Source organism: Macaca thibetana, chromosome 4 (assembly GCF_024542745.1).
Source record: "Macaca thibetana thibetana isolate TM-01 chromosome 4, ASM2454274v1, whole genome shotgun sequence".
NCBI classification, from domain to species: Eukaryota; Metazoa; Chordata; class Mammalia; order Primates; family Cercopithecidae; genus Macaca; species Macaca thibetana.
The window spans coordinates 90503-212398 of NC_065581.1; the positions used below are offsets into that span (position 1 = coordinate 90503).

A 121896-nucleotide genomic window follows, 5' to 3' on the forward strand; every position below is an offset into this window, starting at 1 on the left:
GTGCCCTTAGCCTGTTTCTAGTATCCAGAGGTAAAGCAAATCCTTCAATGTGATGCCCAAATAAAGCTGTAAATATACGTGTGTAATATATACAAACATAGAAAAATAGTGCGCACGTTTATATGTTTGCACACATGTATATGATCTTGAATCATGCTTTTTCATTTAATAACATGACTCGCAGAACCTTCCACCTGCATATTTAGTTCATATCACTTTATTCTATTTAATGGCTGAAAAACATTGATCTAGTCTCTTCTATTTGTCGATACGAGGGCTCAGCCCCGCACCCACCCCTCATTTTTTTGGCTTTGTAAGTAATGATGCAATTAACATATCTAAATAGATAGATAGATAGATAGATAGATAGATAGATAGACAGACAGACAGATAGACAGACAGACAGACAGATAGACAGATAGATAGACAGACAGATAGATAGATAGACAGACAGACAGATAGACAGACAGACAGATAGACAGACAGACAGACAGACAGACAGACAGACAGATAGATAGATAGATGTAGAAAGACATCTATGTATCTCTCTGTGTCTACTTTTATCTGTACTTAAAAAACTAATATCTGTGGAGTGAGTTGCCTGAAAAAGGATATGTGTATTTTCACAGGAATTACTGATTGCTCACCAGAATTGTTGTACAACTCACCGTCTCAGCAGCAGTGCGGGAGACCGTCTGGTAATCCTCACCAATGCTGGATTTTATTAAGCTTTATTGCCAATGCTGTGTAAGCAGCCAGTTATACACACTAGTATTTTGCTTTCCATTTCCTTAATCATGAGTGTAACTGAGAAATCTGTCTCACGTTTGATGGTCAAGAACTGGCCTTTGATAGTCTCTCTTTTTCAACGGAATATTCCCCTTTTCTTTACTGATATGATGAAGCTCTCTTTACAACAAGGGAAGACCCCACGGCTGGTCACTTGCCTCGCAAAACTTTCCTAAATGTAATGTTTCTTTTTTGGCTTTGTGTATTTCGTATGTAAAAGGTTAAGCTTTTTGTGAAATTTGTTAATAAATGTTATTACTTCTGGCATTCCCGACCGATTATTTTTTCAATCACCCATCTTTTTTTAGCTCTTATGATTCCAGCTCCTTTTAATATATGACACCGCTTTTGAAAGACGGTGGTTGCTAATTCGTGAAGCCGCTGACCCCCCAGATGACGTTCCTGTGAAACGCTTGGCAGTTGCAGATGAACTTGGGTCCTCAGTGCCACTGACCAAGGCTGACAAAGGCAAGTGGCATTATCGTGCCATTGTCACATCAGTATTTGAAGGACGACTGCGGAAGCTGAAAGCACATTAGATAATTACATAAACATTCGTGGTAACAAATACTGTTTCCTTGTTTTTTATTATGAAAGATTCCTGGGCTGTTGCAGTCCTATTTAAATCTGTAATTTCTCTTATTCAGCTGCAGTGTCATTGGGGTAATACTCCTTTCACTGAAATACTTCGGAGGAGTGTTGTAAAGTCTGCTGAGAAAATTTTCGGGAAAAGTTTTAAAGATATTGGGGGCAGTGTCTGCCGAACGGATTCTTCTCGGATGCCCTGGGCCCAGCCTTCTGTTTCCGTTTTCATTTATAATTTGTTGTTTCTTTTGAGAATGTTTCAAGTTATGCTAAAAATCACTATGATGGGAACATTTATCTCCTCAATCACACCAGGTACATTATTTTTTAATTTACTTTTCTGTAATTTCCATTCTTATGTAATGAACATGTAATAGTTTTACATTTCCAAAGATCAGTGGATGTGGGGAAAGATCAAATAACAATAGTATGAAAATTTAACTTTTGTGGAGCAACCAAGAAAGATCCCTGTGTTTACTGATTTTGAAGCCAGTGTGGGAGGGCGAGAATGTGAGAGGTACCTGTGCAGAGCCATGAACTGACCAGGGACCCTAGAGAAATCATTTGGTCTGACATCTTTTCTCTATTCACGTGAAACAAAGGCCTGAATCCTTGATCGAGGTCACTCAGTAAAGTAGTGAACAAGCCCCCGTGAAAGCCCAGGTCCTCCCATTTTCAGTAGGGTGTTCCCTGTTCTACCACGTTCCTCCTCTTGTATAAACTAATACTGTGCTTTAAGTATGTTTAGAAACCTGTAGTCGATAGCAGCGGCCCTCAACCTTTTTGGCACCAGGGACCGGTTTCATGGAAGACAATTTTTCCACGGAGGGGATGGTTTCCAGATGATTCAAGTGCATTCCATTTATTGTGCATTTATTTCTATTGTTATTATTATATTGTAATATATAATGAAATAATCACACAACTCACCATCATGTAGAATCAGTGGGATCCCTGAACTTGTTTTCCTGCAACTAGATGGTTTTGTCTGGGGGTGATGGGAGACGGGGACAGATGACCAGGCATTAGATTCTCATGAGGAGTGTGCAGCCCAGATCCTCGAACGCACAGCTTGCAGTAGGGTTTGTGCTCCTGTGAGACTCTGATGCCAACGCTGCTTCGACAGGACCTGAGGCAGTGATGTGAGTGATGGGGCGTGGCTGTAAACACAGATGACGCTTCACCCACTCACCCACCGCTCACCTCCTGCTGTGCCGCCCGGTTCCTAACAGGCCATAGACCGCTACCACCCATGGCCTGGGGGCTGGGGGTGCCTGGTCTATAGTGAGGTAAATATCATAGTTCCCTTGAGAAGGAGGCTCCATTAATGTGGAATCATGGAGCTTTTGGAGGAGCTGCAGATCTGCCCTCAGTTCCAGCCACGCAGCTGCTCAGGGCCTGTCTGGCGCTTGCCATACGCCTGCCCCAGAACAGGAGCCCACAATGATAACAAAGGCTACAAATCACTGAGCAACTACGACATGTGCCGGGCACGGAGCTCTGTTTCTTTTAATTCTCACAACAATGCTGCAAAGGAGGGACTGTTCACTCCATTCTGCGATGACGATACTGTACGGGTTGTGCCGTGTCCCCTAAAAAGGGAAGTCCTTACCCCCAACACCTCAGAATGTGACCTTACCTGGAAGTAGAGTCGTTGCTGATGTAACTAGTGAAGCTAAGATGAGGTCATGCTGGAGGAGAGTGGGCCTTACTCCACAGGGCTGGCGTCCTTCTAAGGAGACGACGCAGACCCACAGAGGGATGTCCGTGGGAGGACAGAGGCAGAGATGCAGTGATGCAGCTGCAAGGTGGGAGCACCGAGGATTGCCAGCCACCACCACAAGCGAGGGGAGAGAACGACTCTGCCAGCACCTTGGTCCGGGGCTGCCGGCCTCCAGGACTGGGAAACAATGCATGTCTGTTGCTTTAAGCACCCGGTGTGTGGCAGTTGTTGAGGACAACCACGGGAAACAGATTTAGACGCTGAAGCTCGTAAAGTAAAGGCATGCCCAGAGCCACTCCTCCAACAGGCGGTTCGGCCAGGGCTCAAACGGAGGTCTTCCTGGTTCCGAAAGAATTGTGTTTCTTTTCTACTCCACACGGCCCGTCTCATCCCAGACGACCGGGGGAGAGACCTGCTGGCAAGGCCAGCCACTGCTACCCCAGGGAAGAGCTGTAGAGAGGCGGAGCGAGGAGAGAGCCTAGGAGAGCGCCATTCCTTTTCCGAGCTTGGCAGCTGTGCAGGCGGCCTGGCCCAAAGCAATCATTATCACATCGCATAACCACAGCTCCGTCGCACAGCCAAGAAATATCCATCTTAGGAATACAAAGTGAGCGAGACAATGCTTAATAATACTATTAGTAATAATAATAATAATATCAAATAATTTCAGAATAGCCCTTCCAAGTGTGCTTGGCAAACATCTTTTTTTTTTTTTTTTGAGACGGAGCCTTGCTCTGTCACCCAGGCTGGAGTGCAGTGGTGCGATCTCCGCTCATTGCAACCTCCACCTCCCGGGTTCAAGCAATTCTCCTGCCTCAGCCTCCCAGGTAGCTGGGATTACAGGCGCCCGCCACCAGGCACAGCTAATTTTTGTGTTTTTAGTAGAGAAGAGGTTTCACCATATTGGCCATGCTGGTCTTGAACTCCTGACCTCGTGATCTGCCCACCTCAGCCTCCAAAGTACTGGGATTACAGGCATGAGCCGCCACACCCAGCCAAAAATATTACCTTGTTTTAAGAGTTGTCACTTTGGCCAGGTGAGGTGGCTCATGCCTGTAATCCCAGCACTTTGGGAGGCCGAGGTGGGGAGATCACCTGAGGTCAGGAGTTTGAGACCAGCCTGGCTGACATGGTGAAATCCCATCTCTACTAAAAAAAATACAGAAGTTAGCTGGGCGCGGTGGTGTGTGCCTGTAATCCCAGCTACCTGAGGCAGGAGAATTGCTTGAACCCGGGAGGCGGAGGTTGCAGTGAGCAGAGATGGCGCCACAGCACTCCAGCCTGAGTGACAGAGCGAAACTCCGTCTCAGAACTGTCACTTTTTAAGACAGTTACGGCGAATGTCACTGAGCCGGAGCAAATGCTGCTCCCTGCCAGGCTTTCTCGTCTGCAGAGCCTAAAGCTCAGAGGGTAAGAAACTTTCCGGAAGACGCACAGCGGAGAACTGGGGATCTGGATGCTGACCTATAGCACTGACTCCATGCCTTGTGCTGTCCTAACAGAGTCCTGGGAAGGGCTGAGCTCGGGAGATGAGCTTTACTGTGTGCAATAAACAGGCCCCGCTGGGGTGGTTCTCCTGAGGTCTCACTCTCAGCTTTGGAGAAGATACGTTTGTTCTTTCTGACTTTTGGCCCAGTAATCTTTATTAACTACTGTGATCAGGAGAAAGGGCCTGTGACAAATTGGAGGGTTGCCTAGGGGCTTCTAGGTTGCAGGGGCAGGGAGATGCATAGAGACTGAGGGAAGCAAAGGTGCATGGGGGTGAAGGTGGCACCTCCGCCTCTGCCGGTAGACAGAAACAGCCCCCCCACAACAGCCTCACAACAGCCTCCCTTCCGGATGCTCGGGGTTTGCTGCTTGGAGCCCAGCGCGCTCGACATCTCCTCTCCCCTGCCCTTCTGTTCTTCTGAAGCTGAAGTCGCTTCCCTGGATGATGCCTGGGTAGAAGCAGGCGGGAGGGGAATGTGCCTTGGGTGGAGGGAAAATTGTGAGATGAAAGAGGCCTTCTGAGGGGCTGGCTATCATCTAGGGCAAGCTTTTTATTTTTCTCTCTCTGTCTCTTTTCTTTTTTTTTTTTCCTCACTCTGTCTCCCAAGCTGGAGTGCAGTGGTGGCATCTCAGCTCACTGCAACGTCTGCCTCCTGGGTTCAAGCAATTCTCCTGCCTCAGTCTCCCAAGCAGCTGGGATTACAGGCACACATCACCATGCCCAGCTAATTTTTGTGTTTTTAGTAGAGATGGAGTTTCACCACGTTGGCCAGGCTGGTCTCAAACTCCTGACCTCAGGTGATCCACCCGCCTTGGCCTCCCAAACTGCTGGGATTACAGGCGTGAGCCACCGAGCCCGGCCTCAAGGGCGGTCTTTATCCTTTTCCAAGGCCGGCGAGTTGTCCTCAAATCCCTCCTCAGAAATCCATGACCGGTTCACGAGAAGGCTCTGCTTCATTCCCATGCCCCCAATCCTTTCCTCGGTGAGCCCAGCTAGGCCTGGAAGTGTGAGTCAGGATTTCTTCCAAAAGGATGAAAGTTTTGGTGAGTGAAGTAAATATTTTCCCCATCAAAATGAAAAGAAAGAAAAGAAAGAGGAGAAAGGAGAGAGAGAAAGAGAGAGAGAGAGAAAGAGGAGGGAAGGGGAGGGGAGGTAAAGGGAGAAGCTAAAAGGAAAACAGAGAGGGGAGGGAGAGAAAGGAAAAGGTTTGGAAACTTCTTAGGATGAGCTGACTTCCCTCTTCCCTCCCCCATCTCTCTCTCTGTCTCTCACTCTTGCTTTTGTTCTTGTGCTCTCTCTCTCCCCCCCCCGTCTTTCACTCTGTCGCTCTCTTTTGTTCTTGCTCTCTCTGTCTCTCTCTCCACCTCATTTTCCACTTTTTCACATACCATGAAGCAGAAAAGAAACTTATCTTGAAAAGATTCATCCAGGACGAGGTGTCACCCACGCACTGATGACTGCTGGGGGCGGGTGGTTAATTATTTCACAGAGAGAAACTTCTCTGGGGAGAGCAGGGAGAGAAGAGGTGGATGTTTTTACTCTCGGAGACTGACGAGATAAAATTAGACAATTTGGGTCTAGAAGGCCAAGCAGGAAAAATAAATATGGAAAGAATATCTTCATGGGATACTCCACAACCTGTGTCCTTCCTAACCCTACTGCCTTCTCTCCGTGTCCCTGGAGCCTCAAGTCTAGGGGGAGTTTTATCCGGGGCAGTAATGGGGAAAAGGAGGTTCTAAAAAGAACTATTATAATCAAGCAGGAGTTGTGTATTTCTGGACCTCAAATCTGTGTAGACAACAACTGGAACCTTTTTGATATTTAATAGCTGAAGTTGACTTCTCCTGAGTGCCCATTTCACCTGCCGGCAAAAGCTTGTTTTCAGCCACGTCAGGGTCTCCAGCCCTCCCCACCCAGGACTTTGCTCACTCAAAAGCCGGGTTGCTCTATCCACAGCCTCCACCGCACCCCTCCCTGCTCCCTCTCTTGGTGGAGCCAGGCTGGGTCCCAGAAACCTCATGCCCGGTCTTGGCCCATCTTCCCAAATACACTATTTCCAGTTTTTTTCCTGGTAATTTCTTTACCCTGTGGCCATCCCCCCGTAACTACTGTACCTCGAGTCCCCTGGGGCTTCAGAGAAAGTCTGCTAACAATAGAAAAGGCTGAAGCCCTGAGCCCACGTCACTCTTTGATCCTAAAGGAGAAGGAAAGCTCCTCAGTGGGCTGTGGCCTGTCTGACTTTTGTCTGCTTTCACACGACCTCAGGACTCTGAAAGATCAAGCAAAAACCAGGATCCTGGCCCAGAGCAAAAGTGAAATGGCACTTTTGCCCAAATGTTAATAAACACAAACGCACACCCCTGTTGCCCCTGTTGGAAACGCTGTGGAACCGTGGATTTTCTCAGTCGCTAATGGGAGAAATGTAATGGGAATCAGCTCTCGTGGTGGGTAACTTGGTGACATCAAAAATCTTAAAACTTTTGAGCACTTATCACTTCTGCTTGGAAGAACGACAATCCTGTGAAAAAACTGCACCTAAAACGTATGCAGAGAATATTCATTTAAGTATTGCTTAAATATTAGGTAATAATTCAACACAATCTGAAAGTCCCACATAGGGGACTGGCTAAATCTGTTCGGGTACTTCCAGACAATGGAGGAGCCATGCGGGCACGAAAGTTTGCTGTACATGATATTTAACCATATTAAAAAATCAATGATATATTGCTAAGTGCAGAATACAATTTTTTCTTTCTTTCTTTTTTTTTTTTGAGATGGGGTCTCACTTTGTCACCCAGGCTGGAGTGCAGTGGCACGACCTCGGCTCACTGCCACCTCTGCCTCCCGAGTTCAAGTGATCCTCCTGCCTCAGCCTCCCGAGTAGCTGGGATTACAGGCACACGCCACCACGCCCGGCTAATTTTTGTATTTTCAGTAGAGACAGGGTTTCACCATGTTGGTCAGGCTGGTCCCAAACTCTTGACCTCAAGTGATCCACCCACCTCAGCCTCCCAAAGTGCTGGGATTACAGGGGTGAGCCACCGCGCCCGGCCTATTCTTTTCTTTTCATCAAATTTTTTTCTCCAACAGAAAGCCAAATAGAAAACAGCACCGTGTTAAACCTTCGTGGCTAATACAAGCTCAAAGAATACTTCACAGAAATGAAAAACCATTTGTGTTCCACATCTGCCCAGGCTGGTAATGAGACAGGTGTTTTGTTTGTAAACTGAAAATTAAAGATTATACCTCTTGCTGAATTCGAAATGAGTTCTCCAAAAAGCAAAACCTTCCAAAACATCAAAAAATTCCACCACGTCCCATGTGTTGTTTCAGTAAATCCACTTTCTTGCTGACTGTCTCACCCCTCCTCATTGTTCTTCCCATAAAATGGATCACTTGGCCCAAAACTGCATGAGCCAAACAGATCTTAATGATCACTGGCGACACTGAAATCCAAGAATACAGGAACTGCTCCAGCCTGAGACCAAATCTGGGAACGGAGAACTGAAAAGGACAAGAAAATCGTCCCACAAAGGACTTGAACATACACAGAAGTGGCATGTTAAAACAATATGTACACCATGAAGCTTGAAGAGAAAATTGTTGGGAAGTTTCTTAGCAAGGGTAGAGGGACTTCTTACTATATACATTATATTCATATGTTAACATTAATCAATATTAATTTCTGGAAGAATATACTTCACTAAAATGAAAAATGCTTTGATGTTGAAAAAATTGAGACATAAAAGAGAATACATTTATTTAACTTGGGGAGTTAGTTTCACTTTGGTTTATTTATGACATTTCAATATGTCAACTTTAATTTTTTGGATGCAGTTTATTTGTATGTATTTATGGGGTACATGTGACATTTTGTATACGCATAGAATGTGTAATGATCTAGTCAAGATATTGATCATTTCCACGTGTTGGGTACATATCAAGTCCTCTCTTGCAGCTATTCTGAAATACATAGTACATTGTGTTAACTATAGTCACACTGCTCTGCTATCAAACATTGGAACTCATTAAATGGAAAGATACCTAGCACTTGGGCGGATCATTTGAGATTGGGAGTTCAAGACCAGCCTGGCCGATATGGTGAAACCCTATCTCTACTAAAAATACAAAAAAAATTAGCCGGGCGTGGTGGCGGGTGCCTCTAGTCCCAGCTGCTTGGGAGGCTGAGGCAGGAGAATTGCTTGAACCCGGGAGGCGGAGGTTGCAGTGAGCTGAGATCGCGCCACTGCACCCCAGTCTGGGAGACAGAGCTAGACTCTGTCTCAAAAAAAAAAAAAAAAAAAAGAAAAAGAAAAAGAAAGAAAGAAAGAAAGAAAAGAAAAGATACAAAGGCACACTCTTATTTTATGAAAACGTGTTTCCTCAGTCAGAGACGGATGCTTGTCCGTAAGCCCTGCAGTTATCATCCTGAGTGGTAGTGAAGATGACACCAGAGGCGCAGTCCCGTTAGTACTTCTAGGGTTTGTTTTTGTCTATCCCTAAGACTGCAGTTTATTAGATGAAGTCGAAAGAGCTCCTTACTGTGGCACTGTGAAGAGAAGGAACCGCCTCTCTTGGCTTGCTGGTCTAATGCTGGAGAACGAGGTTATAGGTGTATCTTTGATCACTAAGATCAAAGATACATGGGCCTTCATCTTCCAGAGGGACAAAAATTACAAGATCTCAGAGTTGCCTCAGTATTGTTGAAAGATCAAAATCAGACAATAGGCCAATGCAGGTATTGTCATCACAGGGTGTCAGGAGCTGATAGCCACCAGAATTTAAATGAAGGGCCTTCAGAGTGAATGCTGTTGACAACACCAGAGATCGTTCCCCTCCTTCTGAGTCCACCCTTGACCAGGGCCACTGCCTGACTTCTTTCATAGAACTCCCATGGTACTTTCCATGAAGTTAAGACAGTCATTGCACACCTTAAAGCTGGAATGATCCACTCTCTCATTTTATGATGAGAAAATGGAAGCTTAGAGAAATGAATTAGCCTGGATTGAAAGATTAAACAACTAGTTAGGATGGGAGCCAGGGCAGGAATCTTAAGTCTCCTCCTCTCCAGTCAAGAACTTCTCGCCTCCACCATCCTCTTGAACTCACATCTCAGAAGCGTGACACAATGTCCTCTCCCTGGGACCTTTACGTAGCCTCCACATTGTCGAGGCTCTTGAGGTGCTGGCTGGTGCCCTTGCCCGGAACAGAGAGTGAGGCAGACTGAGCCAGGGAGCAGGCAGGTGCTGCAGAGCCAAGGAGCCTCGGCGGGATGCCTTCCCACCTTCCCACTGCTGTCATGCCAGAGCCCAACTCACGTTTGTCATTTTAAAAGCCATTTGTTAAACTCCCTTAGTCAATCCCGTAGACCCATTTTTCTTGTTTCCCTGTGGCACTTGACTAGGAGTTAAAAAATAATAACATTTAAGACAGACCAACTATTCTTATTCTTGGACCAAGTCCTGGGAGCTGTGTTTTCCACAGCAGGGAATCAGGGGAATCAATGTCACCGGAGTAGAGTGGATGAGCAGTTTCCCACTCCTGGAAACCTGGGGCTGGTGCAGGTGCGGGGCGTGCACTCCAGAACAGGCAGGGGCAACCTCTGAGATGCAGCCGAGCTACCACCGCTCCTGATGGCCCCTTTCTCTATAAAAAATATTTAAAAGTATTTTACTGCTGCACTGATAAAATGACAGATGTAATTGAGATGGGATTCATTATTATATATTCATGATTATTATATATATTTTTCTTCTGATTTTAAAGAAATAAAGATTAAGCTTTTTTTTTTTTTTTGGACGGAGTTTCGCTCTTGTTGCTCAGGCTGGAGTGCAGTGGCACAGTCTTAGCTCACTGCAGCCTCCACCTCCCAGGTTCAAGCGATTCTTCTGCCTCAGCCTCCTGAGTAGCTGGGATTACAGGCATGCACCACCATGCCTGGCTAATTTTGTATTTTTAGTAGAGTCGGGGTTTCTCCATGTTGGTCAGGCTGGTCTCTAACTCCCGACCTCAGGTGATCCGCTCACCTTGGCCTCTCAAAGTGCTGGGATTACAGGCTTGAGCCACTGCGCCCAACCAAGATTGAGCATTTCTAAGGTTTCCAAATGCAGCCGGGCCCCAGGCACCATGCCTCCTGTGCCAGAGTGCAAAGTCGGCTTCATCAGAACCAGATGAGCTGCGGGCATGTCCTGCTTCTTCATGCCATCCTGAGTTCCCAGAACCTCTGTTTCCTTCTCTTTAGAATAAGGATTGCCTAGGGCTACTGTGAGGATGGACAGAGATCACATGCATAAAAAAGAGCATCCCCTCATCCCTCCCTCACCTCCCTCCTTTTCCTGGGAGATTGGTCTGCAGCATTTCTTGTCTGCACAAACTCTTGGATTTGTTGCTTCTGAAATTAGAGACAAGCCACTGGTTAAGGGCACAGTCATTAGCAAGATCAGGTTTCCTCTGTCTCAGCTAACTTTTCCCTCTCTGTACGGCACTCCCTCTGCTCTGGTCAACATGTGCACAGCAGCACTGAAACTTCTCTCTGCTGACCACCACTCCCTCCAAATAGCCTCACGGTGCCCCCACTGTTGCACACACACAAGCTACTGCCCAGAATAAACCACCTTGGGCATCTCTTAAGAAATGCACTGAAGGAAAGTGCTATTCCATCCCTGAGTGATGGAGGAGGAATATATGTTTCAATTAATGGTAAAACAACCAAGACTGATGCATCCTATGATATCTGGGACCTGCTTTACTCATTTGTCGTGAAAAATTGTGAAGGATGTTGAAATGTGAAAGAAAATGTGAGTGATGTCTATAAATCTATGTATCTACGGTTGACCCTTGAACAACATGGATTTGAACTATGCAATTCCACTTACACACGAATTTTTTTCCATGGGAGTTACACTGACTGTGCCTGACTCTCTTGCCTTCTCTTCCACCTCCTCTACCTCTTCTGCCCGTGCTACTCCTGAGACAGCAAGACCAACCCCTCCTTTTCTTCCTCCTCCTCAGCCGTTGTGAAGATGATGAGGATGAAGAGCTTTATGATGATTCACTTCCACTTAATGAACAGTGAATGTATTTTTCTCTTCTTCATGATGTTCTTAATAACATTTTCTATTCTCCAGCTTACTTTTTGCTAAGAATACAGTACATAATACATATAACATAAAAATATTTTTTAATCAACTGTTTATGTTGTTGGTAACACTTCCAGTCAACAGTAGGGTATTAGTAAAGTTTTGAGGGATGCTGAATTTTACCAAACATTTAAAGAAAAAGTAATACCAGTCCTACTCAAACTATTTTGAAAAACAGAGAAGGAGGGAATACTTACAAAATCATTCTATGAGGCCAATATTATCCTGATAACAAAACCAGACAAAGACATATCAAAAAAAAAGAAAACTGCAGGCCAATATCCCTGATAAGCATTGATGCAAAACCCTCAACAAAATATTAGCAAACCGAATTCAACAACACATTGAAAGGATCATTCATCATGATCATATGGGGTTTACCCCAGGGATGCAAAGATGATTCAACATAAACAAATCGGTCAATGTGATCCCTCATATCAACAGAAAGAAGGACAAAAATGATATGATCATTTCATCTGATCCTGAAATAGCATTTGATAAAATTCAACATCCTTTCACAGATAAAAACCCTCAAAAAACTGGGTGTAGAAGGAACATACCCCAACACAATAAAAGCCATATATGACAGATCCACAGCTAGTATCATACTGAATGGGAGAAAACTGAAAGCCTTTCCTCTAAGATCTGGAACACGACAAGGATGCCCACTTTCACCACTGTTATTCAACACAGTACTGGAAGTCTCAGCTAGAACAATCAGACAAGAGAATGAAATAAAGGGCATCCAAATTGGAAAGGAAGAAGTCAAATTATCCTTGTTTCCAGATGATGTGATCTTATATTTGGAAAAACCTAAAACCTTCACCATAAAACTATTAGAACTAATAAGCAAATTGAATAAAGTTGCAGGATACAAAATCAACATACAAAAATTAGTAGCATTTCTATATGCCAACAGTGAACAATTCGGAAAAGAAATCAAGATACTAATCTCATTTACAATAGCTATGAATAAAATAAAATACCCAGAAATTAACTTAACCAAAGAGGTAAAAGATTACTACAATGAAAACTATAACACATTGATGAAATAAACTGAAGAGGACACAAAACAATGGAAAGATATTCCATGTTCATGGACTGGAAGAATTAATATTGTTAAAATGTCCATATTGCCTAAAGCAATCTACAGATTTGATGTAATACCTATCAAAATACCAATTACATTCTTCACAAAAATAGAAAAACTAATTATAAAATTTATATGTAATCACAAAAGACCCAGAATAGCCAAAGCTATTCTAAACAAAAAGAACAAAACTTGAGGAACCACATTTACTGACTTCAAATTATACTACAAAGCTATAGGAACCAAAACAGCATGGTACTGGCATAAAAACAGACACATAGACCAATGGAACAGAATAGAGAACCCAGAAACAAATCCATACATCTACAGTGAACTCATTTTCAACAAAGTTGCCAAGAACATACATTGGGGAAAGGATAGTCTCTTCAATAAATGGTGCTGGGAAAACCAGATATCCATATACAGAATAATGAAACTATTGCCCATCTTTGCCTTATACAAAACTCAAACTGAATCGAATACTTAAATCTAAGATTTCAAACTATGAAACTAGTAAAAGAAAACATTGGGGAAACTCTCCAGGACATTGGTCTGTACAAACATTTCTTGAGTAACACCCTACAAGCACAGGCAATCAAAGCAAAAATGGACAAAAAAGATGACATCAAGTTAAAAAGCTTTTGCACAGTAAAGGAAACAATCAACAAAGTGAAGAGACAACACACAGAATGGGATAAAATATTTGAAACTATCCATCTGACAAGGGACTAATAACCAGAATACATAAGGAGCTCAAACAACTCTATAGGAACAAAATCCAATGATCTAATTTTAAAAATGGGCAAAAAATCTGAATAGATGTTTCTCAAAAGAAGACATTTAAATGACATATAGGTATATGAAAAAGTCCTGAACATCACTGATCATCAGATAAATGCAAATCAAAACTACAATGAGATATCCTCTCACCCCAGTTAGAATAGCTTATATCCAAAAGACACATAATAACGAATGCTGGTGAGGATGTGGAGAAAAGAGAAACCTCATACACTGTTGGTAGAAATGTAAATTAGAACAACCACTATGGAGAACCATCTGGAGATTCCTCAAAAAACTAATAATAGAGTGCCATAGGATCCAGCAATCCAATCCCACTGATAGATATATATCCAAAAGAAAGGAAATCACCATACTGAAGAGATGTCTGCACTCTCATATTTATTTCAGCACTATTCACAATAGCCAAAATTTGGAAGCAACCAAAGTGTCCATCAATAGATGAACAGATAAAGAAGATGTGGTACATATACAGAGTGGAGTACTATTCAGCCATAAAAAAGAATGAGATCCTGCAATTTGCAGCAATGTGGTTGGGACTGGAGGTCATTACGTAAAGTGAAATAAGCCAGGCACAGAGAGACAAAGTTTGTATATTCTCACTTATTTGTGAGAACTAAAACTTAAAACAACTGAACTCATGGAGATAGAGAGTAGAAGGATGGTTCCCAGAGGCTGGGAAGAGTAGTGGGGGGTGAGGGGAGTAGGAGGGATGGTTAATGGGTACAAATATATAGTTAGAATAAATAAGGTCTAGTATTTGATAGCATAACAGGGTGACTATAGTCAACAATAATTTATATGTTGTTAATAATTAAATATTATAATTGGATTGCTTGTAACACAAAGATATGATAAATGCTTGAGGAGATGGATACCCTATTTACCCTGATGTGATTGCTACACATTGTATGCCTGTATCAAAATATCTCATGTACTCCATAAATACATATACCTATTATGTACCCATAAAATTAAAAATTAAAAAAAACAAACAAGATTTTTCACTGCACAGGGATCTGCACCCTGACTCTTGCATTACTCGAGGATCAACTGTACATCTATGTCTGTACATCTCACCCACTGAAGTTATCCTCACTATTCTTTTACCTCTATAAGTTGTAGAAAATGGATAATAACGTGAATTACTCTTGTTCATAGAAATGCAAATTAATTTGTCCCCAATGGGATACAATTGACCATTGCCCTATGGAAGAGCAGTTTTATGGCTATTTGTAAATTCATTTTACAATTCCTTATCCCTTGTATATAAATGTATGGTTCTCAGAATTCTCTATTGAACCCATTGTAACATTTAATTAAAGAGTGAAATAACATCTTTGACATGTGTTCATTTTATATTTGCGCAAGAGTCTGCAAATCACCCTTTAACACATTTCATCACTACTCTTGAGTTCACTCTTCCCTCCTTCATAAAGCCACATCACCTTCTGACATGAAGCAAACCCTGAAACAAGGTCTGCAAATCACAGGCTCATGATGGCCCAGATCCTCTGGCAAAAAAGAAAGGACATCACATTAGATAGATGTCATAAAGTGATTGTCTTCATTATGAGCAGTCTGGAAACCCAGTCTCGGTAATGGTTTGAAGTCATCCAATATATATACTCCCCTTGTATAAATTTTACAGTTGTGTAGGTATGTTAGGTTGAACCACATGAAATTGCTGCTCTATAGGTTAAAATGTTCAACATCAGCAAATCCACATGATTTGACCTAACAGATATGTATGCAATTATAACATTCACATGGATGTGTATGCAGAGACACACAAAGTACGCATTCATACAGAGTAAAACTACATCATGAGCGGAAGTTCTGGGCTAATTTAGGTGTAAGCAGAAAGTCATGTTTCTTGATGAATGTGTTTCTGTTCCTTTAAACTCTAATTTCTGGAAGTTCATGTGAAATGGGGAGAGGGGTCTGTACTGTATTGAGGGAAACTTTTGAGGCCAGGAATCAGGAAACCTACAGCCTCACTTGCTCTAAGATGTATCCATCCCTTTAGTGGACATTACTTTAGTACCTTTTTCTTGGATTCTGAAGGGTTTTACAAGGACTCATGTGTTTTTTCCTGAGGATCCAGAATGGATAGGAGATTGGGTTGAGTTGAAGCTTAAAATTATGTTTTCCTTTTGTTTTGTTTCCTTCAGTTTTGAAGAAAAATATTTCCTGATATAACCTTTTTTCCCCCTGATTGGCCTCTTTCTACCAAACTAAGAGAGCAGCAAACACAAAATGTGGTTGAGATTCCATTCGGCAGGAATCCAGTGATTCTGAGTTTGGCTCTCCACATTTTGCAGAGCATATCCTCGTGATTCACAAACCTACACTCTCCCATGTCCATCATGGCGAAGGTGCCAACATGACGCTACTGACTCATGCACCAGAGGAGGGTGACACTAGATGCCCTCATGGAACCACTCGTGGTTGGTTTTCTAGTTATGGGAAAGGCTTGTGTTGAGTCATCTTCATGTTCTCACCTTCTCCTCTGCAATGTGTGTGACCTTCCAGCACAGGCCCTAGCCCTTAGAAATATGTCAGTCCATCTGGCCAACACGGTGAAACCCCGTTTCTAATAAAAATACAAAAATTACCGGATGTGGTGGCGGGTGCCTGTAGTCCCAGCTACTGGGGAGGCTGAGGCAGGAGAGCGGCGTGAACCCGGGAGGCAGAGGTTGCAGTGAACCGAAATCACACCACTGCACTCTAGCCTGGGTGACAGAGTGAGACTCTGTCTCAAAAAACAAAAACAAAAAAGAAAAAGAAAAAAGAAATAAATATGTCAGCCCGTAAAATCTGTCTCCAGAGAAAGGGAAGAGAAGGAATCACCACATGTTGGCATGGGTTATAATTGGTGAAGTTTACTATTGTGTACAGAGGAACTTGAATTTTCTCCAGTCATTAGTAGTAAGTAAAACATGCTTCTTAATGGAGTGACTGTTGGAGAGACATAGAGAAATACATGAAAAATATTTTATATGTATATGTATATATATGGAACAGGGTGAGGGAGACAAAAGAGAAATAATACACACTTTTTTACATAATAGCTTTTTAGAGGTATAATTCATACCATAAAATCACTCTTTTAAAGTGTGAAATTCAGTGTTTTTTAATATGCTTGAAGAGTTGTGTAACCATCATGACTACGTAATTTAGAACATTTTTATCACCCTTCAAAAAAAAAAAATCCCACATCTATTAGCAGTCACTCCCTATTTTCTCTTCCTCCCAGCCCCTGGCAATCCCTAATTTGGTTTCTAGCTCTGTGGATTTTCCTTTTTCAGACATTTCACATCCATGGTCTGATACAGCATGTGGTCTTTTGCGCCTGGCTTCTTTCACTTCACATTTTCAAGGTCTTCGGGGGTCATCAGTGCTGTGCCATGGATAAGAACTTCATTTGCTTTTGTGGCTAATAGTCTCTTGTATGGATAGACCACGTTTTGTTTCGTCACTCATCAGTTGATAGACATTTGGGTTGTTTCTACTCTTTGGCTATTACAAAAAATGCCATTTATGTACAAATGTTATGTAGACATATGTTTTGATTTCTCTGGGGTATACACCCTGGAGTAGAATTTTTAGGTAATATAAGAACTCTGTTTAATATTGTGAGTAACTGACACACTGTTTTCCAAAGTGGCTGCACCGTTTTACATTCCCATGGTAAACTAAGAGGGTTCCAATTTTTCTGTGTCCTTGCCAATACTTTCTGTTTTTTTTTGAGATGGAGTCTCACTCTAATTGGAGTGCAAGGGCATGATCTCGGCTCACTGCAACCTCTGCCTCCCTGGTTCAAGCGAGTATCCTGCTTCAGCCTCCTGAGTAGCTGGGATTATAGGCACATACCACTTTGCCTGGTTAATTTTTGTATTTTAGTAGAGACGGGGTTTCACCATGTTGGTCAGGCTGGTCGCAAACTCCTGACCTCGTGATCTGCCTGCCTCGGCCTCCCAAAGTGCTGGGATTACAGGTGTGAGCCACTGCGCCTGGCCAATACTTACTATTATTTGTCTAATTATAGCCATCCTCATGGGTGTGAAGTGATATCTCATTGTGGTTTTGATTTTCACTTCCCTAATGGTGGATAATTTTTGGGCATCTTTTCATATTCTAATTGGCCATTTATATATCTTTCTTAGAGAAATGTCTGTTCAGATCCTTTGTGCATTTCTTAAAAAATAGTTTATTTTTATTTTTGTTATTGAGTTGCAGATGTTCTGTACTTATTCTAGAAGCAAGTTACCCTTCTATTCTGAATATATTTGATTTGCAAATATTTTTCCCATTTTGTGGGTTGTTTTTTTCGCTTGATGGTGTCTTTTGCAGAACAACAGTTTTTAAATTTGATCATGTCCAATCGATCTATTTTTTTCATTTGCCACTTGTGCTTTGTCGTTTTATCTAGGAAGACTTTACCTAACTCAAGGACATTAAAATTTACCCTTAGTACTTCTTCTAAGAGTGTATAGTTTTAGCTCTCACATTAAGGTTTATGACTCATATGGATTTAATTTTTGTGTATGTAACAAAGGAGTCCAACTTTATTCTTTTGCATGTCTATATTCAGTTTTCCCAGTACCATTTGTTAAAAAGATGTAAAGAGAGGAGGGTGATACTGGACCTACTCATAAAACCACCAGTGTTTGATTCTCTAATTTCTAATTTAAAATTATATCTATGAGTCTAATAATTTTATAATTTTAAAAAATATTTTAATTTTTAATTTTGTGGGTACATAGTAGGTGTATGTATTTATGGAGTACATGAGACATTTTGATACAGGCATATAATGTATAACAATCATATCAAGGTAAACGGGGTATCCATCTCGTAAAGCATTTGTCATAGCTTTGTGTTACAAACAATCCAATTATAATATGTTACATATTTTAAAATGTACAATAAATTACTGTTGACTGTAGTCACCCTGTTGTGATATCAAATATAAGATCTTATTCATTCTAATATATATGTGTATACTATAATATATACATATGTATTCTAATTCCTACATATACATATATAATAGAAAAGAAATATATATATATACACACACATATATACATCTTTTTGTTTTTTAGATGGAGTCTCACTCTGTCACCCAGGCTGGAGTGCAGTGGCATGATCTTAGCTCACTGCAACCTCCGCCTCCCAGGTTCAAGTGATTCTTTTGCCTCAGCCTCCCAAGTAGCTGGGACTACAGACGCACGCCACCATGCCCAGCTAATTTTTGTATTTTTAGTAGAGACAGGGTTTCACCATATTGATCAGGCTGGTTTCAAACTGCTGACCTCAAGTGATCCACCTGCCTCAGCCTCCAAAAGTGCTGGGATTACAGGCATGAGCCACTGCACCCGCCCATTCTAACTATATTTTTGTATCCATTAACCGTGCTTCTACTCTCCCCACCCCAACCCTTACTAACTTCTGGGAACCATCGTTCCCTTCCGTATCTCCATAAATTCAATTGTTTGAGTTTTTAGCTTTCACAAATGAGTGAGAACATGCAAAGTTTGTCAGTCAGTGCCTGGCTTATCTCACTCAACATGATGACCTCCAGTCCCATCCATGTTACAGGATCTAATTCTTTTCTATGGCGGAATAGTACTTCATCGAGCGTCTGCACCACGTATCCTTTGTCCATTAATCTACTGATGGATACTTAGGTGGCTTCCAGACCTTGGCTATTGTGAATGTGCTGCACTAAACACGGGCACGCAGACATCTCTTCAGTAGGGTGGATTTCTTCCTTTTGGGTGTACACCTAGCAGTGGGATTGCTGGATTCTAGGCAGCTCTGTTTGTCAAAATTGATTGGCCACAAACATAAGGATTTATTTCTGGACTCTGAATTCTACTCCATTGATCTACACGTCTGACTAGTACCACACTGTCTTGCTCACTGTCACTTTGCAGTAAGTTTAAAATCAGGAAGTGTGAGTCTTTCAACTTTGTTTTTATTCTTCAAGATTGTTCCGGTTATTCTTGGTGCCTTGCCTTTCCATATGAATTGTATAATGAGCTTGCCAGTTTCTGCCAAAAAAAAAAAAAAAAAAAAAAGCCAGCTGGGGTAATGCTAGGAATTATATCGAATCTGTAGATCAGTCTGGGGAGTACTGCCGTCTTAACAGTAAATATCGAGTATTCCAATCTATGTTCACGAGATGTCTTCCGCTAACTTAGATCCTCTGTAATTCCTCCAATGATGTTTTGTACTGTAGTTTTCAGTGTAGAAGTCTTGAATATTTTGGCAAAATCTATCCTTAAGATATTTTATTCTTTTTGATACTATTATAAATGGAACTATTTTCTTACTTTTTTTTTCAGATTGTTCATTGCTAGTGTATAGAACCAACCAACTTTTGTATATTGATCTGCTACCTGGCAACCTTAAGGAACTCATTTTGTAGTCCTAATAGTTTATTTTGTGGCATGCTTAGAATTTTTAATATTAGATCATGTCATCTACAAACAGAGATAGTTTTACTTCTTTCTTCCTTATCTGATGTCTTTCACTTCTCTTTCTTGTCTAATTGTCCTGGCTTGATCCTCCACTACGACGTTGAATGGAAGTGGTGAGAGTGGACTTTCTTAGGGCGAAAACATTCTGCCTTTTACCACACACGGAACGTTAGGTGTGGATTGTTTGTAGATTCCCTTGATCAGGTGGAGGAAGTTCCCTTCTGTTCTTAGCTTTTGTGTGTTTGTATTATGAAAGATTGTTAGATTCTGTAAAATGCTTTTTTCTCTATCTCTTCAGATGACTCTGTGGTTTTGTTGTCATGCAGTGCATTACATTGATTGATTTTTCAAAGTTAAAGCATCCTTATATTCCTTGGATGAATCTCACTGGATTCAGTTTGTGTTTTGTTGAGGATGTTTGCATTGATTTTTATAAGGGATATTGGTTTGTACTTTCCTTATAATATCTTAGTCTGGTTTTGATGTCAGGGTAATACTGGGGACATAGAATAAGGTGAAAAGTACTTCTTCCTCTTCTCTTTCTAAGAGTTTATGAGAGGGTCCAGACCTGGTGGTTCACACCTGTGATCCCAGCACTTTGGGAGGCCAAGGTGGGTGGATCACTTGGGGCCGAGAGCTCAAGACCAGCCTGACCAACATGGAGAAAACCCATCTCTACTAAAAATACAAAATTAGCTGGGCATGGTGGCGCATGCCTGTAATCCCAGCTACTCAGGAGGCTGAGGCAGGAGAATCGTTTGAACCCGGGAGGCAGAGGTTGCAGTGAGCTGAGATCACGCCATTGAACTCCAGCCTGGGCGACAAGAGCGAAACTCTGTCTAAGAAAAAAAAAAAAAAGGTTTATGAGAGTTTGGTGCTAACTCTGCATATGATAGAATTCACCAATGAAGCCATGTGATTTGATGGAATTCACCAATGAAGCCATGTGATTTGATAGAATTCACCAATGAAGCCGTGTGAGTCATTTGATAGAATTCACCAATGAAGCCGTGTGAGACTGAGCTTTTTGGTAGGAAGTTTTTAATTACTAATTCAATCTCCTTACCTGCTACATGTCTATTCGTATTTCTTATTTACTCTTCTCTCAGCTTCGATAGCTTGTGTCTTGTATACACATGTTAAAATAAAAATGTTAATTTGAAATTTCTCCTCATCCCTGTCACCTACCTATTCTCCTTATTACTTGGGCTCATCTCCTTGACACCAACTATAAGAAAAACAAGAAAGCAAAAATATCATCTCTGTACATGTGACAGATTCCTTTGGATTTTGCTCCCCTGTGGCTTCTTTTGATACGTTTGGTCACCTAGCCCCTCTTCTTTAAAACTTCTCAACTCTAGAAAAACAGAAGAAAAAAACTGAACGAGAGAAAGAGAAAGATTGCTGTAGTGAGATTTGAATCCATTCTGTAGTGCCACATGGATAAAAGTAGGCCTATCAAATGTCACAAACGGGTTTGACTCACTTGGCATCTCAAAGCCCTCACAGCATGTAACTGCTAGCAAAGGTGTGGTGATTCATATCTTCTGCAGAATTGAGAACATGAAACTCTACATTGCCTTCCTCCTGAATTGTTCAGAGGAAATGTTATTTCTTCCCTGAAAGCTAGTTGCAAGTGGCTTTCCTTTCTTACTGAATCAAATGTCACATGTATTGAAAGATGACCACTTTCACACAGAGCTAGGTAAATAAGATTATGATTCTTATATGAATTCCAGAGTGATGATTTGATAAAGAGAGGAGATAATCCATCATTTCATCCTTGCAACAGACATCTCAATTTTGTTGTAATTAGAGATGAATTATTTTTCCTTTAATGTACTTTAAAAAACAAAAACCAACCACCATCAACAACACAAACACTCTCTAAGCTTGTGTTTAAACTGCAGTGGAAAAACTATTTTAGTTAACTTAGCATTTTCCTAGTATTACCTCACCTTAGGATTTGAGTTTTCCAATGACTGTGGCAGTGCCTTGTTATTTTTAGGGATTCGACAGCCTCTTCTGCAAACCATTCTCTTGAACTCTCCCTCATCTACCTCTGCATTGTGATATTTTATGTATCAAAAAGTTTCATTTTCTCTAAGATGAAGCTGGCTTATCTTTATTCAGTCTAGAAGATGTGATTGCACAGAAATGATCTAATTGTTGCCCACTGAAGGATTTCGCTGCACCTGAACTCATTCAAAATGCTTCTTACCCTCACACAACTATTGGGTTATGAAAGGAAGACCAAAGTGTCTCCACAAACTGGACTCTAGCTTGTGATTTTGCAATTAACTCTCTGCAGAACCTTGAGGTAATAATTTAATCTCAATTCTAGACCTTTTCTTATCTTCTCATAAAAGCTGATATTCTTTTTCTCTATAAAAATAACACTTGATCACTGATAGAAATGTTTTTAAATGAGCCTTTCAAACATTACCAGTCTTGCTCCACTGGCATTCCGATGCCTATATTGATTTTTGGCTCTATTTCTTTACTTATAAACTTGTTATTTTGAAATAATTTCAGACTTATAGAATAATTGTAGAAATAGTACATAGGATCCTTACATTTCCTATGCCCAGAATCGCCAGATGTTAATATTTTAACAGATTTGCCTTCTCTGGATTAATGTTTTTAATAAAGCCGTGATCTCTAGGATGGATTATGGAACACGGATTCCCATTCCATCGAGTGGCAGGCAGTCAGCACTTTCCTAGTCACTTTGTTCTTGTTTTCCTTCTAAGTTTTGTGTGCTTTTTAAACCCTGTTTCAGAAAGTCAAAGAAACATACCTTCTTATTCATTTAAACAACACTGAAGGATCTGGAAAAGTCTGTCCTTAATTATTTCATAACTGAAACGAAAACAAATTTTAGCATGTCAGTCTGATATTGTAAGCCATACACAGGAAGCCCAAGGTCAATGTAGAGCGTCTTATTCTAGAATGGTAAGCCAGGCTTTACTGTTTCTATTATTCTATAAATTACAGCTGACAAGCATGTATGAAAGCTTAACACAGACATTAAACAAACCAAAAAGACTTTCAGTTTCTACCTACACTGACAGATTATTTATCTCAACAGGTAAAATCGTAATAAATCCAAAAATCTTAGGAAAGGTATGAAAAGTTTATTTTCTAGTTGGAGAGGAAATTATGCTGACACCATACTTATGTTTTATTTTCCTTTTTCATTCATGGACCTCAGTTGCACAGAATCAGATGATTCATAATTCTTGTTTCATCACACAATTTCCCCACTGATCCATGCATGGCCCTTTTCTATTAATTTACTCATTTATTTATTTCTAGTAATACAAAAAAACCCCACGAACCCACCACCCATCACCACTGATCCATAAGCCAGGACTATGAATTTTTTTTTTTTTTTTTGAGACAGAGTCTCGCTCTGTCACCCAGGCTGGAGTGCAGTGGCATGACCTCGGCTCACTGCAACCTCTGCCTCCCAGGCTCAAGCCTCAATTCTCCTGCCTCCACCTCCCGAGTAGCTGGGATTACAGGTGTGTGCCACCACACCCGGCTAATTTTTGTATTTTTAGTAGAGAGGGGATTTCACCATGTTGGCCAGGCAGGTCTCGAACTCCTGACATCAGGTGATCCGCCCACCTTAACCTCCCAAAGTGCTGGGATTACAGGTATGAGTCACCGTGACAATAACAATTTAACTCAGATTTTCTGCTCCTTTGCGATCTTCTATCCCTGCTCCACCCCACCTGACTTGCAGGCTGGTAACTGTGACCCTAAATGCTTGTCTATCATTCCCTTGCCTCCCTGTTTAACATGGGGTTTTCACTTTGTATCCCCTGATTAACAAGCCGATTTATTTTGTTTTATTTTTAAGTCCCTCCCAGATCCCACTCAGATATGCCTTTCACATTTTTGTGTTAGAGGGAATGGCTTGGCTCCTCCATTTTGGGGAAATTAATTCCTCATTTATTCATACTTAATTCTTCATTTATTCAAACAGGGTTTAAGAGCACACACACCGGCAAGGGCAGAGAACAATCCCAGCTCAAGGGACCATAAAACCGAGAAGTCTTTTGTGGGCTGTCTCGGTTGCCTCATACTGGTCTCTTCATGACACGCCAGCACTGGGCGGCTCCTCCTCCGTGGGCTGGATCGTGTCTGTGGCTGGCCAAGCCCATGGTGAGCAGCATCAGGAGTTTCCTTGCTGAGCGCTTTTCCGCATGAGAGCTGAATTATGAAATTATGAATCTGTATTAAGGAGGTTTTAAAGAGGGGAGGCTGACTTTGGGGGCTTTTTGCTTTCTTGAGGTCAATAAAAGTTGGTTTGGCAGGAAGGGGGCATCCCAGTGTAGGGGAGAGGACATTGGATTTCGAGCTTAGAGACGTGAATTACAGTTTCAGTTCTGCTGCAAGTAGCTGTGTGACCTTGAGCAAATGATTTCTACCTCACTGGACTCAGCTTCCTCTTCTGTAGAATACACATTTGAACCAAATTATTTCTTGTTTGTTTGTTTGTTTTGTTTTTGAGAGAGTGTCTTGCTCTGTTGCCCAGGCTGGAGTACACTGGTACAATCCAGCCCTTGACCTCCTGGGTTCAAGCTATCTTCCCATCTTGGCCTCAAGTAGCTGGGACTACAGACACACACACTATCATGCCCAGCCATTTAATTTTTGTAGAAACAGGGTCTCACTATGTTGTCCAGGCTGGTCTTGAGCTCCTGGGCTCAAGCAGTCCTCCCACCTCCCAAAATGCTAGATTTACAGACGTGAGCCGCCGCGCCCAGCCCCAGATGATTTCTAAGGGTCCTACCGGAGAAGGAACTTGGGGAAAGAATGAGTCAGGGCCTCACTGTGCTTCCTTCATTCATTTGGTTGTGGAGTCAACACACATGCCATTGGGTTCCTACAGCGTGTCGGGGGCGCAGGAGCTGAGCCCTGCCCCTCAGTGAAGTTCAGTGTCCTGCAGTGTATTTTCCAGTCTGTCTTCCTAAGTTGAGATCTGTTTATGAGCAAGGACACTGTCAAGCCTCGACTGTGAGTAACAGAAGCTCCTGGGACTAACTTAAGCAAAGAGGTAGATTTGCTGGAAGACTACAGGAGTTGGAGTATTTCATAAAAGTCGTAAGCAGGACCACAACCGGGCCTGGGTAAAAGGCTAGAGACGCCACCCTGAATGTGGAGGGGAACCAGAAAGTCACCCCTCCATTTCCGTTTCCATGTCTTTTTGGGCAGCCTGCTTCATTCTTCCCTTTCGCCGTAGCTGCTACTTCATGGAAAATAGCCTCGACAACCGCAGCATTTTATACAGAAGGAGACAAACTCTCTCTCGTCTCCATTCTGAATTCCTAGGGAATAACTGTGATTCCCTCCAATCCACTCTACTGTGGCCTGGCTGGCGTGGAGGTTGGGCAGGTTAAGGTCACACAATGGCCTTTCATCCTTCCCCCATGAGGACGGGAGGGAAAGACACGCCTGGGAAGGTGTTGTGTCCTCCGGCTCTGGCAGGGCCTGTGATCAGGGCTGGTTTGCTCATCTCTCTGTGCCTGGTGCTAGCTCAGAACGGGTACTCAGAACCTGCATTCTGAATGAATGAACGCGTAAATATAATCAACGAAGAGTGAAATTACAGGTAAAGAAAAACATGCCAAGTGAACCCCGCTCTTGGCTTTAAAAGGAAGTTAAAAGAATATTAGCGGAAGAGAATAAGCCACACAATTTTGAAACAGCGCTTCCTGGAAGGCATGAAACGCGACACGCGACACTGCGCATTCACAGTTTACAGCCGTGTGTTACTATCGTGCAATGGAGAGAACGCAAGTGTGTTTTCTTATAAGGTATCAAACAAGTAGGAAGTGATGACGGATGACATTTCTTTCGAGTTTTCAGCGACTTAGAAGTCTTTCTTAGAGCTTTTCATGTCCATGTCAAAATACTGATATCAACGAAGAACGACCAGTGCGGACAGAGAGGCCCGTTTGCCTTCTCGTAGCCGTGACCCTGAAATCCAAAGAACGTTTCTAATGGAGAATCGAGGCATTTTAGAGCTAAAGTGAGCCTGTCCCAGCGTCTCAATCTTTGCCCTAATTTTACAAAGGTGGTTAAACTACCTTCTGCCAGCTAGAGACAGAGGGGACCCCTGGCTCAGTGTTTTGGAGAATCGTGAGCTTCAGTTGTCACCAAAGCCGTGTGTGGATGACATCGAAAGTTGTGCCTGATTTGTGCGTGAACACCTCATTCTCCCAGGCCTGGCTAACACGTGCTACATCAAAGTTAGGATGCGTGGGTCTGAGCCTTGCCAGCCCAGAGTCAGGGCCCCAGAGAGGTCACAGGTTTATACGGACACTGTCTGCCAAGCAGGTAGCACATGGAGACACAGGGTGGGGGAGCTGTCTTTTTTTTTTTTTTTTTTTTTTGAGAGAGTCCTGTTCTTGTCGCCCAGGTTGGAGTGCAGTGGTGTGATCTGGGCTCATTTTTTTTTTTTTTTTTTTTTTTTTTTTTTTTTTTTTTTTTTTTTTTTTTTTTTTTTTTTTTTTTTTTTTTTTTTTTTTTTTTTTTTTTTTTTTTTTTTTTTTTTTTTTTTTTTTTTTTTTTTTTTTTTTTTTTTTTTTTTTTTTTTTTTTTTTTTTTTTTTTTTTTTTTTTTTTTTTTTTTTTTTTTTTTTTTTTTTTTTTTTTTTTTTTTTTTTTTTTTTTTTTTTTTTTTTTTTCCGCAACGTCCGCTTCCCAGGTTCAAGCGATTCTCCTGCCTTAACCTCCCAAGTTGCTGGGATTACAGGTGTGCACCGTCACACTGGACTAATTTTTGTATTTTAGTGGAGTTGGGGTTTCACCATGTTGGCCAGGCTGGTCTCAAACTCCTGACCTCAGGAGATCGTCCCACCTTGGCCTCCTAAAGTGCTGGGATTACAGGCGTGAGCCCCCGTGCCCAGTCAAGAGCTGTTATATTTTATGTCAAATTGTACTTATTTGACATATACTTCTATAAACGTATTCCATAATTTTGTTCAATATTAAATTATATTTAACATATATTATACACACAATTTTGTGACAGTGTTATACTTTCCATAATTTATCTATTTCATATCTCGTGGGGACTTTTTAAAGAAAGGAATCTTTGACATTAAAAAAAATGTAAGCTGATCATGATCTTAAATCAATAGTCTAAAATTTTAACTTAGATCTAAAATTCCTTGAAGAATAAAGTCTGTAAGAAATTTCTAAGCATGACAATTCCACTCATGTTATTGAAGGACAACATATCCATTTACAAAGTCAACACACTTTCCTCCAAAACACTAAATGTGCTAGAAAAAAATACTTCCTGGAGAAGCGGTTTCCTTTTTGAAATAATTTCATCTTTTTCTGACTGCCTTTGGTTGACTAATCATGAGAAATCTCCCCTTGATGCGGTAATTCTAATTCTGACGCTGTCTCCATGGGGAAAAGAAAGCTTCCAATTTCTCTTTAAGAGGAAGTCAGTGCCTCAGACAGATAATCACTTCCCTGGAAGAACATCTCCTCACAAGTGGAGTTTTTAAGTTAAGAAGTTAACTTTGTAATGTTTAAAAATGAAAACTGCTGCTGGATTTGATAAGCTTAGGAGGGAAGCCCAGAATACCTTCGTCACTACTCATCGGGCTGATGGCTTCGTTCGAGCCTCAGGTGGGAACGGGAAGTGCTAATTAGGGCTTCCACAAAGACACCCGCACTGACAAGCATCCAAGTCCTCCGCGTCTCCAGGACTAAACCTTGATTTCAGCCTTGCCAAAGCCCTGCAGAACTATATTATGTAAGGGTACTGGCTAATCTTTATTTGCTGACTTTTAAACGTCTTTCGTGCCTAAGGAAAATTAAACCCATTGTTGGGGTTTGAGAAGGTAAATTTACCACACCTCTGCCGGTTACAGCTTTAAGACCAGGTACAGAAAGCAGATACAAGTCAGTGTATGAGCTTTATTTCTGGCAAGGCTGAGTTAAAAAATCTCCACTTGGACCCAAGGTCCCAATGGTCTTCCACTGAACTTAACCAGACCCACCCACCCACAGGCAGGACAGCTGTGGGCCTCCCCCTTCAAGGGCTGCACCTGGCTCCTTGGGCGCACCCCATGGAGGGGAGGAGGGCAGGTGCATCCTGTGACCAGGCTGTTCTAAAAAACGATGAGAGAGAGAGAGAAAGCACACCAAGGGGAGGGGAGTGGTGAACTTTACACAGTGACCCCAACCCTTAATGAGCAGCAGAATTAGTCATCCATACTGAAGAGTTAGAAAGGGGTAAGGAGAAGAAAAAAGTTCTTTCCGATGTCTGAAAGGTCAGGCGTTTCCTTTTCCTTGGCAGAGGCAGGAGCAGGTGGGGACAAGAGAATAGATCTCCCTGTGGTTGGCCACTCCAGTGGGTCACTGCAAATGCTGCCATGCACACTAGGCTTTGCCAAGTGTAGCTTTGTCCATAGGGCATCAAATTTTGAAAGCCCAGAAAAAGTTTTATTTTATAATTTCAACTTGTATTTTAGATTCAAGACGTACATGTGCATGTTTGTTATATGGGTTTATTGCATGATGCTAAGGCTTGGGGGTGTGAATCATCCCATCACCCAAGTAGTGAGCATAGTACCCAACTTAGTTTTTCAGCCTTGTCCCCATCCCTCTCTCCTGCCTCTCGTAGTCCTCAGTGTCTACTGTTCCCATCTTTATGTCCATGTGTACCCAACGACCAGTGCTTAGCTCCCACCTATAAGTGAGAACATGCAATGTTTGGTTTTCTATTCCTGTGTTAATTAATTCACTTAGGATAATGACCTCCAGCTGCAAAGCACATTTTATTTATTTTTTTTGGTAGAGGTAAGATTGTGCTCTGTCGCGCACTGCTGCCTTGACCTCCTGGGCTCAAGCAACTCTCCTGCCTCAGCCTCTTGAGTAGCTGAGACTACAGGTGCATGCCACCACACTTGCCTAAGCTTTTGTTTTTTACTTTTGTAGTGACAGGGTCTTGCTCTGTTGTCCAGGCTTCTCTCAAGCTCTTGGCCCCAAGTGGTTCTTCCACCTTGGCCTCCCAAAATGCTGGGATTACAGATATGAACCATTGCACCTGGCCAAGTTCATTCTTTTTTATGGCTGCATAATACTCCACACAGTATATGTACCACATTTTAAAAATCTGCTCCACAGTTGATGGGCACCTAGGCTGATTCCATGTCTTTGCCATTGTGAATAGGGCTGTGATGAAGTTTTACATGATCGTTTGAAAACTCTGTGAAAGCCATTATATCTCACCTCTTCAGTAAACACTCTGTTCCCAGTATGGCCAGCATGGTCCCACCAACAGAGGCAAAGGGCTGAGCTCCAACCTCAGACCAGGACAGGCACCAGCAAAGCTGAACAGGACCAGGGACCCAGTACCCCTCTGTGGGCATGGGGGCAGGCAATCGCGTCCTCCTCCCCTCTTCCCTTTCCCTGCTGCTGACACTGGTGCCTCTTTTGTTTTGGGAGTTTTTCCATGCTGCTTGTCCCTAACATCAAAATTACAGGCTAAGACGCTGAAGACAGAAGGATTTCTTTCAAATTAGTGTTAGAATTCTTTCAACAGTTATTTATTGAGCACTTACTATATGCTATTCTAGTAGCTAGGCATGCAGCACTAAACGAAATAGAATGTACATCTGGTGGAAAGAAACTGCAGTGTTCAAGTAATTAATCTTCAGAGAGAATTTCACGTATGTGTGCATTTGCCTCTTATGTGTGTCCACGTAAATCCAGCTTGTCCAACCCACGGCCCACGTGCCACATGCGGCCCTGGGTGGCTTTCAATGTGGCCCAACACAAACTTGTAAACTTTCTTAAAACATCGTGAGATTTTTAAATTTTTTTGCAATTTTTTTTAGCTCGTCAGTTATAATTAGTGTATTTCATGTGTGCCCCGAGACAATTCTTCTTCTAGTGTGGTCTAGGGAAGTCAAAAGATTGGACACTCCTGCATGAATCAACATATTAATAAGGCACATTACAGTCACTTTGAGGGTTCTCATTGAGACAGTTCTTCAGGGGACATATAAGAGGGCATAGGCGACAAATCACAGACACCAACAAGATTCACACAAAGAATTTATTGACCATCTAGGCTGTGCAAGAGACACTTTTGTTTTAAGGCTTTTACTACATCGCAGGAAGCATGTTACAACCACAAACTGACTGCTCTTTAATGGTAAAAAATAAACCCCAAACTCACGTCTTTGTTTTGTTTTAACCAGGTAGCTAAAAAGCAAAAATGAAAGTTTAGATAAATTTTACTGTGGTAAAAGACACATAACATAAAATATACCATTTTAACAATTTTTAAGTGTACAGTTCAGTGGCATTAATTGCATTCACATTGTAGTGCAACCATCACAACTCTCCATTGCCAGGACTTTTTTCATCTTTCTGAACTGCAACTCTAACTAATAAACAGTAACTCCTCCCTCCCTCCACGTTCTTGCCCCTAACAATGACCATTCTGCTTTCTGTCTATGAATTTGCCTAACACAGGTGTCTCACGTAAGTGGAATTGTACAGTATTTGTCTTTTTGTGACTAGTTTATTCCACTTAGCATAATGTCTTCAAGGTTCAACCATATGTAGCATGTCTCAGAATTTTATTCCTTTTCAAGGCTGAATGATATTCCACTGCACGCATACACCACATTTTGTTTATACATTTATATACCAATGGATATGGGGTGTTTCCATCGTTTGGCTATTGAGAATAAATCTGCAATAAACACTATCATACAAGTAGCTGAGTCCCCACTTTCAGTTTTTTGGTTACGCACATAAGAATGGAATTGCTGGGTCATGTGGCAATTTTACACTTAACTTTTGAAGGACCCAAACCAAACTGTTTTCCACAATGACTGCACCATTTTAAATGCCTGCTATCAATGTACAAGGGTTTCAATTTCTCTACACCCTTGTAAACATTTATTTTGTGTTTTTAAAATTATAGTCATCTTAGCAGCTGTAAAGTGGTGTCTTGTTGTGGTTTTGATTGGCATTTTTATAATGATTAATAATGTTGAGATTAATGGCCAATGTGCTATTTGCAAATCTTCTTTGGAGAATTGTCTATTCAGGTCCTTTCTCCTTCTTATTTATTGGGTTACATGTTTTGTATTTTTGTTGTTGAGTTCTAGGAGTTATTTATATATTCTGGATATTAATCCCATTCCAGATATATGATTTGCATATATTTTCTCCCATTCTGTAGTTGTCTTTTACTTTCTTGGTAATGTCCTTTGATATACAAATATTTTGATGAAGACAAATGGATCTAATCTTTCTTTTGTTTCTTGTGCTTTTGGTGTCCTGAGTGTCTACTACTGAACTCAAGATTATAACAGCTTATTGCTATGTTGTCTTCTAAGAGTTTTAAGACTTTATTATTTTAGAGGAGTTTTAGGTTCACAGCAAAATTAGGCGGAAGATACAAAAACTTTCCGTGTGCCTATTATCCTACGTATGCACAGCCTCCCCCACTATCAAAATCTCTCATGAGAGCTGTTCATACAATTAATGAACCTACCTTGACACCCCGTAGTCACCCCATAACCACCCCAAGTTCGCAGTTTACCTTAGAATACAACTCTTGTGTTGCATATTCTACAGGTTTGAACAAACGTATTCATCATTGCAGTATTTCACAGAATCTTTTCACTGCCCTAAAAAAAAAATCTTCTGTGTCTTCAAAGATTTTATGGTCATCAACCCATGAGTTAACTTTTATGTATCATGTGAGGTAGGGGTCCAGCTTCATTCTCTTGCATATGGAAATCCAATTGTCTTTGCACTGTTTGTGGAAAAGACTATTACTTCCCCATTGAATGAACTTGGCATATATGTCAAAAATAAATTGGCCATACTGGGCACGGTGGCTCACGCCTGTAATCCCAGCACTTTGGGAGGCCGAGGCAAGCAGATCACGAGGTCAGGAGATTGAGACCATCCTGGCTAACACAGTGAAACCCCATCTCTACTAAAAATACAAAAATATTAGCCAACTGTGGTAGCGGACACCTGTAGTCCCAGCTACTTGGGAGGCTGAGGCAGAAGAATTCTGTGAACCCAGGAGGTGGAGCTTGCAGCAAGCTGAGATCGCACCAGTGCACTCCTGCCTGGGTGACAGAGCAAGACTTGGTCTCAAAAATAAATAAAATAAAATAAAATAAAATAAAATAAAAATAAAATAAAATAAAATGGCTTATAGATACCTGGGTTTATTTCTGAACTCTCATTCTATTACATTGGTTTATATGTTTATACCTAGGCCAGTACCACATTGTTTTGCTTTTTGTAACTTTGTGAGCTTTGAAATCAGGAAGTGTGACTCCTCCAAATTTGTTTTTCTTTTTAAAGATTGTTTTGACTATTCCAGGGCCCTTGCAATTGCCTATGAATTTGAGGATTGACTTTTTCATTTCTGCAGCAACAGCTGTTGGAATTTTGAAAGGGATTTTATTGAATCTGTGTATTGCTTCAGGTAGTATTAACATCTTAACAGTATTAAGTCTTCTAATCTGTGAACACAAAATGTCTTTCCATTTATTTCTTTAATTTGTCTTCAATTTCCTACAGCAAAGTTTTACAGTTTTCACTGTACAATTCTTTCACCCCCTTAGTTAAATTTATCTCTAGGTGTTTATTCTTTTAGAAGTTGTTATAAATGGAATTGCTTTATTTCAATTTTCTTTTTTGATGGTTAATTGCTGGCATATAGTATATTATATACTGTATATATGTGTGTATATGTATATATATATATTTCTGGTATAACACAAACTAAATTTTTTGTGTTAGTCTTGTAGCCTGTAATTTTGCTGGATTTGTATTCCTGTCGACTCTTTAGAATTTTCTATATATAGGATCATGTCCTCACAAATAGAGATAGTACTACTTTTTCCTTTTTCATTTGAATGCCTTTTCTTTCTTTTTCTTGTTTAATTTTTCTGGCTAGAACTTATAATGTTGAATAGAAGGAATGAAAGTGGGCATCCGTGTCTTGTTAGGAGGAAATTTAAAAAATCTTAAAGGAGAAAGCTTCACTATTGAGTATGGTGTCAGCTGTGGGTTTTTATAATTGCCTTTTATCATATTTAGGCAGCTCCTTTCTATTCCTAGTTTTCTGGGCTTAAAAAAATCAAGAAAGGGGATTGAAAATGCCTTTTCTGCATCAATTGAGATGAGTATGCATCTTTTCCCTTTGTTCTATTAATTTAATTGATCTGTTACACTGATTTTTAAAAAATTTTTGAGCCACCTTTGCATCCTGGGTTAAATCCTACTGAGTCATGGTGTATAATTCTTTTAATGTGTCATTTGATTTGGTTTGCTGGTATTTTGTTGAAGTTTTTGCATCTCTATTCATATGGGATATTGGTCTATACTTTTCTTCTGATGTCTTTTTCTAGTTTGACATCTGGGTTATGATGATGGCCTTATAATATGAGTTCCCATAAAAAGTATTCCCTCCTCTATTTCAAGGATGGGAGGAAGAGTTTATAGAGAATTGGTGTTAATTTTTTAAATGTTTAGTATAATTTACCAGTGAAGCCATCTGGTCTTGGACATATCTTTGTTAGGAGGTTTTGATTACTGATTCAATCTCCTGTTTTATGTTTGTTGAGATTTTCTATTTCTTCATGAGTCACTTCAGGTAATTTGTGTGTTTCCAGAAATTCATCAATTTCATCTAGGTTATCTAATTTTTTGGCATACAGTTGTTCATGGGATTCTCTTATAATTTTTATTTCTGTAAAATCTGTGCAAATGCCTCCACTTTGATTTCTGATTTTAGTTATATGCGTCTTCTCTCTTTTTGGTTTGCTACTTTAGCTGAAGACTTGCCAATTTTTTTGCACTTTTTAAACAAGCCAGCATTTGGGTTTATTGAGTCTCTATTTTTTATTTTTTGTTTTGAAACAGACTCGCTCTGTCACCAGGCTGGAGTGCAAAGGCGCGATCTTGGCTCACTGCAACCTCTGCCTCCTGGGTTCAAGCGATTCTCCTGCCTCGGCCTCCTAAGTAGCTGGGACTACAGGTGTGCACCACCACACCCAGCTAACTTTTATATTTTTAGTAGAGACAGGGTTTCACCATGTTGGCCAGGATGGTCTCCATTTCTTGACTTTGTGATCCACCCGCCTTGGCCTCCCAAAGTGCTGGGACTACAGGCGTAAGCCACCGTGCCCAGCTTATTTTTTTCATTCTCAATTATATTTATCTCCATTCTAATCTTTATTTCCTTCCAACTTTACAGAAAGAAGTTTAGTTTTCCTCTTCTTTAGATCCTCAAGGTGTAAAGTTAGGTTTATTGATTTGAAATCTTTCTTCCTTTTAAAGGTAGGCATTGGCCAGGCACGGTGGCTCACACCTGTAATCCCAGCACTTTGGGAGGCTGAGGCGGGAGGATCACTTGAGGTCAGGAGTTCATGACCAGCCTGGCCAACATGGTGACATCCTGTCTCTACTAAAAATGCAAAAATTAGCTGGGCGTGGTGACGTCCACCTGTGATCCCAGCTACTTAGGAGGCTGAGGTAGGAGAATTGCTTGAACCCAAGAGGCAGAGGTTACAGTGAGCCGAGATCACACCACTGCACTCCAGCCTGGGTGACAGAGTGAGACTCCATCTCAAAATAAACAAACAAACAAACAAAAAAAAGGTAAACATTTACAGCTGTAGATTTCCTTGTAAGCATTGCTTTTGTTGCATTCATAAGTTTTTGTATGTAATACTTAAGTTTTTAATCATCTCAGTATATTTGCTAATTTCTCTTGTGATTATTTCTTTGATCATTGGTTGTTTAAAAGCATGTAATCTAATGTCCACATATTTGTGACTTTTTCATTTTTCCTTCTGTTCCTAGTTTCTGTTCCTGGTTGAAGGACATACTTTGTACACTTTCTTTTAAAATTTGCTGAAACTTGTTTTGATTCAACATATGATCCATCCTGGAAAATGTTCCGCCAGCATTTCGGAAGAATCGTATTCTGTTTATGTTTTGTGGAATTGGGTGGAATGCTCTGTACATGTTGAGCAGATCTAATTGTTTATTATGTTGTTCAAGTTCTGTGTTTATCTTTTGCCAAGTTGTTCTATCTATTCCTGAAAGTGGGTATTAAAATCTCCAACTATTATTATAGAACTCTGTCTCCCTTCAATTCCATTAGTTTGCTTCATATATTTTGAGGCCCTGTTTTTTATGCATATATGTTTATAATTGCTATATCTTTTTAAATGAATTTATGCCTACACGTTTCCCAATACAAGTCTTGCTATCAAATATTTTCATCTCTGCTAATGTTCTTGGTTCTTGAATTTTCATTATTGAGTGCAATTGAGCATCTTTTCACAAGATTAAGTCATTTTTTTCCTTTTTCTATAAACTTAAGGCTCATAGCCTTAGCTCATTTTTTATTTTAAAATTATTGTTACACATAACAATTATTTTATGCTATTGTTGTAATAACATAATTACGTTATCTTAATTTACTAGAAAAGTTACTTCTTAATTCCAATGTACTTTGTAAACATTCATTTCCCAGTATGCCATTTGTTCCTTGACTTGTTCATAATGGCTTTTGCCATGCAGAAATACTTGACTTTCATGTATCTGAATTTATAAAAGTTTTCTGAGTTGTATAATAGCCAATGATTCTTCATTCAAAGGGTGTTTTGAAACATTTTTCCTTAAATGATTTTAGTATTTTTCTCATTTCTTTTTTTCATTTTTTTTTAACCTATTATTGATTTCTTCAGAATGTGTGCTGATACAAAGTGTGAGGGAGGGATCTATATTCACTCACTTCTCTGGGTGGCTTTCTAGTTATCCCAAACTATATAGTAACAAGTATAATCAATTAGCTCTGATGTGATCTAATTGTGAAAACAATGTGTTGTATCTGCCGAAGCCGACTTCCACTTACCAGATAATTTTCTAATGCAAGACAATGCAGCTGGTCCCGTATTTTGTTTCCAAATCTGTCCTTAGTAGAAAAGACATCTAAGGGTTCCTAGGTCAGCAAGGCAGATAATTTGTCAACAAGTCAGTATTCCTGTATATTCCATTTAACCTTCTGTTCCAGGCTGGGAAATGGGCTTGCTACAACCTGGACTTTATCTGCACTTCATTTCAATGATCGTATCTTTTTACAGCCTTCAGTGGGCCACTGCCTTGAAAACCTGTTAGGTGCCATTAGGTTTGCTTTTTTTTTTTTTTAATGAATGAGGAATGCAGCCCTATCGTAATCTGCTGTGAGACCACCCCAAGATCAACCATTGATCTACTGAGTTGTATCTCTGTTTTCTATTCCTATTATGATGTGCCACCCATCTAGAAGAAAATATTTTTAAATCACATACATGATAAAGAACTTGTATCTGCTATATACAAAGAACTCTTAAAGTCCATTTATAAGAAAACAAACAACCATTAAAAATGGTAAGTTTTTACAGACATATGAACAAAGACGATCATATGAATGGCAAATAAGCACAGAAAAAGATATTCAACATTATATGTCATTGGGGAATAAGACACCACTTGATACTAATTAGGATATATCAAATTATAGATGCTGACCAAGCCAAGTATTGGTGAGGATGTAGAATAGCTGGAACTCTCACTAATTACTGGAGGGAATGTAAGTTAAACACAGTCAAATACAAACCTGCTACATGATCCAGGCATTGAACTTCTAGTTATTTACCTAAGAGAAACAAAAGCATAAAATGTGTACATAAATACATATGGCAACTTTATGTGTAATCACCATAAATTAGAAACTACTTAAATGTCCATTAACAACCGCATGGATAAATAAATTGTAGTATGTCCAGACACATACAAAGGAGTATTCATGCTGCTCTATCATAAAAATGAATTATGTATTAATGCATGCAGCAACATGAATAAATCTCCAAATAACTATGCTGTGTAAAAGCAGGCAGACAAAAAGAGTGAACAAGTACATTATTCCATTTATGTAAACTCCAGAAAATACAAAATACTCAAGAGTTGGTATGGAGTCGGCTGGGTGCAATGGCTCACGCCTGTAATCCCAGCACTTTGGGAGGCCCAGGTGGATGGATCACTTGAGCTTAGGAGTTCCAGACCAGCCTGGGCAACATGGTGAAAACCTGTCTCTACTAAAAATACCCAAAAAAATTAGCTGGGCATGGTGGCACATGGCTGTAATCCCGTCTACTTGAGTGACTGAGGCAGGAGAATCGCTTGAACCCAGGAGGCAGAGGCTGCAGTGCCTAGAGACTGTGCCATTGTACTCCAGCCTGGGCAACAGAGTGAGATCCCGTCTCAAAAAAAAAAAAAAAAAAAAAAAAAAAAAAGAGTTGCTACGGAGTCTGTCTGCAATGGGGGAGCCACTGGAAGGTGTTGCCCATGGTGCTATGTTTTAGGGCTCTCTGGAATTAAATGTAAAACTGCATTCATAAGCTGATATTTCTGAGGAAAAAATTTCAACATATCACTCCTTGGGAAGGCTAGAATGAACTCTGTGGTACTGGTGGTACTGTATTAGAGTCGGAGACATCAGTATGAACTCAGCTTAATATAGATGGATAGATATAGAATAATTTTAGCCGCATGTGTCCATGAGTTTGTATACAATGTACATCCTAGGTCTGCCCAATGAGAGGGCCTTGAGTCAGTGAGCCCCCAGTGGCAATGGGCACCCCCAGGACCAAGGTCTTAATTTCTAATCATTCTTCAACAAAAGGAGCCAGGGTTCCTTGGAGAATTGGCTGACTATGGGACTGACAGGGAAAATACAGGATAGACCCGGAGTGTCTTGCAGTGCCAGCAAGAAAAGAAGTACCAAGAAACAAAGCAATTGGGATGTGAACAAGGGACACAGGAGCCAACTTGGAAGAGCTCCCAACAGCCAAAGCTGAAACCATTTGAACAAGAAAATAGAGAACATAGGATTGAATTATAACCCAAAGTGTAAAATAAACATCACGAGTCTATACGAACATAAACTGCATAAACAAATAAATATGTAAATAGATGAGAACAGACAAATCTTTCATATGGAAGGATTACAAATAATTTGTGTAATACCTTGCCCTCCAGGAGATGTGCTTTGTCCTCCCTCCCCGCCTCTGCCCACTCGTGCATGTGGGGCTTTGCAGGATGACTTGGTCCCAAAATGCAGAGCACGCCACATTCTGTTTCCTCATTTATTCATCAATGTGCCTTTGGGTTACTTCTATTCTTGACTAATTTTGAGTGATACTGCTAAAAACATGGTTATAAAAATATCTGTTTGTGTTGTTGCTTCCAATCCTTTTGTGTATCTATACAGAAGCAGAATTCCTGTATCATACGGTAAGGTTAAGTGTAATTTGTTGAGGAACTGCCACGCTGTTTCCCACAGTGGCTGCATCATTTTATATTCCCACCGGCAATGCACAAGAATCCCCATTTCTCTGCATCCTTGTCAACACCTGCTTTTGTTTTCTATTGCTTTTATATTTTTTATAATAGCCATCATAATGAGTGGGAAATAGTGTTCCTTTGTGGTTTTCAAGTGAAATTCTCTAATAATTAGTGATGTTGAGCATCTTTTTACATGCTTATCAATCACCTGCATATCTTCTTTGGAGAAATGTCTGTTTAGTCCTTGGCTCATTTTAAAATTGAGTTGTGTGATTTTTGCTAATGTTCTTTATATAGTCTGGGTATTAAACCCCATTAGATGTGCAAATATTTTCTCTCATTAAATGGGTTGCCCTTTTAACTGTGGTTATAGTGTTTTCTGGGCAAACGTTTTTTAATTTTGATGAAGTACAATTTGTTTATGTTTTTCTTTTGTTGCCCATGATTTTGGTGTCATATCTAAGAAATATTTACCAAATCCAATGTCATGAAATCTTTCCCCTATGTTTTCTTAATTTTATAGTTTCAGCTTTTATGTTTAGGTCTTTGATTCATTTTGAGTTAATTTTTGCCCATGGTGTTAGGTAAGGGTGCAACTTCATTTTTTTACAATACGGATGTTCATGGTCCCAATACCATTTGTTGAAAAGATTTATTTTCCCCTTGAATGCTTTTGTCATCCATGACAAAAATCATATGTCCGTATGTATGAGGGTTTGTTTCTGGGCTTTCTTTATACTCCATGGGTCTATATGTCAGTTTTCATGTCACTACCACATTGTATTGATTACCCGTAGCTTTGTAGTAAGTTTTGAAATCAAGAAGTGTGAATACTCCAACTTGATATTTCTTTTTTTTAAGGTTTTTGTTGACTATTCAGGGTCCCTTAAGTTCTATATGAACTGTAGGAGTTTTCTATTTCTCAACATAAAACAATGTTAGGATTTTGATAGAGATGTCATGAAATCTGTGGATTATCACTTGGGGGTAGTGTTGATACCTTAACAATATTAAGTCACAATCCATAAATATGGGATGTCTTTCCATTTATTTATCCCTAATTTATTTTCAACAAAGCTTTATAGTTTTTGGTGTACACATCTTTGGTTAATTCCTAAAGATTTTATTCTTTTTTAAACACTATTATAAATGGAATTTTTAAGTATTAATTTTGAATTGTTCATTGTGTTTAGAAAAGCAAATAATTTTTGTGGTTGATTTTGCATTCTGCAACTTTACTGAATTTTTATATTAGGTGTGTGTGTGTGTGTGTGTGTGTGTGTGTGTATAATCTTTCAGGTTTTATGTGATATAAGATCATGTCATCTACAAATAGAAAGAATTTTACCTATTCCTCTCCAAATTAAATGCTTTTTATTTCTTTTTCCTGCCTAAGTTCTATGGCTATGCTATGGGCTAAGTGTTGTATCCTCCCCAAATGCATTTGTTGAGGCCCTAATCTGAATTGAGAGAGTAATTAGAGGTGTTGCTTACCCATGAAAAAGAGTTAAACTTTGTCAAATGCTTTTTCTACATCAATGGAAATTATTGATGAAGAAGAAGAAAACTTACTTCTATTCTCTATTTCCTTCATTCTGTTAATGTCATGTATTACATGATTGATTGCCATATGTTGAAGCATCTTTGCATTGCAGGACACAGTTCCATTTGCTCACTGTGTATGATCCTTGCAATATGCTGCTGAATTTGGTTTGGTGGTATTTTCTTGATGATTTTTACATCAATGTTTATAATGGATATTCATCTATAGCTTTTTTGTCACGTTCTTGCCTGGTTTTGGTACCAGAGCAATGCTGTCTTCTGAGTAAGTTAGGAATGTTTCTTGCTCCTGAATTTTCTGAAAGAGTCAGGGAAGGATTGGTGTTTTTTGTGCTTTTAATATTCGGTAGAATATATCAGTAAATCCATCTGGTCCTAGGCTTTTCTTTGATTGGAAGTTATTTATTTATTTATTTAAGTTTTTTTGTTCTGTTGCTCAGGCTGGAGTGCAATGGCGCGATCTCGACTCTGCGACCTCTGCCTCCCGGGGTCAAGCAATTTTCCTGCCTCTGCCTCCAGAGTAGCTGGGATTACAGGCCACCGCCACCACGCCCAGCTAATTTTTGTATTTTTAGTAGAGACAAGGTTTCACCATATTGGCCAGGCTGGTCTCGAACTCCTGACCTCAGGTGATCCGCCTGCCTCGGCCTCCCAAAATATGTTTTATTTCTTTATGACTCAGTCTTGGTAGATTTTGTGTCTCTAGAATTTTGGCCATTTTGTCTAGGTTATCTAATTTATTGGCATACAATTATTCATGGTACTCTCTTATAATCCTTCATATTTCTGAAAAATTGGTAGCAATGTCTCCACTTTCATTTCTGATTTTAGTAATCTGAGTCGTTTCTCTTTTTGTCTTAGTCAATCTTGCTAAAGTTTCTCAATTTTGTTGATCTTTTTGAAGAACCAACTTTTGGCTTCACTGAGTTTCTCTATTGTTTTTCTATTCTCTATTTCATTTATCTCTGCTCTAATCTTTATGATTTCCTTCCTTCTGCAGCTTTGGGGTTAGTTTGTTCTTCTTTTTCAAGTTCCTTAAAGTGTAAATTTAGGTTGTTGATTTGAGATCTTTCTTCTTTTTTAATGTAAGCATTTACAGCTTTAAATTTCCCTCGTAGCAGTGTTTTCACTGCATCCCATAAATTTGTGTATATTGTTTTAAATTTTCACTTATCTATAAGTAATTTCTAATTTCCCTTGTGATATCTTCTTTGATCCATTGATTGTGTAAGAACATGTTGTTTAATTATCACGTATTGTGAATTTTTCAGTTTTCTCTCTTTTTGTTACTGATTTCTAACTTCAACTTGCTATATTCAGAGAAGATACTTTTATAAAAAATAATATCAATCTTTTAAAAATGTAGACACTAGTTTTGTAGCCTAACATATGTTCCATCCTAGAGAATGCCCCATTTGCATTTGAGAAGAATATGTATTCTGTTTTTGTGGGGTGGGACGTTTTATATATGTCTGTTGGATGTAGTTGATTTATTGTGTTTTTCAAGCCCTCTATTTCCTTGCTGATTTTCTGTCTGGTTGTTCTATTGATTATGGAAGCCTGCAACTATCACTGTAGAACCGTCCATTTCTTTCTTTACTTCTGTCCATATTTGTGGCATGTATTTCATGGGTCTGTTATTAAGTGTGTAAATATTTATGACTGTTACATCACCTTGCTGTATTAAAACTTTTATTACTATCTAATGTCCTTCCTTGTCTCTTTTCAACATTTTTTTTTAACTTAACTCTATTTTGTGTAATATTTTTATCCCTTCCCCAGCTCTCTTTTGGTTACTATTTGCATGAAGTATCTTCTATCACCCTTTTACTTTCAACCTTTTTGTGTCTTTGGATCTAAAGTGAGTGTCTTTTAGATAGCACATAGTTGAATTATTTTTAAAAATTTCTTCATCAATCTCTGTCTTTTTGTTTGATGATTGAATTCATTTATATGTAAAATATTCACTAGTAAGGAGAAACTTATTTCTGCCATTTTGCTATTTGTTTTCCATTTTGCCTTTTGTTTTCATCTTTTACATTACTGTCTTACTTTGTGTTTGAGTTTTTGTAGTGAAACATTTTAATTGCTTTCTCATTTCTTTTGGTGTAAATGTTATAGCTATTTTCTTTGTGGTTTCCATGGGATTTACATTTAACATCTCATATTTATAACAGTCTAATTTGAACTCACACAAGCTTACAGTTCTGTCTTTACCTTTTAATTATTGATGTCATAAATTACACATGATCAAAAACAATGACTAAAAATTGTTTCTCTATGTATTTGTCTTTTAAATCAGAAAATAAAAGGGGAGTTACAACACAAAATTACAATTATATTAACTTTTATAATTGCCCATGTAAATCCTCTATTGGCTGTCTTTATTTCTTCATATGGCTTTGAGTTTCTGTCTAGCATCCTTTCATTTCAACCTGAAAATCTTCCTTTAGCATGTTTTACATTTATAGCCACTATATATTTAAATCTCTTTCTTTCTCTCTTCTTCTTGAACTGACACAACACATATGTTTGTCTGCTTGACAGTATCCCATGGGTCCCTTGGACTCTGTTTACTTTTCTTCAGTCTTTTTCTGTTTCTCTGACTCAGTAATTTCCATTGTCCTATCTTCAAGTCTGCTGATTCTTTCTTCTGCCTGCTCATATCTGCTTTTGAAACTAAAGAGTTTCAGAACTTCACCAAAGTGAATTTTGTATTTGTTATTGTACTTTTCAGCTCCATAATTTCTGTTTTCTGTCTTTACTGATATTTCTATTCATTCATACCTAATTTTCATGAATTTGTCCACGTATTTGTCCATGTCTTCCTTTAGCTCTTAGAGCATCTTTAAGACAGCTGTTTTAAAGTCTTTGTGTAGTAAGTCTGACACCTGGTCTTCCTCAGGTATGGTTTCTGTCCATTTAGTTTGTTACTCTGAATAGGCAACTATTTCCTATTTCTTTGTATGCTTTGTGATTTTTGTTATTGTCATTGTTGAAAACTGGACATTTGGAGCTTACAATGTAGTAGCTTTGGAAATCAAATTATCTCTGTTTACCAGAGTTTGCTGTTTTTAAATATATATATATATTCTATACTGGGGATTAGTCTGAGATGTAAACTTAAGGATACCTCAGGTCTTTTCTGAGTGTGTATCTTTCCGTAGACATGCATACTGACTTTCTAAATTTCCTCATATAAGCAATTTCTTTTGAATGTCCTAATCCTTAAATCTCAGCCAAGCCTCTTTCTGGAAGCTAGACACCTTCAAAGAGACTCCAGAGTTCCAAACCTCATTACATCAGTCAGGTTCCGGCAATACCATTGTTGACTAGGCAGAGAGAACCATTCTTGAAGCTTCCTACTTGGCCATCTTCCTTGACATTCCTCTGTAGGTATGTGTGCATATATATATATATATATATATATATATATGTATATGTAATATGCACACTCAGACTGAAGATGAGTCCTTAAAAGTGGAAGACAGTGAAAGAAGAGTGGGTCAGAGTGATGCAATGTGTGAAGGATTCAAGCCACCATTGTTCGAAGATGGAGGAAAGGGGCCATGATCAAGGAATCCTGTGACCTCTGGCCTCAATTTACAGCAAATAAGAAAACATGGGCCCATGTTCTACAGCTGCAAGGAACTGAATTCTTCCAACAGATCATATGGGGAGGAAAAGTTCTCCCCTACAATCTCCAGAAAGGAATGCAGTGTGCTGAAACTTTGATTTTAGTCCAACAAAACCCATGTCTGACTTCTTTTATTTTTTTTTTTGAGACAGAGTCTCACTCTGTAACCCAGATTGGAGTGCAGTAGTGCAATCTCAGCTCACGGCAACCTCTGCCTCCGAGTTCAAGTGATTCTCCTGGCTCAGCCTCCCAAGTAGGTGGGATTACAGGCATGCACCGCCACACATGGCTAATTTTGTATTTTCAGTAGAGATGAGGTTTCACCACTTTTGGCCAGGCTGGTCTCAAACTCCTGACCTCAAGTGATATGCCTGCGTTGGCCTCCCAAAGTGCTGGAATTACAGGTGTGAGCCACTGCACCCAGCCCATGTCTGACTTCTGACAGATGTTACAGTTACAGAACTGTAAGCTAATAAATTTGTGTTGTTTTACACCATTAAAATTGTGGTAATTTGTTATAGCAGCAATAGAAAACTAATACATACATCCAGTATTATTCTAGTAAATTCAATTTCTTTCTGCTAAAACCAAAAGAATCTTTGGTTATTTAAGAATTTAAGATCAAATCTATATATTCTCTGAATTAGAAAGAAAATGTGTTTTTCTAAAACCTGTGATATGTGCCTCGACGTGCTCAGTGTTATCTCTCCTTTGTTAGTCCATAATCTATGAAGACAAAGACATTTCTACACTACCATTGATTTTTCTTCAGAATTAGATCTGAAGTTTTGTTTTGTGTTGTTATTGTTGTTGCTTCCTCTACCAACTTGGATAAACTCAGCCAAGCAAAGACAAAAAGTTAGCAGATGTTCTTCTTTTAGCAGAATTAGGATTACAGCAGTTAGAAATATACGTATATGAAATAAAAATAAAAAGTTCTCACCTGTGATTCTGCTAATCGGTTTAATCTATGGGAATTTTAATGATGCTATTAAGAATTAAAATAACTTTATTATTTGTTTTAAAAGTAATGATTAGGATTTTGGGTAGGGTTGTTCTGTGATTATCTCTAGTGGAATACATCATAGTGAATGAGTGTGCATAAAAAAGATGGAGGGAGTTCACGTAGCAGACTAGTAGTCAAGTGTTCTCCTCTGAAGCCACACTACCTAAGTGAAAATACCACTCTTTCCACTTAGCACATCATTTTGAAGGCTTACCCTCTCTTCAGTTTTTGATCCATTGAAATGAGGATAAATATAGTACCTGATTTATAGAACTGTAAGTATTAAATGAGTTAATATATTTAAATTACTTAGATGAGTTCTGGCCCATAGAAAATGCTTAATATATTCTATTATTATCATAATAAAAATTATTATTACTATTCAATAAATATGAAGAACATTTAAAGTGGCTATTTCAAGTATTTTCAATGGGCTGATTCATTATTCTGATTCATTATTCTGAATTTTTACCTTCAGATATCAAGCAACGTCGTTGCCAAAACAGTTGATTTCTTATTGGTTAGGATGCTTTTCACTATAACATAAAACTCAGCTAAATGTGACTTAAGCCATAATGATATTTATTGTTTACCCAACGATTACAGTTTCTTTGCCTTCCATACAAATTTTAGAACAAGCTTATTGATTTCTACAAATAATCCTTCAGGGATTATAACTGGGATAGCACTGAATCCACAGATCAACTTGGGGGAAAACTGGCACTTTAGAAATATTGCGTCTTTCAATCCATGAACATGGCATACGTGGTGTACATCCATTTATTTAGATCTTTGATTTCTCATCTCAGTGTTTTATTATTTCCAAACATACAGACCTCATATAAACTCTATTAGGTTTATATCTAAGTGTTTTCTGTTTATTGGTGCAATTGTAAATAATACAGTTTTTTAAAATTTCAATTATTACTTTTTATTGGTATTATATAATAAAACTATTGATATTTTAGCACTGACCTCGTATCCTCTGGCCTTATTAAATTCATTTGGTAGTTCTAGCCATTTTTATGTATTATTTGAGATTTTCTAAGTAGGTAATCATGTCATATGCAAATAGAGATAGTTTTATCTCTTTCTTTCAATGTGTATTCTCTTCCCCACCTCACTTTAGTGTTTTGGCTAGGATCTCTAATATGAGGTTGAATAGGATTGGTGAAAGTGGGCATCCTTGTCTTGTTCCTGATCATAAGGGGAAAACATCTAGTTTCTCACCGTTAAGTGTGATGTTGGCAAAGTTTTGGTAGAAGCTCACTTGGAGGAAGTTCCCTCATATTCCTAGTTTGCTGAGAGTTTTTATCAAAAATGGATTTTGGATTTTGTCAAGTGGTTTTTCTGAATCTAGTCAAATGATAATTTATTTTCTGTACTCTATTGATATGGTGAATTACATTGTTTAATTTTCTAATATTTGAACCAGCATTGCATTCATGGAATAAATTCCACTTGGTCATGATTTATTATACTTTTATATGTTGTTTATTTGACTTGCTAATCCTTTGTTGAGGATTTTTGCACCTATATGAATGATGGGACTTGGCCTGTAGATTTCTCTTCTTGTAATGTTTTCATCTGGTTTTGGCACCAAGGCAATGCTAACTTCACAGAATGAATGGATAACTGTTCTCTCTCAATTATCTGAAAGCTTTGAAAAGGAATAAAATTCTGATACATGAGTGAACCTTGAAAACATTACACTGGCCGGGCGCTGTGGCTCAAGCCTGTAATCCCAGCACTTTGGGAGGCCGAGGCGGGCGGATCACGAGGTCAGGAGATCGAGACCATCCTGGCTAACACGGTGAAACCCCGTCTCTACTAAAAATACAAAAAAAGAAATTAGCCGGGCGTGGTGGCGGGCGCCTGTAGTCCCAGCTACTCGGGAGGCTGAGGCAGGAGAATGGCGTGAACCCGGGAGGTGGAGCTTGCAGTGAGCCGAGATCGCGCCACTGCACTCCAGTCTGGGCGACAGAGCGAGACTCCGTCTCAAAAAAAAAAAAAAAAAAAAAAAAAAAAAAAAAAAAAAAAAAAAGAAAACATTACACTAAGTGAAAGAAAATTATTATGCTAAGTTTGTGTAAAATTGGCACTATTTCTTTCTTAAATGTTTGGTAAATCTGCCCATGAAGCTATCTGAGCCTGGAGATTTTTATGAACTCTTTAAAAAATGTTATTTTAAAAATTGTAAAACATATATGTAATATAATATAAAATTTACCATTTTCACTATTTTTTTTTATTTTTATTTTTTGAGACAGAGTCTTGCTTTGTCGCCCAGACTGGAGTGCAATGGTGTGATCTCGGCTCACTGCAACCTCCACCTCCTGGGTTCAAGCGATTCTCCTGCCTCAGCCTCCCAAGTAACTGGGATTATAGGCGCCCGTCACCATACCCAGCTAATTTTTGTATTTTTAGTAGAGATGGGGTTTCACCACGTTGGCCAGGCTGGCCTCAAGCTCCTGACCTTAAATGATCCACTTGCTTCAGCCTCCCAAACTGCTAGGATTACAGGTGTGAGTCACGGTGCCTAGCCCATTTTAACTACTTTTAGATGTCCAATTCGGTGGCATCAAGTACATTCACAATACATGCAACCGTAAGCACCATCCATTTCTATAACTTTTTATCACCCCAAATAATAATTCCTCACTTTTACCTCCCCCAAGCTCCTGGTAACCTCTATTCTACTTCTGTCTATATGAGTTTGACAACTCTTGGTACCTCTTGGATAATTACTGTGGAATTATACACTAATTTTCCTTTTGTTCTAGCTTATTTTACTTGGCATAATGTTTTTAAGATTCATTCAAGTATCAGAACTTCATTAGTTTTTAAAGCTGATTAATATTCCATTGCATGTATAAGTTTTGTCTATATTTTGTCTATCCATTCATCTGTTGATAGACATTTGGATTGCTTCCATCTTTTTCTCCTAGGAAATTTGGCCTGAAGTATCTTTTTGAGTTCCTGCCTTCAATTTTGTTGTGATATACTGAGGTACACAGTATCTACCCCTGGAAATGGTTATAACTCTTCTTCTAGGTAGTTTATTTGGGAACTTGACTCAATTTGGTCAGGAGTTGAGTTCAGCTGGGCTTCTGTTGCTGCTCTGGTTCACTTCAGTGCACCACTGGCTTCAGTGGTCTCTGGTGTTCCTTTGTGCTGAGGATGGCTGCTCAGGTCCTGGAGCATTTTCCTCAGTGTTCCTGCTTCATCCTCAGCTTTGGCCTCCTTGGTACTCCTGCACCACAGACATTTTCTCTCTCTGTGCTCTTGCCACCTCCCAGTGGTAGACTGCTTCTTCTTACCTGCTACGAACAATCCTTGTGGTGGGAAGCAGGAGAATTCTTTGTTCTCAGCTTCAGGCAGGCCCTGTGTGTCTGGGACTTCAGGGTTGGGGTTTCCGCTCCTTCCCTTGGAGCTGAATTATCCTGCATATCTTTGGCAGAGCTTGTGTGCCTAGGGTTGTCAGGTAAAATACAGGATTCCCACTTAAATTTAAATATCATGTAAACAATGAAGAGTTTGTTAACATCACTATGTCCCAAATATTGGAATATACTTATAGTAAAAATTATTTATTGTTCCATGAAATTCAAATTTAACAGTACTTTTATTTGCTAAATCTGGTAACCCTAGATGTTTGGTGTTTTCTACCCTCCCCCAGTAGTAGGAGGCCCAGTAGGGCTCTGGGACCAGGATTGTTTTCTTCTCTTCCGCAAAGGTTAGAGGGTTTCTTGAAAAAATTCTTCCTGAGACATATGCATGTTCACCTGTGCCCTGGGACTGAATGTTTCCTGCTCCTCAAAGTGAATTAAAGCTTTAGTTCCACAGAAGAGAGGGTCTGGGGGGGACTCACGAGTATCCCGCAGTGACAGCGCGTTCCCAGTCCATGTCTGCACCACCGTGAGGCTCTTTCTAATCCTCCAGCTGCAGCCCTGAAATTTCTCTCACGGGAATCTGGTGGAAGCCCGTGGAGAAGAGCCTGGAAGTGGCTCTCATGAGAATTTGGTGGAAGGCTATAGAGAGAACCTGGATGTGGCTTCTTGTGAGAATCTGGTGGAAGGCTGTGGGGAGAGCCTGGAAGTGGCTTTCTCTCATACTAGCTCATTCTTGGTTTCTAGAAATCTGTCTTGAAGGTTTATCTTCTTACCTACTTGTATGGTAGCTGGGGTTCTGTTTCTCCCATTTACCACTGGTAGACGAACGCTCAAATCCTTTCTACCCTTGGAAGGAATTGTCTTTTTTGGATATGGAACTATTTGATTGCTCTATGACCTCAGGTGTTTGCGGAGCTCAGGAAAAGTTATAATTCTATGGTATATCTAGTTTTTACTTGTTAGAGTGGGGGCAATACTCTTGCCTTTCTGTATATTTTCAACTCCTTATCTGTCTTTCTTTATGAGTAGAAATCTCAATAAAGACATCATAAAACAGAGCTTTAAATGTATGCATTAGAATGTTCTTTAATTGGTCTTGCAAAGTGCATAGGTTCCTCTGTTGTAATAAATAATAAAGATAGTGCCTTATCTTTAATATTCTCTAAATATATGTTAGGGACATTATTTGATCAACAGTATAACTGCAAGGATGTTATTGTAAGGAATTTTCAGGAGGACTGAGAGCCATCTCTCTATGAGCTTGTCTCTCTTTCAAACTGTTTCATTCCTAAGGCTATCTGCCGAGCACAACTGGGGTTGCCAGAACTACCAAACTACTGGAAATGAGGTGCATGATAAAATAAATTATTGCAAGTTAAGATCTCATAAAACCATCTTTGAGGTTACTTATTTAGCATATATTGACTTTTAAAAATTATCTTTACAATTTAGGACATTGCATAGTTCACTTCCTTAATATCCGTTGCCTATTTAAGCTGACAAATTTGAAATGATAGATCAGAAAGAGGCCTGCTGCATGACATGTATAATTCACTCTGCCAGTCAAATTTAAGAGTCGTTGCCTTCATCTGGCCTTTTTGCTTAGCATTACCTTCCACTGCTGACAACAGGACTGGCAGTGGCTCTCAGAGAGGCGGCCTGTGAGGCTGGAGGCTGGAGGTTCAAGATGCAGGTGTGCGCAGAGCACGTTTCCTCTGAGGCCTCTGTCCTTGGCTCATTCTCCCGGTGTCCTCACATGGGCTTCCCTCTGTGTCTCTGTGTCCTCACCTCTTCCTCTTGTAAGGACGTTAGTCAGATGAGTCAGATTGGATCCAGGCCACCCTGATGGCCTTATTTGACCTGACTTACCAGAAGTAGCCATCACCGTCACACAGGTGTTCAGGTGGGAACCTCGCTATCTACCATGTCCACGCTGATTTTGCATTCAGCACTCCATCCTTTTTTTTTTTTTTTTTTTTTTTGAGACGGAGTCTTGCTCTGTAGCCCAGGCTGGGGTGCAGTGGCCGGATCTCGACTCACTGCAAGCTCCGCCTCCCAGGTTCCCGCCATTCTCCTGCCTCAGCCTCCTGAGACTACAGGTGCCCGCCACTACACCTGGCTAATTTTTTTTTTTTTTTTTTTTTGTATTTTTTAGTAGAGACGGAGTTTCACCGTGTTAACCAGGATGGTCTCGATCTCCTGACTTCGTGATCCGCCCGCCTCAGCCTCCTAAAGTGCTGGGATTACAGGCTGAGCCACCGCGCCCGGCCTCAGCACTCCGTCCTCTCTAGCCACCTTTGTTTCAGTTTTGTGACTCCGCCGTCAGCTCTTCCTGGAAGACTCGCCTTATTCGTCCTTCACTCTTACCTTTTTATCTTCCAAAGCTTATTTAAGTATTTTTTGCAAAATTAGAACTCAGCTGCTTTTAAAATTATTAAAATAACGTGCTTGTAGCGTGTTATGTGCTTTCATGGTGGCACGTGCTTTCACTGCTCCCAAAGGTGGGACAAGTGACCATTTTCAGAGTGATCAAAATCTTGTGATTTTGCTGTAAGATACTTAACAAAATTTAAGTTGTTGGGTTTGCTGTGTTTTCTCATGGAATTTGGCTCTGTCTTTTCTGCTTAGGTAACCCAGAGGCACCTGAAACTCAGGTGTCTGGGCAGCAATCATCATTTTCCCACTGAACAGGTTCCTCCTCCTCTGCTCCCAGCCTTTGGGAAGGGCGCCGCCATCCATGAAGTTCCCCAAGCCAGGAACCCAGAGGCACCCTTTGCGTCTTCCTCCTCCCCATTTCCCAAATCCAGTGAGTTTCAAGTCCTGCACATCTCACAGTCTGTGGCTTCTCCCACCACCACCCTTCAGTCCCTGCTTCCCCAGGGCCCATCTTTGGTTAAGGTCCTCATTATTTTTCACCTGGCTTTCTGTAAGTCTTCTAACTCATCGCCCCGCCTTCAGTCTCACTAGCAGTCTTACTGCTAGAATATGACATCCTTTAAACTGCCCTCAAGATGTTCAATCTAAAATCTGAATCCCTGGAAGCCTTCCCAAGCTCCCTGGGAGGAGTGTCAGCTTCTGGCCAGGCAGGAGAGGACGATCTTCATCTGTCCCTGCCTCCCTTCTGCTCGCTTCCTGCCTCTCTCCACACTGCACTCTCCAGTCCCACCCTGGTGCACCACCTCGGGTCCCCAGAGGTGCCCGTCTCTCTCGCCAGCACGCCTTTCGGTCTGCAACACCCTGCTCTGGAACTGCCCTTCACCCAGGCTTCCTCCTCTGGCTGAGGGCTTTCTCCTCGTGGGATGCAGCCTGGACTGGTGGCTCTGGAGCCAGGCAGGCCTGAGCGTGGATCCCGGCTTAGCCATTTGCTCAGCCTCCCTGAGCCTAACATTCCTATCTGCAAAAAGGAGAAAATAATACCAACCTTCCAGTATTTCTAGGAGGAATTAGAAATAGTAATAAATATCAGTGTGTGGTAAAACTGACACAGATACCTCTTATCATAGGCCAAGCAGGATTCTGAGTGTCTTCCTCGTATTCACTCATCTGTTACTCCAGACTTCCTTCATGATTCACCTCCTCCATGCAGTCTGTCTTGATTTCTCAATACTTGACTGGACGCCTTTGCTGATTACTTTTTCCCTACCTGTTCACGTTCCCTCTCTCTTTGCCCCACAGGTGTCCTGGGAGCTTGGCGCATACGGAACACACCAGTTGGACTCCTTTGCTGGCTTCCGGGTGGGTGTGGCGTTTGGATAAGGTTGAGAAAGTTTAGGGTGTTTCCTCCCCATGCTGTCCGTGATCAAGCTGTGTTTGTGGCAGCGGGTGTGTCCCTCCCTGTCTTAGTTTGCGAGGGCTGCGGTGAAGCACTACAGACTCGGTGGCATAACCAACCATTATTTACGCACAGTCTGAGAGGCTGGAGGCTGGAAACTCAAGATACAGGTGTGTGCAGAGCGCGTTTCCTCTGAGGCCTCTGTCCTTGGCTCATTCTCCCGGTGTCCTCACATGGGCTTCCCTCTGTGTCTGTGTGTCCCCACGTCTTCTTGTAAGGACGTTAGTGGGATTGGATCCAGGCCACCCCGATGGCCTCATCTGACCTGACTGACCTTCTGAAAGGCCCGATCTCCAAATGCACTCACGTTCTGAGGTGCTGGGAGTCAGGGCTTCATAGGAATTTGGGGAAGGGGGACCCAACTCAGCCCCTAGTGATTCCCACCTACTCCACAGGTGGCCCCTCGGCCGTGGCTCCAGTGGTCACTGGGCTCCAACCACGCTGTTCTTCCTCCACCCCTTCAGGCCTGCGATGGTCACAGCTTCCCACTGTCTGGTCTCCAAGCCCAGGGCTCCTCTGGGTTCTCTCCACCCTGCCATGCTGTTCATGAAGTGACTCTCACTGAAGGTGCTTCCGCTGACTGACTGGAGTTTTGTTTGCTGCTGCTGGGACACCTGATGGTGCCTTGGCCGTGAGTACCTTGGGCCACTTTCTTTCTCCCGCCCTGAACACCTAGGCGTGCAGCTCTGTGCTCCCTGTGGAGATGCAACTTCCTTGGGGTAGAAACCATTCTTGCTCTTCGTACACCCTCAGGACCTTGCCCGGGGTCTGATGTATGTAGAGTGGGTGCCGGGCGTTTGGTTCAATGCCATCACTGACGATGGTTTCTGGCGCCACTCTCCCCAGCACTCTCTCCAGCCTCCTGAGCACTGAGTGTTGTGGACTAGGAAACAGCTCCTGGGGATCTCCTGCTCCCACTTCTTCCCCTACAGTCCTGCTCCGGTTCATCTCATGATGCTCAGAGAGACCTGCCAAGCAAGGCATCCTGACTCAGCCTCAAACTACCTTCAGTTTCTCCTGCTCCTGCCGTGACGGTCACCACCACCTCCCACTTTCCAGCACATCCCCGGACTCCAGCCTTTGTGTGGCTGCTCACATCCCTCCTCCCACCAGAAGCAGTGGCTGCTCTCGAGGGGAATTGAACTCAGCCTTCCGGGGGATATGCTCCAAATACCACGATACCGTGGATACCGACCAAACACAAAACAGCTTGGAGCAGGAGTGGCGTTTAAGGTCCTGTTAGTTGCTAGACAGTGGAAAGGTAGGGGAGCCCCAGAGGAGGGAATCTGCACAGCACATATTTTCTGATTCTGTCACTTTGTGTGGCCGTGAAAAATCACCTAATGTCTCAGTTGCTCAGTGGCTTAGACTAGCATCTCGTGATCTTCAAGGACCTTTCAAGCTCTACAGTTTGATTTTCTTCAACACACGTCAACTTTGACTTGCTGATTTAGCTCATTACCAACCATCCATCTCGCAATGCTGAGTTTTCCTCAAGAAGAAAAGGTTTCCTTTCACAGGCTAAAACGTTCCCAAACCTGTATTCATAGAATTATGCCACTTTTATAGATTTGTAGCCTTTCTAAATTCAAAGGCTTTTCTCAGAAATGGTACTTGTGAGCACCCCATATAAAGGAGAAGGGAAGGCGTGGGGACAGTGACAGGCAGAAATTCACCAAATCAGCTGTGGCTTAGAAGCAGGAGCCCAGCCATATGGCCCTTCCACTTGGCATACGGCACCTGCATCCCTCCCTACATATGGCCCCTTTGGAGGCGATGCTTCGTAAACCAAGAGCTCCAGAACTGACCAAGACAGGCCAATCTTATATTCTTTGCCCTAAATAACAAAAGTTGTTCATCTGGAAACACATAGAAGTATGTATGTTTGAAATAACTTCACAGAAGTACAGAAAGGGAAGGATGCTTGTTTTCACGGAAAGGAAGAGCCAGCTGAGCCAGTTCCAAGCATGCCTTCCTCTAAGCTCCCAAAGCAAATTTTACAAATTCAGAGTATACTTCATGACACGGAAATCATTTACGTGTGGGTCCTTGTTTCCTTGGAGTTATAAAGCAACACTGAGTTAAGAGTGGGGCAGGTTTTCATTTCTGTATCCCCAGTTACTAGCACAATGCCTAGAACATACGAGGTTCTCAATAAATGTTGGTCGAATGAATTAAAAAGGGCCCTTAACGCTTGGAGATAGAGAATGCGCACAGGGCTTGTGAAACCCTGTTACCTGGGGAGCTACCAGGGCTGAGGGACGGTATGGAGGAGGAGACTTAAGAGGGGAAATTAAAAGTGATTAATTACCAACGCATCGATGCACTCAGCCTCTCCATTTTATGAAAATCTAACAACTTTTAGGAGGCTGTCCATCTCCTTTTAAATAAATACTGTTTGAAGCCTTGGGATTGACTCAATTTAATGTTATAAGAAAAAGTTATTAGACTCTCATAGTTATTGTAAGATGTTTTCCAGGGAAAATATTCAAATAGAACCTGATACCTTATTGACTCGGTTGAGGAAAAGATCAAAATGTGTTTTTCTCCATGAAGCAATATTGACATTGAAGTTTCCTCAGCCAGTATTTCCCTTCTGGAAAGCATCAATTGCCCGGTCCAAGCCTTGAGTAGAAATTCGTTTCTGCCATGTGTTCCAAGCAGCTGAGGGTGCCTGGCCCTGCCCAGCAATGGGAGGCAGCTGCTCTCCTTCAACCTCTCACACAGGGAATTATTTGTACTTAAAGAGGATGGGGTTTAAATCATAACTGTCTTTTTCTCGTTAAAGCTAAAGTATATTTCACCAAAATATACCACAGTTATAGGGTAACCAACTGTCCCAGATTGCTTATGACTAAAGGGGTTCCTGGGACACAGAACTTTCAGTTTCAGAATCAGGAAAATCCTGGGCAAACCAGGACACGCTGGTGATCCATAGCACAGAGGCTTTTATACCAAATGGAAGAACCAAATTATGCCCCCTTTTAATGTGGTGACTAAACATTTTAGAAATAAGAAAATCTAACAAATTAAATAGAAAGTAACCGATACAACTAAACCCAGACATTTAAGAAAAGAGAAAAAGAAGGCCAAGGGATTATGAATGTTAAGTCTGTGACAGAGTTGCACTTAATCCACAACTAGAATAAAGCATGTTCTGTTTCCAAGGAGCTGTTCTGCGAGCACTTGCTCAGACGTCTTACTTCCACAGCCCTGTGATACTCAGATATGTAATGTTACCAATTAGAATCAACACTTACACTGACTCGGAAGTTCTAGAGTTGCTATTACTTAAAAAACATACTTTTAGACCAAAAAGAAGCTTCGTACCGTGGCTCGGGTAAAACGCCAACAATGCTGAGAGCTTCCTGCCCCTTTGGCTTGGTGGTTATCACAGCAACAAAAACAGTGAAATTTTGAAAGCAAAAGTTTATTTTAAATTGTACATATTTTTAAAAGCACTACAGTAAGATGTCCACATATCTGTCTTATATATCAGTTATCTCTCTGCCCATCACTGCACCTGCCCACCTGTTAAGCTGCCCTGTAAACCTCAACAAGCAGGAGGGGAACTGCCATTTAAAAGTTACGTTTTCTGTCTGTAGAGATAAAGATCTCATCTCACCTTTAAGACAGACTGTGGCTTTGCTTGGGAAAAATTACCATCGTGGACACTTTAATCACATCAGAGGTAAGATAGGTACTGCTTTGTATTTTGGGGAAGGAGGGCAGATAAACTGTTGTCATTTAAGCCAAATATAAATGATTTTAGATTGACACATTGTTCTAGTCTGTTCAGTAATGCAAACTGTGCATGGATGAAACAGGGCAAGCTTAGCCCCAGACTTTTCTGCCCCCCTATTTTTTGCAAGGGGCGTATGAGAGATGAGAAAGAAATCTATCCCAGCCTTGTGTGATCATGCTGCAATGGCTTGAGCCTCTTCCCAGCAGTTGTCCTCATGTTAGTTGTTGTTTGCGGGGTCTGGAGTTGAGGCCCCATGCAGAAAGGGCACACAGGTATGCAGAGAAGGTGAAAAGCACAGGTCAGACTGGGCGCAGTGCTCACATCTGTAATCCCAGCACTTTGGGAGGCCAAGGGGGGTGGATTGCCTGAGCTCAGGAGTTTGAGAGCAGCCTGGGCAACATAGTGAAACCCTGTCTCTACTAAAAATATAAAAAATTAGCAGGGAGTGTTGGCATGCTCCTGTAATCCCAGCTACTGGGGAGACCGAGGCACGAGAATCACTTGAACCCAGGAGGCAGAGGTTGCAGTGAACCAAGACCGTACCACTTCACTCCAGCCTGGGGGACAGAGTGAGACTCTGTCTTAAAAAAAAAAATGCACAGGTCAACCTTCGCTTGAAGGCCAATGGTCAATGGTATTCTCACGAGTAAACATGATATCCTGGTACCAGGTTGTTGCTTCAGATGAGATTGTCTCATCTGGGCAAGGACAGCTCCTCGCCTGCAGGCCAAGTGGTGTTTGGTCAAAACAAAACAAAACAAAAAAACCCAGCAAGTTCTCTGTTGTAAAGAATAGAGAAAATGATTCTGGGTCCATCATCTAGCCTGAGGAGCCCTCGATACGTGATGATTTTCTCAGAATTCACAGGGTTTTCTTGATGAATAACTAATCAAAAGAATGATAAATATTAACACATGAAACCCAATGGAGAGTTTATAATGACAGTGTTATATCATGTCATACGAAACGGACTTCCCCTCTCATGGTAAGTGAAATTTCTCATGGGACATTCCATTCTCTCAGGAAAACCCCTGCTCCCTGTAGCCCCCTACCCAGACATTTTTTAGTGTCTTCAGACCCACTTCAATTTCAGTTTTGCATGAAAGAGTGAATAACGAACACAAACAAAAGCAGGGCAAAGCTCTGCACTGGGGAAGAGCTCAACAGTGACACACGGCAGGCAGGCAGAAGCATCTCTGAGGAGGGCCACCCTAGCCCAGTCGCTTCTTTGAGCTGGGGCTTCCCTTGCTGTCCTCCCTTCTGTCTTCACTTCTGGACTGCCCCCTGGTCCCTGCAGGCGTTTGAAGAAGCAGAAGTGTGCCTCAGAGAGGGTGGCTGGCGGTGCAGGTGCAGCAGGCGCAGATGGTTAGGACTCTCTGTGCAGACACCTCGGGTCCCTTTCCTGCTGTCCACGAGACTGCAGTCCACATGATCATTTTGAACAGGATTTTAAGAGAGTTGGAGACCTCAGAAAGAGTACCATATCCAAGGCAAATGGTAAGACCTTCCGGCCATGTCTCCTTTTGCCCAGGCGAGTTAAGCTGAGAAAGCCCAAGCTCTGCCTCACAGGAGTCCTGCCAGACACTGATGAAAATGATGATTATTCTCCTGAGATTAAAAACGCATTCGTGGTTCAGCTTTTGTTAATTGTTTTGGACTGGAGTCATTAACCATAAAATGTTGTTTTTGTTTTGTTTCGTTTTTAAACCATGGAAAGTTTTAAGGGCCTAGTTTGTTGTCCCAGGTAGAGCTTCCTTTGTAGAGACAGAGAAGTACCTGGGCCAAGTCATACCATTCCACACATGGAAAATCAATGTAAGCAACTTCCATCATGGCCATGCATAAGTCAGGCATGGTTTCTTAACCAAAGATCAAAGAACAACATGATGCCAAGAGGCAGAACCACAGAGAGTATTGTGCTCTGCCAAGTACGGCTGTGGCTGCAGACCAAGGGGTGGAGTACAGCAATACGTGGAAGCATTGTGTGCGAGGGCTCCCTCCTCTCTCTCCTCTCTCTTCTCATCTTCTCTCTCCTCTCTCTTCCCTTCTCCTCTTCTCTCTCTCTCTCGTCTCATCTTCTCTCTCCTCTCTCTTCCCTTCTCATCTTCTCTCTCTCTCTTCTCTCTCTCGTCTCATCTTCTCTTCTCTCTCTCTTCTCTCTCTCTCTCTGTTGAGTGTGCCCTATGTCTGTTTCAGAAACAAAAGACAACAGGATTCTGGTTTCTCCTAGAGAGCCGTCTCACATGGAAACTACATTGCTCAAGAAAAGGAAACATGAGGAGATGGCAGCATTGATGGAGTCTCTGGCATATCAAAGGATGAATTATTTGTGATCCTTATGCCTGGACAAATTCAGCGGCCTCCCAGATGTGTTTCTTTCCTAAATGGACAAACATCTACATGGCTCCCCTCACACTAGGAACTATTTTAGATGCTGGACACTAAGACTGATTAACAACTGGTCCCTGCCCTCAGGCAGCTACCATTTGGGGGAAAACAATAGTTGTCCTGAGAATACACAGGCATACATGTTCTGACCTGCAGGCTGATAATAATGTGACCTCCAAGTTTTAGGAACCAGGGCTCTGTCTTATTTCCCCTTTGCTTGACACTGTTTTATAATCTGCCTGATAACTTCATTCCTGCAAGCCTCTGCCAATCCTCCCAGGAACTCTGTCCACAGACTTTTGTTGACTCCCAACTAAATGCCTGACAACATTTTCCCTTTACCTCTCCCAGATTCTCTGCCCTCCTGCTCACTTACCTGGACATCCATTCCTCTTGCTGCTCTTCCCTGACCCCACACTCTCCAGATATCTGTGCTGAGATCTGAGCCCCCCAAATCTCTTAAGTGAAAGGAGAAAACCATGTTTGTAATCAGAAGACTGCTTGGAAGACTGGAAATTGTGACCTTTGAAGAGCTGAGGTCGTACACCACAGGGGCCCATCCTCATGGTAAGGCTGCGCTGCAAGGCCCTGAGAACTCAGGTATTCAACTGGGCCGCCTCTGTCTGGACAGTGCTGGAGAAACAGAGAAAATGTTTTGCGCTTTTGCTTCCATAATTCCAGGTTCCACCTTTTTTCTTCTTTCCACAATTCATCAGATTCTAGCTTTCTTTTACTTTTAGTCATGCTTTGGCTAGATTAGCTCCTCATTTTAGCTTCTTGCTCTGAATTTGTTAATAATGAACAATTGTGGCTTAAGAATTCTGCAGAGGCCGGGTGTGCTGGCTCAAGCCTGTAATCCCAGCACTTTGGGAGGCCGAGATGGGCAGATCCCAAGGTCAGGAGATTGAGACCATCCTGGCTAACACAGTGAAACCCCATCTCTACTAAAAAATACAAAAACTAGCTGGGCGAGGTGGCGGGCGCCTGTAGTCCCAGCTACTCGGGAGGCTGAGGCAGGAGAATGGCGGGAACCCGGGAGGCGGAGCTTGTAGTGAGCTGAGATCCGGCCACTGCACTCCAGCCTGGGCGACAGAGCGAGACTCCGTCTCAAAAAAAAATTAAAAAAATAAGAATTCTGCAGAGAACTAACATGATCTATTAGTGTAGATTTAGCGGGTTATTGAAGAGAGGGGGTTGGAGACATTTCTGACTGTCATGACTGAGAGGGTGCTACTAGAATGCAATGAGCAGAAGTCAGGGATGCTTCTGAATATGCTGCAGTGCACAGGACAGCCTTCTAGAACAAAAATTTATCCAGCCTCAAAAGTCAGTTTTGCCGAAGTTGAGAAACCCTGGACTGCAATATGTTCAAGAGGCCAATGAAGATTACATAATTACTTCTCTGTTGGGTAGAGGTTAATCTCAATGCTCTGAAATTATCACTAACACCTACAATGATTTGGCTAACTCTAATGGTTGAGCTTCTGTTTGTGGGCTTTTATACACCGCCACCTTAAAGTTTAAGGTTACTGCTCACTAAACACACCATTAACCAGTTATCCTTAACCATGTGTAAGTACGGACTCAGCTGTCCTACACACTTTGTAGACCATTCCTCATTGTGCACACATGAAGGCTTTACCTGTTTTGGAGTTGTTGCCAAAATTTGTGATGTTGATAGTACTGAGAGGAAGAAAATAACAAGAAGAAAAGTGGAAGTAAAAATCTTACGTAGTGTGAAAATCCACTGGGCTTGTGATGCCTTAAAATTTTTATGAGTGAGATAAAGCACAAATGAATAAAGATTCTACTTTGGATGTGAAAAATGTCGGCTTTGTTGAAGAGTTTCCTCTCTTCCTTTCTTTCCATAATCAAGAGCTAGAGAGTAAAAGTTATAGAACTACAAGACGTGAACATCGGGAATTCTTATTATAATAAAGAGAGGTGTTCCAGGGTTAGGGTGGAGGAGAGTACAGGGAGTCTCTTGTGGGAAACTCCCGAACCCCACAAAATCAGTAACTTTTTTTTTTTTTTTGAGACGGAGTCTTGCTCTGTTGCCCACACAGAAGTGCAGTGGCACAGTCTTGGCTCACTGCAGCCTCTGCCTCCTGGGTTCCAGCAATACTCCTGCCTCAGCCTCCTGAGTAGCTGGGATTACAGGCACACCCCACCAAGCCTGGCTAATTTTTGTATTTTTAGTAGAGACAGGATTCTGCCATGTTGGCCAGGCTGGTTGAGAACTGCTGACCTTAGGTGATCCACCCACCTCGGCCTCCCAAAGTGCTGGGATTGCAGGCGTGAGCCACCATGCCCAGCCAAAACCAATACATTTTTTTAAAAAAATCTTCCTCGTCTGACTTCTGGTGTTAACAGTCTCCTCTTTTCTCATTTAACCAAAAAGAAAAATTTGAGATTTTGATAGCAACTCTGGGCATGTGGACCTTTTAGGACCATACTGAATGCTGATTTTGACTGTAAGGAGGAAGCCATGGCAGGTTCTGAGTTTAGGGGGAATTGGCAAGCACATGGTCCAAGCTGGAGAAATATATCTATAAGAAGAGTATGAATAAGAGAAGAAATATTCCAAGCAGATGACAGAAGAAAAAAATCGGTATGAATTTGTCATTCATGGTCAAGTACCAGTTTATGAACTGATTGCGTTCTTAAACATTCATCTGACTGTTGGATGAACAGCCCAAGGAGGGCAGAGGGCTGCAGAAGTAATTCATTGGTTGCTGGATAGAAGCTTCAAAAATTCACAGTTTAATGGTCTTGTTTTAAAGAGAGGAAAAAAAAAAGCTAGATCAGAAAAGTTGATCATCTTGCTCAAGACCTCCTTAAGAATCAGAAATAGAGGCTGATTACGGGATTCCCCAGGCAGTCCACTAACTATTCTGTGTTGTCTCTAAGCAGGAAGGCGGTAAAAACAGTTACTTAATGGCAGTGTGTGGCAGAGGGGAAAGCAGGCTGTCCAGGTGACTGAGAAGCAGGCGGGAGAAGAGGAAGTGAAGGCAGTGAAGAAGGAACACGCTCCCAAAACAAGAGGCAGAAAGGGCACTCTGGGTCTGGTCCCATCCTACCCACAGAAAACAGGCAAGCCCATACTGAGTGAGGGCTTTCTACACGGAGGGTTTTGATACCATTTCTTGCCCGGAAGATATGGTGTACAAGGACAGATCAGAACTTCACCTGTTTTCTCAGCCACAAGAAATTATTAATTTATTTCACAGATATTTACAAAATCACTATTTTGTGCTAGATTCTGTCCCAGGCCACATGGCTGTAGTATTGAATAAGACAACTTTTTTTTTTTTTTTTTTTTTAATCTGAAAGTTGCTGGTGAGTGAGACAGATAAAAAGAAAGCAAATACATATATTTTCCGATCAATAATACTGAGTAATATGACAGTGACTGGAGGACCCACCTGGAACTGGGTGGTTAGGAAAAGCCCCTTAGGAGAGATGGCATTTGGGCCGATACCTCAGAGGTAAGAGGCAGCTATGCAGAGACCTGGGGATCCAGGTGTCTGGATAGTGAGCACAGCCCAGCAAGCCTGACAGGTTCAAGGAACACACAGGAGACCAGCATGTCTGTAACTCGCTCAGCAAGAAGATAAAATGAGGTCAGCAGGAGTGAGCCAGGACACATCAGATTGATGCATGTACTCATTCAGCAAATATTTATTAAGCACCTACTATGTTCAGGACATTGTTGAGGATACATACATTAAAAAGAAAAAATACTGGCTCAAGGATTCTGTCCCCGGAGAGAAACTTAGAATTTACGAACGTTGATAGAATGCCCAGAACAATTCTGCTACAGGTTAGAAATTGATCCGTTCCAGACGGAAGCACGATGCAGACATTCAGGGGCACACATCGTCCAAGGCCGTGGGGTCTGCGGTCAGAGATCCAGCCATCTGCTCCCCCAGCGTAGGGAGGTCAGGCCTCCCGGGGGTGAGTCACGTAGCCCACCTCTCCCCACCCGCGAGCCTTCTCGGTCTCGGCGCACCGGGCAGGGCCGCAGGAAATCCCCCGGCCTAAATCTGTCGCCCTCAGAAAACCCAGGCAGGGGAGCCCCCAGAGACCAGGCCTCTGATTAGCACCTGATTCACGGAGGCAGCCAAGGCAGGCTAGCGACTGCTGGGAACCGGCCCCCGGAGTCGCCCCGGGGGAAAAGGCCAAGGGGCTCTGGGCACCCCCGACCTTGGAGCGGGCTCGAGACCAGCGCAGCCGCCGGGTCAGGGCAGCGCCTGCGCGTCCGCCAGGCCCCGCCCCCGGGCTCGGGCGCCCCGCGGGCGGCTCGGGCCGCGCACGCGCCGTGGGCTTGGGGCCGCCCGAGAGCCCGAGGCCGAGCCTCCCCCGCCCGGCGGCCGCGAGCCGGGGTCCGCGAAGGCGGAGCGGGAGCCCGACTACAAGTCCCAGGGTGCGGGCGGGCGGACCGAGGAGGGACGCTGGGCCTGCCCGGTGCGCACGGGGCGGGGACCGGCCAGGCGGGACCACTGCCCGGCACAGGCCCCGGGGCCCCCGCGCTGCTCCCGCCGGGAAGTTCCAGGCCGCGGACGGAAAGCCCAGCCTTCCGCGCCGGCCTCGGGAGCGCGCCGGGTGGCCCGGCCGGTCCCCGCCGCCGACTTGTCGACACTGCGCGCACTCAGTCCCGCCCGCGCCTCCTCCCCGCCCGCCGCCGCCGCTCCTCCCCGTAACATGCCATAGTGAGCCGCGAGCACACGGCCAGGGGCGCTAGGGTTCGCCTTCAGCCACCATGGGGAATGGGATGAACAAGGTAACGTCTCCCCGCGTTCGCGCTGGGTGTGCTCCGCGCTGCAGCCTCCTCTGCGGCGGGTGCCGGCCCCCCGTCCTGGCTGCCCGGCGACTGGAGCCCGGGGCGCCCCTGCCCGCGGGGGGACGGGCGCGGAGGGAGGGGCGGCGCGCCGGGGCGGCGACTGCGGATCGGGGTTCGGAGGGTGCCCGCCCCGCCCTCCCGGCTTCCGGGTGGGCAGCCCGAGCCGCCGCCTTCGCAGCCGGTGCGTGTCTGAGGCTGGAGCGAGCCGCGCGCTTCGAGAGCCTGGACACGTTCCGCCGGGGGGGCAGCTGAATGGATGTGGTTTCTGTTTTCCCTCCTCTTCGCTCCCGAACTGCGCTCTGGAAGCGTCACCCCGCCCCCCCCATCGTTAGCGAACGGGCGTCCGCTGTCATTTCCTCTTTCCCCTCAGAGTCTGTGCGGCCGCCCGTGGGCGCAGATAGTTTTTCTGTGGACAGAGAAGTTAGCAGAGTCCTCAGCCCTGCGCTGTTTCTAGATAAGTGGGAAGCGGAGGAAAGGTTCGGAGCGCGTTAGGTTGTGGACGCTGCGACGAGGGCAACCTGTTGCTGGGGGCCTGCCCCACGGGGCCTTCCAGAACGTCTGCGCTGCTCCCTTTGTCCCGTCAGTGTCTGGGCCCCACCCTGGGTTCGCTGTGCCCCGCACCTCCCTTCCCAGCCCGTGGGATCCCTTTGCTGTCCACGGACGCTGCCAGATGCCAGCCCCGGCGGCTGGGAGTTGCCGGGGTGTGTTCGTGTGAACCACAAGGTTAAGGATTTTGTTACTTGGTGCTGGGCTGGTTTCAAGGAAGGAGTCACCAGACTTTACAGAGCCCACAACACAGACGGTAGCTTTTCGCAGGTCTTTGAATGGTCCTGGATTGGATGAGTCGTCTTTCTGCTTCACTTTTTCTTTGCGCTCCGCCCACCCGCAGCTCTGCACGCTGTCGGCGTCCACACCTTCTGCGTGGGGATGGCAGTGCGGCTGTGTTTTCTTCCGTGTCCCTCAACACGGGGTCGGCAGTGGTTTGGGAGTTTGGGCTGGAGTGTTGCAAATGCGGATTCCCGGTAGGGAAGGGGAGATGCAGTGGGGAGTCAGTCCAGGGAAAACCTAACTTTTCCCGTGCCCATGTCATGTTTATTGTGTCCTGGTTACTCAGTTTGTGAAAGAACTATTGTGTGTTTGGGGCTTGCATACCAATACTGAGGTATTTTGGTAAACAGAATTGTATTCACTTTTTTTTTTTTTGGCGAGTGATCAAGTTTGGAAACAGACTCTCTCCGGCTAAATACTTGTATTATATTCCCATGAGCACTGGAATCCATCGCACCACGAGTCTCCTGCTTTTTAAATTAAAACAACAATAAAGATGGTCATCGTAAGTTTGTGGGCTCCGTTTGCCTTGCCATTGATGACGGCGGTATCTCAGCTTTCCTTTGGTTATTTCTACAGTTTTTCCCACTTGAGCTGTTCACTCTCCACCGTTTTCAGCATTAAATTTATAGTATTTGTGTAATACAATTCAAAAAATATATTTAGGAATACAGATGGTTGCCTAAGGGATCAACGTTATTTTCATGCTTTTCAACAAAAGCAGTAATATTCATACACTTTTTACCTTTCAAAATGGGTAATAAATTGCTTGACTTTTAGTATCTTGTGAATAGAGACTCACAGTGTATAAATGAAGAAATATATGTATAGAGAGATTTAGAGACTTCTCTGCTTCAACGCTTGTTTATTATGTACATACTATGAGCCAGGTGTTGTGCTAGTGGGTGGGGAGGCAGGAAAAGGGAGTGCGGTGGTAAGTGACCCAAAAATCCTTCACAGAACCTTCAGTATAGATCAACGCTTGTCCAGCACTAATATGATGCGAGCCATGTATATAACTTAAAATGTTCAGGAGCCACATTAAAAAATAAACTGGTGAAATTAATTTTAATAATATATTTTATCGAACAATATATTAAAACTATTGTTTCAACATGTAACCAATATATAAAATTATTCGTGGAAGATTTCATGTTTTTTACTATGTCTTTGTGAAAGGAAAAATCTCGGGATCCCCAGATCACTTATATATTCAAAGCATAGCATTTATACCTAAATCACGTCTCATTTTGGACTAGCCGCATTTGAAGTACTCAATAGTCACTGTGGCTGATGGCTGCTGTGTTGCACAACACAGGGTGTGTATGTGTGTGGGAGTGAGAGAGAGAGAACACAAGGTAGGGAGGAGTAGAGGCTCCAGAGGATAATATAGGCAATTTCAGAAAAGTGGGGGAAGCAGAAGATGGGATGAAAGTGACCTAGAAGGGGCATTCAGCCCAGGCAAGGAATCCTGCTGCAGTAAACATGTTTACGTGAGATCAGGAGGAACTACCCCAAATCACAAGGTTAGTTCGTGGCAAAGTAGATTGCTGGAGGCCAGTGAGTTAAGAACCTTAACCAGAACTTTTCCACATATTACTGTGTGACTTGGAACGAGGCTTCGTGTTTTTCCCATCTGTAAAAAAAAAAGAATGTTGATTTGCAGAATCACTGGAAGGTGCTACCCCTAGAAATCCTTTTCTAAGAACATTTATAAATATGTGCAATGCCTCGGGAACTAACGTAACTTGGAATGTGTGTGCCCTGAGGTTACTGGGACAAGATTTCTTTCCAATCTCATACGCATTGGTCATTTTTGGCAAAAGAACGTTTCTGGTCTAAATAGTGCAGGCTCCATTCTGACTGCTTTGGGAGAGCAGTTTCTATTATTTCACATCCCCATGATGGCTCTTCTTGTCAGTACATTCCGGTCTCCTGTATGGCAAAATACTGTGCCAATTCCCATTAGGTATACACAGCAGATTATCAGAAGATGGAAGGGAAAAAGGCTTTTGTATTGTAGAAAATTAAAGATGAGGAAATGAAGGCAGGACCGGGTGCGGTGGCTCATGCCTGTAATCACAGCACTTTGGGAGGCTGAGGCAGGTGGACTGCTTGAGTCCAGGAGTTTAAGACCAGCCTGGGCAACATGGCGAAACCCTGTTTCTATCGAAAATACAAACAAGCAAACAAACAAAATCAGCTGAGTGTGTGATGGCTTGCATCTGTAGTCCCAGCTGCTTGGGAGGCTGAGGTGGGAGAATCACCTGAGCCTGGGAAGTCTAGGCTGGAGTGAGTCGTGATTGTACCACAGCACCCCAGCCCTGAGCAGCAGAGGGAGACCCTGTTTCAAAAAAAAAAAAAAAGCAACACCATTGTGAACCATTTGTTTTTTTAACACTTTATAAAATCTCAGCCTCACAATAGCCCTATAAGGTCAAACGACCTTATATTTGCCCAGATTGGGGAATGGAGATTTGGAGAGGTTAGGTAAGATAAGGTCCAGTGCTAGGCAGGGCGGAACTGGGTTTGGACCCCAGTCTCTACTGATTTTCAGGATAGGAAAAGTCTGTCCTTTGAGCTGGGTGCCAATTCATCCCAAGTCAGTTTTAAAATTCCTAAAAAGTAATTTGAAAAGCTCCTCATAGCTTCGATTACTTGTCAAATAGCCAAAATCACCTCTCTTCCTTCATATTTGACATTGATAAGGAAGGGGGTAAAAGGCAGCAAAACTAAAACTATTTTTTTATTGTTTCTGTTTGTTTGTGTGTGCAATTCCTAGGTAGATGCCCCACGCTGGCCAAAATTATAATCGCCAGTGAGTTTATGGTGTGTTTTGAGTACGTTACCACGTAGAGTAAGCCACAACGCCATGAAGCAGGTCCTGTTATTTCCGTGCCTGTTTTCTCGATGTACACAGAGGTTAGGGAACTGCCAGGGTCACCCAGCTGGTGGGTAGCAGAGCCGGGACTCGAAGCCACAGTGGCTCAGCCACAATGCAGAGTGCCTCTAAGATACTCGTCTGCTGAGATGTTCGTCTAGTAAATGTCTCTGGTAAGATTAGGGTTAAAGTGAGCAGGGTGTTGCATGCAAATGTCGTGTTCCTGTGGAGCCTTTGAAAACTCCTAGTTGACTCAAAGTTCTCTCGAGTCTGAACCCTCAAATCTTTTGGGGGAGAGCCTGTAAACAAAACTCCTGTCCTCACTGTCTACTTATTAGTCTTCAGTACTACAATACCCCATTAAAAACAAAACAGCGACTAGTCTCTAGCCAAACATTATGTCAGAGAAGGCTGCCCGAAATGCTTCTCATGTGCCAGCAGTCTTTATCTTGATCAGCCTCAAAGTGGGCTGAAGCCTCGTGTTCTAGGGCAGGATATGAGGACCCTCTGGTTGGCATCTTGCCCTCCACTGACTGCCAGGGTTCGTTCAGCTCATCAAGCATCCGGCCTGCCTGCTCTTGTGGCCTCTTCCTTCCTCCCTACTGTGTGTCCTCTGAAAGCACCCTGCCTGGTGGGAATGGCTGCCATCCTGTATTTCTCCCTGCCTGGTGGGAATGGCTGCCATCCTGTACTTCTCCCTGCCTGGTGGGAATGGCTGCCATCCTGTACTTCTCCCTGCCTGGTGGGAATGGCTGCCATCCTGTACTTCTCCCTGCCTGGTGGCAATGGCTGCCATCCTGTACTTCTCCCTGCCTGGTGGGAATGGCTGCCATCCTGTACTTCTCCCTGCCTGGTGGCAATGGCTGCCATCCTGTACTTCTCCCTGCCTGGCGGGAATGGCTGCCATCCTGTACTTCTCCCTGCCTGGTGGCAATGGCTGCCATCCTGTACTTCTCCCTGCCTGGTGGCAATGGCTGCCATCCTGTATTTCTCCCTGCCTGGCGGGAATGGCTGCCATCCTGTACTTCTCCCTGCCTGGCGGCAATGGCTGCCATCCTGTATTTCTCCCTGCCTGGTGGCAATGGCTGCCATCCTGTATTTCTCCCTGCCTGGTGGCAATGGCTGCCATCCTGTATTTCTCCCTGCCTGGCGGGAATGGCTGCCATCCTGTATTTCTCCCTGCCTGGCGGGAATGGCTGCCATCCTGTACTTCTCCCTGCCTGGTGGGAATGGCTGCCATCCTGTACTTCTCCCTGCCTGGCGGGAATGGCTGCCATCCTGTACTTCTCCCTGCCTGGCGGGAATGGCTGCCATCCTGTATTTCTCCCTGCCTGGTGGCAATGGCTGCCATCCTGTATTTCTCCCTGCCTGGCGGGAATGGCTGCCATCCTGTATTTCTCCCTGCCTGGCGGGAATGGCTGCCATCCTGTACTTCTCCCTGCCTGGCGGGAATGGCTGCCATCCTGTACTTCTCCCTGCCTGGTGGGAATGGCTGCCATCCTGTACTTCTCCCTGCCTGGTGGGAATGGCTGCCATCCTGTACTTCTCCCTGCCTGGCGGGAATGGCTGCCATCCTGTATTTCTCCCTGCCTGGCGGCAATGGCTGCCATCCTGTACTTCTCCCTGCCTGGCGGGAATGGCTGCCATCCTGTATTTCTCCCTGCCTGGTGGCAATGGCTGGCATCCTGTACTTCTCCCTGCCTGGTGGGAATGGCTGCCATCCTGTGCTTCTCGGGAAGCCTCTCATGGTGCTGGGAGGCCTCACTTCAGTGGGTGTGTCTTGTTCCCTTGGGGAGCCCACTGTTGCTGAGAGGGGCTGGCTACCAAAAAGCCTGACCTGGGGAACCTCCGCCTCTCTGCTGCTTCACGGCTGTGATCTTGAACAAGTCACTTAGATGTTTCTCAGCGTCAGGATTGTTTTCCTTCCTGGATTCGTAGATGTGTAGAACTGAAAGACCTTAGGAGGTTAGCTAATCCAATCTCCTCCTCCCTGGCTCTGAAATGAGGGTAATGATACCTTCCCCAGTTACTACTTGAGTTACTGGGAGAAGCAAATGGGAATTTATTAGAACACAGTTTTCCAAACTGTAAAGTTCAAATACAGTCTGTTTTGAGTATTCTTGGATGTGACTGACACTTGTTTGAGGATGGCTTTTGCCCTGTTAGGAAGATGAGGGAGTGTAGTTGGGAAAGGATTATAATTCAAGGGGAATATGTTCCCTCTAGGCACAGACCGGTGTTCCTCAACGGCTGCTCCTGTAGACATTTCAGGATAATAACTTGTGCGACTGCCCTGTGGATTATGAGAGGTTTAGCAACATCTCAGATCTTCACCCAATAGTTGCCAGTAGCACCTCCTCCCCACCTGTGACAACCAAAAATGTCCCTGACGTTGGCAGATATCCCCAGGGAGTGAAATCATCCCCAGTCGAGAACCACTATCGAGGGTTCTTCCTCTCAGAATTTCCTGAGGCCTGTGTGGTCTGGAACTGGAGAGTTAGCAAAAGGTGGAATAGGGCTACAGGGTTGAGAAGCTGTATTTTCATACGGGAAGGGACTGGAAGGTCAGGCACTTTTGTGCTGCTAAATTCATGTGTTTCCACCTGGCGGCAGGTGACTTGGTTGCCTGCATAGTCCAGTCATCCATCCATTCACCTGTTCATGATATTATTATTGAACACCTGCTATTGTCAAGGCACTGTGTTAGATCCTGTAGTGGGTTGTTAGTATGAAAGACACGAAGATCCCGCCATGCAGATTAGTCCCAGGCAGCTTGGAGAGGAGCCTCCTGCAGGAAGTGAACACTCAGCCGCTGCTGCAGGACTGACAGACAGATGGCCACGTGCTGGTGGGCTCTGGTTCCTTTCCTCTACACCACCCCCCGAGGGCTCTCTTTTCTCCATTTAATATTACATTTTTGTTTCATGTTGAAGAGCAGATGTTAAAGGCAGTGTTCTAAGGGCCCAGGAGAATATTCTCATATTCTTCCCTTTTTATATGCAAACTGGTTAAGTCCATGGCCAAATGGCATTTAAAAAGTCTGTGTGACATTTAACCCTTCAAGGAATCCACCAGAGTTTTTCCCCTTCATCCCTGGCTTTGAAACCCAGAAAGTCCTTTCTGACATAGAAAGAATTAAGATTCCACCGCCACCCCACCCCACACACGGCCTTCTGCGGCTGCTTGCTCAGGAATTTACTTCTTAACATCAGTTTGGGTGGGGTTCTTAGATTCCATGCATCCTGAAGGACTAAAAGAAATGTTTAAAAAATAAACTCAAAATATTTCCTGCCTTAGAAGCAGTATTCTTTTGTGCTTAAGTGCGTTTTTGCATTTCTGTGAAGCTGGAGTTAGCACAGTGTAACACGTGGGTGTGAAGCTATCCGTCAAGAGGAACCATCAAGCATGGAGAATCTTTAGGATGATTTCAGAGCATTTCTGCAGAAGGGTTCTGCCTATATTATCTATGCCCAGACAGTCTTGTAACAGAAAACAGGAATCTTTGACCTGCAGAATGCCAGAGACCATCTTCCTCTGTGGCCTGTGCTGTTTCATCACCGTTTGTTCACTGACTTCCTCTCAGTGTGTTCGACTCTGGGCAGGTTTTAGGGACACATTAGGAGACAAGACACATGCAGCCCCTGCTGCAAGATCAATCCGAAAGTCAGGAAATGAATAAAGCCATTTAGCCACTGATAACTGTGGTGAAGAAAGTAAAACAAGGCGATGTGAGAGAGAGAGTGCCGGGGAGTTCGGTGGTCAGGAGAGGGCTCCCTGGAAATGGTCATCTTGTGGGAGGCTGCTCAGGACCAGCATCCCCAGCACAGGGAAAGGACAGTTTCAGAGGCCTGAAGAGGATTAGCATCAATTCTGTGCTTTTTACTTTAGCGTAGTGGGACATTCCCGAGTTGCGTTTACAAACTCTTTTTTCCGACTTGGCCTGGCTTTCTACCAGGTGGTCATGATTTCGTTTTCTCTCTGTGTTTCTTGCTTCTGGCTTGAGCTCAGCTCCTGCATGGGCTGACTGGTCAGCCGGGTTGTACCAGATGAACACCTTGTTTTTCCCAGGTCTCCTCTGCTGGAAAGTTACTCGATTTTATTTCATGTTCTCTTTCTCTGTACGCAGGGATTACCAGCAACAAAAATATCGTGAAAGTAGATGGGTCAAAATTTTTGTGATTTCCAGGTTGAAAGCCCACATCAGGGTCCGTGGTGGTAAGCAACAGCATCCAAACGTGGTTACCTTGGGTGGAACAGAGCAGAGCAGACAGCCTGGTGGCTGGAGAGCCAGACTCGGGGCAACCTTGGCAGGAGCAGATGCTTAAACTGGTCACTGAGGGCATTTCTGGGGCTACTGCAAGATGCTGATGCTGCAGCCAGTGGACTCTGAAGGTGCCAACAGCCCTGCTGCCTCTGTTGCCAAAGAGGACACTCCAGGCTGTCCCTGCCGTCGGCGAGCAGACTTGTCACACACGGGGCACACCCATGTAGCAGCGAAGGCTCATGTGAGCAGGTGTCCGGCTTTGGCAGCTTCTGTACTAAGAGCCGGGCTCTGCTTCTCACCCAGACTCCCTGGGCCCAGGATATCCCCAAACCTAGGAAAGGGTTTCAGAGACTGGAAAACCACTAAAATAAATGGCCATTACAGGGTTTGTGATTTTCGAGCATACCCAGGGGATAAAGGACCCCACACAGTGGGAACTTCTTCTCTGTTTAGAACGATTGTTTGGGGCAAAGAAAGTGCTATTGCAAGGTGGGACCAGTAAGGGGTATTGGGAGAGTGGGGGTGACCTGGCTCGGCTGGACGTGAGAAGGAAGTTAGGGGAACCCTTCAGAGATACGTTGGAGCCAACGTGCGAAAGCCATGCTGAATATGTATTGAATGTTTGGCCTTGATTTTTTAAGTAAAAGGGTTGTCACTGAACATTTTGAGGTAGAAAATCATCCAGGAAGAATATGGCTTTAGAAAATTAATTTGATAGGACAGAGGAGTGAGTTCAGTGTTTACTACTGTAACCCCCGTGGGAACTGAGGCTCTGGGCAAGGCCGAGGAGGGATACCGTGAGGGTCTTCTAATTCCCGGGAGGAGGGGAGCGGAGAATTGAGAGAGGTGCCACAGCGGTGGGAGCCCCAGGTTTTCCATGCAGGGTGACTGGGAGAAGGTGGCATCATCGGGGCAGGAGGACTCGACATGGGGGTGGGAAAAGAGTGGTTTGCTCGAGATGGTTCTGCAGCAAGCCGGGCTCCAGACGGTGAATTTAGGAGTCAGAACATCACGGTTCTACAACATTAGAATGTGGAGATGGTCTACTCTCATGCCCTCATTTAATTTTAAAGATAATATAAAATTTATTAGTTTGTGTTTAGTAGAGAAGATAGTAGATGTACAAAGAAAAAAAGCAAAGATGGGCCGTAATCTGTTTTCCAAATAATCCCTCTTGATTTTAAAAAAAAAAAAAAAAAAAAAAAAACCACCATAAACTGGCATAGTGCATGCACAGGACTAGCGCGTCAGGTGGTGTAGGCAAGCTCAGAGAGAAGTGCAGAAGCCCCCCTCCGGGACGCCGCCGTCGCCGAGGTGCGCGTGGTGACGAAGGGAGTGTGCTGCGCACAGCTCTACCTTTCCTGTTTTTCATACCATTTTCAAGATGTATTAAGTTAAAATGCATGAGATTGTCTTCCTCACAGTCCCACACATCTTAGGCATCTTAGTAGTATTTCATTTCATGGCACCTAACTCGGAGTCTGGATAGCGGCCAGTGGCCACAGTGTCCGCTGTGCAGGGCCATCTCCTTGCACTGGCCCCTGCCTTCTCTCCATCTCTCTCCCACTCCTCCCCATTAGAGACAGGACCCTTTCTCCAGGCTGACTGTTCTGTCCCCTACCTGTCTGCCCGCTCCTCTTGGGCTGCAGTTCCCCTGAGTGCCACTGTCCCCAGGAAGCCCTCTGTGACCCCAGAGTGGTCAGGTCACCTCCACTTTCCCTACATGAGCTGCTCCGTGAGGGCAGGGCCCTGTCTCTCAGTCACGCCGGTACCCCGAGTGTGCAGCGTTGTGCCCGAGGAACGTTGTCCATGGCAGTATGTGCTCTGACTTTGGGCAGATAAACATGCTTATGGTCTGGAAACATTTTGATCTAGAAAATCACCCAGTGATTGTAACTGTAGAGATATGGAGCCATTTGCAGTCACTGCTGTAAAAGAAAAGTGTTTCTGACACTTGCTTAAGCCAGCAAGGAAGACTCCATTCAAGACTATTGCAACAGGGGAGGACTCGACTCCAGTGTGGCAGGGACGAGGGTGGATGGAAAGCCGAGGGCAGGGTGAGGGAGTGGGTGGAACGCCACTCAGAGGAAGTGGATTAGACGTCAGGGTGGAGGAAGGGGCGCTTGGTGGGGTCTTAGGGGATACACTCAGCAGGTCTCTGCTCGCCAAGGACCGGGCCTTCTTGAGAAAAGGACTCAGGAACCTGGCTAAAGTTCGGTCAAGGAGGGGTCATTGCACTGCCAGCCAGAGGAGCCACGTGGCAGTGATGCTCTTCAGTATCTACTGCCATTGCACTGCCAGCCAGAGGAGCCACGTGGCAGTGATGCTCTTCAGTATCTCCTGCCATTGCACTGCCAGCCAGAGGAGCCACGTGGCAGTGATGCTCTTTAGTATCTCCTGCCACATCCTGAAAACGACAGGAGAGGTCCGTGGGAATGAGAGACGACACACAGCAAAGCTCTGTGCAGCCAGGCGTCGCCGGAGAACGTCAGCGGGATCCACATCCAGGGCGAACTTGCATTGTTCCTGTGTTTCAAAATAGGAATGATAAAGTATAGACTCCACCCTTCCTCCCAGGAGAATCCTAAAGACTGATTATGCTTCCAGAAAGACCTGTCAGGTGTTTCAGCTCCCGGGCAGTGGGTGCTGGCGTTGTCCTCTGAGACGTCGTCTCACACGCTCCTGGTTACGGGGCTAACCCGACCTGCCTCCATCGGTGACTTCAGTCACGGACATAACTGAGCTCCGTCTCATGGGGCACTCTCCAAGCTAATTTCGCATCCTTACCACTCTGGGTATTGAGTCAGCCAGGGTGATCGCACAGCCCTGCGCCCGGGGCACTGCTGGTTTTTGCCTATTTTCCTGAAGTAATGATTTAGCAGAGCCTGTTTTCATTCTTGGACTGTCCCAGTTTGGTTGATACATTATGTGGCCCCTTGGCTAGTTGTCCCTCTGCAGAGAGACTAACTCTGGGCCTAGCACTGCTGCCCTGATGTGAGCCACGATAGATCCCCTGCAATGACTAGACATGAGCCATCCGTTTTTAGCGAGGCAGCCGGTGGTCAGGAAGATTCTCGAAGAAATCAGCAAACATGAAGAACCGTACTACAGGCTCTTTCGACTTTCTCAGTGGGAGTGAAGGAAGACGGGAGCTGCGGGGATGGGAGTGGCAGACAGGAGGGTGAGGCTGGGACATCCGGGGATCTGTGGTGAAGTGTCACCAAAACCGCTGGGTGTATGTGCTTGGAAATCATGGTGAGTGATACAGTGAGCACATTTTAATGAATGGTACCGTGTCCTTATTTAAATTTTAGAGTGTCCATGCAAAGTGCTGGCAAGACAAGAATTTGCTTCCTATTTCGCAAATCATGGGTGTGAAAGAAACCACCCCCAGTTCTCATTGCTGATCTGCTAAATCATTCCGTATGGGGGCTGGAGGTGGAGAGGAGGGCTTGCCCAGAAGTCTCTGTTTTTAACAGAGTCCGGAGTTCTGATGGGGAGTTTGGTTTGAGAACCACTGCCTTGGACATTTTGCAACAAAGATGTTTTCTTATTAACTTGCATATATTTGCAGGTTGGATCATGTATTTAATTATTTAACAACCCCTTGTTGACTGTCATCCTGGCCTGGGGCTCGGGAGGCAGCAGCGAGCGACAGGATTCGTTTGCTGCCCAAGGAGTTTTCCCCGACAGACAGATGGGCCTTCACCTGGTCATGCCCTTGCAACAGCATCGCCACCCAGGGGACACGGAGGGCTACCAGCACTGAGTCGGGGGCCGAGTCGGGGGCCAACCCTGGACTCAGGGCTCAGGACAGGCCAAGGGTGAGGTGGGCGGCAGCGTAACCGCCTGCAGCGGGCACTGTGTGTGCAGCGGGCACCGTGTGTGCAGCGGGCACCGTGTGTGCAGTGGCCTCGTGCAGCAGAGCGCAGGGCTGCGGGGCCGCCAGGGCCGCGGGGCCAGGGTGGGCAGGCGGGGCAGGGGACTTGGGCCCTCAGAATGCCCACCAGCACTGCAGGGCTGCAAATGAGGATGACGGGGTCAAAGCCGGGCCCTCAACCCGGCGAGGCGACGGGCACCACCTGCCGCCTTCCACAGGCCGTTGGGGGTGCTGGGTCGCCCGCGTCTGTCAGGGAGGGGCTGTACTGGGGAAGCGCCTGGTTTGCAGGGATCCTGCTGCTGGGTGAGGCCCCTTCCGCAACACCGTCCACTGAGAGTCTGCCAGGCTCACGTCTGTGTCTGTCTTCCTCCTAGATCCTGCCCGGCCTGTACATCGGCAACTTCAAAGGTGAGCTCTTGCTGTTTTGTTGTTGTGGCAAAATACACAGAGCATGAGATGTGTCTTCTTGACCATTTTAAAGTGTGTAGGTCGGTGGCTTTAAGTAATTTGCATTGCTGTGCAGCCGTCACCAACATCCTTCTGCAGGACATTTCCCGTTCCCAAACTGAAACTGTGTCCCTGTTAAACACTAACTCCCCATTCCGCTCCTCCCAGCCCCGGGCAGCCACCATTCTGCTTTCTGCCTCTAAGAATCTGACGACTCTCAGAGCCTCCTCCTAGTGGAATCACACAGTGTTTGTGCTTTTGAGATGGGCTTATTTTAGTGAACACCGTGTCTCAGTTCATCCATGTCACAGCAAGTGTCAGAATGGCCCTTCCTTCTTTTTTTTTTTTTTTTTTTTTTGAGACGGAGTCTCGCTCTGTCGCCCGGGCTGGAGTGCAGTGGCGCGATCTCGGCTCACTGCAACCTCCGCCTCCCGGGTTCACACTATTCTCCTGCCTCAGCCTCCCGAGTAGCTGGGACTACAGGCGCCCGCCACCTCGCCCGGCTAGATTTTTGTATTTTTTAGTAGAGACGGGGTTTCACCGTGTTAGCCAGGATGGTCTCGATCTCCTGACCTCATGATCCGCCCGTCTCGGCCGCCCAAAGTGCTGGGATTACAGGCTTGAGCCACCGCGCCCGGCTGGCCTTCCTTCTTAAAGCCGAATAGTATTCCATGGTGTGCAGAGGCCTCATTTTGCTTCCATTTATTTGTTCGTGGACATTTGGGCTGTTTCCACCAAAAGTGAGTTCACTTTCTAAAAGATCAGCTTTAGACTTCTCATGGGTGAGACTGACAGGCCAAGTGTAGGCTCAGGCTACGGTCTGTTCTGGGAGTGGCCACCACGTGCACCCAAGCCCCTCCTGGGTGCACCCCAACCCCTTGCCCGTCCCCTGATGGAGTGGGGTGAGGCTGTGAGGCTCCAGCTCTGCCTCAGGTGCTCCTTTTAACTCTCCACACCCGTTGGGACATTGTCATCAAAAGATGGTGGACAACAGGCACGTTCAGCAATCACGTGACCGACTTATAACCTTTGACCACTTTCATTTTTTAGTTACTGTTGAGAAATTTTCAGAAGCCTGTTCTTTTTAAGTCACCCGGGAAACAAGAGTGACAATTTCATTTCTGGCAGATTCTCCTCGTCTGCTGCTGCTGCTCTTCTCACACATTTCCTGCCCCTTGTTCGGTACTGATTGATTCGCTGTCGGCTACTGACTCTATTTTCACTCAGCTCTAGAGCTCGGTGGTCCCTGGGCCTGTCGGCTTCCAGGGAGGGGCCAAGTCCGCCTGCCAGGTGACATTCAGAGTCTGTGTAAGTGAATCACTGAGATGAGGTGGGAGGATAGAGATGAGGGGCCCTTAATAGGCTGGGAGGGGCTTGGGAAGCTTGCAGACAAGGCCCCACCGTGTTAGGTTGGACAGAGCTGGACCGTGTCGTCGGCAGCTCCTGCTCCTCCCTTCCTTCACAAGCCGGAACTTGGCCACTCCTGTCGGCTTTCTGGATGCTGCTGAAATTTCCGAGTTCAGATTCAAACTGATTGTGCAAATAATCTTTATTATTTCTCTGCGCTCTGTATGATGTTTATTTCCACACACCTCCCGCCCCATCTCCCTCCAGCTCACTTACTGGCCTCCAGGAGAATTAAGCACAGAGCTGACAGCTGCTGATTGTACAGCATGTTAAAAATAGTACTGGGCTTGCTAAATTAGTAAGCGTTGTGGTTCTGAAAAAGCAGCAAACCCGTTGTGGGGGGCAGGCCGGGGGACATTAATGTAGCGAATGTCAGAGTTACTTAGTGAGGTATTAACTATTTCCATGGGGAAAGGGAGTGTCTTTGAGAACAGAGTTTAGGATAAGTTCTTAGAAGTAGAATTGCTGGATGAAAGGTTTGAAATTGAACATTTTAATAAATATGAACCAAATTCAATACTTCTGACAATAGTATGTGAGAGTTTCAGCCTTAATCATGAAAGGTTACCTTTTCTGGAAGGATGGCTTTAAGAAAATATTTAAAATTCTTTTCATACTACACGCTACACCTGTTTTCTAAATATTCCGTGACATAGGACTCCTTCCAGCTTCCTGGGTCTCGTGCTTTGTGGTTTAGTCTCTGAGAGTGCTGTGGACAGCCCACCTCCTCTCCTTGTTCTTCGGGTCGATGCTGTGTTACTACCTTGAGTTATTCTGATGTTGGCATGAGGTTGTGTTTTATTCACTCGTTAGCCAAACATTTATTAAACGCTTTCCAGGTACAAGGCTTGTCTGAAAGAAAGGAAGGAGAGTGCAGTGAATTGGCAATAGGGCTGGAAGGAGAGGAAGTATTTTCCCCCGTTGTGCTGTGAATTCACTTGTTCATTGCACAAGCTTGTCTGGAGCACACAGTGTGCTGGGAGTTGGATGTGGACCAGCGTCCCTGTCCTCAGGCTGTCAGAGTCCAACAGCAGGTGCAGAACAGGCAGGGGCCAGTGTGTGTCCTCAGACGAGTTACACACCTGGGGGTGTGGACTGGGAAGATGGCGTCTGCCTCACAGGGCTGTCGCGGGGCTGACCCAGATGATGGGTGATGCCCTTGGTGGGCTCAGTGCCCAATACCTGGTGCCCTGAGAAATAAACACCCACATACTCACTGCTACTGCCATGGGGCCCGATAGATGCCAGGTCTGCAGTAGGCAGCTGGGTGGCATTAGCTGGCAAGGGTGGAAACCTGTGTGGAATGTGGCCTCTTTCTTTTTTCCTGGGCGGTGAATCCAGCTGTCATCTGTGCTCTCGCCTGGCATCTCATATAGTCATTTATCTTGCTCTTTTAAAATCACAAGTAATACGTACCTCTTGTAACACAGGAACCAGGAAAGTGGAAAGGAACGTGGACAGTCACTCCCTTCTTCTGTCCCTTCTCCTTCCTCCCCTCCCTTCTCTTCCCCTTCCCATTTCCTCTCTTCCCTCCCCACTTCCCTCCTTTTTCTCTCCCTCCCTTCCTTCCTTCTCCTCTTCCCTCCTTCCTTTCAGTGGGATCCCTCACATGTCACTCGGCAACCCTTAAAAAAAAAAAAAAAAAAAAAGCTTTGTAATGAATCAACAAATGGTTTTGCAGCACCTGGTGACTATTCCTCCTGGAGAAGACCCACAAACAAACCCAGCTCTGAGCCCGGCCTTTGGGTCTTCGACGCTTTGGTGAGAGCCTCTCTGTTGGGGCTGCCCACACGCCAGGAGGGAAGCCAGAGAGAGCAGCCCCTCCCTGGGCCAGAGGGTGGGTCCGTGGCTTCCTTCCAACTGGGCACCAGCAACAGTGGATGTCAGCTGACAGAGGAAGCCCTCGTTGTTTGAAGATGTCCACAGATTCTAGAAAAGAGGGAACGCTCTTCGGCACGGTGTGTTTGCCGGTGGTGCATGTTGAGACCATGTTCGCAGTCTAGAGCTTGTGTTCTGTGTCTGCCAGGGAGACAGACAGCCCTGGTGGGTACCCAGTTGTTTGGACAAGGCCAGCCTGGTCAGAGGTAGTCTGCTGCCAGCTCGCTGAGACAAAATAACCATGCTCGATAGGTCAGCATATGTCCATCCAGACTTACCTTTTCCACGTGGATTCCCACTGGTTACCTTCCTGTTGGTTTTATGAGTTACCAGCCTGTTGCATTTGTGATTGGCAGTTGGGGAGGGGCCACTGGCACCAGGCCGAAGTCCGTCCCCTCTGGGGCTCGCTGTTAGGGTGCACGTGGCCTTCTGGGGTTCTCGCTAAAGTGCACGTTCTGATCAAGGAGACCCGGGGTGGAGTCAGCTCCGGGCGATGCTGTGCTGCCGGTTGGAGTAGACCCGGGGTGGAGTCAGCTCCCGGTGATGCTGTGCTGCCGGTTGGAGTAGACCCGGGGTGGAGTCAGCTCCGGGCGATGCTGTGCTGCCGGTTGGAGTAGACCCGGGGTGGAGTCAGCTCCCGGTGATGCTGTGCTGCGGGTTGGAGTAGACCCGGGGTGGAGTCAGCTCCAGGTGATGCTGTGCTGCGGGTTGGAGGACCCCGTGCTGAGCACCAGCGTGCTAGTTTTGCCCCTGTAGGTCTATGCTCAGGAGGAGCGTGCTGGAAATATACAAGCTTGTGTCTGTGCCCCGAGGAAGCTCCACCCTGGGCCTTACAGATGGATTCCCAGCTCGTGACCTCGCTGCTCCCTGGCCTTCCAGGACAATCAATAATGTGAAGTCCGTAAGAAATAAAGTTCCAGGGTCATCACCCAGCAGGTTTCATTAAGCATTTTATGCACTCAAGTAAGTGGGCAGAGCCTGTGCCTCACGGGAAGGGATGCATCAGCGGACGTGGTGCGAGCGTGCAGTGAGGAAGAGGAGAAGCGCTGGCCCTGGAGTGCTTCCCTTTGCTTTGGAGTCCAGCAGTCCGCTGGCTGTGTGATATCGAGTGGTCTTCTGTATTCAGAAAAGTATACTTTTTTTTCCCCAGGCCACTTTAAAAAGATTCACTGTGTATTTGTATTATAAAGGCATTTTACTGGGTGAAGAGAATGTTCTAAAGTTATGATCTGTGACGGTTACGCAGCCTTGTGAACGTATGAAACCACTGAATCATGGACTTGATCAGGGTCCATATTATGGTATGTGAATTATATCTCATTAAAGCTGCTGTGAAAGGAGCAAAGTAGATTGAAACAAATACGGATTGTTAAAATTCGAACGCCAGGCGGAATGGGTGTCAGGAGGAGCCAGGCGGGAGGGTAAGATGAGCTGGCCCCGTCAGGCTGCCCCACGTCTGCTGGGTGCCTGTCCCACCTCCTGCGGGTTCACTGCTTGTCTAAAACGTCCATGCTGGTGGCGATTGGAAAATCCCATTTTGGTGTGAATGTGGGACTGGCTGCCTGTGGCTTCCAAAACGATTCTAGCTTCTGCCTAATTAATTCTAAGCCAGCCCTGCTGGTACCCCAACCTGTGAGGGGTGGGGCGTTGGCAGTGAGTCTGCATGTGCTGTGTAGATGGCTCCCATCCATAGCAGGGGGCTTCGAGGTAACTGTTTAGCTCGAGCGGGAGTGAGAGGCGACTGTTCCTGCATGATGGATGCCTTTCTGAGCCTGATAAAGGGCTCGTGTTCCTCATATAAAAAGGTTTTTTCTTTCTCACTTTGGGTCAAAAGATGAGCCGGTCAGAGATAAACTGAGGCAAAATACTGGAAAGCAATAGCCCTAAATTGGAAGCTCGAGAATTTGAATCTGGGAAAGCAGTAGCCTGGAATGTGAAGCCTGAGAAGTTGGAGCAATGAAAAGAGTCTTAAAATGAAACTGGTATTTTGATATTAGTTAAATTTTTTTCCTGACGTTGCTGAATGTTTAGAACAACGTTTCTTGATTTCTGCATCCTCATCAAGGCTTGTTGGAAATGGAGATGCCTCAGCCCCGGGCTGGATCAGGAACTAAGCTCTGGCCTCCGCCTTTCTAACTGAGCCTCTTGATAGTTCACAGGGTGTTAGACTTCGGAGCCACTCATGTAGAACACACACACACACACACACACACACACACACACACGCGCGCGCGCGTGCGCGTAAACGATAAAGAAGGAAAAACCCACTTGTAATTCCGTCTCTGAGCTGGGGCTGCCTTTGTACCAGTCCCACCATGCTCCCTGCTGTGTTTGTCTCTGTGCTTTTATACGTTGGGTTTGTGTCACATTCATGGTTCACATTATACCCTGAGCATTTTCCCATGCCATGAAATAGTCTCCAGAACCGTGACAATTAAACGTTTGCCTTTCTTTGTTGTTGTTGTTTTGTTTTGTTTGAGGTGGACTCTCTGTGACCCAGGCTGGAGTTCAGTGGGGCGATCTCGGCTCACGGCAACCTCCGCCTCCTGAGTTCAAGCGATCCTCCCACTTCAGCCTCCCTAGTAGCGGGGATTACAGGTGCACACCACCACGCCCAGATAGTTTTTGTAATTTTAGTAGAGACGTGGTTTCGTCACGTTGGCCAGGCTGGTCTCACACTCCTGACCTCAGGTGATCTGCCTGTCTCGGCCTCCCAAAGTTCCAGGATTACAGGTGCGAGTCACCACGCCCGACCTAAACATTTGCCTTTCAATCCATTTCTCCTGTATCATTTTGAAAAGCTTGGCCAGGCTGGCTGGGATGGGGGCGCAGGGCAGTGGACCTCCTGATTTCCTGCTGGCCCCCGTTTTGTAGATTAGTAGAAGGTTCCAATTCGGGGGATCACACCATTCAGTCTTCTTTTTGCAGGTGGGAACATTGGAAGGGAATATAATTTTATTTTCTTCTTAGTTTCATATGGAGATAATTTAATAGCCAACTGAGAGCTGATAGACAATTCTGTTTGGAATTTCCAGAGCGAGTTTCATTTTCTAATTGTGCTTTAAAGTGAATCTAGATGATGTAAACCACAGGCCTGTCTGATTCCAGAACTGTCCATGCTTTTGACATCTGGGGAAAGAAGTAACGCACAGGCTCCTTTGTCTTCCAGAGTTAGTGGTTCTTTTGTATTTAGCTTTTTAAGAATTCTAATCATTAACAGGTCATTGAATTTAAAAAAATATATTTTAAATATCCCTAATATTATGTGTCTCATGCAAAAAGACTGACCTAAGGTCGTCTCTTACAAATGCTGACTACAAAATTGTCTCGTAAATTTAGCTTCTTGATGATGTAATCCATCATGATTACAACGTTGATTAATCGAAGTGCACTTCAAGTTCTAGATCAACACTTTTTTTGCCTAAAAGGAAGAAGCTGAGGCAAAATTAATACAGAGAGTTTATTTGGGCCAAGCTTGAGGACTATAGCCTGAAACACACTTTCAAGTTGCCTTGGGGAGTGCTCCGGAGAATAAAATAGAGGCTCAAGTTTTTAAAGAAAAAAAGGCGAATCAGGAGAGTGGTGATTACAAAAACTTGTTCAGCAGGAATTCTCATTGGTTTATAGAAGTGACGTTGGTTAATGACTGGCTGTACGATATTGGACTGTGATGTACGGCATCTTATGGCTCCTTGGCATCAGTCTAGGGACCACATAGCAGATGGTTCGAGGTAGCCATTTAGCCAAGCGGGAGTGAGCGGAGGCTGCTGTTATATTCCAGAGGCCTTTCTGTGCCTGATCATTTCAAGGGACTCTTGTTCCTCATAGAAAGTTTTTTTCTTTGTCACTTTGGGTCAAAAGATGAGACAATCAGAAATAAAGCTAGACAAAAGGTATGAAAGCAGTAGCCCGAAATTCCCTACATGTATGGTCAGTTATGAAGTTTCAGGAAAGAAATATGCAATTCATTTTGTGGTTTTTTTTTTTTCTGGCTAGAGTTTAGGAGTAATTAACTTGCAAAGATATCAAAATGTCCATCCCCTTTCTTCTCTGACAGATGCCAGGGATGCGGAACAGTTGAGCAAGAACAAGGTGACACATATTCTGTCTGTCCACGATAGTGCCCGGCCTATGCTGGAGGTAAGAGAGCAGCGGGGCGTGTGTGGGTGTCTTCATTTGTATCCCGTGGGAGTGCGTGTGACGTTCACGAAGCAGCCACGTTCTCTCCGTGCGAACCTGCTCCTGCGGTCTCTGAGGGTGTTCCCATTGTGCTCAGGCCGTATTTACGTTACCGCGCTGTCTGGCGTGGTGCAAGCGTGTGTGCTTTTTCTGATCACCCTCCTGCTGCGTTGCCACTTTGCCTTTCTTGGCTAAATGCCTGGCAATAAGCTGACGCTGCATTTCCCACGGGACCTTACGGACATTTAAAGCCCATTTTCATTCCTTTCAGAGTTATCTCTGGTTTTAAAATCCAAAACGCTTCAGCCTGCTCGTTTCCTGATTTTGTCCCATTTAAGCTGAAATAGCCACCATTGGCATTCAGGGGTAAAAGAAAACAGAAGGTAAATTGTGCCTGGAGGTTTCCCAGGGCCCTGTAACCTGGAGACTCGTGTAGAAGCTGTTGTGTTTTAGGTTTTCAGGGTAAACAGGGTGTGTCTGCTTGTGCACTAATTCCAAAAACATCTTTAAATTTACCCTGATGGACGGTTGGAGCTGTTGGCTAGAGGTAAAATCTATTTATGTTTATTGGCCTTGACAGAGCCCAAGTGACCTCCTTTTAGAAAATAATGCTGTGTGGTTGCGACGTGTCTGTGTTTCTCTGTTTTAGGGTGGGGTGTTGGAAAGGGAGGGGTGACTTGTTCTGAAAGAAAGAATCCAGGTTCAGGCTGTTTTCATTTAGATTTCTATTAGGCAAGAGTAGGTAATGTTTTTTAATTGTATCTATTCTCTTTAGCCATAAAGGCTGCCAGATTTTAGTTAGTATAAAGCAAGCTAAAACTAGTGAGAATGTAGACTAATAAATGATTCTACTAAACATTGTAGTACCAGAGAACCATAGATGGTGAACAAACCTCAATTTCTCCAGATCGCCGAGCTCCTACTTCCTTGTATTGTTTAGCTCATAAATTTTTTTGGTAAGGTGCCGTAATTTGTGTTCCAGCGTGATTTTATTGGAAATAACAACAACAACAAAACAGTTTTTGGAGCCTAACAGTTCCTTTGAAAATAACCATTTTTTAATCTGTCAACAGTAGTTTGTATTTAAAATACAGCCAAGCTATGGCCAAGATGGTAAGTTAAACTGCAAACTGGTCATGATTGACTTCCTCTTAAATCACAAGATGAGGCTTGAGGTTTCCTTTATTTTAATAAATTGCAGAGATGCCCTCTCCACCCTCAGCCCCCAGGCCTGCCTCCCTGCCTTACACTCCATTTAATGGAACACACTGTCGTGTGTGCACATGACCCTTAAATCTGCTCCCATTGTAACCTCTGTGTAGACAGGAGATCTGCCAGTGTTAGAAATCAAAGCTCCAGCCCTTGTCACTCGGGAAGCCACAGGCTGGCGAGTGAAGCAGCGGGGGTTGTAACTCAGGTATAAAAAGCCCACCGATTGTGTAAAACCTCAGAGGTGCGGGCAAACTGTGTTCCCAGCACAACACACTGCAGATGCTTTTTTATTCCCTTTGTAGCTCAGTCTATAAGGACAAATTCTGCCATTAAAAAGAGAGAGAAGTGCTGCCCTTTTTCTTCACTGGGATGGCTTTTTCTTGGAGACATCCTGTTGTGGTCTCTGGGTGCTGTTATTATCTTAGCTTCATAATAAGTACTTCCATGTGATTTTATATTTATTAAGTGTTATAGCACTGTTTTGTAGCATAATGTAGTTTAGTATTGCCCCCTTAGCATTTTATTAATCTTTAAGTTCGCAAGTAATGCATGGTCTATTCTTATTTTAAAAATTAAAACAACAGCCTCTGATTGCACAGTGGGGAAAAGTGAGGCACCAAAGTTACTTGAATTGGTGGTGCCCACACTAAGTTATACTCTTAGAAGTTTCAAATCTTTGTTTAGCTGTCTGCCTGGGGCATAAAGGCAGCCTTCTGTCTTGAGTTTCAAATCCAGATCTGGAAGCTGTGTCCTCACGCAGCCCGAGATGAGTCAGGGAGATGATGTGTTTGCAGTCGGTGGGGAATTAATGGATGGGTTTGATGCCTCGGCAGCTCCATGTTCTGCCGGCCTGATCCTGGGAGAGAAACGGGGCAGGGATGAAGGTGAGCGGGGCGACTGTGCGGGGCCAAGCAAATGCAGTGCGCTGACCCCCCGGTTGGTGAGAGCCCCCAAGTGAGGGTGAAGGGATAAATGGTAGGCGAGTAGAGAGCTGGGCCTCCTCTATTTTCTGAGATCGTCAAAACCACACGTGTTTATTGATGGCCGCTAGCTTCTCTGGGCAGCCCCGGGCTGGGGCTTGGTAGGAAGTGGGAAGGTAGCTCCTGTCTAAAATGGAAGGGTTTTGGTCTTACTACGTCCATGCAGGTGTCCCGCGAGCCCTGCTGCTGTGAAGCCGTGTACTGGGCACTACACTGTGGATACTTCTTTGGGTCATTTCCAACGAACATCTCAGTGAGTTTAAAGCTCTGGGGTACTTAGCATCCATTACAAAGGTCTTTTTTCTCAAAGAGTTTCTACTCTAGTTCTACGTTTATTGTGATGAAGACTACGTGAGAGAGGGTATTCATGTTGTTGGATGTGGTCATGCAAGTTTAGAAAATTTAGCACACTTTGTTCCCCTCTGGAAGGTTTGCGGTCGTGTAGTCAGAATAAAGGCTTGAGAGCCCTGTTGTGCAGACATATATCGGCCTTTGTGAGCCGGGAAACATGGTGTGTGCTTGCTTATGTGATGCGCCTCCTACTGAGACCCCCTCTGGAATATTTCCTGTGAAATCCAGGGGATCCAAATAAGGAGGCCCCCATGGGAGCCTCCGGGGTGAGCACTGGTCCAGAGGGTTGCTTACGCAGCAGCTGGGCCGAGGCACCTGGATGGGAGGGGAGGGTGCCACTCTGGGCTTGTTGCTGGCTGAGGCTGCCTCCGTACATAACGCTGCCTTTCAATCCTGGTTTACTTGGTTTGTTGTGAGAACCTGCCATAGGCAGAATGGAAGGTTGTACAGTTTTTGAGTCTGTTCCATCCTCTCTGGAGATAATGATCTGTAACCTGTCACAACTCCTGACCAACGACTGTGCTATGAAATGCACCCGCTACGAGAGATCTGATGAAGACAGTTTTAGTCCTTATACACTTACTGAGTTTACGTAGGAAGGAACTGAGGAACTTGGGACTTGGTTGCTTTTGGTTGGATTAGATCGGACTCCATTATTTGGGTAATTTGCTGGGGGTTGGGGTTTCCCAAAATAGCATTCACAGCATCTTGTACTATTCCTCCAGCCTGGCTGGAGAAATAACATGGAAGGTCTGTTCTCAGGCCTTCGGAGTGGCTGTGCCTTGCCTGCGGTCAGGGAGCGGCTGGATGGTCTCCAGTGCGTCTTGGGTGGATGAGACAAGGTGTGTTTAGCCCCTGGACCATGAGGGATGAGGTGGTCGGCCAAGGGAAAAAGGCCTGTGTCTCCAATTTCTACCTCTTCAGAAGAGTGGCTGAGGAGTAGACCTTCCAGAATGAAGATCTTAGAAACGTAACAGAAACCTGGGGACTTGCAGGCTTTCTGGTCCGCCCTAAAGTCACATCTGAGATTCTGAGCAGCTCTGGCCCGTTTCTGTGCCCGCCGCTGTGTGTCTGAGACAAGTCCCAGCTAAGCAGGGTCTAGAGGTCAGCAAGCCCAGCTCCGTCGCTGGGTGGACAGAAACCTGGAAACCTGGACGACGGGAGACATGAAAGGGCTTGCCTGGGGTTCATTCCCACGGCCGTCTGGATAGCCTGATGGAAGCCAGGAGTCCCCGTTCAGACCGGTGGTTTTCCCGGCATGCCTCGCTGCCTCCGTTCTCTCCTGGCACGACCGATGTTCTGATATCCTTAGTGGTATTGGTAGATCTTACCAGATCACCTTTGAAAAAGGTTGTGTGATTTGTGCTTGTTCTAGCAATGTATGAAAGTGCCTTTCCCCCCTACGCCATCACCAGCACAGAGCTTTGATCTTCGCTCTTCTTTACTTCTAATTAGCAAGATTTTTGCTGTTATTTGCTGCAAATACCCTCTTCACACATCCCGTCCCTTTCCAGATAGTTCTTCCCTTTGAAGACAAAGGGTTACTAATTTATTCATTTCTTGAGCCCCTACTACGTTCCAGGCCTTGGGACAGGTACTGTGGGTAACAGAAATGAGTTCATTCCAAGATCTTCACTGGCAGAGCCTTTGGTGTATGCACAAGATATGCGTTGTAGATGCTTTATAAACATTAATGACAGTGAGAGAAGAGCCGTGGCTTGGAGCAGGTGCAAATCCCGTAGGAACAGAGCCGGTGGAAGCCCAGAGAATGAGGTCCCTCTTCTGCCGCCAAATCTGGAGACATCTGACTGGGCCTTTGGCGATGCCTAGGAATTCAGAAAATGTGACCCCTGGCCTTCCAGCTGGTAGAGAATGCCAGGACATGACCCTCTGAGAACCCTGAGTCCAGCAAGGTGGATGGTGTTATTTTGGTGCCTCTGTGGCTTACCCAGGCTGGGCGACTTCTCATCATCTGTCAGCACGTGGCAGGGCCAGGGCTGGAACCGAGGCCTTCTCACTACAGAGGCAAGGGTTTTGCAGCCAGCCATAGCCCTTCAGGAGTACACTTTTGGTATCGAAACTTTGGAGCACATTATGCTGGTAAAATGGTGGAAAATCATTGCCACGTATATTAATTTCAATAGAAGGTAAGCCCAGACCTGCTTAAGAGGAAAAAACAAAATCCTCCTCCACCTGTTTCCATGCTTCGGACTTTGTCAGGGGGTTGCTCGTGTCTGCTCAGAAGTGTCTCCTATTTGTGGGGCTGGGCGGGGGCAGCGTCTCCAGCATCTGCTGATGGTTCTGGGTTTGAGGGTTGGTGAAAACTCCGGTTGCAAAGACAGTGATTTTTTAAATCAGAAACCCGATATTGTTTGTAGTTGCTGAGAAAATAATATTGGGCAATGAAAGGTTTCTCCCTTCCCCTGAAAAAAAGAAACAGAACTCTTTCTAATGTAAAAATTTCGGTGTTTCATTTTTCATTTTGTGTATTTAACCAGAGCACCTGCAGGAAACAAAACTGTTTCTCACTATTAACAAAAAAATGTTTTAAGAAATATTATCACGCCTTCACTAAGCTTCTAACACGAAGAACCTGACCTTTTTAAAAATAACACGTAAGATTACAGTGCAGGATCAGGTAGAGAAAAAGTGATTTATACTCATCTATGAAGACCGGGTATTGTTTGTATACCAGGTAGATTTTATGAGCTAGAGTTCAGCTTGGGTATTTTCTGTCTTCAGTGTGAACCATTTATGGTATTTTTAAAAGAATGGGATGTTTTCATATGCAGACATTTATTCTTGGTGATTCTGTTTATATTTCTTTTAACACTGAAGACATTTTTGGAAGTGTTGGTGCCAGGACTTCAATTGTGTTAGTTTGTGGTTGGCTTCTGCCTCTGGTTGTTATCTGTATGCCTGTACTTCTGTCCTTATTTACCTGCTTACTGATGAGCAAGCTCCCCAAGGTGAGATGCCCAGTCTGCTTGGATGGCCCCGTCCTCTTTCCCTGGGTCACTGCCCAGAAGCCACGTGGCCCTGAGGTTGAGGCTCCTGGAGGGGCCCTGGTTTCCTGCCACGTGTTCCTCTTGCTGATCCACCCCGTTTCTCTTGAACAGAAGTTTTGTTGGCTCCCCAAATGTAAAGCAAGCCAGAAACAAGATGATAAAGGGTGTTTAAAGCTGAAGAAGGCATGTGTGTATTCTCTTTCCTCTCTTCCCACCCTCTCCTGCCCACATGAATTCTCCCCTCCCTCTGAGTCAGCCCCAGCTCTCCTTCCTCCGAAAGGGTCACCGTCAGGGCCCTCCGAGCTCAGCCCCAGCTCTCCTTCCTCCGAAAGGGTCACCGTCAGGGCCCTCCGAGCTCAGCCCCAGCTCTCCTTCCTCCGATCAGGGCCCTCCGAGCTCAGCCCCAGCTCTCCTTCCTCCGAAAGGGTCACCGTCAGGGCCCTCTGAGCTCAGGACTTCTGCCCCCCTTCTGTAATATCTTCAGTTTGTACTCTCAGTTGGGCCATGAGTTATGTGTGCACTGTCACTACTTCTGTAGGGTATTAAGCATCCATTTAACCTGTGCTTGATGACCTAAGTGTTCATGGCCCACATCGGGCTCCTGAGCTGGCCTGCAGGCCCACAGAGGCAGCCGCCGTGCTGGGGTTTCTCTGGTCCTTAGCGCACTCAGCGTGGATCCAGCACACACGGGCCCCTCTGCAGACGTCTGCTAATGAAAGGCGAGATATGCACCTTTGTAGCCCCATTCCAAAGTGAGAAATCATGTCTTGTCGTGTCTTTGGTCACTGGTGGTTCATTAGGGTATGAAAGTAGAGTTGGGTCAAGAATGATTTCTTTATCACGAGCAATTTGTGAAGCCAGAGGATCGGTTAGTCCAATGCAGCCTGGCTTCTAGAACTGGGCTGTCTGTGTGGTTCCTCCTTTCTCTGGTAAGCAGTGGTGCCTGTGGATGTCCTGCTCTATAGAGCTGCTGTGGCCTCTAGTTCGGAATGATCCTTTCCTAAGTTATTAACAACCAATAATCACCTGCACAGCTCCTGTGACTTTCTGACTGATCTCTAGAGAGCTACCTTTGGTTGGCATTAAAAGCTTGGCTCTGCAAGGAGGACCATGCATCCAAGACACAGACAGTGACAGTCAATTAAAGGTGGCTTTGCCGTGGTCAAGCCCCATGCCAGGGTGGGGACACAGCTTGTGGAAACGCCGTCACAGACTTCGTAGAGCTTATCATCATTAGGAAAAGCTGAGAGGACGTTCAGGGCACAGGGACTTGTGTTCTCGTCAAGGGAGAGCCTCATTTTCTGTGGCCCTCCTGCAGCAGCCACTGAGGCTGCCATGCAGGCCGTCACCTCCAGCTCCACCTTTCACCAGGTGACCACAGCAGGCCTCAGCTCTCAGGACCCCAGGGCCTTTCCTGTCCAGAACCTGCAAGTCACAGAAGCTATAGGTTGCACTTCTCCAGGCACAAGGAGGATAACGCCCCAAAGCCACACATCTCACACACAGATGAGTGCGGACGTTCAGGTGTGCAGCCATTCATGGCAGCCCTGTTTGTAATGGCAACAGGTTGGAGCCAACCCCCATATTCGGCCGAAGGGGAGTGGTCAGTGATGGTTCATCCGTATTCAGGAATACTTGGCAGCAATTCAACAAGAAAAGGAAGACATCTGTGTGTTCACAGGGTTAAGTCCACTGTTAAGAAAAAGAAGCAAGTTATAGGATGATACCCATAATATAATCACATCAATGTAAAATTTAAAGTCAATGGTGTATTTCTCTATTACATTTATATGCATGATGATGCACAGATAAGGGCTGGAAAGGACCATGCCAGACTCCTCAAACTGGTTATTTCCTAGAGAACTAGAATGGGAAGGGAGGGAGGGACGGATGGGAAGGGAGGGAGGAACGGATGGTTCCCACTTTTTCCTCTATTTAAAAAAGAAAAAAATTCTTGAATTTATTTGTCACAATAAGATCATGTCCAAGTGTCTATTTGAGTGAAGAGAGGGAGAGAGAGAAGGGAAGGGCGTCTGTGGCCACGCTCTGTGTGTCTGGTAGTGACAGGTAGATTTCATTTGAATGTTCAGGCCTGACTGGAAGGCAGTCTGTGTTTGGCTACATCCTGCTGTCCATGGCCAATTGGTCCAAAGCAAGTATGTCATCCACTTCGTTTCAGTCATCTTAATCTTCAAAGGGAGAAGATGGCCCAAGACACTTCTTTAATGGTCTAGACTTTATTTCCTGTGTGCTCTATTTCTGCCTGATTGATTGGACACAGAATGAATCTGTGCCCCTTTTCAGGATTCACAGATCCCCGGGGGACACAGCTTGAAGCACTGGGCAAGATTTCCTATTCACGTTGGCCATTGTTTCCAGCGTGGGTGAATTCAGCTATCTTACCGAAAAACGCTGTGGGTGTCAAGTTGCTAGAAAGGTCCAAGTCTTTTGAAAACCAGTTGCTGTTTGACCTGGAATGGTTTTCAGATTGACAGTTGTTTCCAGCACACCTCAGTTGTTTCACCTCTCTAGGAAAACCTCTTTGAAGCCACCCAGAATCAGTGGTACTTGCTGTACCAAAAGCTACAGCAGCTTTCATGTGTTGAGGCAAATTTGTTTGAAGCCAACCCCAGATTTAAATAGATATGACTCAAATAGAAATGATTATAGCAGGGATCGAAAACTGTCTAGTAATCGCTGTTTCTTGAAGCAAGCTGCATCTAGGTTTCTTGTGTGGCAGTCAGGTGTGTGAGGGCGGCCCCTCCGCCTGCTGGTCCTGCTGCCACAGACTCACTTGCAAATGGAGCCCTAGAACCCCTGCATGGCTGGACTCAGAGGGCTTGAGATCTTCCGGTACTTAACTGAGCCTAGGGAGGAAACGGTTTTTTAAATTTCTAAATCAAGGAGCTCTTTTGGCCTGGCTTCCTAGAGGTACCCTGTCCTTCAGCTGGGAACCTTCTCTCTCGGGCTCCCACTCACTGACCAGCCTCTCCTTACAGCTGAAGACTTTTGCAGAGCGCTCTTTCTAGATTTCGCCTTTGTGTTTAAGTCCCGGTGTCTGGACGTTTCCTCCTGACTGCTCTGCTTGAGCAGTCGCCTGGCGCAGGCGTGTGGAGGACTGCGTTCGTGGAGTGGGTTTCCTGGTTTGCATATCACCCCGTCCACGGTGGGGAGTGTGTGAGGGGCGAGATCTGCCAGGATCTCCAAACCCAGGTTTTGGGAGAAGCATGTAGTGCATGACGCCGCTGCAGCCAAAGTGCCTATCGTAGATGGCACAGGCTCTGCCAGTCCACGCACGGGCTGCATGGCCATGGGCTGGGAGATCTGGGGAAGCCTTTGTCAGGAGAGGGGTGTTGAGGCGGCCTCGCAGGACTGGTGTGGTTTGGCTCAGTGGGGAGGGGGCGAGGGGCATGTCTTCCGTAGGTTTAGTGGGGAGGGGGCGAGGGGCATGTCTTCCGTAGGTTTAGTGGGGAGGGGCGGGGGGCATGTCTTCCGTAGGTTTAGTGGGGAGGGGGCGAGGGGCATGTCTTCCGTAGGTTTAGTGGGGAGGGGCGGGGGGCATGTCTTCCGTAGGTTTAGTGGGGAGGGGCGGGGGGCTTGTCTTCCGTAGGTTTAGTGGGGAGGGGCGAGGGGCATGTCTTCCGTAGGTTTAGTGGGGAGGGGCGGGGGGCGTGTCTTCCGTAGGTTTAGTGGGGAGGGGCGGGGGGCGTGTCTTCCGTAGGTTTAGTGCTTCGGGCAGGTCAGGGACGGGGAGAGGAGCCCCACCTGATGATAGAGTGGTGACAGTGGTCAGCACGGGTGAGGGTGGTGCCGTCTTCAGTTCTCCTTTTGGCTGCGTTGGAAGTTGTTATCCCTTCAGACTCAGCAAACATTTATTGAGCGCCTACCTCGTAGCAGGGATTGGGGATAAAATACAAAGAGAAGCGGAATGTGTCCCAGCATTAAGGAGAGGCGGGCGTGTAAATCCTTAAAAATGCATACCAGAGGCTAGGGCCCTGGGAACCCAGGAGAAGCAGCTAACACTGCAGGGCAGACAGCAAGGCTTCAACAGAGGTGAAAATTTGGTCCTAAATGAAAACAGAGGTTTGCTAGGCAGTGATGGAGATGGCAGTTGAGTTGGAGGTGGGATTCTGGGTAGAGAAAGCAGTACGTGCAGAGGCACAGCGCACACTGAGGGATGGGGAATGCAAGGAGAAGGTGTGTCCTGGCACTCTTGAGAGCTCACCAGCGTGGCCAGACTGGAAAAGCAGGCTCAGAGCAGATTAGCAGAGACACTGTTTGTTAAGCTGTGGAGTCTGAACTTCATCTTGCAGTAAGCAGAGACCCAGCAAAGATTCATGAATGAAGCCAGGGGACACATTCAGATTTCTTTTGCAGGATGTTGCCTCGAGGATGGAGTGGAGTGAGGGAGGTGGATACCCCAGAGACCCTCGAAAGCTCTTGAAGTAATCCTCGTTAGAAGTGATGAGGGTCTGAACTGGGATGCTGGGGACTGGATTCTTTTTAGAAGTGAAAGGATCAGATTTGATCTGAAAATCTTCCATAAAGTGACATAGCAAGCTTGAAAATGAAAGAAGGGTAAAGATTCTCTGGCAAGAATCAAGCAGAAGGAAGATGGCATAGCGATAGTTTTTATGAGATAAAATGAAATTGAAAGCAAAAGAAAAATTAATAATGATTAGGGTAAAGAGGGAAACTACATAAATAAAGGAACAATCCATTAAGAAGTTACAACAGCCATAAACTCAGGCACCTCATCAGACATCTTCAAAATACAGACAGAAAGTCATTTCTCAGGCTGGGGAGTCAGGGATGCCTGCGGGTACAGCCAGTGAGCCGTAAGTACCCATGGCTCTGCCTCCCGGGGATGTGAGTGCTCAGGAAGCAGAGCCAGGTGGAAGAAAGGGACCAAGCTCAGCCGTGGGTGGGATGTTCGTGTGATATTCATCAGTGGATAGAAATACAGGTCCAGGGCTCAGGAGAGAGGTCTAGGCTGGACTTGAAGGTTTGAGCATCACCGTATCGCAGTGTATGCATGTAGGAAGCTAAGCCCTTGCTCTTGAATAAAACCATGCAAGAAAATGCTAGGACAGCATGACTGGGGAATGACGGTGGGCCATCCTCCAGCGTCTTGCTTTTATGTGGTGTTATGTGATGGACTTCGCAGCCTGTGAGCACATGACCTTGTGAGACAGACACATCTTTGTTACTCCTGTGACCCGCTGTGTGGGTTCTACTTAGTCTCAGCTCTTTGAGTACAGTCCTTGGGGTTCCCTGCAGGGTGCCTCGGGGCCCTCTGGCACCAATGAAGAGCTTGTGTTTTGCTTCGCCCACGCTGAGATGCTGCAGCTTCTCCTTCACAGACCTCAACCCGAGAAGACCCTCGTGTTTGGCTGTTTTAGGTGCTGTGGACACTGGAAAGGGGAGGCTAGGTGACATGAATAGTAAGTCTGGGATGCTTTCAGAGGAGATGCAATTCTGGAAGGAGTTTGAAAGAGAAGACAGGCTCAGTTTGGTAGAAACGACTGAGGGGAATGTCCATGGAGAGCGTCTGTGGAGGGAAAGGTGCATCTGGTTCTGGGTCAGGACCGCACTGTGTGTGTGGCTGGCTGACAGAAAGCTTAAGCTTCGTGGCGGTGGTGGTGATGGACGAGGACACCTACTCCAGGGAGATTCCGTGGGTTGTGGCTGCTTGGTGGGGAGGGCCTTCGAGTCTGCAGTCCGAAGTGTAAATGGGAAGTTAAAGGGGGGTTGGCTAAGACCCAGAGCCAGGTTAAAGGGCTCTCTGGACACCATTGTTGTTTTTAGCCATAAGAAAATATGCCCTAGTTTACCAAAGACTGGTTTAAGCAAATCTGCTGTTTTCAGGTGCCCTGAATAATCATTGCCTGCTAGGCAATGCAGGTGGACCTTGCGTCTGCCCACACCTGCAAGGGAAGTGATCCAACCTTATTTTAAAACTCTGAGAGTGAAGCAATAGCACCTAGCTAGTTTCATCACCTTATTGCAGGCTGTGAACGAGCTCTGTCCATGCTTTTAAAAATGTGTTCCCCTCGGTGCGGCCAGACTCCCTGGGATGTTTTAAAGACGTGTGTGTGTGTGTGTGCACATGCACATGTGTGTGTGTGTTGGGGTGGACAGTATCAAACCCTAGGTTTGGACTGAAATATTATTTCTCTTTCTCTCCTTTCAGTTATCACCACAACTACTGCCAGCGTCAGGTTTTAGCATTCATCACTGGGCAGGGGCATCACGAGCTAGCTCTGGCCGCCTTTTCCCATGGGAGAGCGAATGAAATGCATGGTGAAGGTTCTGGGCATGGGAAGGGAGTAGGTGCATCTGAAATCTGAGTTAGAGCCTCTTTCTCTTGAGGTCCAACTTTTCGTTCTCAGATTTTTCCAGCTAGTGGAGGTTAATCCACAAGGCCCTTGGCTCCTTCCGTGAGAGGCACAGCCGCTGTCGGTGCCAGGAGAGGACGCGGGGACGTGGCGCGAAGGGCTTCCCTTTGCCATCTCAGGATGGCTGCAAAGGCAGAGACTTCCCTGTCAATTTGCAACTCGGGTGAACAGAGCAGAGCTCAGACCTTAGCTTGAGACTCCTACTCTTGGAAATTATTCCTGAGCAGAGTAGTTCAAGGATCATTTCAGCTGTACTGACCTGGGAGGAGGCAGAGCCTAGCCAGGGTAGAATAGGTACAAATCAAATGTATCTATTTTATGAAATACCTCGTTCCAGATCCGCCCCGCAGCACCCAAATGGAAAGCAGTTCGGAATCTCCTCTAAATGATTGTGGTGAGAGTAGATCTAGGCTGCAGTTAAATTGCATTATGGAAGGGCTCCACCCTATGCCCTGAAGAAAAAAGATCTCATAGCTGGCAGAGGAGGGTAACGTTTCCAAGTGTGTTTGGTTTTTGCCTTTTGGTTTTTAAAACTGTCCTTTAGGCTGAGGTTTCTGATGAATCCTCTGCAGCTGCCCCTACGTCGGCAGTGGGTTTCTAGCCGCACGGCTGCCCCAGTGAGTGTCCTCATTGGTGACCGGGGCACTCTCTTCCCTGTGCTTCCACATGTGGGCTCTGACCGAGGTGACCTAGGGCCTCCTTCTGTGCCATGGTGCAAGAGGATGCAGCTGTCAAATAAAAATTGCCCATCAGACTGCTAGCAATGGCAGGCATGGAGAGGGTGGAGGGCGTGGAGAAGGGCAGGGGAGGCCCGGGAGCAGTGACCTGCTGGTCCTTAAGCAGAGCAAGGAAGATGCCCTCCCACCCGCACCTGCCGTGTGAACACCAGGCACTGAGCGGGAATGCAGCACGTCTCTCAGACTCACTCACTCCGTAACAGAGAGGTGTCCCTCCCAGTGTGGAGGAGAAACAGAAGAGCTGCTGTTCTCACTTCTATCCACTCTCCCAACCCATGGACATTCTTTCTGCCCTGAGCTCCCATGGCCCTCACCACGTCCAGCCTTTGCACGTCCTGAGCCTCAGCCCTGCCCGTGCAGAACTGGCCAGCCCTGGAGGGCAGCACCCTGCTCTGGGCCAGCGTTTGCCTCTTTCCAAACAGCTTCTAGAGTGTGAGAGTGTGATCCCAGAGGGAGGACGTGGGGTTCAGCCGGAGGGTTCGTCCGTGCTGTTCAAAAAGGGCTTCCTAGATGCTGCACATTGTGTCCAAGCCTGAAGACAAGCGGTGGTCTGCAAAGCCCGTAACCCGTCTGCAGCTGATGGACCCAGTCCATCACCAGCGAGGGGCTCCGAGGGCTCACTGGCTTAGCCAACTGCAAAGCAGGCACAGTGTTCCCAGCAGTGCTCTGCGCCTCCCTGAGGAGGGAGCTGTGTCTAAGGCAGGCCGCTGCGTCCTGCCGGGAGTGGGAGGCTGGCTCAGGGCGGTCGGTACAGCACACAGCTTGAAGAGCAGTGTGGTCCTCTCCCTGCTGGTGCCTGGAGTCACCTGCCCTGGGCTTCTGCGTCCTGGCGTGTGTGGTGCCGTATCTGCTGGTAACTGTGCAGATGGGATTGCCCTTGAGGGAGAGTCACTGGCGACAGTCCTGTCAGCTGCCGTTTATTGAGCACCTACTGTGTTCTGGCACTGCACTCAGTATTTTTCACATGTCACATTGACTTTCCTTGTGTCAAGTCCTGTGTTTGAGGGAAATCCTTCTCTCCCTCTCTGCATTAAAGGAGAACTGAGCTCAACTGCCAATTAGGAATGTTGCAATTCTAAGAAGGTAGTGTGCTGCAGCAGATGTCGTTTAAATGTCGAAGACAAATGGGACATGAAAAACAAGCTGTCAGCCACGAGAGTGACTCGTGCAATGGGACTGTCCAGACCAGGGCTTGGCACGCTTTGTCTGTCAAGGCCCAGATAGTATCTGGGGCTTTGGGGACTTCAGCTGCAGCTACTGTACCCTCCACCATGAGGTGCGGAGCCACAGACAGTAACGTACATCGGCGGGCACAGCTGTGCCCCTGTGAACACGGGCCCTAGTTCACCCACCCTGGGCGTTGCTGTTGGGCAGCAGGAGCATTACTGAGAGGAAACGAAGGGCTTCCGGGAGCCCAGCCACGTCTGAAGCTTGGGGCTGGGTAACCCCCAGTTTAATGCAGCCCCCAAAATGCCCAGCATCTTTGCCTTGTCTTTGCCTGTCGTGGTTTTCCACACTCACCACTCTCCCTAGATGCTGCAACAGAGCCCCACTTACAGGATGGAGGAGAGCGAAGGTGGAGGCGCGGGCCTGACAACGCCCTGGACTGGTCGGCCTGCGCTGGACAGTGACTGCGGGGCTGCCTGCAGGTGCCGTGGCCAGCCTGGGAACAGTGCTGTCGGGGCACATTGGGTTGGTGGCCACATGTTTAAAATTCTGGAACGGCATGCCCCTCCTCGTGCATTCCTTTCTTCACTTGGAACCGTTTGCAGGAGAGGTGCCAGGAGACTGATGGATGATGACCACAGCCCTGGGCATTCGAGGAATCCGGGGGTCTAGTGAGAGAGACTGGCCCTTCACACAGTGCCAGTCCTCTCTGCCAGGGCCATGCGCCGTGAGCTGCTGGTGGTGTGGGGTGCCCAGCACGGGGCTGAAGTCTGCTAAGGGGGAGGCCGAGGAGGTGAGGGAAGGCTCCACAGAGAGCCTGGTGGGTGCGTCAGGGAGGTTTTACGGAGAAGGGCCACACAGAAAGCTATTCCAGAGAGAGAAAACCACAGGGACTTGGCAGGATGGCCGGGGGCAGGAAAGCACAGAACATGTTGGGAGACTCACGGCAGCACCGGGTTGCTGGCGTTCGGGGAGGCAGGGGTGATAGGAGGGAGATGTCGTGGATGCGAGGTCAGGAAGGGTGTGGACAGATGTTGAAACACTGTGAAAATGGGTCTTCTCTACTTTGCGGAGATAGCCCCTGAATATTTTTCAGCAGCTGAGATGTGTGATCAGGTCATGTTTGTAAAAGATAAATTTTTCCCTAATGATACATACAGAGAATGCTCCTAGAAATACCTACTGCTGATTTCTAAGCAGCAGCTTTCACTCCTGGCAGGTTTTTGATATGGGCTGTTCAGGATTCACCTTCATTAAGTAATGCCACGGAAGGCCAGTGACTCTGCTGAAACTGGCCCCGTTTTCCTGAGTCACAATTCTGTGCATCAGCAAGTCCTCCAGCTGAACCGAAAGCACCTGATAGGGCTTTCAGTGGTGAGATGGAGCTAGAGTGAATCTCCCTCGCCGCCTTCCCATAACCCAGCCCGTACTGGCTGGAGGAAATCCAGCATTCTGACTGTGCCCACTTTAGCCTTGCACTGAAATATCTTGAACAAAAATAAGCTTTTGAGTGCTCATCTGTTGATCTGACAAGTCAAATGTATGTCGGTTTTTGACTAACCTGAAAGAAGTCACAGGTGTTAGAGGTTTCTCATTTGCATGTTGTCTCACAGAATCAAACCAGAGGCTAAATCTTGTCTCTCCACTCTGACCCCCTCCTCCCTCCCCGCCCATCAGTACCACAGAGTTCTTGGAAGTTATTATTTGTAGTACTGTTTCCTAAATTTAGCGAATACAGGAAGAATCAGTGGCAAATGGGTGCTTTAAGAAAACACATGTTCAGCTGAGAACCTGGACTTAAAACATGAGTAATGCAGCCTAACTAAAGGAGCATATTTATCTGCCATGGCAGCTTTCTACAGTAATTTATTTGGGACTTTTGTTGTGATGCAAACAAAAAAGAGGAGAGGTCTTGTCTGCTGGACCTTGCCTATTTTGTTTTTTTGTGTTGACTTCCAGTACTTAGTCCGTAGGCATACATAAGTTCTTCCAGGTGTAATCTTCCTTGGGATGGGATTTCCAATTCTGCTTTTTCCCTTTAACCTTACATAATTTCTGCAAATGTTATGGGCCATGTGAACGTCATACCTGGAGGAGAAATAATCAAAATGCATGTGCCAGGCACCGAGTTGGGCTTCCACACACGTAAGTGAGCATTTTCACGTGCTTTCTGTGGAATAAAGACACCTTGCAAAGAGGAGACAGCTCATCCCACCTGCAGTGTGCATCGAAAGCAATTTCAAGTTCGTGTTTGCCATCTCCTGGGTCTGCGATCTTCAAGTGTGGCCAGACTGTGTACACAGTTTGCTTGCCGTCAGGTTTATATGACAGTGTGGTGGTCAGATTCGTAGCGGGAGAAAGGTGGTTGTCAGGGGCTACGAGGAATGACGAGTTATTACTTAATAGCTGCAGGGTTTTACTTAGGAAAATGAGAAAGTCCGGAGATGGGTGGTGGTGATGGTTGCACAACAGTGTGAATGTACTTAAGGCCACCGAACGGTACACCTTAAATGGTTAAGATGGTAAATCTTTTTTGTTTTTGAGACAGAGTCTCGCTGTGTCCCAGGCTGGAGTGCAGTGGCGTGATCTCAGCTCACTGCAACCTCCACCTCCCAGGTTCAAGCGATTCTCCTGCCTCAGCCTCCTGAGTAGCTGGGATTACAGGCGCCCGCCACCACGCCTGGCTAATTTTTGTGTTTTTTAGTAGAGACGGGGTTTTACCATGTTGGCCAGGCTGGTCTCAAACTCCTGACCTCGTGATCCACCTGCCTTGGCCTCCCAAAGTGCTGGGCTTACAGGCACGAGCCACCACAGTGCCCAGCCTACGATGACAAATCTTATGTGTATTTTACCACAAAATAGTGTAGAGAGAGCTTGTCTCCAATGAGAGCCTTCTGCTGTGTGTTTCTCCTCATCGTGTTATAAGCTGTGACCTTGCTTCTGATCGGGGAGGGTGGTTCAAATTTAAATTTGGCTTTTAATTCTATTTTTTTTTCGGGGTCAGGCTTCTGGGAATGTGGTGAAAGTAGCTCTTGAGGGGTCCCTGGCTGGTTTCACTCAGTTGTTAATTGTGGTGGAGGGTCCATGTGAATACAGTGTGTACAGGGGCTGCACAGGCCGGTGCAGCAGGGCACCCGACGCCTCCCTCACGGGACTCACGGTCAAATAACAGACACCATTGCTGGAGGAGGACCCCTCCTGGGCTCGCCCGTGCTGTCACGGCTGCCGTACGGGCTGAGATGAGAAACCGGGGCTTCTAGTCGTGACATGCTTATTAGCAGCCAAAATAACGTTTCCATTGCGTGATTTCCTGATCCTGGCCCTTAGAAACTTGCTTTCCTCCTCCTTGTGTTTTGAACAGGCTCCTGCAGGGATCCAGTTCTGTCCTGTAACTGGGTTCTGTTGGCTTTGCAGGAAGAGAGGCATGGCTTCTGAAGGGTTTATCTTCTTTGTGCAAAGTAGAATGTCAGCTGGGCTCCTCAGAAGACTCTCCTCCTTACGATGCCTCAGAAAGAGAAGAACAGTGAATGTTAGAAATCATACTTGAAACAAGCGAGAGTTTGATCTCTTTCTTTACCAGTCGTGAAATCAGAACCTTGGCCCTGCTTCTCAGGGACCTGCCTCCGTCTCGTTTTAAGTGTAATCTTTAGTTTCAGGCCCAAAGAAAGGTAAAAGCCTTACTTTTGGTGGTTACTATACTTGCTGAAACAGAAAACTGAGAAGTATTAGAACTTTTGAGAAGATGGACGTAGACAGCTCTGGGCGCTGGTTCCAGAAGAGCTGCTGGGATCCTTTCTGAGCTTTCTTCTCCTCCAAGTGACGTCTGTTGTTTCTTTCAAAACCTGAACACAAAACCTCCACTAGAAAGCTTTCCTTAGCAGGCCCCCGGCTCTCCTGCCTCTTGCCTGCATCTTCCTAATTTTGACATCACCTGGTTTTATGCCAGTGGTTTTATACTAATGGTTTCATGCGTGCTGTGTGGTATCAGTCACGTTCAGTGTACACGTGGTCCCCTCAACACAGGTAGAAAGAAACTGTTTCTTCCCCCCCTTTCCTCTCTCTGGTGCCCACCTCGCCATGTTACGCCACGTAAAATGCCGTCATCAGCTGCTCTTTCTCTGTCCTCACCGAAACCATGACGGTCTTGAAGCACACACAGAGCCCCGTTCTCTTAACTGTTTCTGTACCTCAGTGCACTCGAGATTGAAGCCCTGTAGCTTGACATTTGACAGCCTCATAAAACTTTATGTTAACTGGCTTCCCACCAGTCCGCTTTTTTGGAACATCATGGAAAGTGCTGGATTCTTATTTATTTGGTGAGAATTTTATTGCAACAGGAAGACAACCCATTTTACCTTGACTTTTTCAAGTAGTAGCAGTGGCATGAAGGAGTGAATACCTTATAGCAAACACTATACTAATGGAAACATTGCTGCTATTTTTGTTACTTACACATTTTTCAGATTGTTCTAGAATTTTTGCTTTTTTTAAACCTCCAAGTTTGTTATACTTTCCATAATTTATCTAAACATATCCTTTATTTCTATTTCTGTAAACTTCAAAACTGAAGCGTGGTCCTGTCTTTAGGACCTATGTGGTGAGACCATCTATTCCACCTCACGTTAGAACTTTTGCAGAACTTAACTTCTGTAGTTAAGCGGGCCCAGCTTTCTTGTGGCATTGGGGGACTCATGCTGCTTTCTGAATTAGTAATTAACTGTCGTGACTTGTGCACATGTGCAGGTATCTGAAGCTGTTTTAAGGCAACTCACATTCTGTAGTCTGTGGCTTGGAAGAGACTTTTCATGCTTTGTTAATAACTAAACCAAGATAAATAGGTGTTCCTGGGCGGCGAGCAGCTGAACCTTTTTGGCAGTTTTGACTCCTTCCTGGACCGAGTTTGCATGTTCTTATTGTGGATCACGCCGACTGGCTCTCAGCTGCGTCCTGTTCCCGTGGCCGGGAGGGACGCTGGTGTCCCTCGAGCATGTGTGGATGGCTTGTCCTTTGCATGGTGTGGGCTGAAGCCCAGCTCTCGTCTCGTGGTCACTAGGACAGAGGATGGTGCTTCGCAGTGTTTTTCTTTCCTTGCACTCATCTCGCAGTGTGGCCTTTGTGCTCGTGCTCATCCTCCCGCTCGTCACTCCACGGACATTTCAGCGAGTGCCTGCGACGTGCCGGGCACCCTGATCCTCCCGCTCGTCACTCCACGGACGTTTCAGCGAGTGCCTGCGACGTGCCGGGCACCCTTGCAGGGAAGTTCGTTACTGTTGCTGTTGTTACTCCGTCTTCGACAGAATGTAATCTTGACTTAGGTTTTATATTTTTATCTGTCCTGCCTTCACCTCAGGGGGTCCCCAAATTGTGGTTGGGAGCCACTTTGTTCCTCTGTAGCGGATTCACAGATGGGAGACGGCAGCTCCACACGCCCATCCCCGCAAATGTGGGCAGGGCCAGCGTGGCCAAGAGCTGCCTTCTCATCCTGGGTGTTCTCAGATGGAGAGAGCGCCTTTGCCGTCCTCCTGTGGGTAGATTCTCGTGCCCACCTGACAAGGTGCTCCTGCCTCATGGGACCAAACTGATTTGGTCCTTTTATGCATCGGGTGCCGCAAAGGGGAACACGGCGACACACGGAGACGGCCACTGGAAGCACAGCACGGTCCGGTCCCACGGCTGGTACTTAGAGTGAATGCTCTCAGCCAGCAAAGAGCTATTCAGCAGACCCTCTGTCCATTCTCTTCCTGTCCTCCTTTTTGTCTTTCTTTCCTCTCGATATGTAGACCAGGCTGATTTCAGATTCTGCTAGAATAGAGTGCTGTCAGTCAGCATCTGTGACAGGCGGGCATTTCCGTCGCGTCTTAAGCTTCCTTGCCAGATGGAAGTCGCTGACACTGAAGATGGCACTAGAAGGGAAGGTGGGAACTTGAGACTCCTTCTGGTCTGTCTGGAGGTCCTGGTCTCCAGGGAGGGTGGAGGAAGAGTGTGGGAGGAATGGATTTCACAAGCTTCTGGACTGAGCGACTGCCAACTCTCACTTAAGAGTAAAAGGAAAGAAGTGAATGAGTCATTTCAACGGTGGCTGCAGGAGGTATGAGCACCTATACCAACAAGCTTGTCTGACCTCCATGAGGGAAAGGACTGAAATTACTTTTAACAACAATATTTCCTTTTCTGTTTGCTTTCCCTTTAAGTCCCAGCTGTAATACTCTCTGGGTTTGAAGATACTTTAGAGTTTCAGACAACTGCTCAGTGTTCCCGGCAGAGCACAGCCCACGGGCCCGGGAGAAATGAGGACAGAGACAGGAGGAGGCAACTGGGGATGACAGAATGAAGGCAAAGGAGGGAGAAGCTGCTGCTTCACTTTCCTCTTCCACCAGCAGATCCTCAGTTAACCCTTGGCGTGGCTGAGGCCCATTCGGTCTTAAGGGAGATGTTCCCATGTGGATAAACAGCAGTAAAACTCCTCTCCTTCAAGACCCAGAAGGGCCTTTACTGGAAGGTGGAAAGATTGATGCAAAGCGGGAAGCAAAATATACAGAAACTGTGAGGGGAAAGTGTTTCTCTGACCCCTTGTCTCTGTGGAGGGGGCCGCAGATCCTCTCACTTACGACCGTCATCACTGTGGAAGAGGCCACAGATCCTCTCACTTAGGTCCTAGTTGCGGTGAACAGACCCTGCTCTGACCCAGTTTCAGCAGGAAGCTGAGCTCTTACTAAGAGAGAGTCAAAGCTCATGGTTCCCTCGGAATGGAAGGAGAACAGGTTTTAGACTGAAGTTCAGGAGCGATTCCCAGAAAACTGGCCCCAAGCTCAGCGCCCACCTTGCCACGAGCCGGCCCGCCTGTGCCCACCTGTGCCCGCCTGTGCCAGCGAAGCGCACGTGCTCTGTCCCCGCCCTGCGCCTGCGAAGCCCATGTGTGCTTCCCAGACCCCACTCGGTAGCTCTCCATCTGACTCTGAGGGTGGACCCTTGGGTCCGTGAAGCCAGGTGGGGAGTCCCTCATCGCAAGGGCGGTTGGGACACGAGCGTGTCTGGTGCCCGTGTTGGAAAAGGAGGACTCACAATGCTAGGAGTTATTAAATGTGTAGGGGGTGTGGAAGGATTGGGGCAGCTACACATTGAGTTGTTCCTATTAGCAAACACAGCACAGATATTCCTGACAATAGGAGTTAATGGTAAAAGTTTAATTTAAAAATGCAAAAATTATTTGTGAGTAATTATTGAAGATGTGCGGCGTTGTAACTGCATCTTCCAAGGGACCTGAGCTTGTTTGCTGTGTCACTCTTCTCCCTCCCTGTGCTTTTGTTCTTCAGGGTTGGTTACTTTTCCAGTTTCTAATGTGCTCCCCTCACCCCTAGTATTGTCTGTGACATGGTGGCAAGATTCTGTGAGATTAGGCAATTAAGAGAGGAATAATTTAAAAATAATTCATCTAATTCTTCATCAGGCTATAATCTCTTACAAAGAGAAGATCAGATTTTTATGTTTTGTGTTTTTTTTTTTTTTTTTTTTTTTTTTTTGGAGACGGAGTCTCGCTCTGTCACCCAGGCTGGAGTGCAGTGGCCGGATCTCAGCTCACTGCAAGCTCCGCCTCCTGGGTTTACGCCATTCTCCTGCCTCAGCCTCCCGAGTAGCTGGGACTATAGGCGCCCGCCACCTTGCCCGGCTAGTTTTTTTTGTATTTTTTAGTAGAGACGGGGTTTCACCGTGTTAGCCAGGATGGTCTCGATCTCCTGACCTCGTGATCCGCCCACCTCGGCCTCCCAAAGTGCTGGGATTACAGGCGTGAGCCACCGCGCCCAGCCTATGTTTTGTGTTTCTACTTGGCAGAGCATTTGAAACAGTCTTTCAGTCCCTCCGAAAGAGAAACAGCCAGTTTTTTAAAAAAATAAATCTCAAATTTAGCATGCCTGTTATAGCATGGATTTACATAAACCTTTTTTCTGAGTGTTATAGAGGAGTATATGAAGTTTATTTTTTTCAAATTTGGTCATTCTTTAAAAAAGAAAAAAGAATGTTTGTTTGATATATAAACCTTTATTGTCCTGAAAAGCAAGCAGAATGAAACAAATTATCCCTAGGGTAAAGCTCATGTTGGTGCATCCGTGAAATTGTAGCTGTCATGATACTAAAATTGATGTAGAAAGCTGTAATGTGACATTATAGTTTTCACTTATTATGTTAAGGCTTTTACGAATAGTGCTTCCTTTTTGAACATTCAGATTCCTAAATGAAACATATAAAAAATTTGGAATATATAAACTAGCATCTGAGATGCTGGTTTTGAAAGTAGTGGAAACTTACTGAAAAGTACTCAGTATTTCACTTGTTTGACGTGTCCTTTGAGTTTTGCCTGAACCTACAAGCTGTTTGCAGACCAAAGCGGGTTATTTGTACGCATGGTCACGGAAAATAACCAGGAACTTTAATTAGTTTTTCTGCAGTTCCTTGGCAACAAAAGACGAGTGAAAAACTTCTCCTTTTTATTTTTTATTTTTTGACTTGAGTAAATAGTTCCTTAAATACTTTTCTCCACTGAGTTTCATGTTTTTATTTTTATGTTTTTACTTTTTATTATTCTGCAGGGAGTTAAATACCTGTGCATCCCAGCAGCGGATTCACCATCTCAAAACCTGTAAGTTTCTTTTTTCTGTCTTATTTGGAGACATTTAAAAAAATGAATAGAGGACGATAAAGTCAAAGAAGTAGAAGATTGTGAAGTCGTCAGAGCTCATGGGACCCTGGTGGACCCTGCAGGCCTGGTGCCCCAGGGAAGAGGCTGTGAGCCTGCGACGTCAATGCTGGGCACGCTGGGATGAGCTGTGGCAGGAGGCTCCTTGCGGCTGACTGGTCCTTCCGTTATGCAGAGAGACCCACGGCATGTCCACAAGAAGGGTCTGATGTTTAAAAAGGGTACCTTAAACCTTTAGTGTGCTCATCTTTCCTCTAGAAATAAAACCGTAAGGGATTTGTTGGGTTTTGTCTAAAGCAGCACCGTCCAATAGAAGTAGATAGTAAGCCACAAATGGGCAGTTTTAAATTTTCTAGGAGCCACATTTTAAACAGCAAACAGAAACAGGCAACATTAATTCTAATAATATATTTTACTTAATCCAGTATATCTAAAATACTATTTTGATATGTACTCAATATAAAAAGTTAATGAGCAAGTTTATGTCCTTCTTTCATACGAAGTCTGGGGACTCTGGTGTGCTGTTTCATACTTCGCACGTCTCAGGTCAGACCAGCTGCATTTCCAGGGCTTGAGAACCCCAGGAGGCCGGCAGCTGCCTTACGGGACAGCAGGCTGCTGAAGCCTGGCTGAGTTGGACGAATAGGTCGTTCTGGCTGAGGAAAGTCCGGTCCTCTATTTCTTCATAGCCGAATAAACCTTTGATGTCGTTTTAACTCTGTTTGCACCTAGAGAGAGATTCGTAATTGCCCCCTTTTCCGTATTGAAGAAATCCTGTGGAGACGGGTAGGATTAGGTTTTGGCAAGATAGGGGGCAGGGCCCTGGAGACCCACGGCAGCTACAGCTTTAGCAGTCACTCGTGGCTGTGTAGAAGGAACCCGGAAATACCATGGTGTGGAGTAGATGACAGTTTTCCTGAAGCACAAATGTGACTTTTGCAGGCTGAGAGGCTGGGGCTGGAAGTGAAGTACTTAGCCCGTGCCGCTGAGTCCGGCCTCTGGTCTCAGGTTGGCCCAGTGCTGTATGACACAGGTCAAAGACACAGCAACCCTCCTGGACTACATGTCACTGCATTTCACAGGGAAGTTGGAGGCTGTGGTGAATTTGTGAACTTGAGAGTCCCCAGGCTTGTCTGGATTCACCTTTTCTGCCCCAAGCACTGGTGCATGCATACCCTGCGAATCAGGAGTGCAGGCCGTGTGCCCCGATGTTCAGGATCCCAGGTGTCCCACCACTCTGGGAATTACTAAACGCTGGCCATCAGCCGACCTTGAGTCTTCACTGGGGCAGAGCAGAGAAATCACAGTTTATGCAATAATTTTGTGAGATCTACCTTTTTGGGAAAAAAAATAGAGCTGGAGTAAGATGGGTTGACATGGGAAAAGTGAGGTGGTAGATGAGGAGGGGATGGGAGGTGGGAAGCTGCAGCCACTGTGTGTGCTACCCAGGGGCTGTGGTTCCACATGCACTCTTGATACTTCACAGAAAGGTGAACCTTTAAGATTGAGGATGGTGGGGGAGGGGTTTTCCTAGGAAAACAGAGTAGCGCTCTCGGCCTGGAAGGAGGAGAAGCAGCATTAGAGAACTTCCTTGGTTCCTGGTCGTGTCAAGAAACAGAAGTGGTTGGAAGGCATGGTGCACACGGAAGGAAGTGAGCCGCTGCCTTTCTCTGAAGACCACAGCAATCTTCTGCCCATGTTTTGGTGGCTATTTTTAGAATGGTTGCTTTGCTCTTATCTCAAACCGAGATTCTGACATGCTGTTGAACTTGTCAGTACCTGATTGGCAGTTTGATTCTGTAGAAGAAAAACTCAGATGTGACCCTGGACACCTGTTGTCAGTGCAGGTGGCTGCGTGTCCTTGAGCTGTCCCTAGTGCTTCCCAGCTTTGCTTGGAGCTGAGTGCCGTCTTTGTCTGTGACAGTGACCTGATCTAAGCGTGGAGTGGCCCCTCGCACTATAGACACGTAAGCAGTCGACATAGATGTTAAAAAGTCTCAACTGTAAAGCCAGTTACCCCTACCTTGGGCATTTTAACCATCTACACCTCTGTTCTCTCATCTGAAAATGCCTGCCCTCAGGATTTTGGGAGGCAAGGTCATGTATGTGAAGGTGTTCTCTGTGAACTCTGGGCACTTGTACAAATGAGTCTGTTTTTACTCAGCGTGTATTAACGTATCTTGAGAGTTACAGAAAAGGTAGTTGCGATAACAAGTTTTGGTGCCCAGGAAGCCTGCTTCCGTTACTTGAGAGACGTGGAAGGACAGGGGAGGCAGAGATATGCCAGCTTCTTTTCTGAGTTCCAGGTCTCGTGGGTCAGTTCAGATCATCTGTCAAAACCAGCCTAGTTACAGTCACCTTTGGTGCCGAAGGACTAGCCCGTACTTTTTCTTTTTAAAATACGCATAGATTTAGGGGGTGCAGGTGCAGTTTTGCTCCATGAATATATTGCTTAATGGCGAAGTCTGGACTTTTAGTGCATCCGTCACCCGAATAGTGAACGTTTTACTCTGTAAGCAATTTTTCATCCCCCACCTCCCTCCTACCCTTTTAATTAGTTCTCTCCCATCCCGAATATGTAAAGAGGTTCTGTTAAGTTTATGGTTTGCCTTTGTAACTCGTTCTTTGTATCTGGATGACAAAGAAAGAGTTACAAAGGCAAACTATAAATGTAGGTGGGCTTAGGGGTTAGGTAGGTGTGGCAGTGCCGTGTGTGGGGCCTGCGTGTGGAGGATGTGTCCTGCTGCACTTCCCAGTGAAGCTACAACAGTACGACTTCTGTTTCAGCTGGAGGAGGAAGCCGGGACCGTAGCTCGTGAAAAGGCGGAGAGAGGTGGACACTCTGCTGTTGGGAGTCGTGCTCTTGTGTGATGTTTTGGGGAAACGTTTATTTTTAATCCATTAGTAACAGCAAAGCTTATGAATAAGTCAGGCTTCGGCACACATGTGTCCCTGACTCTAAATATTGCTTGCTGTACTAGTTATGTGGAAATGGTGGAGTTGACTTTGGAACTTGGCGTGACTCAGCTTGTGAAGACGCAGGCGATGAAGCAGCTTGCGTTTCTCTTTACCGGTTACGGTTTCTGCTGGAAGCCATGGTGAACTTTCTAATGGGGAGCGTATTTTCACAGTGTAATCAAGTGATTCACCTCAGGTTGGCAGGCAGAACACCTACCTCTCTCAGGGCATTTATTAGGGTGTTTATTACTCACCAAGTATCCGGTGCTGACGATCCACTTTTGCTTTCTGTATCGTCAACCAATGAGGATGGTCAGACGACAAATGTTCGTTATTCTCTAGTTAACAAAAGCGAAAGAAGTCTTACCTGCCACTTGGAAAATGCGTTCTGCGGGACCTAAACGATTTGAAATCGTAGCTCTTTAGCCACTTAAAAAATTCTTGGTGCCTCGGAGTTTCTCTGTGCAATGATAAAATAGATTCTGGAAACCTATGTTGCTCATTGTTTCAAACTTAAGTACAGATGTTAAAAAGGAATGGCAGTTTTGATGTAATTGAACACTTTATGTCTTACATTTTCCCCACAAATGCCTGCACTAACAGGAATTCCGGCTAGTTATGCTTAGGAAGAGATTTGTGACCTTTGAGACTAGCTGTTGTCACTTGACATTCAGCTGCTGCGAACTGCCCAGAAAGGTCAGTTTTCTGTCTTGGCCTTAATCCTCTCAAATCTCCCCCTCTGGTCTTCCAGGAACTTAAAATGCAGAAACCTGGTTTGAGATAATAACGTTAACATGTTAGAACTTCAGCTCACAGTTCCCCAACCGGCGAGCCCTGCCAAGTCAGGAAATGTAAAAGTTCAAGTTCTCAGAGTTGTGATAACCCCACAGACCTATTGTGGTGTGTTTTGCATGATTTTGTCGTAATTAGGGGCATCCTAGAGTTTCTATCAAATGCACACACTGCATGTTCCCCGAGTGGCCAGCGTGGTGTGGGTTAGGGAATTAAGGGCTTTGGAAATACTTACTTGCTTTTGCTTTCTCTCTGGGATTTCTTAGGCAAGTCATTTTAACCTTTCTTCTCTTATCTGAAACGCCTGTCTCACGGGGCTTTTATAGTGTTAGGTGGGATGATATCGGTGAAATTGTTTTTTATGAACACTAAGCATTTCTGAAAATAGGATTATGTTTTCTGTCTGTTCAAGTACAGAGTATTAATGTATTTTGAAAGTGAATGGTTAGATGCATATTAACTTATTTACTCATCCTGTTTTAATATATTACATTGGCATTTTGTAGTTTGACGTCATGAAGCAAGTAATCATAGATTTTTTTTCTTTTTCTGTGAGGTCCAAGGGCATTTGATCTCTGCCAGGCTGTGGAGTCGGTGGGCCTGCATCATTGCAGTAACGCCTTCGTGACATTCAGTGGTTTTAGAATCTAGCAGGTCTGTAAATTTCTTGAGGTTTTTGTGGGGAGAAGCAGCATTAGCAATACAGAGAGCCTGTATTGAAAACATCGGTAAAACGTCCGTGCCTTATTCTATCTCCCTATCTTTTTGTCTGTATTTTCTTTAACTGACACCTTCTGTACTTTCAACTCTCTTTTTCTCTCATTTATGTTTTTCTTTATTTTATTATAAAGGAGCACTTTTACAAGACTAGAGCTAGATGGGCCCTTGGACTGCTGTGGTCCTGCTTCCGGACCGTTCCTGAGGGCTCTGCCAGCCCGTGGCGATGTTCTCCTGCTCAAGGAGAAAGAAATGAGAGCTGAAAGTGGCATTCAGTTTTAAAGACTTCATTTATTCAACTTAAAGAACTATCAATCAGTCTTAGACTGTGTCCTTCTTTTTTGATGTTGAAATATTCTTCTGGGGGATGATGCAGTAAATAGTAGACAGGTCTTTCCTTGTTTTAGTTTGCTTTTAAGAAGACCTTGTCTGGCAAAACGAAAAGTACAATATATGTGTCCCCTCAGTTTATTTTTAATGTTGACAGTGCATGAAATACCGAAGTTGGGAATCACTGATAGAAATGTGGGCTGGTTTTGTGTGTAGTGCTGGGCGCTCACAGGGCAGCTCCTCCGTGTCTGTCTGGTGAGGACGCCCACTTACCTCGGGGTGGAGTGGGGGCGTCACCGCCAGCCTCTCGCTGCAGAGCTGCTGGGGCAGGGCCTGTGGGTGGGGGCTGCGGACAGATCCTGCCCCGGGAGGAAGCAGCTCTCTGATACGAAACCACCTTCCAGAACCTGGACCCAGAGAGAATACTCCACTTATTTGCTGTTAGAAAACAAACAAACAAAAACATTTTTTTCTAAGCAAAAACATACATATTTACATACGTAATGTATAAAAATATACATTTTTTTATATATAAGGGTGCTTGCCTTTTTTGGATTTCTCCTTTGCTTTCATTTGCACACACACTTTTGCATCACTTGAAGGAAGGAGGAGCCCCCTGGGTTCCTGTGGCCTCGGCTGCTGTTACAGCCTGGTCTGGTACCACGGGCTTTTGGGGTAGGACCGGCTGCCATTCAAGGTGCTCAGCCAGATCTCTGGGCTCCCACTCCAACAGGCAAGGTCCTTTTGAGCAGGACAGGACCACCTTAGATCCTACAGTGGGAATCGAGGCCTCCAGATCTTGCAGTTCTGGAGTGAGAAGTCGTTGTCCGGCCTCAGAAGTGAACACCACGTAGTGTGACTTACAGGCTCACCCACCATCTTTTCTTAGACTCTCTGTAGGTCAGTAGAGCCCGTCTGGGCACTGGCTCTTGGCCTTCGATGCAGAAAGGAAAGGAACCAGGCAGAGGATGCTGGTCCGTGAGGAGGGAGGGAGACAGCTGCGGGTGGCTGGGCTGTTTGCGAGTTCCCTCTCCCTGGAGGTGCCCCTGCTGCCCGAGGTGTGCTCCGAGGACCAGGGGCAGGAGCGGGCGTGATAGCCCCAGGCGCCGTTTGGTGCGTTTCTAACCAAGCGCGGTCCGGTCCGTGCTTCCCGTGCATGCCTTCCCTGGCTCTCTGTGGACAGAGCCTGTGCCACACGGCTGTGCGTGGACGTCAAGGTGAACCGCCAGTGAGACGGAGAGCAGGAACAGGGAACTTGTGTTCATCGAAACAGCCTGCGGGGGTAGTGCCTCAGACGCGCGCTTCTGCTTCTAACTGCAGTTGAGCAATAGAAGGACCGGGACCGTGGGTGTTTCCCGCTGTGGAGGAGGGAGTTTAATGACCAGAGCTGGGGCTTCTGCCATCAGCTTCCCTGGAAATAACACCCCACACAGCCCTGCCCCGCAGTGGCAGAGTGCTCGCCTGCCTCTGGGCTTTTCTTGGAAAAGGCATTTCTAGGAATATCGCTCTGGCTTGGCCTTGTGCCGAATCGTGTCCATGACTCAGGTTTCGCGGGGGGGCTCTGAGCAGCCGCCTTGTTGGCATCCTTCCGGCTCCTGGCGTGGCGCCGTGAGTAGCCCTGTCGTGATGCCCGCACAGGGGCTCTGCAGCCCAGGCCCCTAACGCAGTGGTGGGTAGGAGCTATGTCCTGTGGGCTCTACTGGACTAACTCTCACTGCAGACGGAACGAGCTACCGGGGGTGGTGGTGCCGAGTGGGGTCACCTCTCCATAACCTCCTCAGCTCCTTCCCATGCCCACTCGGCTGCCTGGGCACGGATGGGTTTGGATGGTGCCAGGCTGAGCACACACCCCTCTTTTATTTTGAGATGTGGCAAGGCTGACTCTTGGACCCAGGTTCAACCCCACAATATGTAAGAAGCCCGGTTTCACTGTATTTGTGGTTGGGGACGTGCAGATGTCAAAGCCAGATATAAGAAGTGGTTCCCACTCCAAGGTTTCAGTGGAGGGATTCAGTTGTCATCTTTACAAGACCTTGGTGAGGTTCACAGAACTGAATGTGACCCGGTCCTGTCCCCAGTCAGAGGGGCACTGCTGGCTTTCATGTTGCCGTGTGGTCTTTGCCGTGTGTTCTGAGGTGCTCTGTGGTTTTTCATTTACTCGGGCGGTCGTCATTCATTTCTAGACTTGCTTTTGCTTTTTTGGCTGCTGTGCCTGCAGACACGGCTCCTTCTGAGCAGAAAGAGACCCACCCGGAACAGACCAGAGCGGGTCCTGCAGCGGGGGCAGCATCTTGGCACCCGGGGGGGGCCACAGCAGTGTGAGCAGCCTGGGGCACCAAGGAGGGCGCCGTCCAGCTGCACCCCTGCAGCCAGCCAGTCAGCTGCCCCAGCCTGTGCACTGGCCTGTCTCACGTGTGCAGGGGCCTGCAAGGAGGGCAGGTCCCTGGTGTAAACCACCAGGCAAGTTGCAGACCAGCCGTCTGGAGCCACGTCTGGGCCAGATGAGTTGGCTCAAGGTTTTCAACATTGTTGAATTAGTTGCGTAATATCAGGTAGCAGGAATTTGGCCACGCGTGGCGGAATACATGTCTGACTGACACACGACGTTCTAAGGGAGACACGCTTGGCAGCAGGTAGTGCAGGTCTGAGCACGGCGCTCGCTCCCGGCTCCGTGGTGGGAAGTCAGGGGCAGAGATAGACCATTTTCCTCTCTTCAGGAAGGGAAAGGTTTTCCAGAAGTCCCTACCCGCGGCCTTTCCGTTACTTCGGCGCGGACGGGAAGCCCGTTACTTCGGCGCGGACGGGAAGTCCGTTACTTCGGCGCGGACGGGAAGCCTGTTACTTCGGCGTGGACGGGAAGCCTGTTACTTCGGCGTGGACGGGAAGCCCGTTACTTCGGCGTGGACAGAGCTGCAGGAAGACAGGACGTCCTTCCCAGACAAACTCAGTGCAACGGACGTGTCTTGCTCCCGTTCCAGTACCTGCAGACCACAGACTTCCCTGCCAACCCCACGTGGCTAGTCCTGCTGAAGGGGTGGGGAGCTCCCACCTGGCTGCCTGGCTCTTTGCTGGGGGCCAGGCTCCTGCCCAAGAGGTCGCCTTGGTGCCCCACTCTGCTGTGCACTTGGCTTCACGGCCTGGCTGTGGTGGGTGTCTGCTCTGAAGTCTCCTTCAGCACGGATACCTTAGATTTCGGGATTACAGCAAGAAAGCAAGAATCCTTTCTTGCCTGCTGTGTACCAAGCCACCTTATGAGTTTACGTCTGGGAGCAGTTATCCCTGGAACAGCTAACAGAAGCAGACGTGCTAGTTAGGGATGTCAGGTCAGAGTCTGGAGTCCTTGATTTGGTCCCCTAGGGATTTGTGCTTTGCTGACACTTGGAGTTGTTGCAGAACATGTGTGTGCATGTTTGCGTGTGCGTGCGTGCACATGGACAGTTGCTTCTGCTCCCTGGCCGTCCTCATCTCACTGAGCATCTACCGTGAGGCCGCTGAGTTTCTTCTGCAGTCGGTACTGGGTGAGTTTGTTAGGCCGTGCCTGAATTTCTCATTCTTACTACACTCATGTGCCCTGGCGTTCTGAATGTCTTAGTTTATCAGAGTCCCTGGCAAATTGTCAATATTCAATCAGTGTTTAAAGAGAAGTCAGTTTAGTCCATGGGCAACTTTTGCTGCTTCATAAGCCATTCAAAGGTAGAAGACATTGGAGAGGTACATGTGCTCTCCGTCCCCTGAGGTATCTGCACTTAACCCACAAACCAGTCCAGAATGAGGTCTGAGTGGCGCGGGACACACATGCCGCTTGGGAGCGCACCAAAGTGGGGCTTGAGTCCTGCCTGGCTTTGTGTCTCAGGGGCTTGGCACACGGCCGTGCAAGTAGGCAGTCCCTGAACTACTTGCTGAATGAGTGACAGCTGGGGGCTGATTGAGTGACAAGAGAAAAGGGCAGTCTGAAGAGCTAAGAGTTAGAAGAAGAAAGGATTAAGGCATGCGTCGTCATTTAGAGCTTATTTCTATTATTTATTTATTATTTATTGAGACAGGGCCTCGCTCTGTCGCTCGGGCTGGAGTGCAGTGGCATGATCTCGGCTCACTGCAGCCTCAACATCCTGGGCTCAAGAGATCCTCCCACCTCAGCCTCCCAAGTAGCCGGGACTGCAGGCATGCACCACCACACCCAGCTAATTTTTTTTTTTTTTTTTTGGTATTTTCTGTAGAGATGAGTTTCGACATTTTGCCCAGGCTGGTCTCGAATTCCTGAGCTCAAGTGATCTGCCCACCTCAGCCTCTCCAAGTGCTGGGATGATAGGTGTGCCCCTGCGTTCAGCCTATTTAGGACCTTAGTTTGCAGAGCATATTGGCACGTATTATCTCATCCGCCCTGTGAGATGCCAGCCCCACTTTATAACTGAGAAGATAAGTGGCTTGTCCTGGGCCACATGGTCCAGTAAATGGCAAAGAGGGATTAGAGCCAGAATTTCCATCTCCCCACAGCTCTCCACTGAGCTGCAGACAGGACTGCCAAAGTCCAGGGAGACCAGTCTGAGAGAATGCTTTTAGATTTTCCAGATTGCCAGGAGTAAATTAGCTTTTAGGACTTGGAAAGCCCACACGACATGGACACCTTCCTCACCCGTGTCACGGTGGCCTGCACCACCCACAGCCGGTGTGAGGGTCCCTGTGTGCTGCTGGGGCTTTGAGGGGCTCAGATTGAACGTGGGGGGGCTGTCCAGACCTCTCCCAACCCCAGTCCGTGGTCGCTGTGAGTTTCAGGGATTTCTTACAGAGAAATTCCAGGCAACCCACAGCCTTCCCTAGGCCTCAGCATTGTAAATGACGGCTTCTAAGGCAGAGACGCTGCGGCCGCTTCTAAGGCAGAGACGCTGCGGCCGCTTCTGAGGCAGAGACGCTGCGGCCGCTTCTGAGGCAGAGACGCTGCGGCCGCTTCTGAGGCAGAGACGCTGCGGCCGCTTCTGAGGCAGAGACGCTGCGGCCGCTTCTGAGGCAGAGACGCTCCGGGTTTTGATGGTACGGGACTGGGAGAGCTTTCAGTAAACTACAGGAAGAATAAATTCTGGTTTCTTTTTTTTTTTTTTTTTTTTTTTTTTTTGGCTCTGTTGCCCAGGCTGGAGTGCAGTTGCGTGATCTCGGCTCACTGTAATCTGTGCCTCCTGGTTCAGGAAATTCTCCTGCCTCAGCCTCCCTGGTAGCTGGGATTACAGGTGCCCACCACACCCAGCTAAGTTCTGTATGTTTAGTAGAGATGGGGTTTCACCACGATGGCCAGGCAGGTCTCGAACTCCTGACCTCAAGTTATGCGCCTGCCTCAGCCTCCCAAGTTGCTGGGATTACAGGCGTGAGCGACCGCACCCAGCCGTGTTATGGTTTCCATTACATGGTGGATTATTTGATTACAGCAAATAATAATGTAGTATATGTTTCAAGAGAGCTACAAGAGAAGCTTTTGAATGTTATCACTACAAAGTGATAAATGTTTAAAGTGATTAAACATTTATCAGGTAATTATCCTGATTTGATCATTTATACAATGTATACACGCATTGAAGCGTCACACTGTAGCCCATAAATATGTAGAATTTTGTGTCAATTATACATAAAAATCAATTAACATTTTAAGAAAGAAGCCTCAGGTAGAAATTTCTTTTCATCATATATTGAGTAAAGTAGACAATGTCATTTCTCTTTTTTCTTTTCCCAGGACAAGACATTTCAAAGAAAGTATTAAATTCATTCATGAGTGCCGGCTGCGCGGTGAGAGCTGCCTCGTACACTGGTGCGTGTGTCTCGCTTTAGCGTGTTTTGGTCGGCTCGGCTTCCTGTCAAGTGTTTTTCTGTGTGTGAATAATGGTTTCACCTCCCAACAGTTTGCTGTAAACTCTCGGTCTCACATGCGTGCTCCGTGTGTCCAGTGCTGTGTGTTAGTCACCGTTGCCTTCTGTTGAAGGAGAAGCCTAACTCGTTTTGCTTTTATTTTTTTTTTTCCATTTCCACTGTTAGGATTTCTGTAGGGACCGTGAAGGTTACTGGACAACAGAAACTTCCCTTTGCTGGCTTGCCTCCAGCATTTCGTCAGAACAGCCTCTTACAGATGACACAGATTCTCTAGGCTCATCCCTGAAACCTCAGTGGCTTTTTGGAGACACTGTTGTGTTTTTCTTTAGGAGACTTGATGGTAAACGTGGATTTTCAGTATCACCAAAATGACCCAGTTTAGTGACAGCTGTCTGTTTGCATTCCGCTGTTTTGTGTCTGTTTGCATTCTGCTATGTTTTGTGTCTGTTTGCATTCTGCTATGTTTTGTGTCTGTTTGCATTCTGCTATGTTTTGTGTCTGTTTGCATTCTGCTATGTTTTGTGTAGATACACACACACGTACACACAGTGAAAAGAAAGCTGCTGTATCACATTTAACCCGAGGATGATGCATCTGAAGCTCTTGGCCGTGCACCTGGCACAGAGAGAGTCCTTAGTGAAAGTGGGATGGCATTTTTATTACCACTCGTAATCATACTAATAACATGGCTAATTTGTTCACGGAACCAGTCGCCAAAATTCTGGAGCCAAGGCTCTGTTTTGTAAGTGCTGGGCCGGACATGTCCCCTCTCTGTCTTGAATGAAGTGTGTTATTAATTAACTGAAAGTCTAACAATCTTTTGACATTCCCCGAAACAGTTACTCTGTAAGCTCGTTAGGTCTGTGAAGTGGTAACTCCTGGGGAATATTGCTGCTGAGGTCGGTGGCAGCCCTGCCAGGACAGAGGGGACGCAGGGACCCAGCGCATGACATCCAGAGAAGCCACCTGTGTAAACTGTGGTGTGTTCTGAGGGCCAATAACCCATGACACGGGAGGACGCTGATAGTTCAGTTGTTTTCAGAATGGTGTCTGCAGTTTCATACAGTTCTTGAAATCACATGATTTTTCATCTCACTTGTTTAAAGAGTAGAAAGTGTAATAAATACAAATGTAGGATTTTAACGTTCATTTCTGTTTGGCTTTAACATACCTTGGGGGTTCAGGGAGCCAGTGAAAGCAGAATTCTGGGGCTCCCGCTGCTGGGCCTCTCCTGGCTCCTGGTGAATGTGAATCTCCAGGGTTGCAGCCCAAGGGGATCTGTCTTCTAAAATCTCTCCTAGCAGTTCTACTACAAAACCCTAGTGAAGAGCCACTACATGAGAGTGGGGTTTCCAAATTATTGTTTATATTTGAATATGTGTCGGCCTGATATTCTAGGAATTAATATTTCATACAGTTAGGTACCTCTAAAGATAGGTTTTTCTAAAAGCGAGACATTTGCTAAACTCCCCCATCCTAACCTGTTGCTAGAACTCTCCAAGTCTGATGAAGCACAGCCTTCCTGTGACCACCCTCATTTGCATGTACATGTAAAACGGGCCTCCCTCGGCCCGCTCCAGGTAACTGACCCTAACCGTTGCTGGCTGCAGGGTGCCTCGCTCCCACCCTGCAGACACAGTGTGCCTGCTGCGTACTCTGCATATTCGTGTCAAAAAGAGCACAAAAGTAAGGTTGGGTAAGGGCTTCTGTATGTCGTGGGCTTTAAAAACTACAGATCTAGCCCTCGTGTAGCTAAGAAAACTAGACTTCTAAGGAACATGAAGCACCCTAAACAAACGTAGGTTATAAATGGGTTTGTCGTGTAGACCCTGGAAGCCTCAAGTTCCCTTGGAATCTGTTATGTCATCTGTCTGGGGAAATGGGGAGACCTGAGGAGGGGCTCGGAGCAAGGGGGCATCTGGAGCCACAGCCCATAGAAAACCAATAAACGAAGCTCAGGCAGCGGAGGAAAGCGTGCGATTCTGGTGCCAGGAAGTAGAGGAGGCTGGTGCGCTAAGCGCTGAGTGGCTCCCTGGCAGTGAGCTTGCTGTCCACACATCATCCAAGGCACAGGGAGACTTTCTAAACAAGGTCCTCAGAATCCCCCGCTCCACGTGGATTGGGCGATGGACCCGGGGATCTGAAACTGCCCTCACACGTGTGCTTCTCTTGGCCCCGCAGCCTGGCCGGGGTCTCCAGGAGCGTGACGCTGGTGATCGCGTACATCATGACCGTCACCGACTTTGGCTGGGAGGACGCCCTGCACACCGTGCGTGCTGGGAGATCCTGTGCCAACCCCAACGTGGGCTTCCAGAGACAGCTCCAGGAGTTTGAGAAGCATGAGGTCCATCAGGTAAGCAATTCCTAGGGGACATCAGAGATTCAGGCCGGTGCCCCTGGGCAGTGCCCACAGTCTCCGTACACAGCCAGCATCATGGCATTTGGAGTTGAAAGGCCCACGGAGGACATCGGCTCCCAGCGCGCCCAGCTGCGCCCCCTCAGAAGTCATCACGCATCCCCTGTGCACCTGCTGAAGCCACAGGCGCCTACCTTTTGTCGTTTTCCTTGTGCCTGGTACCCCCACTAGCTTGTTTCTCTCCCTTTGGGTGACGTACCATTTCCTTGGTCTGGCCTATTTTCATGTCCTAGGCCAGCACCTTGAAGGAGCTGTTACTCCTCTTGCTTGACCCTGGCTAGCCAACCACAGAGCTCCGACTTCGCGGCTGTTTCCCTGGTTGTGTGTGCACCTGTGTGACGTGTCGGGTTTGTTTCCTCCTCTCCAGTATCGGCAGTGGCTGAGGGAAGAGTACGGGGAGAGCCCTTTGCAGGACGCAGAAGAAGCCAAAAGCATTCTCGGTAAATATAAGGAGCAAGGGCGCGTGGAGCCCCAGCCCGGCGCCAGGCGGTGGAGCAGTTTTCCGGCACTGGCTCCGCTGGCCTACGATAACTACACGACGGAAACCTAACGCAAGGGACCTGCTGCCTTCCTTCCCACTGCTTGTCTTCAGTGTGCCCGGCTGGGCGGCCGTGCGGTGGTGGTGGCCGCTGGGGACAGGAGAGGGAGATCGCCAGGGTGAGGTGGGGCACTCAGGGCTCCTTCCCAAGCAACACTGCCCAGCCCTGCTCGAGGCCCCTTCACGCCGCCCGCCCCCACCCTGGCTGCCTGAGCTTGCTGCCCCCGGGATGCCGCCCAGTGGCTGTGCACGTGGGTGTGTGTGAGTGCACGTGGGTGTGGGTGTGAATGGATGCATGCGTGTGCCTGTGTGAGGGTATGTGCACCCTAGGTGTGTACCTGTGTGTACATTGTGAAAGTGTGTGTGTGCACATGAATGTGTGTGTGTGCGCACGTGGGTGTGTGAGTGCACGTGGGTGTGGGTGAGTGCACGTGGGTGTGTGAGTGCACGTGGGTGTGGGTGAGTGCACGTGGGTGTGAGTGCACGTGGGTGTGAGTGCACGTGGGGGTGTGAGTGCACGTGGGTGTGGGTGAGTGCACGTGGGTGTGAGTGCACGTGGGTGTGGGTGAGTGCACGTGGGTGTGAGTGCACGTGGGGGTGTGAGTGCACGTGGGTGTGGGTGAGTGTAAGTGAATGGATGCATGCGTGTGCCTCTGTGAGGGTATGTGCACCCTAGGTGTGTACCTGTGTGTACGTTGTGAACGTGTATGTGCACATGAATGTGTGTGTGTGAACTCTTTCTCACTGCTGGAAGTCACAGAATGCATATTGCTGCCTAGGTTGGTGTGGCCACCTTTGCTTTTGTCCAGGACTCCACATGGAAGGCATTGGAGCTCGACCTCTGAAAAGCTACCCAGCAAAGAGCAGTCTGTGCTTGTGGGCAGACCGTGAGAACTCGGGCGAGTGGCTAAAAGCGTGGCCACTCCCAGAACCCACCCAGCGTGGTGTGGTGGGGGCAGCAGGGCCAGACTCCCCTAGATGGAGGGTGGCTCTGGGGCCCTGGAAAGGGTGAGAGACTGCCCTGAGCTGGTCCAGTGGGCCAGAACTTTATACCAACTCAGCAGTTAAGGGAAGTGTCTTAGATTGCCTCAGTGTCAATGCGAATGCACCAGGCTGAGCGTTCCCTAGCGCCTCGAGGCAGGGCCACTTTCCAGCCCATCAAGCCCTGAGTTCTCCTTGGTGGTTGTTCTCTGGAACTGATTGCACTTGAGCTCTGTGGTGGGCAGGTGCACTAGCCTAAGGTGGCTGCACCAGGGCGCCCCTGCTCTCTGCTCCTTGCCAGCTTCATTCACTCCCAGCCTCTTGCTGTGCTCATGTTGCAGGGGTTCCTCCTCAAGGTTTGCACGCACCTGCAAGAACTGGGAAGAAAGAGCATTTATTAGGCACTGTAGCAATTTGCATTTTAAAATGCCTGAGCATTTATTAAGCTTCTTGGTGTTCACTTGGGTTTGATAATTGACCTGAGCTACCTCATTGAATGTTTTTGGAAAGGTGTTTTTGGTGTGCAAGTCACCTTTGCCTCGCAGTTGAAAATGTTTGGTCATGATTGCGTTTGAAACCAGAGGGGAAGGTACCGATATCATTGAGCTGTTTAAAGTTGCCAGTTTGGGCTCCAGCAGTGCTTTCTGGTGGGTAAAATTCCACATTCAGGCCACGAGAGCATCTACAGTTTGTACTTGGGGGCTGCAGGCATCCTGGGACGCTGTACCCAATTCAGTGGTCTAGTCCTTTACACCGACCCAAATTCTGTAAGCATGCAGTCACTCAGATGAAAAAACATACTCAACCTCTCCCTAAAAAGATGTTGCAACCCAGTGTCTCTGAATTCCACCCCAAGAAGAGCCCTGAATGAGAAGAGCGGTTTCCCGTGCACGTGGAGGGTGTGTCAGCGGTGAGCGTTCTGGGGACCGGGGAAAGACACGTTGCCTGATGCCGCGCACGTGCGCAGGCCCTGGGTGTACACCCAGAAAGGGGCATGTGGCTGTAGAACCATCCATCCAGCTACAGCTAAACAATTTGCCAATAAAGTACATGTTTTTCCTAAGCCTAAAATAAATACAAATATGTTAACGGAAAAATGATTTAGGATATTAGCTTGAACGCTTAAATATTTGCATCTTTACAAGCCTCTCAGTGTATTCTTGGAGTTCTTAAAGTGGTGTTTTAATATTTGTTGCCAGTAATGTTCTTTCTTCACAGCCGCTCCGGGAATTCTGAAGTACTGGGCCTTTCTCAGAAGACTGTAATGTACCTGAAGTGTCTGAAATGTTGCAAAGCCGCAGAGTTTAGGCTGGTGCTGCCAAAAAGAAAAGCAAAGTAGAGTTTGTATTTTTAAGTATCCAGTAGTGATTTGTAAACTTGTTTTTCATTTGAAGCTGAATATATACGTAGTCATGTTTATGCTGAGAACTAAGCATATTCTTTAGCAAGAGAAAATATTTTCCCCTTATCCCCACTGCTGTGGAGGTTTCTGTACCTGGCCTGGATGCCTGTGAGGACCCCGGGAGCCTTGCTGCACTGCTGTGTGGATGGCTGCGCGCTCGTGATTCCTTCCTGTGAACGCCCCCCAAGGACAGCCGAGTGTGCTTGTGTGGCGTGAACTCTGCCCGTGTGTTCTCAAATGCCCCGGCTTGGGAAGTAGCCCTTGGTGTGGGTTTTATCTCTGGTTTGTGTTCTCCATGGTGGAATTAACCGAAAGCTCAATGTTTTTATTAATAAAGGGCAACTTAGCCACGTTTAAGGTCATGTGCAATGCGTTCTTCCCGAGCCAAGGGGCAGCCACCACGCTCCCCTCTGCCTGTGCGATTGAAGCCTGCTCCTGGTTTTATTTTAGAGGCTCTTGTTTTCCTCCAGAAGGCGCTAAAGCAGATGCTACAAAAGGTGGATTCATGTCTCCAAGAAAGAAAAACAGGCCATCAGTGTGAGGTGAAAGAAATTTGGACGTGAGAGTTGGGTTTTGCCTGCACAGAGTGGGAACTGCATGTTTGGTGCCTGGAATGAGTCGTGTGTGCCCAGGAGTGTGCAGCCAGCCCTGCCGTGTACGTCGGCTGCACGGCA

At 45.6% G+C, this 121896-nt stretch overlaps 1 protein-coding gene across 2 annotated transcripts; it reads left to right on the forward strand.

The window, feature by feature from the left end:
- The first annotated feature begins 62389 nt into the window (after positions 1–62389).
- On the forward strand, positions 62390–121579 carry DUSP22 (dual specificity phosphatase 22). 2 transcript variants are annotated; one of them, XM_050789691.1, is made up of 8 exons: positions 62390–62866; positions 75154–75187; positions 82569–82651; positions 105129–105178; positions 115752–115826; positions 118067–118238; positions 118669–118741; positions 121039–121579. In XM_050789691.1, exons 1-8 carry the CDS (start codon positions 62846–62848, stop codon positions 121083–121085), a joined length of 555 nt encoding a protein of 184 aa, XP_050645648.1. In that variant the 5' UTR covers positions 62390–62845; the 3' UTR covers positions 121086–121579. The 2 variants fall into 2 exon arrangements, with proteins under 2 accessions (XP_050645648.1, XP_050645647.1); XM_050789690.1 differs by having other exon boundaries at positions 62421–62866; positions 118669–121579.
- Positions 121580–121896: the final 317 nt, after the last annotated feature.

What these genes read in the sequence shown, in the direction of transcription:
- DUSP22 (XM_050789690.1), top strand. Translation starts at nt 62,846, where the DNA reads ATGGGGAATGGGATGAACAAG. An exon ending in GTACATCGGCAACTTCAAAG is followed by an intron (nt 75,188 to 82,568) that starts GTGAGCTCTTGC and finishes CTTCTCTGACAG; the next exon opens with ATGCCAGGGATGCGGAACAG. An exon ending in GTGCCCGGCCTATGCTGGAG is followed by an intron (nt 82,652 to 105,128) that starts GTAAGAGAGCAG and finishes ATTATTCTGCAG; the next exon opens with GGAGTTAAATACCTGTGCAT.